General features: G+C 43.0%; 8 protein-coding genes across 10 annotated transcripts; 1 reads left to right on the forward strand and 7 right to left on the reverse strand.

The window, feature by feature from the left end:
* Positions 1–1,947: 1,947 nt before the first annotated feature.
* LOC137908819 (solute carrier family 46 member 2-like) lies at positions 1,948–6,683 on the reverse strand. Its single transcript, XM_068753241.1, has 7 exons — positions 6,228–6,683; positions 5,177–5,347; positions 4,407–4,463; positions 3,714–3,885; positions 3,469–3,552; positions 2,312–2,468; positions 1,948–2,038 (listed from the first exon to the last, which is right to left on the reverse strand). The coding sequence occupies exons 1-7, from the start codon at positions 6,681–6,683 to the stop codon at positions 1,948–1,950; spliced, it is 1,188 nt and encodes a 395-aa protein (XP_068609342.1).
* Positions 6,684–8,744: 2,061 nt separating this feature from the next.
* On the reverse strand, positions 8,745–13,221 carry LOC137908558 (solute carrier family 46 member 2-like). The gene is made up of 7 exons (XM_068752969.1): positions 12,739–13,221; positions 12,228–12,398; positions 11,391–11,606; positions 10,138–10,309; positions 9,869–9,952; positions 9,343–9,499; positions 8,745–8,849 (listed from the first exon to the last, which is right to left on the reverse strand). The coding sequence occupies exons 1-7, from the start codon at positions 13,219–13,221 to the stop codon at positions 8,777–8,779; spliced, it is 1,356 nt and encodes a 451-aa protein (XP_068609070.1). The 3' UTR covers positions 8,745–8,776.
* A 1,884-nt stretch (positions 13,222–15,105) lies between these two features.
* LOC137908559 (solute carrier family 46 member 2-like) lies at positions 15,106–20,135 on the reverse strand. The gene is made up of 7 exons (XM_068752970.1): positions 19,764–20,135; positions 18,713–18,883; positions 17,843–18,052; positions 17,150–17,321; positions 16,905–16,988; positions 15,635–15,791; positions 15,106–15,363 (listed from the first exon to the last, which is right to left on the reverse strand). Exons 1-7 carry the CDS (start codon positions 20,133–20,135, stop codon positions 15,273–15,275), a joined length of 1,257 nt encoding a protein of 418 aa, XP_068609071.1. The 3' UTR covers positions 15,106–15,272.
* Positions 20,136–23,502: 3,367 nt separating this feature from the next.
* palm2akap2 (PALM2 and AKAP2 fusion) lies at positions 23,503–78,732 on the reverse strand. The gene is made up of 15 exons (XM_068752578.1): positions 78,632–78,732; positions 65,259–65,339; positions 62,225–62,346; positions 53,920–54,034; positions 53,701–53,722; positions 52,897–53,022; positions 51,199–52,017; positions 46,288–46,373; positions 32,194–32,403; positions 31,738–32,100; positions 31,093–31,191; positions 30,897–30,998; positions 29,227–30,631; positions 28,538–28,713; positions 23,503–26,443 (listed from the first exon to the last, which is right to left on the reverse strand). The coding sequence occupies exons 1-15, from the start codon at positions 78,680–78,682 to the stop codon at positions 26,336–26,338; spliced, it is 3,885 nt and encodes a 1,294-aa protein (XP_068608679.1). The 5' UTR covers positions 78,683–78,732; the 3' UTR covers positions 23,503–26,335.
* An 8,110-nt stretch (positions 78,733–86,842) lies between these two features.
* katnal2 (katanin p60 subunit A-like 2) lies at positions 86,843–92,227 on the forward strand. The gene is made up of 16 exons (XM_068752951.1): positions 86,843–86,896; positions 87,784–87,854; positions 88,188–88,354; positions 88,438–88,474; positions 88,570–88,672; positions 88,760–88,849; positions 89,029–89,094; positions 89,205–89,282; positions 89,528–89,626; positions 90,295–90,358; positions 90,447–90,565; positions 90,669–90,760; positions 91,344–91,454; positions 91,662–91,824; positions 91,908–92,010; positions 92,088–92,227. Exons 1-16 carry the CDS (start codon positions 86,843–86,845, stop codon positions 92,225–92,227), a joined length of 1,557 nt encoding a protein of 518 aa, XP_068609052.1.
* A 195-nt stretch (positions 92,228–92,422) lies between these two features.
* hdhd2 (haloacid dehalogenase-like hydrolase domain containing 2) lies at positions 92,423–96,267 on the reverse strand. Of its 3 annotated transcripts, none has more exons than XM_068752699.1 (9): positions 96,219–96,267; positions 95,142–95,249; positions 94,898–95,000; positions 94,142–94,247; positions 93,838–93,922; positions 93,380–93,545; positions 93,151–93,201; positions 92,936–92,999; positions 92,423–92,835 (listed from the first exon to the last, which is right to left on the reverse strand). In XM_068752699.1, exons 2-9 carry the CDS (start codon positions 95,240–95,242, stop codon positions 92,726–92,728), a joined length of 786 nt encoding a protein of 261 aa, XP_068608800.1. In that variant the 5' UTR covers positions 95,243–95,249; positions 96,219–96,267; the 3' UTR covers positions 92,423–92,725. The 3 variants fall into 3 exon arrangements, with proteins under 3 accessions (XP_068608800.1, XP_068608802.1, XP_068608801.1); XM_068752701.1 differs by having other exon boundaries at positions 95,142–95,394; positions 96,221–96,255; XM_068752700.1 differs by lacking the exon at positions 96,219–96,267 and having other exon boundaries at positions 95,142–95,442.
* A 466-nt stretch (positions 96,268–96,733) lies between these two features.
* On the reverse strand, positions 96,734–99,334 carry ier3ip1 (immediate early response 3 interacting protein 1). The gene is made up of 3 exons (XM_068752702.1): positions 99,212–99,334; positions 98,808–98,909; positions 96,734–98,428 (listed from the first exon to the last, which is right to left on the reverse strand). The coding sequence occupies exons 1-3, from the start codon at positions 99,300–99,302 to the stop codon at positions 98,373–98,375; spliced, it is 249 nt and encodes an 82-aa protein (XP_068608803.1). The 5' UTR covers positions 99,303–99,334; the 3' UTR covers positions 96,734–98,372.
* Positions 99,335–101,640: 2,306 nt separating this feature from the next.
* On the reverse strand, positions 101,641–108,980 carry skor2 (SKI family transcriptional corepressor 2). Its single transcript, XM_068753026.1, has 7 exons — positions 107,001–108,980; positions 106,332–106,395; positions 105,579–105,656; positions 103,236–103,301; positions 103,004–103,102; positions 102,714–102,781; positions 101,641–101,697 (listed from the first exon to the last, which is right to left on the reverse strand). Exons 1-7 carry the CDS (start codon positions 108,972–108,974, stop codon positions 101,641–101,643), a joined length of 2,406 nt encoding a protein of 801 aa, XP_068609127.1. The 5' UTR covers positions 108,975–108,980.
* Between the last annotated feature and the right edge of the window lie 34,425 nt (positions 108,981–143,405).

The following is a 143,405-nucleotide window of genomic DNA, read 5'->3' on the forward strand; positions in this document are numbered from 1 at the left end:
CGTCTCTTGTCTTTTTTTCCCTCAGCTTCTTCTTGTGTTTTATGCCGGTTGCTCAAATGGGTCTCTGTGCGTTACCGCCTCCTTTTGAAGGAGGCTCGGATACTGTATGTTGCTGCTTAGATGGTGTCTTCATCCTCCTCCTCCTCCTCTCTTCAGAGATTATTTATCCGGTCTGACAAAAAAAAAAAGAGACTTTTTTAACTCTTCTCTCAAACCTGTCCTGTCCCTCAACGTACATGTCCAGGTTACACATAATATATATGTAATAATACTCTGTCTGATCCAGAATGATACTCACATTAATAATCATTCCTATACAGCAATAAATACATTATGACAGCTCAATGTCAATAATTATTTAGCTTACACTAAGTGGTCTAGTAGACCATTAGCAACAAATCTAAGTAATTGCATCATAAATGTATCGACAATCCGCTCTGACTGAGAGACGGACCGCGTCTTAGTTGAATGTTTTCCATCGTCAGGGAATTTGGTTTCTTGTTGTGCATTTTTGTTTCTACATGCATGCAGTTTAGCACTAAGGCACGCTTGGTGGTTAAAACCGATATCATGGAACATGGACCTATTGATTCTGCTGGTCAATAGTGGGTCAGTGAACTTGTGATACAACACAGTTGCTGGACAAAGCAGAGTTTAAAGGAGTTTCGTCAAACTATACAGGTCAGAGCTGCAACGTGATGAAAATGCACGATGCACTCTTAATTAATCAGGTTAGCGTGAGAATAAATCATATGGACATTATGCTACACTTGTACAACGATGACTTATTGAAGAAGGAACAATCCTGACTGCCTTTTGTTTTATGACTCAGTCACAGTTTAACAATACAATTCCTGACACGATAAGTTAACAGCAACACATGATAACGATAAAAGTACAAATTAAAGTCACAAAAACGACATCACGAACACACAACTATGGCAGCGTGACTTCAGAATAAATTTAGCATCACTTTATGAAACGCTTGTGCACTTTGCTCACCTGTAAAATAAAAATAAAAAAGACTGCCTTCTGTTTTCCCACCGAGTCACAAAGGCAAAGTTCACCGATTACAGCCCACGTCAGCCTCCTCACAAAGTCTCTGCTGATCTCTTCTCACGGCAATTGGCATTGCCCTACGCATGCAGAGCAAGCAGGCGAGTGTTTGAATAGTGACACCAGCGTTTCAAACAAACAAAAAAAAAATAATGCTGCTGGTGGGAAACTCAATGAATTAAAAGAACCAATAAAACACCATTCTGGACATAATCTGGACAAATTAAATGTCCAGGGTACCACACATCAGTTCTCGTAGATCTGTCTATGACTGGGAATCATGGGAAAGATGTTTCAATCACTGCAACATGAATGACAAACAGCTTTTATGTACTCACTTGTTTCCTTCTTTTTGCCTTTGCTGATTTTCGCCATGTAGCCACAAAAATGCGTTCTGTATAACAGCTTATAAGTGTTTACACAACTGGCGGCAAGGTGGCGCATCAGTAGCGCGGTTGCCTCACAGCAAGAAGGTACCGGGCTCGAAATGATTTGATGAAATTAAATTAATTAAAAGATTTAGTTATCTTGCGAACAGTTAAACAAACAGAGAAAAAAACAAACCAACGCCGGCGATTACTTGACCTCCATCTCGACGGAGGAAATGGTTACTGCCTGTCTATTATTATACATCCAGTTAATTCCTTTCATCTGTTAACTTAACATTGTCTTTCTACAAAAAAAAAAGAAACCAACCTAACCCCAACCTGTCTATTCTCTACCTTACACCAACATCAGTTGTTGTAGGTGTAATGACTTAATAGTAATAATCCATGTCAAAACAGGCAAATTTAAATCAGTCAGTTATTCATTCAGCGGTTTCATATGGGGAAACGTGTGTAGATGTATACGGTCAGTTCTTGCTATGAGATTTCCATGTCTGACAAATCTTTATGTTGACGTATGCGGTTGATGTCGTTTCCACCATTTACGCCGAATCGTCACATTCTGATGATTCTGAGCTGATCTACAGCCGATGATACTGGGGAGAGAAGAAAGGAAAGGTCACGCTAGTAAACCGGATCAACAGAGAACGTAGACAGAGTATTAATTTATTCTCAAAATTTTGAGAATCTGACAATTCTCAAAATTTTGTTTCCTTAAATATAAATTCCCACTTTAATATTTTCTTTTAATCACATTTTCAGGAATTTGAAAAATATTCAGAAAAATAAAGATTGTGGAATATAACAGGAATGGATCAATAGTTATCAGTCGCTGCCAATATCATTAACCTGCCCCCCCCCCCCCCTACCTGATGGGGATCATCGCCAGGACTGTTAAGGTGGCAGAGAGAGTGAAGATGAATCCTGGGAACCAGCTCAGGGTTTTCTGGTAGATCTTAGTGAAAGCAGGAATGTATGCCAGACCGGCAACCTTCAGAAACACCTGGAGGGAGGTGAGAGTGATGCCTGATGGGAAGAAGGACAGGAAGAGTAAATGAGAGGTAAATCACTGCTCTAGCACCACCTGGCGTTTATCTGTGCACAGCACTAAACACCGTGTAAAAGCATCCATCTGCTGTTGCATGGAGGACAGATTCTTTTGTCTTTTATTCCTAAGCAACTTTGAATTGAGTGTGTACATAATTGAACTCACTGGTGCTCAGTTCAGTTCAGATCTCACCCACGATGTCTACGGAGAGGAAATCTTTCCACGGCGATACTTTCCGTATCATGACGGAGCATAATGTACTTATGTTAATTTAATTTACGACAACAAAAACTCTCTGAACCAAATGTCGTTGTAAGTCGACGACCCCCCTGGAGTTCAGTGCTTTAGCCAAATACTGCCTACGGTTTAGTCACCATGGAGAAATGAATGGCTAAAGCGTCCAGATGTGTAATGCCCTCTTTTTTGTTTGTTGCACAAAAATGCCATTTTCCAAGCACTTGTTGTACGTCCACCTCTAGCCGTGTGGTCTTTCGGGTCACAAAATAATTATTCTGTGAACACAATTTTCTATCATGTGGCCATGCATTAATTTATTTTGTTCAAACTTAACCCAAATTAAAAACAAAAACACAACAATAACTATTTTCTCAGTTTAACCAGAGTGGAATCTATCAGAGTGAAGGTGAATTACATTCATTTTGTGATATTTGTAATGAAAAATTATATTTAGTGAAACTGCAGCATCCCACTTTGACAAACAAGTTCCTGTTACCCTGAATGATCCATAGACCTTGGGTTGAAAAAAAAAAAGACCACAGAAGAAGAAAGAACATTTTTAATTTGGCTCATAAAAAGTTAGATGAACTGACCCATTATTCATTTTGAACAGTTAACAACTTCAATACACTCCTCAGATTTATCATATTATTCTTAAAGTAATTTGTTGAAGCATCAGAAACCATGTGTTTGCATAATGCTGCTGCAGAACTGGAACACACACACACACACGCCACTCACCACACGAGGATGCTGGAACCTGCTGGGAGAGCAGCGATCTGATGGTGGGTAAGGGGATGAGTTCAAACATGTTGAGAAAACGAGCTGCAGAGAAATAAACACTGATTAATTTATTTCCTCTCAAGTCCCTACACATACCTATACATTATCCTTTTGATCATTTTTATTGTCTCAGCACAAATCATTTAAAATATGTATCCTGTCATTTTCCTTCCGCCATTCAGTCTCAAGATGCTCAGTCTTACCGATGTAGTACATGTAGGTCGATGTTATGAAGGACATGAAGTACATTCCCGAGGCAAACGACACCACTCCGATCAGGATGATCACGATTTCACTGACGCAACGACGAAACACAACGACACCCAGGAAACTGGTGAAGAATATCACAGAGCTTGCTGCATTTCCATAACCCAACTGGAGAAGGAAGAAGTCAGTCAAATTAAAAACGACACAGAAGGAATACACGATAAAATAAATGCTTGCAAACACAGTTCCAAAACAAAAAGTTGTAGCTGAATCAAAACGTTCAAAAAGTAGAATTCAATGATTTTTTTAATGGATCAAGCAGGAATATCTCTGAAAAGAAAATTCCTGGAAGGCAGCATGTTGTTCCAAAACCTGCATGAACCTGACAGGACCAAACACTTTTAAGGTACCTTCACAGAGGCCACCTCACCCCCACCCCCTACTACATCACAGAACTTTGCACTGATAACAATCTGAGACTTTTCCTCTGCAGCTCGGACACATTTAAGACAGATTTAAGACATTTGAAATGTCGACTCTGCAGCCCAAAGGACGCTTTTTCATCTCGAGTCAGTCGATCTCAACGAGCTCGTCTTTTGTTTTTTGTGTCCCAACTTTTTGGAGTTGGGATTGTAGCTAACAAAGATTTGCATAAGAAACCAAAACATATAAAAAGAGCAACATTTCACCTGAGTGGCATTCCAGTTGAGCGGCTGGACAGATCTCCTCCGGCTCTTGTTTGATTTCTTTAACCTTGAATTAAGATGCAAACAAGAGTTCATGTCTTACTTTTATTCTCAAACACTGAGAGGAAGACATTTGTTGTCAGACTGGAATACAGTCATACCTGGAAAAGTTTCAAAACACACACACACACACACACACACACACACACACACACACACACACACACAGTATTATCATAACCAGTATAGATCCTGGAGTAACTAAAAGGTGTGTCACCTTGAAATGAATTTATATTTAGCAACAAAAGAAACAGTGTTGTTGTGTTCAGTTTCAAATGTTTGTATAATAAAGAATTTTTAAAATGACTGATCACAAATGCAGACAAGATGGAATAAATTGTTTTTATACTGACAGTACTATTACTGCTGTATTTTTTTAATGTTGACTCGCACCACTTCAAGTCCTACCGAAGCTCAAACAATACAGCAGCCAAAACCTGTGAAAAAAAAGTTTTACTTTTGCTGCAGGAATTAGTTACTTGGTTCCTTTATCAACCATCTATTCGTGAAACTTTTCTCATTTACATCTGCACTTCAAAATGATGCATATTTTTTGGAAGTGCCAAGAACATTATACCATTATCTCTGCTATGCGGGATCATATTTGTCATATCAAAAATATAAAATCATCAATATTCTGACCATCTGTGGTGCAGCCATATTGCACACATACAGAGTGGATTTAATGTAATATTCCACCCACAGTGACTGACCTGCAGCAGGACTACAACGTGAATGAAACAGAACACGAACATCAGGGCGCTCACAGCGAGCTGGACAGTCCCACGTCCCAAACTGGAGCTGCACAACAGGAACAGATGACCGGACACCAGGTTGGCTGCTACACCTACCAGCCCATACAGCAGCTCCACCCTCATCAGCACCTGGTGAGACACGGACACACGTTAAAATGGTCATTCCTGGCTATTGGTGACTTTTCAGTGCGCTAAACTTTGTGAAAACAAAAACGTAGTTTTCCTGTTTTTAACATTGTATCAGTTAAATGACATATTGAACCTCCAGGTATTGGCAGAGCTCAAGCACTGAATAATAATAATAATAATTAGTATGGGTGGTTTATGAGAAATGAACTGTGAAAGTTTACATACCTAACAGGGTGGATTTTACTAAATTAGCCATTGCACTATGAAAGAGCAAACAGTACTTTAGTCTATAGATCAAACAAGTTTTGGATTTTTTTCAAATGTGGTTTACTTTCTTCATAATTTCGACTAACAATGTGGACATTTAAGAGTAGGACATACAGATTAACACCATAAAACTGGCAAATAAGACATATTTGTACTTATTTATAATTATATTGCAAATGTTTCTCATTGAAACTGTAAATTTGCTTTGGGGACATCATAAAATGGCATGTATGTGCCTAAAAAGGTCATTAAAATTACAAAAATATATATTACATGCATTACTTTGTGTTAATGTTATAAAGAAGACCTCACTCTATATTAAAAGCCTTTTATTATAAACATTTGATTTATTTTAAGTAATATATTAAGAGTTATTTCCTGGGGACTGAAAAGTCACAAATAGCCAGGAATGACCCAAAAACCTCCTCTGAGGTCAGGGGGCAGCTTTGGGGCATCGCTGGGCTGATCCAATGGAAAGAGATTTTATTGACGCTAAACTATGAACGAGCGTTTTAATCAAAGTTGTTTAATGCATGATATGTTCTTTTATTATTTGAATGATCTAAATCAAATCTATTATTTGCACAAACACTTCCATCACCAGATAACTGACCTTGGATCTGTCGGCCGCCGTGCAGCCGACCGAAGTCACCGTCATCACGCCGGACCAGAAGGCGCAGAAACTGCCGGACAACCCGAAGATTGTTCCGGCGCCGAACATCACCTCCATCGGGAGGTTGAACAGAACCACCAGGAGCAGCGTGAGACTGCACTGGAAGTACCCGAACAGGGGCACCACGATGGGGGCTTTCCTCCAGCCGCGGTCTCCCATCTTGGCCAGGAGCACCGCAGGCGGGATCGGAGCCACCTGGAGGATGAGGAAGTAGATCATGTAGAAGTCCGATATGAACTTCTGCTGGCTCTCCTCCGTGGGTTGGGACGCATTGGGATATGATGCGTTCACGGACCGGTCCTTGACCACCATCTGAAATGCGCCGTAGAAGAAACTTGCGCCCAGCTGCTCCAGCAGGAGAAGCGGCTCTATGCTGCGGAGACACGACACGAGCATGATCCGGTTTCCCGAAACGACAACCTAAACTAAGTCAAATCAGAATTGTGAAAAATGTATCAAAAGTATTTGATGAACTTTTTCTGATTCTGTAAAGGACGCTCCTTTCCCCCATCAAGAATGACGTGAATCTAAAATAACCAGTGAGGGGGACAAATAAAACCTCCCTCCTCCTCCTCCTCCTCCTCCTCCTCCTCCTCCTCCTCTTCATCATCATCATCATCAAACGCGCGACTCTGCTGAAACAGTGAAACTGCCCCAAGCAAAAACTCAAGCATGACATTAACTACTGTACTTCAGTAATTACCAGAGAAAAACTGTCCATTATCATACGCATATGTCACTAAGACATCATCTAAATGTTTTCTTTTATTTACTCACATCTTCTCCTCTAATATTGCCTTTTTTTTAGACGAGTAAACCCTTGATTATATTTACCATCAGCTTTGCTGCTGGATATAACGTGCATCACTGGAGCCAGTTAGTCAACAAAATGAATTAGCTTGCAAAAACCCAACATCAAATGTTACCTCTATATAATCTAGTAACTACTTTATGAAAGCGTGGGTCAGGGTGGTGTATTGAACAGTTTCATGTTCGTAGGATTAGTACGTTCATTCTCATTTATTCAGAGAGGACTTTAAAGATAGTTAAACTTCATAGCTGCATTGTTTACACAAACATGCACCAAAATCCATTTATAATTACACCATAGCACATAACTACTGTCACCCCGAGAAGACACACACACAGACACTGATCCAAGGGAGGATCAGTGTCTCCTCTGTGGGTCGGAGCAATTTGAGCTAAAACTGGAGCAAACAGGTTCTGGGTTCTTTGCAGGAACGTTTATAGGGTCCCTGTCAGAAGAATCCGGCGCTGAATTCCTTTGTGCGAGTGTCACATACCAACTCAACCAGGAGCCGGCCTTTCCAGATGGGACCCTCATGGCAGGATTCGCCACGGATGCCTGGGATAAATGGAGAGTTGTCCGTCTCTCGGTCCTGTGGAGGATGTTGAGGACATTTGGCTAATTGGGACTGGAGTTGCCCTGGTGACCGGGAAAGTCTCCAAGACGGCGGCTTTCAAAGTTCTTGATAAATTGACCACGGATCTCTAAGTGCTCTGTTGGTGCTTTGGGGGACCGTGTGGAGAGCTCAGGGCTCGATGGAGGGAGAACTGTACCGGCAGCTCTCCGGACTTGGCGCTGGCTTGGAGGGACTGAAGTCTCGCCTTCGCAACCGATATGAGGAACAATTAAGGACCAATTGCATATTTGGATCAAGCTAAATTATTTAGTTTCGGCTGAATATTGAAATCATTTCAATAACCATGCCATGCAAGGCACCGTCAGTCCCACAGGTAGCAATTTGGGGTTTAGTGTCTTTCCCAAGGACACTTCAATATGTGGACAATAAGACCTGGGATTCAAACCACCGACCTTACTGATCACTGGATGACCCGCTCTACAAACGGAGCCACAGCCGCCCCATATGAAGGAACAATTTCACCGTAATGTGAACAAATAGATACGACGGCAGGAATCAGGTAATGGACGAGAACACAAACAGCACCGCCTAAAACTAAAACTTAAAACGAAGGACTGGCTGGTGTCCGGAGCCAATAACGACAAAGGAAAAACTGTAATAGATAAAACTAATATGTTCGGTGGGCAAATGTTCCAAGGGGATATTGTCCCTCAATATCTCGGTTGATTGACCGATGTTTATGGAATTTGACACAATCATGTAGGATATGGACACCCATCTTACCACTGTGGAGAGTTTTACCTGGATCAGATTCTAGAATGCGGTCCGGAGAAAATATGACATTTTAACATTGAAAACCTAATTTACCGATTGAAAAATCAATTAAACATCAACTCCGATTCACTTTTACTTTTCATGGTTGCTGTATAAAGATACCAAGAACAACTTAAAACGTTTGATGATTATCCAGATTACCGTGTGGACGGTGTAAATCTAATTAGGAGGGTAATGAGCTGCTTGGCGGAGGTCTGCGCTCCGAGTGCTTTTTTTACAGTTAGTTTTATTTTTTTCTATTGCCAGGTCCCTTCTTGCACCAATACTAGGTCACTGCTTGTGATGATGTCGGTTCTGCCATTTTCCACAAATCTCATGCCGAGATGATCTACAGCCGACGATACTGAAGGTAGAAGAAAGAAATGTTATTCAGTCATGTTTTAAATCATACCAACACAGCATAGAGAGAATGTAGACAGCTGAATTTCACACACCCTGAAAGAGTTAATATTTTAAATATGGTCTTTTTATGGTTTTAGTTGCGTCAGTTGATGATCCGATAATAGTTGTCAGTTTGACCCTTGAGCAGTCACACAAAATAATTCAAATAACTTTGTTTCCAATAGAACAAAGTCATCAGCCTAGCTAATTGACCCAGTTAGCTTAGCAAATAGACCCTACCAATGTAGGAAAAATTAATTTGATATTGACCAACTCAGACAAAATGATGGGATGTAATGGTTATTGTTAGTAGAGACCAGTTTTGATAGTATACCGTATTCTGACCAATCTGCTTGATGTTTACATATTATGCACAAATTGATTCAGATCATTTTATTTTTGATCAAGAAGGATATCACCGCTTACACTGACATTCTACTGCCCCCCCACCCTACCTGATGGGGATCATCGCCAGGACTGTTAAGGTGGCAGATAGAGTGAAGATGAATCCTGGGAACCAGCTCAGTGTTTTCTGGTAGATCTTAGTGAAAGCAGGAATGTATGCCAGACCGGCAACCTTCAGCGACACCTGGAGGGAGGTGAGAGTGATGCCTGATGGGAAGAAGGACAGAAAGAGCATGATAGAAACACCCTTGATTGTTTGTACTCAGAAAAACAGTTGGGCTGCTTGCGCTTGTGTTGACTTCCGGCAGACATCGTGCCAAAAAGGAAACACAAGTAGAAACACTGACAATGAATAACAATTTAGGAAGAAGAAGAAAAAAAAAAGTCGAACCAGAGACAGAATCGGCTCCGATCTTTTTGAAAGAGGCCGACTGCAGGTCTCCAACTTTAACATTACGGAACAATTTCTTCTTTGTCATTTTAAGTGATTCAACCAAATCAGTATAGAATTGATATAAGATTTATTTGATGATCTGATCTTTTTCCTTTGTAAAAACACACAGACACATTACTCACCATATGAGGATGCTGGAACCTCCTGTGAGAGCAGAGATCTGATCATGGGAACCGGGATGAGAGCAAACATGTTGAGAGAACGAGCTGCAGAGAAATAAACACTGATGAATATATATCCTCTCAAGTCCCTTCATACCTCCAACATCATCCCTTTTCACATCTACCACCCGCCATCAACATGCAAGTAGCATAACCCGTCATAGTACAAAACTTGACTGAACATGTTGGTCACAAACTGTGGATATTTTTTTTGAGAAGCTCAGTCGCACCGAGGAAGAACATGTAGGTTGTTGTAACGAAGGACATGAAGAATATTCCGGAGGCGAACGACAGCATGCCGATCAGGATTAGCATGCTGTCGCTGCAGCAGCGACGAAACACAATGACAGCCAGGAAACTGGTGAGGACAATCACAGAGCCGGCTGCATTTCCATAACCCATCTGTAGGAGGAGAAAGTCAAAATAAATGACAGCAAAGGAACACAATACTGTACATAAAATACTTATCTCCAAAACGTCTAACCTTCACTGTCCCCCTTATTGCCTCATTTCTAATCTTATACAACTTGGTCACTCCCAAGGAGAACCTCAGCATCTTCATCTCCTCCACCTCTAGCTCCGCCTCCTGTCTTTACCTCAGAGCCACTGTCTCTAAGCCGTCCATCATGGCTGTCCTCACCACTGTCTCTAAGCCGTCCATCATGGCTGTCCTCACCACTGTCTCTAAGCCGTCCATCATGGCTGGCCTCACCACTGTCTTGTAGACCTTTCCCTTCATCCTCTCTGACACTCTCCTATCACAGCCTGATACTTTCCTCCACCCGTTCCAGCCTGCCTGCACACGATTCTTCACCTCCTTCCCACGTTCTCTCCATCACTCTGCACTGTTGACCCGAGGTACCTGTAGTCCCCGACCTTCTTTATGTCTATTCCTTGTAACTTCACTGTTCCCGCTCAGACCTTCTCATTTACACACATATACTGACTCCCGCTCACATTCATTCCCCTTTTCCAGAGCAGACCTCCACTTCTCTAAATTCTCCTCTACCTTCTCCCTGCAGATCACAATGTCATCTACAAACATATTCCAAGGGGGCTTTCTGTTGGTCTATTCATCACCATGAAAAACAAAAAGCGGCTCAGAGCTGATCCCTGGTGCATCCCACCTCTACACTAAACTCCCATCACTCCTACAACACACTTCATTTCTGTCATACAACTGCCAAACATGTCCTGAACTACTCTGACATACTTCTCTGCCACTCCAGACTTCCTCATGCAGTACCACAGTTCCCCTCTAGGTACCCTGTCATAGGCTTTTTCTAGATCTAACAGAATAAATTTGCTAATTAAACTTGGTGCATTTTCTTTGGCAAGACATTCTGAATGAAAAAGTATTTATAAAACAAATCAATGGAGCTGATGAGGTACGTCTTAATATATTTTCTATGTACAAAGTACATAACATCTGTTTTCTTTTTCAATTGGGACTATAGCGTCCAATAAGACAGTAGCACGTCACCTGAGTGGCATTCCAGTTGAGCGGCTCCTTCATCACAAATGTGGGCAGCATGTCTACGGAGCCATCATATCCAGATATGTACAACATGGCTGCTGCAAAGAGCAGAACCACGTTGACCTTGTTTATCCCACCAGAAGCTTCCGTTGGAACACGGAGGGAGGCATCAGAAATGAGCTGTCGGTTTTCCTCGGACTCTTGATTGGTTATTTGTTTAACCTTCAACTTGGATAGAGAAACACATTCAACATCTGCACGAGCTGTAAACTGCCCATTTAAATATTACCCTTTATCTCGCAAGCATTGTGAGTAAGGCACGATAGCTAGTCAAACTTGTTTCAGTACAAACATTACTTTCTACAAAGAACACTCCAACACAAACATTTATCAGTTTGTGTTGACAAACTCACAACTAACAATACGTATTATTTTTTAAATAACGGGAACTGCCGGGGAACAGGGCTAGAGGTCGACCCAGGAGGAGATACATGGACGTAGTGAGGGAGGACATGAGAGTGGCTGGTGTTGGGGATGACGATGCAGAGGACAGGGTGAAGTGGAGAAGGTTGGGTTGCTGTGGCGACCCCTCAAGGGACAATTACGTAAATTTCCAGTTCAGTACCATTATCAGGGGAGGTGTGGAATTGCAGTTATATTATATTGATGCCAAATTACATACGGTCGATTTTGTTGTAATTTGAAAAATGAGAAATTAGAAAAAACCTTTATGAACCCATCCAAACAAACAAGCAAAAACAACACCGATCTGAACGGTAGATTGTGCGCACACACACTCACACAAACACAAACACACACAGACACACACACACACACACACACCTGTAGCAGGACGAAAGAGTGAATGAGACACATCAGGTTGAACAGTGTGCTCACACAGAGCAGGAACGTCCCGCGTCCCAAACGGGAGCTGTACATCAGGAACAGATGACCCGACGCCAGGTTGGCCACCAGGCCTGTTGATGCGTACAGCAGCTCCATTCTCATCATTGCCTGTGTGGGACATGAGCACACAACGTGAAAACTACAATTACCACCACCCATGAGGTCATGTGGCTGGTTCAGTTTGTTTGTTTGCAGGATTGTGCAAAAACTAATCCCCAAAAGTTGATTAAATATTGATGACAATGCAGATATGGATCTGTGAGATATTTTAAAGGATTGTTTCAAATTGTGAGACAGGACAGTTTATAATTTAACATAAGATTAGACCGATGCAATGCACTTGACTATATAAACAAATAAGATATACCTGTGTTAAGTTTATTGTAGTTAGAAATGCAGATACTTATTAAAATTACTACAAACCTTAATGCATCACCAGATAACTGACCTTGGATCGGTCGTCCGCCGTGGAGCCGAGAGAAATCAGTGTCATCACGCCGGACCAGAAGGCGCAGAAGCCGCCGGACAACCCGAAGAGAGCCGCCGCGCCGAACATCACCTCCATCGGGAGGTTGAACAGAACCACCAGGAGCAGCGTGAGACTGCACTGGAAGTACCCGAACAGGGGCACCACGATGGGGGCTTTCCTCCAGCCGCGGTCTCCTATCTTGGCCAGGAGCACCGCAGGCAGGATCGGAGCCACCTGGAGGATGAGGTAGTAGATCATGTAGAAGTCCGATATGAACTTCTGCTGGCTCTCCTCCGTGGGTTGGGACGCATTGGGATTAACGGGACAGGAGGCGTTCACGGACCGGTCCTTGACCACCATCTGAAGGGCGGCGTAGAAGAAACTTGCGCCCAGCTGCTCCAGCAGGAGGAGCGGCTCTATCTGCCGGAGAACCGTGAAGACCGCCAGACACGACACGACCATGATCCGACTTAAGAAAAAATGTATCACAGCAGATTAATTAAAAATCAGAATTAATGTGAAGAATTTCAGAAACAAAAAATGTTTTCATGGTCCGAGGATCTAAGAGAAGGTTTTACTCTGTACAAATTGTAAAGCCCTCGGTGGGATAGGGTTGAATTTTAATTTTCAGCTATACAAATAAAAGAACCTGCAGTTCTAGATATGCAACGTCTAAAGACTGACTTGCGTCACCATGTTTAATTAATAAAGAACAACATGTCCTAAATGTCCTGAAGGTTTGGGATGGCACTAAACCACTGCATAATAAATGAATATTTATATATTTTTAATATAGAAATTGATTCTTTGAGAGACAGGAAGCTATAGCCTAGAGTTGAAGAACTGGACTCGACTTGTTCCAACTCAGCTGCAGCTGTCAGATTTTTTTTTTTTTAGGTAGATCTCTAAATAAATATATAAATATGTGGATAAATGCATGGACACATTTTTCCAAGTTCTACATGAGAAATTCGTCTTTGAATCCTTCAGTTCTTGAGGTAACAGAAGGCTGACTTTGCGATGGAATCGGACCCGAACCCATCACCACATCTTAATTTATGGCCTGGTTTATCCGATTTATTAACTGGATCTGGATCTTTGAACATTCTTCCTTGTCTCCAAAAACAATGACCTTATCGGTCATTCTATCTCAGTTTAATTGAAGAACGACAGTTATTTAAGGCTGAGAGGTTGTGCAGCTGTTGGATCAACATAGAACGTGTAGATTTAATACAAGCCTGTAATTGTCATTAAATTCTTTCATTTCAGTTACACTTACACAATGAGAGTACAAACGGTCCTCACCTTCAATGACGACGTTCCAGGCTGTTATGAAGCCGAATCTGATCTTCCGTCGCTCCTGCGGCCTGCGTGCCAAAATATGTCTCCCTCTGCAGAAATCAACTCTCAGGTTTGTCAGGTATCAGGTGCAGCGCAACCGCACCTGATACCTGAGTTGACTATCAGGCTCGGCGACGCCCACGCAGGGACCGACAGGAAAAAAAAACAAAACCAACAAGACAAGACAAGATAAAAAAAAAAAAAACTAGATAAGCGCTCAGAGAAACCTCCGCCAAGCAGCTCATTCACCTCCTAATTGGGTTTGCACCGTCCACATGGTGATCTGGATCATCACTAAAAACAATTAAATTGTTCTTGGTATTTTTATCCAGCAACCATGAAAAGTAAAAGTGATTCAGAGTTGATGTGTATTTTTAACAGATTTTTTGTATCCATAAATGTTCAATGTTAAAATGTAATATTTTGCATGATAGTGAATATCAGGCCGCTCTATGACTGTGTTTCATGGTGAGTGAATGAATGCATATTTTACAAGGTTTGTTTTAATACCTCCATTATAAGTAAATGGAAAATCCAGATTTTTCATTTCATTTTTTGTATCCAGACTGGTATCCAGATCGCTCTCAAAATTTAATGTGAGAACAAAACTGATCTTCAGATAAATATTTTTTCCGTCCAGTAGTTTTTCTGTATTCCTGCTAACATACAGACAAACGGCGTCAAAAACAGAATCTCCTTTGTCGAGAGATTTATTGAAAGTGTCCAAAACCAAAATTAGAGTCTTCTTACACACCACCAGCCTGTGTTGCAACTCTCTGCATTTATCAGGGCATGAGACCGGCACAAGGGAGAAACTGGCAACGCTACGTTAGTTCCTGCTAACCGCACTACCCATGAGGCTGCATTAGCCACAAACCTGACTAATTCATGGAATAGAAATATAAATGATGGATGTTTGCCTTCCCCTCAAATCCACTACCAGTACTATGAAGTGTAATGACAGGACACACCACGATGAGATCTTTCAGATTTATTAGTGGGTTTTGAACAAATGAAACAGCTATAAATATAATTGACTAAATAGACAAAAAATGCACAAGCTTAAATGTGTGAGAAACAAAATGTCAAAACATGGCAATGTTCATATGGGGAAACTTGTGTAGATGTATACGGTCAGTTCTTGCTATGAGATTTCCATGTCTGACAAATCTTTATGTTGACGTATGCGGTTGATGTCGTTTCCACCATTTACGCCGAATCGTCACATTCTGATGATTCTGAGCTGATCTACAGCCGATGATACTGGAGAGAGAAGAAAGGAAAGGTCACGCTAGTAAACCGGATCAACAGAGAACGTAGACAGAGTATTAATTTATTCTCAAAATTTTGAGAATCTGACAATTCTCAAAATTTTGTTTCCTTAAATATAAATTCCCACTTTAAAATTTTCTTTTAATCACATTTTCAGGAATTTGAAAAATATTCAGAAAAATAAAGATTGTGGAATATAACAGGAATGGATCAATAGTTATCAGTCACTGCCAATAGCATTAGCCTGCCCCCCCCCCCTTACCTGATGGGGATCATCGCCAGGACTGTTAAGGTGGCAGAGAGAGTGAAGATGAATCCTGGGAACCAGCTCAGTGTTTTCTGGTAGATCTTAGTGAAAGCAGGAATGTATGCCAGACCGGCAACCTTCAGAGACACCTGGAGGGAGGTGAGAGTGATGCCTGATGGGAAGAAGGACAGGAAGAGTAAATGAGAGGTAAATGTCGGATAAACAAGAATCAGAGGCCAAGTTGTTTTTGAAGCAGACACTGATCCGTTTTAGATTTCTTCAAAGCAGCAGCTACCTCTGGTGAACAAATGACCAACCAATGCTGTGCCTCACTTTACTCCAGTAAATGTCACTTAGACTGTGAATCGATCCTGCTGCCGATGTTCACTTTGACATCATATCTGATTTGTGTAATAGTATGAATACCACCAGTGTAAAAGCTTTGTTGTATGGCAGACGTATTCCTTTGTCTTTTATTCATAAGCAACTTTGAATTGAGGTTGTCCGAGTTGAACTCACAGGTGCTCAGTTCAGTTCAGTCAATACTCTGTAATGACTTCTCATGTCAAAGCAAACACACGAGGACAAACACGGACGATGAATAGCACCACTGAGCGAGTTACCTGATGGTTGTACTCATTTGACAATGTATAAATATCTCCACTTGTCTACTGATGATGTGACAAGTGGGGTCCCATTTAAAAAACATTTTTTCGCAGGAATAGTTATCCTGTTGTTGTGAGCAGCTACACACTAGATGTCCAAGTTTCTGCGGTCTCACCCACGATGTCTACGGAGAAGACATTGTCTCTTTCTACGCCGATATTTTCCGTGTCAGGCTTGTGACATGCCTGGCTGTAGGAAATCTTCAAGGTTGTGTCATGTAAATCTTCTAAAGTCTTGTCAGTTTCTTCTAAAGGAAATGTAATAAGTATCAACAAAATATCATTATTGCTAATGCTTTGTCCCGTGCTCCTTTGAATAAAAATATTTGTCTTGTTCCTTTGCTCCTCTGGCCTGCTGCTCCTCCTCTCCTGAGGATGCTCGAGGTGGAGGGGTCTTAGAGGTGGAGGGATGGACGGCCTTTTTAATTTGGCTCATAAAAGGTTAGATGAACTGACCCATTAGTCATTTTGAACAGTTAACAACTTCAATACACTCCTCAGATTTATCATATTATTCTTAAAGTAATTTGTTGACGCATCAGAAACCATGTGTTTGCATAATGCTGCTGCAGAACTGGAACACACACACACACACACACACGCACACACACGTCACTCACCACACGAGGATGCTGGAACCTGCTGGGAGAGCAGCGATCTGATAGTGGGTAAGGGGATGAGTTCAAACATGTTGAGAAAACGAGCTGCAGAGAAATAAACACTGATTAATTTATTTCCTCTCAAGGCCCTACACATACCTATACATTATCCTTTTGATCATTTTTATTGTCTCAGCACAAATCATTTAAAAAATGTATCCCGTCATTTTCCTTCCGACATTCAGTCTCAAGATGCTCAGTCTTACCGATGTAGAACATGTAGGTCGCTTTTACAAAGGACATGAAGATCATTCCCGAGGCAAACGACACCATTCCGATCAGGATGATCACGATTTCACTGACGCAACGACGAAACACAACGACACCCAGGAAACTGGTGAAGAATATCACAGAGCTTGCTGCATTTCCATAACCCAACTGGAGGAGGAAGAAGTCAGTCAAATTAAAAACGACACAGAAGGAATACACGATAAAATAAATGCTTGCAAACACAGTTCCAAAACAAAATGTTGTAGCTGAATGAAAATGTTAAAGTAGAATTCAATGATTTCTTTTAATGGATCAAGCAGGAATATCTCTGAAAAAGAATTCCTGGGTGGCAGCATGTTGTTCCAAAACCTGCATGAACCTGACAGGACCAAGCACTTTTAAGGTACCTTCACAGAGGCCACCTCACCCCCACCCCCTACTACATCACAGAACTTTGCACTGATAACAATCTGAGACTTTTCCTCTGCAGCTCGGAGGACACATTTAAGACAGATTTAAGACATTTGAAATGTCGACTCTGCAGCCCAAAGGACGCTTTTTCATCTCGAGTCAGTCGATCTCAACGAGCTCGTCTTTTGTTTTTTGTGTCCCAACTTTTTGGAGTTGGGATTGTAGCTAACAAAGATTTGCATAAGAAACCAAAACATATAAAGAGAGCAACATTTCACCTGAGTGGCATTCCAGTTGAGCGGCTCCTTCATCACAAACGTGCCCTGCAGATCCATGGATCCATAATTTGCAGTGCCGTACAAGACAGCGGCTGCAAAAAGCAGAACCATGTTCACCTTGTTTGTTCCAGCAGGAGCCTCCACCCGAACGCCGGGGTCATTAGAGAGGGCTGGACAGATCTCCTCCGGCTCTTGTTTGATTTCTTTAACCTCGAATTAAGATGCAAACAAGAGTTCATGTCTTACTTTGAATCTCAAACACTAAGAGGAAGACATTTGTTGTCAGACTGGAATACAGGCATACCTGGCAAAGTTTCAAAACACACACACACAGTTATATCATAACCAGTATAGATCCTGGAGTAACTAAAAGGTGTGTCACCTTGAAATGAATTTATATTTAGCAACAAAAGAAACAGTGTTGTTGAGTTCAATTTCAAATGCTTGTATAATCAAGAATTTTTTTAAATGACTGATCACAAATGCAGATAAGATGGAATAAAGGGATTTTATACTGACAGTACTATTACTGCTGTATTTTTTACAATGTTGACTCGCACCACTTCAAGTCCTACCGAAGCTCAAACAATACAGCAGCCAAAAACTTTAACGTTAAAATAAAAGTTTCACTTTTGTTGGAATTACAGTTACTTGGTTCCTTTATGAAACTTTTATCATTTACATCTGCACTTCGAAATGATGAATATTTTTTGGAAGTGCCAAGAAAATTATACCATTATCTCTGCTCTGCGGGATCATATTTGTCATATCAAAAATATAAAATCATCAATATTCTGACCATCTGTGGTGCAGCCATATTGCACACATACAGAGTGGATTTAATGTAATAATCCACCCACAGTGACTGACCTGCAGCAGGACTACAACATGAATGAAACAGAACACGAACATCAGGGCGCTCACAGCGAGCTGGACAGTCCCACGTCCCAAACTGGAGCTGCACAACAGGAACAGATGACCGGACACCAGGTTGGCTGCTACACCTACTAACCCATACAGCAGCTCCACCCTCATCAGCACCTGGTGAGACACGGACACACGTTAAAATGGTCATTCCTGGCTATTGGTGACTTTTCAGTGCGCTAAACTTTGTGAAAACAAAAACGTAGTTTTCCTGTTTTTAACATTGTATCAGTTAAATGACATATTGAACCTCCAGGTATTGGCAGAGCTCAAGCACTGAATAATAATAATAATAATTAGTATGGGTGGTTTATGAGAAATGAACTGTGAAAGTTTACATACCTAACAGGGTGGATTTTACTAAATTAGCCATTGCACTATGAAAGAGCAAACAGTACTTTAGTCTATAGATCAAACGAGTTTTGGATTTTTTTCAAATGTGGTTTACTTTCTTCATAATTTCGACTAACAATGTGGACATTTAAGAGTAGGACATACAGATTAACACCATAAAACTGGCAAATAAGACATATTTGTACTTATTTATAATTATATTGCAAATGTTTCTCATTGAAACTGTAAATTTGCTTTGGGGACATCATAAAATGGCATGTATGTGCCTAAAAAGGTCATTAAAATTACAAAAATATATATTACATGCATTACTTTGTGTTAATGTTATAAAGAAGACCTCACTCTATATTAAAAGCCTTTTATTATAAACATTTGATTTATTTTAAGTAATATATTAAGAGTTATTTCCTGGGGACTGAAAAGTCACAAATAGCCAGGAATGACCCAAAAACCTCCTCTGAGGTCAGGGGGCAGCTTTGGGGCATCGCTGGGCTGATCCAATGGAAAGAGATTTTATTGACGCTAAACTATGAACGAGCGTTTTAATCAAAGTTGTTTAATGCATGATATGTTCTTTTATTATTTTAATGATCAAAATCAAATCTATTATTTGTACAAACACTTCCATCACCAGATAACTGACCTTGGATCTGTCGTCCGCCGTGCAGCCGACCGAAGTCACCGTCATCACGCCGGACCAGAAGGCGCAGAAACTGCCGGACAACCCGAAGATTGTTCCGGCGCCGAACATCACCTCCATCGGGAGGTTGAACAGAACCACCAGGAGCAGCGTGAGACTGCACTGGAAGTACCCGAACAGGGGCACCACGATGGGGGCTTTCCTCCAGCCGCGGTCTCCCATCTTGGCCAGGAGCACCGCAGGCAGGATCGGAGCCACCTGGAGGATGAGGTAGTAGATCATGTAGAAGTCCGATATGAACTTCTGCTGGCTCTCCTCCGTGGGTTGGGACGCATTGGGATATGATGCGTTCACGGACCGGTCCTTGACCACCATCCGAAGTGCGCCGTAGAAGAAACTTGCGCCCAGCTGCTCCAGCAGGAGAAGCGGCTCTATGCTGCGGAGACACGACACGAGCATGATCCGGTTTCCCGAAACGACAATCTAAACTAAGTCAAATCAGAATTGTGAAAAATGTATCAAAAGTATTTGATGAACTTTTTCTGATTCTGTAAATGACGCTCCTTTCCCCCATCAAGAATGACGTGAATCTAAAATAACCAGTGAGGGGGACAAATAAAACCTCCCTCCTCTTCCTCCTCCTCCTCCTCTTCATCATCATCAAACGTGCGGCTCTGCTGAAACAGTGAAACTGCCCCAAGCAAAAACTCAAGCATGACATTAACTACTGTACTTCAGTAATTACCAGAGAAAAACTGTCCATTATCATACGCATACATCTCTAAGACATCATCTCCAGGTTTTATTTTATTTACTCACATCTTCTCCTCTAATCTTGTCTCATTTTTAGACGAGTAAACCCTTGATTATATTTACCATCAGCTTTGCTGCTGGATATAACGTGCATCACTGGAATGCTGCCGTTTTGTGATGTGTCTGTACTTGTATGTCTTTTGTATTTCGTCATTACTGTTACATGGAGCACGACTTCACCGAGAAAAATTCCTATTTTGTGAACCCTCACTGACAATGGCAATACACACCTTCTGATTCTGATTCTCATTCTGGAACCAGTTAGTCAACAATAGCTTGCCAAAAACCAACATCAAATGTTACCTCCTGTATATAATCTACAACTACTTTATGAAGGCGTAGGTCAGGGTAGTGACGGTGTATTGAATAGTTTCATGTTTCTATGATTAATACATTTATTCTTATTTATTCATGGAGGACAAAGTAAATATTAACAATGCGAGTCAATCATGAATTCTTTTGAGGAAAACCAATAAAGTTCCAGGAAACCAAGTGACAGTCGTCTGTCTTCTGGAGTCAAAGCGTTGGAGACAAACGATTAAGCGTGAGACCAAGTTTTGAAATGCTCGCTATAATTATATCTTCCTGCAGCTTAGGCGGAGGCAGGGTTTGGTCTGGTGATTATAATGCACACACATTAATGTCTAACCCTGTTTGTTCCTCCTCCGAGGCTACACCGGTCTTTGTACGCAAACAATCTTTATTTGATTCAACATATCGTGAATATCCTTAAAGGATATTTCAACAGGAGACGCTAAGAGGGAGACATGCTACATTAGATTAGACTAGACTAGAGGATGCAGATGTGCTGAGTCAGCAGTGGGTCAAGGTAAAGGGACCGATGATAATAAAGAAGACAAAGCGTTCTCGGATATGAAAATATTCCAAGAGAGAAGACAAGAACAAACACGGTCACTAAAGCCAAGTGGAAAAACATCGACCATGCGTATGCGGCCTATCCTGAACAGCGTTAGGAGAGCAGAGACAGATAAGGAATAAAAACACAGACGGAGTAAAAGTTGTTTAACGAAAGGAAAGGAAAACATCATTCCATTGACGGTGCAGAGAGCACCTACAGGTGAGACAACAGGGACTCAGTGTAACGCACTTAAGGACGCATGTGAAAAAACAGGTTGGGGGGGATTCCTGACAGGCAACAATTACTGTTGTTCAAAAAGTCTTAGGCCTTGGAGAATACCGTTGGCTTGTATAGCGACGTTTCACCTCTCATCCAAGAGGCTTCTTCAGGTCCGAGCCTGGTGGACAGTTGGAGCAGAAGACAAAGAAACAAAGAAGGGACCAAAATCACCAGACAGCAGGAGCATCAGCATTCCATTCATGAATGCTAATGCTCCGCGGCAGTCATGAAACCTGACTAACAACATGTCTGGAGTCATCTGCATCCAGAAGGTGAAGAGTTCTTACCCGCCTCGCCCTCAGGGGAGCTGTTATGCGGAGGTGCATCCTGGTCTGGTTGGGGGTCGTGGGATTTGGGGACAGAGGTCAACACTGCATTGTTTATGTAATTTATGTAATTTATTGTCATCCATTGTCATTTTGCATCAGTGGTGTAATTTATTTTAGATTAATTGTTAGTTTGCATCGGCGGTGTAAAATCATTTTATTCTTGTTTTTCTAATGTTACGTTGCATCAATTGAGTAATTTAATATTGGTTTTGTTTTTATTTGTATTGTTAAATTGGTATTGTTACATGTCGATGATTTATGTACTAAGGACTTTCAACGGAAACAAGACCGCAAGGGCTTTTTTGAAATGCTCCTCTTAGACAGGATGTTTGACTTTATTTGTACTGTAATACATGCTACTGTGTGACTGTACTTGTACTCTAACATTCTATCTAATAAATATATTCATTCATTCATTCATTGCATGTTGCTGGTAGATGGTGTATTCATCCTCCTCCTCTGCTCAGGGATGGTTTCTCCAATTTGACAAAACATTTTTTTTTAACTCCTCTCTCAAACCACCTCTCTTCCCTGACTAACACCTGGACATTACTGTCCTCAAATGAGTGTCCTGTGTCTTTCAGGTGCAGGTGGACGGCTGAAACCTGTCCTGGGGGGGGGTGGCTCTCCTGTGTTGGGTCATACGCTTGTGGAGCGGTTGTTTGGTCTCCCCAATGTACCGGTTGCTGCTTTCTTCACTGCACTGGACAGTAGACACTACACTGCTGTGTTTCTGTCTGGGTGTTTTGTCTTTCGGGTGGACCAGCGTCTGTCTCAGGGTGTTGCCTGGTTTCAAGTGTATGGGAATCTTGTGTTTACTGAAAATTCTCCTGAATTTTTCAGAGACTCCGGCAGCAAAGGGGACGACAACGGGCTTCCTTTTGTCTTCCCTGTCCTGCTCCTGGTTATTTTTGTTGATATATTTGTTGGTCTTGACAAATCCAGTTCTGATCTCCACTTGTCTTTACAAACTGTTCCGGATGTGTTTTTGCACTTTGGCCGTTCCTTCCACTCTGGTGAGGATGTTTTGGGCCCGGTGGTTCAGGGTTCTGATGACCCCTAACTTGTGCTGCAGTGGGTGGTGGGAATCAAAAATATGCTTTTTTTACGTGTTTCTTTTATTTTCAATTCAGGTTGGATTTTGTTTTTGCGGAGATTCTCGCCGCGTGAAGACCGCATCAGCAGTGCACAATTGCGTGCGCGTGCAGCTTAGAGGAAACGTTGGTGGTGGTCAAGCAGAGATCCAAAAGCATGCAAATGTTTCTGATCCAACTTGAACAAGTCCAGTTGACTCTTCTTTTTTTGCTCATTGTGATTTACCATGACCTGGATGACTCAGAACTTACACAGACATGAAGTCTAGCCCCGTACTTTCTTTGACAATGGCAAGTTGACATTCACAGTAACAAGATGTTAAAGTCAGACAATCAGAATATTCAAGTTTAATATATTTATTGGATTGTTTAACAAAGACCTGGACGTGAAGATCATTGCAATTATTAAAAATTGCATCTTTTGTGTGTAACGACGCGAGTAAAAGTCAGTCGGTAGGCAGAGAGCCGAGACGCCACATTAACGTTTGTCTTCGTCTCACTTTCTGACATTTGCAGAGACTCAAATCCTTCCCAAAATACATATTTTAAACTGCCAGCAGTGGTCGTCCGGCCTGATCCCTGCAGCACAGAGTCATTAATAATGTCACTGAAATCGAGTCTTCGAGGCTCAGGCTCAGGTGTCTTCGCTACTCATTTGGGCTGTTTAAGCAATGGAATCGTATGAGGGATTGCCACAATGCACTTTTTACAGTGCTCGGCCAAATCGAACCCAAAACATACAGCCGGACCGAGTCTGTTCAGCGTTCACCTTGTGTGTGCTTGCAGCACCATTAACTCGGGGAAGCAACATATAAAACACTTTAACCTACAAAGCAACACAAGTGTGTAGAAGCATGGCGTGCAAGAAAGAAAGAACGAAAGAACGTAAGAAATGGGACTGCACGAAAAAAACCTCTCAGCCATTTCACATGTACAAGCTTTTGTTTTTAATGAGAACACATGAGTATGAGTGTTATAAGTGGTTAACATAGGAACGGCGGTTATAGCGCATAATTAGGTTAACTTATCACGCGTGGACAGCGTGAGTCTCACACACTGATGCTTTGGAGCTACCAGCATTTAAAAATGATAAATAAATCATCCATGAATTCAAACAACAAAAGCATAATGAAAGAACAATAAAGCACACAATAATGTCTCACCTGGGTCCACGAGTTGTCTGTTACCATTTGAGACGCTTTGCCTTTTGGGATGTGTGTGTGTGTGTGTGTGTGTGTGTGTGCAGATTCACAACGTTCCGTACAGATGTTGCTCATAACTGAATAAAGCTCAGGTGGCATTCAGAAGAGGCCACCGTGACGATTTACGCCTCTATAAAAGATACTTATCCTTAAAAAAATGTCTGTATAAGATCATATTTCCTTTAAAATGTAAAGTCTCTCACACGTGGATGCATCATCACAGCAGAAAAGCGAGTGCTTCTAATCCTCTCAACTTTTGTCCCAATGATAAAGAATAGAACGTTTTTTTTATCCCTTCCCTAAAGTCGCACGCTAACTCTTCACCTCAACATTTCAGAACAATAGTCCTCTAAATACTTTTGTGGATTTTATATATTATTACATTACAACAAGTAGAACTCTCTGGAACCAACATTACCGGGTCTTTGCTTCGGGGGGCAAAGCGAACCATGGAGGCGGCGGCGCGTTACGCCCCACATGGGATTAAATAGTTTGCTTGCTCAGAGACTCACGTCAGGCACCCAAATAAATATATTATTATTATGATAAGGGTCAGAGTGTGTCAATTCCTTTCACCGAGGATCTGAGGAAACCAATGAACATTAGGATCATTATTTTCCACTTTTCAGTTGAAGTGGTTAAAAAAAAAAGAAACAATTTGCAGCCACACCTCTACGTGAAATAATCCTGTAGTTTTTGTGCGTTACGTTTGAACGCTGAACTTCTACACCACAGGCATCTCTGCCGCAGAGGCTGCTTTCATTTAAGGCAGAAAATCGCGTCGTCCTGAAAAGCCAAAGGTTCTAATATACTTAGTAACAAAAGACAATTCCAACTCGAGTCTCCGCCCAGTCGGCGATTGTTGCAGCCTCTAAACGCGATAGTCCTCTCGCTGCGTGCGTCTTTCCGTTAGGTGTGTGACGTCATGCACACAATCGGTGTTTCCTAGAGACTTTAAGAGCGTAGGTTGAGTAAATAACATTCAGTTTTGGTATGACTACTTATCATAAAAGCCTTTTCAATGTTTCTCTATCCTCAGCTAGCACGGTGCATCGGTTGCCCTGCTGGAGTCTCAAATACTCGTCAGTGTATCAAATACACAGTCCGCCCTCAGTATAATGTATGAAACGACTGCTTACATCAGAAAGCACAAGTCAACAAAGCAATGTAAAGTTCAAATAAATGATTTTAGAGTATAAAACCCCGCCCACTTCACAGACGTAGCTACTCCCGTCCCCTCCGTCTCCTCCTGCTGCACCAGATACACACGAAATCACTGAAGAGGCTTAAACACGGACTTTCAACCTAATGCATATTTTCTCTAACGCCTGCTAAAGCTTGCGGCAATAATAACAATCACACGTACAATCACTGATTGTTGTAAGGCAACGTTTGAACACTCGATGCTAGTTCTCCAGTTTGAGGACGCTGACCCGGTCAGCACATACTTATACCTTCATGTGTGTTCTACACTTCTGTGGTCCTTTCGGTTCGACCTCTTCCCTCAGCGTGATCAAAGCCAGGTAAAACATAATATTAGTGTGTAATAAAAACTTCACCTCCTTATTAATGAACACCGTCAGGCAACCTGGAATACATTGCAGGTAAATGATCCTTTGGACATGTCGTCACGTCATCCAGAGTCGACCAACAAGTGAAAACGCTTCGTCACAGAGGCACTTGTGATCAGCAACACTTTCAACGAGTCTCTAATTCCGCTGAAGCTTTCGTCTCCAATCTCACCTCAGCACTTCAAACGTCTTCCACGTACTCAAGTCCTCAGGTCCAAACAGCCCACCCTGGTGCATCTGTTGCATGAAGCCCATTGGTCAAGCCAGCCATGTGATCATCAGAATACTAGCAGTGAAATAAATACTTCATCTTTCCCCTCTTCCTCTGTCTCCTCTTCCTCCTCCTCCTCCTCCCACTTGCACTTTTCCATCAGTCTCCTCATCCTCCTCTTCTCCACTAAATGAATAACGTCTCCGAAAGGAGAGATTTACTCCTCCTCTTCCTCCTCCTCCCCTTCCTCATTGGCGTAGATGCCAGCTTCCCATTTTCGCGCCATGTCGCTTTTCCTCCTGGTGACGCGAGTGGCCTCCAGAACCTGTCGATTACAAAACAAGTTGTGAAGAACTAAACAAATAAGCAGCAGCGATGCACTGGTGAAAGCCATGCTGCTCCCAGTTAGAGGGATGTGATGACAACACACACACACACACACGCACACACACACACACAACACGGTGACTGGAACACGACATGCAGAAGGAGCGCTTGGTTAACCCAAGGTATGGAGGTGAATGACATTGATAGGATCTGCCGTTTTCTCACACGTGGAAAACATCCCGGATGCCATTTGGCAAAATACGAAAAACATCAATTCTAATGTTGCTGAGACCATAAATCATTTTCCCATTTATTTAACAGGGACTGTAAACGTATCAGTTAGTCCGGGGGCTGTTTCTCACCTGTAGCCCCCCCCCCCCCCCCCCCCTTTAATGAGGTCAACAGCTGATGATTAAGAATTCCTCGCTGCTAACATTGATTTAGGTGTCCTTAAGTAATGGGACACGTTTGAAGTGTGCTCTCCCTCTTCTTCCTCAGATCTCCTGAGAACTTGGTGATCCAGACTTTCCTCTAGAGACTGATGAGAACCTGGTGTATTGGGACAACTCTTGGTTATGGTTGGATGAAAGGGATAGAATCAAGGAGCTAATTAAATCCATCGCACTTTCTTCAGAACACTGTGTATTTGTCACTTTTTGTTTGTCCGTATTGTATGTTCACTGCGGTGTGCACAGCCCTCTACGGCGGCAAGCAGGTAATAAAACGAATAAATAAAATATAAATAGGCTAGTCTGCCAAGAGGGCATGCAGGCGACGGTCACAATCACTATAAAATACAATTATGTTAACATTATGTACGCTGTCACTGTTGAGCACGAATGCAGACAAGTTCAGAAGAAAAAGAAAGACAAAAAAAAATGAAGTGAAAATGCTTGAGGAGATTTAATCCCAATTTTTAATCATCCGTGAAGATTGTGCGTTAAGAATACAGTTTCAAGACATGACTTTGGGCCAGATCGTTTCAAGAATCGCCACATCTCTTGCTTTTAATTTTGTTCCGATGTTTTAAGTGCTGACAAACTTTGACTTGTTAATTATCTGTCTGGGGTTCCACGGTGGGTGTTTCTGGGTGTGGAGGACATGTGTCTGTGAGGGGGGGGGGCAAGCACATGCAGCACCAACACCACAGAGCAGAACCGTAAGGCTGCGAGCCACAAGCAGGCCTGGGTTCTAAATGAAGCTGTCCTTCACAGCGTTCTAACTAGAACAATACATCCCTACGCTCTGGACTGTTGACTCATCGAGGCTGATGATGATGATGATGATGACGATGTAAATTTAAGAGACAATATGAAAGTGGTCGCCAGTGGAAATGTGTAATTTGTGAACCTTCTCTTTCGGACTGTTAAAAGTTTGTAGTTGACCTGATATCATGAATAAAGAGATTCCTCAAACACATAAAGTCAGATTGTTTTCCTCCTGGTCGGGTCCAGTACGGTGGCCCAACAGTCCAGACACATCCAGGTACGCACTGCTTCATGCTAGCGTGACCAGTGGACAGGTACCTCTGTGGTTACCTCGTTAGCCAGCAGCAAACGGGCACACTGAGCGACCAGCGGGAGAGAAGCAACGGTACACAGAGTCAACACATGTGATGTCATCACGAACAAACAACAACATCCCGCCTGCAGGTAAACATGAACCGTTTCCAGCTGCTCGAGGTGAATCCATGAAAAGACATTCGGGTAGAAATAAAGCAGCGATGGAGTCGGGACAGCAACGAACAAATGTCTGCGTTGTGGTTTCAATTCCTGCTTCAGGCTGGGAGATTCCCCGAAGAAGTTTTTTTTTCTTCAGGAATTCAACATTGGGGACAATAAAAGATCAAACAACGTTTCTTGATGCTCTTACTCAGCACATTTTTGCTGCTTCTGTTAATACAAAACGTTTATTTAGTTACATTTGATTTATCTAAAGTGCGTTTTCTTTCAAACTCGAGGGTTGTGCCTGCTTAAGGTGACCGAATGCAACATATGTGTAAACCAATCACAAACATCCTGCTTTGATTTTGCCATTTTCATAAAAGCCTTCCTCTCTTCAACAACTTAGCGTCCCGTGATTGAATACTTACGCTGTTGTCCTCCATCTTTTCCCTCCTCTTCACTTTGTGTGTTTCATAGTCGTCCATTAGCGTCTGCATGAGGTTTTTGGGTCGTCCCCCAGAATCCTCGCTGCTGGCGTCGGACAGAGCGCCCTCCGAAGGTGAGGGTGAGACGGGTGCTGCAGGCCGAACCTTCTCAATCTTTCCTGAAAAAACCGAAATCGAAAAACAAAAAGACATGAAAGAAAACTTTATTATGTCTTAACTGGAGAGAATAAACCTTCGCGGACACATTTAGGTTACGTCTTGTGCCTATTTTTCATTCTGGATCTTTGTTATAACTCATCAAACAAGTTTAAATAAAGTTGAATTGAAATTATTGTTAGCATGCTAGCATATGACGATTACCCCTAAACTTAAAGTAAACCGGAGGTTAATATCATTAGTTCCAGACCGACAGTATTTTGAGTCGCTGCACAATCAAAAGATCTGACCTGAAGGTGGCGCTAGAGGTTCAGTAAAGATCATTGAACTTCACCTCGAGGGCCACGTGAATATCTGATCAAAGTGGTGAACTGACACGACCCTACAGCCGCAGGTCGACCCCGGCTAAAGCGGCGCGACCCCAACGACCACTGGCAGGGCGTCTGTCCGTGACCAATCAGACGCTCCCTTTGGAGGGTGACACACACACACACACACACAGGTAACAGACTAACCTGGTGCTGTTCTGGCTGTCAGGGTGAGCCGCGCTGGCAGGCTGTTGCTCTTCGTCTTCTCTGCCGGGGACACCCCAGTCCTCCCGTGTCCGAGGCTGGAGCGGCTAATAGCGGCGGGCTGCGTTTCCCTCTGCTTCTTCAGCTCCTCCTCCCGCTGCTGAGTTGCTCGGATTTCCTCCTCAATCATCGAATAGGTTTTCTGCTTTTTGGAGCGCACGCGGAACGGACCGCTGACGGGCTCCACCTCGGTGGCCCGCGCCGTCGCCGCCGTGCTACGGAGCTCGGCCGCCTCGGAGTATTTGCGGAAGTAGCTGTACTCGGGCTTCTCCGGGCTCGGAGGGGACGGGGGCCGGCACGCCGGGGTCGGCCTGGGAGTTGGTGCCGATGTGACAGGGGCCGGCGCTGGAGTCGGAGCAGAGGAGGCGAGCGCTCTGGTATACGAGGACTGGATTTTAATCCTTGGACCTGCGCCTTTGGGTCTCTGTGGTGGAGAGATGGGCAGAGATGGAGGTGGAGACGGCGGCCGGAGGTATGGCTGCTCTCCCGGACTGGACGTTGACTCCTGGAAAACAACTCTCACCTCCGGCTGTGTGTCTGGTTGAGGGGACACGTTGGGTGGAGCGGGACTGGAGGACACAGGAGACCCAGTGGGAGACACAGGAGAGGAATAAACTGGCGTCGGACTGCTCGTCGGCGCCGTGGATGGAGACACAGTTGGAGACACAGGAGAGGAATAAACTGGCGTCGGACTGCTCGTCGGCGCCGTGGATGAAGACACAGCGGCGCTCGGTTGTGAAGAACTCAACCCAGACGGCTGCCATTCGTCTCCATTCTGAGCGGCGAGGGCGTTCTGGATGGCGTTTTGAACGAGTACCCCCGCATGGTACTCCAGACTGTCTTCCGTCGGGCTGCCACTGGGCTGCCCATCGACTGGCGTGGGGGGCGACACTGGGGTCGCCGGTAGCGAAGCCCCGCTGTCAGAAACGTTATCCAAGCTGAACACGGTCGTGTCCTGAGAACGCACAGACAGCTCGTCCAACCCCGAGTCGGACTCCTCCGGGTGGAAACGCTGATGGAAGTGGCTCCTCCCTTCCTCCTCCTCAGGCAGGATTGTCATTACAGCTCGTGCACAAGTGAATTCTCCTGCTTGGCTTTCATCAGACCAGGTCACGTGACCCTCCCCAGTCTCGGCGGCGAGGTCGCGGCCCCCCAGCCCGTCCTGGTTGGAGGATTTTGAAAAAGGTTTGGCAGCGTAGATTTGAGGAGTTACGTCCCTCCTGGCTGCCTCCCCCTGAAGGAACTGCTTCCTGGCAGAGGAGAAGTTGATCTGCGCCTCCTGTATGTCCGTCTTACAGCTCAGCTCGGGGTCAAAGGTCACCACCGTGGGGGGCCCCGTCACCTGTGGCTATAAATATAGACGGGTGAAGAGAATACAACAAATGAATAAGACAACAAACACGCAACCTGTGTGTGTGTTATGTGTGTGTGTTATCTGTGTGTGTGTTACCTGTGTGTGTGTTACCTGTGTGCGTGTGTGTGTGTGTGTGTGTGTGTGTTACCTGTGTGTGTGTGTGTGTGCGTGTGTTACCTGTGTGTGTTACCTGTGTGTGTGTGTGTTACCTGTGCGTGTGTGTGTGTGTGTGTGTGTTACCTGTGTGTGTGTGTGTTACCTGTGTGTGTGCGTAGGGGTAATTCTGCCTCTGCTGCTTCCTCTCCTGATATTTCTTGAGAGACTCGAGCTGCTCTGCATCCAACTGTTCTTCCAAAGGAACCTTGATTGAAGGAATGAAACGACATTTAATCTTAAATCTTTTTTTTAATCAAACAGCCGGAGGACTTAGAAGCAACGCCTGAGCGCGAGGCTACCTCCAGTGGAGGATTCCACCAGCGCGTGGCGATGCTCGGGTTCTTCTTCACGGCCTGCTCTCTGATCAGCTCCTGGCGCTCGCGCTCCAGCTCCTGAACCTGAGAGCAGAAACAAAGGAAGAGAAAGAAAAGGAAATAAAACCGCAAGCACCGTTAAAAAAATACAATAATAACGAGTTCTAAACTTCATTTTTATGATCTATTAGTTGAAATGTCTTGTCCCCTGAAGGAGACGCCACAGCAAACCAACGTTCTCCACTTCACCCTGTCCTTTGTACCCCCCCCAACGCCAGCCACTCTCATGTCCTCCCTCACTACGTCCATGTATCTTCTCCTGGGTCGACCTCTAGCCCTGCTCCCTTGCGGTTCCCGTCTACTGATGTCTTTTTCACATTCAAACTTGTCTCACTCGAAGACAATTGTCAGATTCCTTGCTGAGACTGTAATGATTGGATGTATAGTCTGTGTTGTATTACACTACATGTAATGAGTAGCTTATAGGCTAATAGCGCTCCTTACAGTCCAGTTCATCGAACACAGAGATCGACCCCGACTATCTTCCCAGTCTGAACGTCTCCACTGTAATTCCTGTCAGAACCGCTGTGAAGGTTTTTTGTTACCGCCGACACGTTAGCAGCTCTGTACCTCCTCTGTGGCTCGTCTTCTTGTCACCCTGACATGCTGCTCCTCTCCGGGGGTAAAGAGTTTCGCTGGCAGCTTCTCCTCGTGAAATGATCTCAGCTCAAACTTTGGCCCGCCGCCACCAGACTCCCCCCCCTGCACGTGCCCATTGGTCCTCACGGCGGGGTCCTGCTGGTGGAGGAACGTAGAGCGTCGCTGCCCCTCCACCACTACTGAGTGGTGGCCGACAGGAGAGGAGGCGGACACACAGACAGAAGGGGAGCTTCCATCGACGCTGATTGGTCCGGCGTGTTCCGATGGAGAAGCGTTTCCGTTGGTGGGTGTTTCTGAAGCGGCCTCTAAGACCTGGTCCAGGTAGCAGATCTCCTGCAGACACAGAGGAAGGAAGGTAGATGATGATAGATCTCCTTTTACAAGACGTGTCCCATAAATAAAACTGTTTTCAGAGAGCCTGCACACCTGGACCACCTCACTGTCAGGAGTCTCCGCTTTCACACCAAGTGCATTGTGGGTTCGGTCACTGGGGCAGCCATGGACCTGCTGGGTCTCCAGTTCCATGCTCGCAGGCCTGCCAGAGATGATGCTGACCGATTCCTGGAAACTGACGCTCTTCAACGCTCGCTCCCTTGGTGTGGGGTCAATGGCATCCTTAGGTCCCCGGCACAATTCCTGTGTCAACAAACAAAAGAGCCAAGGTTCACAGACGTGATTTAAAGTGTCTTATGGTCAGCTTAGTTAAAAACATCATCTCAAATAACATCTAAAAATACACCTCACACGAAAAGCACATCACACACACACCATCTGCATTGCAGGCGTTCCTCTGCAGGGCTGTACTCATTGATTCCAAACGCTAGGGGGCGCCAGCTCTCCTGCTGCTGGTTACAACTGACTAGAAACCTCAATCTTTCGTGCTGCTGAATCTGATCTGCCATCCAGAAGTCTTTCAAAGTTTTAAGGGAAATGCTGACGGAAGTTCAAAAGGTTGTGCTTTTACAGTTTGTGTCCGTTAAAACTCTCTTATTTTCTTTTCATCAACGATCCGACGCTCTGCTCCAAACGTAAACCGCAAACAGAGGTTGGGGTTAACAACAGCCTGGCTCGAGGGCACGTCGTCGTCACCGCTTGTTATTAGAGGAAGTCTGTCTTCCAGGGCCAAATTTCCTTCCTCATTTAATCTCACATTCTGTAGAAACGGAAGGAGCAATGAAACGTGTAATCAAAATCGAATGAAATGGTTTCTAAATGAAATAAATAAAATGTAATGAAGCTGTAAACGCTGCATTTCACACAGGAGGAACCTTTTATGCATTGTTGTCGTAATATTTATGAGCAGTCGGAGGCGTTGGGGTTCTCCGTTTGAACTACATGTAGTGTCTAAATCTGCCTTCTGGTAAGAGGGCGAATGCAGAAAGAGGACACGGCATCCCTGTCCCTGTCCCTGTCCCTGCTAATATCACCAGATATCCTCCAGAGCCTGATGCTCAGAGGAAAGGGCAACGGAGACTGTTGTCATTTTCTGACTGGGCTCGATTAGTCGATTACCTCAAGGTGGTCATCTTTACTAAAACATTAACTAAAGTATTTCCTAAACAATGACATATTCTGCTTCCACACCTTCATATTTGTGATCAAATGGAGAGAAGAGTGGATAAGAGCAGGCTACTGATTGGTCGATCGGCAGTAACACCTGTCCCTAATCATCAATGAATCAATAATGCGTACCAGCAGACACCCAGACCTTTCACTGACTGCTACACGCTGGCATGCAGGGTCTAACCTCTGACCTCCTGTCTTTCAAAGACATCCCAGAGCCGCCGTTAGCAAGAAGCTACGCGGACACAGTCCTGACTTTACATACGTTTCTGTTTGCAGTCACAAATTCTCTACTGGCTTCCTGTTTTACTGCCGTGCACCTTCCGTGCCTGTTCCAAGGACGTGTTCACTTCCACGAGGGTTTGTGGGGGCTCAGCACGCATGGCCGTGATGCTTTTTACTCGCTCACACTTAAAGTCTGAAGATGCGTCTTTCAATTCAATTATAAGAGCGATCCAGAAACACGTCTGGATACATAAAAAATACATTTTAATTGTGGCTTTTTAAAACAATAATATAAATATATTTAAATAAATATTACGTTTTATAACATTTATCTCCATTTACGGATTCAGAAATCAGGTTAAAATACACATCAACTCTGATTGATCACCATGTGGTAATCAATCAAAGAGCAAAATGCTCAACAAGGTGACGAATTGATCGAGAACCGTCCCATGCTGTTTGCTAATGAACGCGGCACAGATGTCCCGCTCTCACACACACGAGGTCGCCTCTCTTGTTACGCTCGATCCCGTCTGGAGTGTATAGATGTGCACGTGCAGGAATGTGCGAGTGTGTAGGATCGTGTGTCCAGCAGGACCGAGGGGGAGGATATCCTGTTACTGCCTCAGGAAAGCAGCTGAATGTGCAGCAGTGTGTGGCTGTTAGTGTGTCTGAAGCGCATGCACGTGTAGAGGAGGTGTGTATTCATGTGTGTGTGTGTGTTATTCTCAGTGAGGTGAGCTGACATTCCAGACATAACTAGCTGTCCTCGGGGCTAGAACTCTAATACTGGTGCTGAAGGACACTGCACAGCTAAAGACGCTGTGTGTGTGTGTGTGTGTGTGTGTGTGCGAAATTATCAAAGCACATGCAAATGCTAAATGTCTTTATGAGCTGTGTGAAAGCATCAGAGGTTAGATTTAGTTACTCGTTGCTTACACACACTGTAAGTTCAAAGTTTCCTTTATGGTCGATTCTGCTGCAGCGACTCGACATGGAGGATTGTAATTCGGTTTCTCTCGGACCATACCGGCGCAACAATGAGCATCCATAACTAATAAATAATAGAAAAACTAGACAGTTAAAACGAATGGACTAAAATTTAAGTAGAGAAGATAAAGAGAACAACATAATGTAAGGCACAAACCAGTTTGTGTTAAGGTTATTTATATCAGAGCATCATTAATAATAACTACAAATAATTACAAGGTAACGACATTAGATTAAATTAAATATTTTCTAGTCTCCAAGGGAAGTCTTATAAGTAATAAAAATAATCAAGACTCCATTGAGAAAAACTACATGAAGAAATGTTTTCCCTCCCCGGGGAGTTTCAGGATGCTCAGTTTTCACCTCAGCTTTACCAGAACTCTCCGCTCTCATGATTTCTCTAGAAAACTCCAGAATATTTAAAGGTCTGGGAATGGAATGACGCGTCTCGTGATCCAGTCAGGATTAAATCTGAGTCAGCTTCTAGCACCTTACGTTTTCTCTAAGTGGTGTCTCATTCGCCGCGTCACCATTCCCATCACATCTGGAAACGCTTACTGCGGTGCAAAAAAACACACACACACACACACACACACACACACACACACACTCGGCTGCATCCCTCAGACGCTGGGGAGGCTTGTAAAGCTTGTTACCAGAATGTGAACGCTCCCTGACTGGAAGTAAACACACATCTCTGGCATGGCTCTATCGCTTGGCTTCCCGCCATCTCACAAAACATACGGTACATGTACACAACATTCTTTCCATGGCTTCATGGGACTGAAGAAGCACACGGTGTAGCCACAAAGCATGGCTGCACACTAAGCTCTCGTCTAGCCCGGTGCAGCCGGCCGGATGAGCGTGATCCAGTCGAGGAGCCGGAGCCGGCTGCTGGTTGAGCCTGGGGTTCGTGAGTTAAGTCTGTCTCCACCGTTTAGAGATGAGGAGGGAGAGTGATGGTTGGTCAGGGGAGGGGCGGAGCTAACGGCTGGCATGCACACCTTTACTATACCTCCACAATGCCACAATCTCACCTTCACCATCATTACTAAATAAAATAGGAATTTACATCCTGTTTGGATGAGCGTTTAGTCTATCCTGACGTCCTCCTAATTGCATTTTTATTTGGGCTCAATCTTGCTGGTTTCATTGGATGTAAGTTTGTAGACGCTAGAAAGTTTCACGGCACAGAGCTCTGCCTGCTAATTCCCTTCATCTTTGTCTCAATAACAAAATACAAATCAATCAAACAAACAGAAGTCTTGAAAAGCATAAAGTCTTAGACTTCATCAGAACGATCACTCACCTGCCGATCTGAGATTTATCCGCCGTCGACGGTAGACTCGTCTATTTCTGTGGAATCACTTCATCCATCGCGTTTTTCAAATTTTAAGATATCTTCTATCATCCATGTGTTTGTCCTGATTTTCTTCCTCTTATTTAGCCCTGCTCATTTCAGTCCAACTTTGGTGCCTCCAATTCCAAATAGTGGGAATGTCGTGCTTTACTCTGGTCAAGCCTTTTCCTCCTCTTCTTCTCCTCCTTTTCCTCCCCTCCCATCTCTTTCCTCTCCTCCACAAAGCCTCTCCTTTCTCAGTAACATTCCTGCTGGCTGCTCTGTAAGTTGTGATGTCATGGGCCGTGTGGGTGTGTGTGTGTGTGTGTGTGTGTTTCTCCAGATGCCCTCCCACACAAAGACCCCGTCTGTGCAGGCTCCTCATACAAACATACACACATACCAAAAACATCCACCCTGTGGCTCCCCACTCCTCTTTTCCTGTGTGAAAGCAGACCAAGCCCTCTCTGTCTCTCTCTCTCTCTCTCCTTGCTCCACACATACGTATGTCGATCGTCCACTCTGAGGCAATAATGAAAGGATGATGACTGACGGAAGAGGGAGGCGATGGCGTTCTCCTCTAATATGGGACTGAGTTCTGAATGAAGGTTAGACAGATCATCTTTTCATAAAAATTCTTTGGCTAATCTTTTAGGGCATTTAATTATTAGCATTTCATCGCTGTCAAACTGAAGGGATAATCCCACAGAAAGAAATCTCTCTTTTTTTTTTGGAAGTCACCTTCCGGCCTCTCGCTGGGTCACAGGATCAGGCAGGTGGAAACCAGATCTCGCTGAGTCATGGTTCACTTTCCCTCCTGACAAACATCAAGATGCAACTGGAAACACTTTCCCTGAATTTACAGGATCCATTAGCAGAATTACATTCGCTGCTGCTGAACGATGGAAGGCGTCAGAACGCATTTCAACAAACCGGTCAGCCTTTAAAGCCAAATAAAGAGGACGCAGCGTCCGATAGACAGGTGGAGGGATGCACGGCTGATCTGTTCACCCATTGACATGATTGATCAAATTGAAAAGTGATTGGAATACGGGGGGGGATCACGTTGGGGACGACAGGGCGATCCGGAGGTCAGATTTTGCAGCTTCTCACGAGCTGCTCCTTTATCTGGACGATGAACAAAAAACAACAAAAGCTGCTGATCCTGGCATTGGCGAGTTCCCAGGCTGGAAATATTGAACGCGATGAAGTGGAATCGGTCACTGGAAATTGGGACAGTAACCCATTTAGTGTTATTACATGTGTTATTACATGCGGTGTTCAATCCAGTGTGATTACATGCATCTGGGTCAGCGCTGTCCGGTCAATAAAGCAGCGGCAACAGCAGACTTGTGTCATGGAAGCTGATCAACATTGATCAGGGGCACGTTTAATCACGCCAGAAATACGCAAATGTTCGTAGACACAATCCCAAATCAAATATGACACAGTGAAAACACAGAATAATTCCCCCCCCCCCCCCCCCCCTGTAGAAGTAAATAATTGTCCAACTTCTAACTACCCCATGGAAGTTGCATATTCAGCCATTAACTGGTGAGATTACTGCAGTTTTGAACGCAACACAACGATCTGAAGCCGTTTCCCATGATGCAGCAGCCTCAGATTATTTGGGGTCTCCTTTGAAGCCTAAAGATGTTTAAGCCAGCAAACAACCGATTGAGTAGATGAGAAGGGCTTAGCCTGGCCATTGGGGGGGGGGGGGGGTGACATTTGACATTTACACAACAGAAGAAAGAGCAGACAGTGACATCCGAGAAGCCGATGGGTGCGGAATCACACGTACGACTAGGCGAAGGGTAAATCCTTCAGTCTCATGCAGTGGATTACAGTCAGACCCTGCTGGATTATAAGAGATTTTAAAGATGGCTGAAGAGCTCTTTCAAAAAATCGAAACCAAAGCCGCTGTAAAGCAAAGGAAGCAACTGATTAGATGTATCGCAGGAAACCGGGAAGCTGCTTTCTTTATCCATGGAAATGACCGTCAACACAGGAAGTGCGCCAAAACGTAGGGGCCACCTACACCAGAGCAAACACACAATCACAGGTGACCAGCATAGCGACGTCAAGGTCACTGAGGTCAAAGCAGCCAGACAGCAGAGCCGATCTAAAATAGAACCGAACGCATTCCGAGTTTCCATATTTTAATCCTGCTGTAAGCTAAGCAGCGGGTTTGAAATATTCACAACACAAATACTGCCTTGCACTGAATACAAAAACACGACAATCTAACGAGGTTTATCTGTCGTAGCGTTACGAGACCGAAACGGCAGACTTTGACTTGAAAAGAACAAGAAGTTAAGAGTGCTAAGCTATAAGCTAACACCATCATCATTCAGTCACTGCTAATATCAATGAAAATGCCTGTCGTCCATATTGGCAACGCCCCCATTCAAACTAAGTGGTAAAACATTGCCTGTAAATGTTCTCGTTCGTTCTCATGCAGGCCTGATGAGACACAAATAAATAACTAAACTAAACTAACCAAACTAACTAAACTAACTAAACTAACTAAACTAACTAAACTAACTAAACTAACTAAACTAACTAAACTAAACTAACTAAACTAAACTAAACTAAACTAACTAAACTAACTAAACTAAACTAAACTAACTAAACTAAACTAACTAAACTAACTAAACTAACTAAACTAAACTAACTAAACTAAACTAACTAAACTAACACTCAGAGCGTCTGCTGCAGCAACGCAAGACATTTTCTCCTGCTCGTTTTCAGAGAGCTCTTGATGAGAAGCCTTTGGAGCACTGAGGCTAACGGAGGAATGAGGCGCCGCAGGTCTGGACTCATGGCAACTATTCGTGTCCCTTTTCACGTCTTTCACAACACCACGAATGCACGACGAAGACCCGACGAGCCCCCTTCGTGAAGCGACAACAAAAGGGCTTCAGCGGGTCCCTGGAGTCTGCATACTAATGCTGAACTCAACAAACACTCCAGGAACTCACAGATGGAGGAATCGCCTTCAGTAAAAAAGCTCTGGAGTCACAGAGAGATGATGAAGTCGGGAACGTTGTGAAGATAATTACAGGCCAAATTTTTTATTTATTTATTTATTTTATTGTTGTATTGAAATTTAATTCTAAGTGATTAATTACTTTGTGCTATATAAGAACCAAGAAAGAAAATGAAGCCAAATGTTATATTGTAAAATGACGAGTAACAAATAGTTAGATGCTGTACAGTGGGGTAGCTGCATGGCTAACTTTGTTTGAAGCTACAGAGATTAAAATATGACAAGCAGATATGGAGCCAGGAGATTAAGATGATTTAAACCTGGCTGGATGTCCAGGAAAAATATTAATTACTACTGACTGTCTGACAGGACAACAGGACAAATCCTTCCCAGAGACTTCAGGGGACACTCCCAACGGCGTTGTGTTTGCCGTCCCTCCGTGTCCTCAGCCTCCCTCGTTGTGTAACAGTTCAGCTCCTGCTGCTAATCCAGCAAGACGCGGTTACTGTCAGCTATCGTCCCCATTGTCTCGTATCACATCGGACAAAGGCACTGAGAGAGGACACAACAGTTTACTGACTAAAACAGCTCAACTCACCAACATTGGATAATGACTAAATCTTTCAGTGGCACAAATACAATCTTTAGGCGCGATAGATGCCTAAAAATTAATACTCATGAAGAGCCAAACTTTATGAATGATGCCAAAATGTAATATCTTAGAGTAGCTTTTAAGGAGTGAAAAGAGGCTATTAAACAAAGTAATTTGCTTGTGATCGAGCGCCGCGGACCCAGCGTGAATCTCTCAGTTGAAAATATAAAAGGGAAAGAAGAGCTAAGACTTATCTTACTTATCTTCTGAGGGCTTGACACGCCCACCCACCGAAACACCCCACAGCAGGGCAGATAATTAGATGCCATGTCTTCGCCCTGGGCAGTTTCATTAGTCAAATACTTTTAGATTGGATACAAGAGATAAAAAAACGATCGTTTTACAATAGTATTAAAGAAACAGGCAAGGCAGTTTTGAGTAAAAAAAAACTGAAGACACCAAGTCTCAATCATCAAACGTCAAAACGTCCAACCCTACTCATGTCCTGAGGATTTGTCCAAGAACTGTCTCTGACCTCATAATCGAGTGTTCTCTCCTGCATGAGCTGAATGAAGCAGATTTTCAACGTTTCTAAGAACAACATCCCATCGGTGCATTTTGACGCTGCCTGGCCGAGCCCCTCCGGACTGACCCGGACCGGCGGCGTGTCTCAGGCCTGTTTCCACCCCTCAGACGGAGCATCTTAACACTGCTCTCCTAGGACAGTGGACCTTTTCCCCACCTTTGACTTATAGCATTAACTCGCTCTGCTCTGCCGCGCCTCACGCTGAGATGAGCGGCGTGCTAATCGCCGGTCTATTTCAGGAAAGCAGCTCATTATAGGCTGAGGAAGGAGGTTTCACACAGGAAGAAAACAAGCTGGTTAACGGGAACGCTTCCCATTCGTTCCGATCGCTCTGGTTTCTATCAGCGTGATTTCCTGCTGGTTCGAACTCAAGGGAATATTCATCCAGATGTTTTATCATAAAGTGTTTCATTTACTCATTGATTTTCTGTTTTCACTCCATCTGAACGATGCTATTCTGGAACTTTTTTGTTAACAGGAATAAATTTTTTTTTGTTTGGGTCAAACCTTCATTTATAACGGTGACATTCTTCCTGACAGCTTTGTCCGTTACCGGGTCGTGCTGGAGCCCATCTCAGCGGTCAACTGGCGAGAGGCGGAGCACACCCTGGACAAGCCGCCAGTTCATCGCAGGGCCACACACAGACAGACAATCATTCACACACACGCTCACACTAAAGGACAATTTAGCGCAACAATTCACCTAATTTGCATGTTCTTGGGAGGAAGCCAGGGAACCCGGAGAGAACCCGCAAACATCGGAGTAGAAAGATTAAATTTGCTCTCGGCAGACATTGTGGGTGAGACCGCAGAACCCGTCGCACACTCGATTCGACTCTGAAAGGTCGTGAGTCGGCAACCCCCCCCCCGTATGGTTATGCTTCATTTTGCTAAATGTCCAGTTACTCTCGATAGAATGTTTAGATATTAATAGAAAGTCTGAATTAGACAAAGCCCAAGCAGGAGAGGAAACCTCCTGCTGTGGAGTCTGTCTCATGCGGGACAAATAACAACGACCCAGACGATCACACCCGAGCCCCCGCACACATTCTGAAAGCCCCAAACGGCATCTGAAACTGGGCCGTGGTAAAGAGCACAGCAGCGTGCTCTCACTGTTCCTCCTGACTTCTATGACTTCTTTATTATCGTAATAAGGATCGAGTGCATTTCAGAGTCTTGTGATCTCTCCTATAAGAATAATGCGAATTTCAAAAGGATATATAAATGTGGAGATGAAAGGCTGTTTTCAGAACGGCGTCCTGTTCCCTGTACTTTGGATCTACATGGCTACTGCATGCATCATTGTGCAACCAGGTGGGTTTGTGCTCTGCTTTGTGTTGAATGAATGACTACTGTGGGGCAGTGCAAACAACAGTGGGTGGATGTTGTGGACAATAGTGGGTGGTGGGGGCTGCGTGGCGGTGGCCATCATCATTGTTACATTTCCTGCATCCCTCCGGCTCGCTTCCTCTCTGAAACACAAATACCAGAACTCTGGATAAATTGCTTTTCGAAGGAGAAAAATAATAATATTCGACCTTCGGGGGATTTAATTCAATTGTTTTCTTACATTTTGCATTTGCAAATTGATCTTGATTTGGCTGCATTGATGCATGATTTATTCCTGTTTCTGTGAATTCCTGTCGCCGTTAAACCAGCAGACACAAGGAAAAGATGAATCTGATCTTTTGTCACGTCCGGTCATCCGCAGCGAAACTGAAGACGACGCCCAAGTTTTATTTTGTTAAAGGCAGTTATAATGTTGAGTCGGGTTTAAATCCAACAACCGGTATCTCTACAGCAACAGAATCTGTTCCACACACCAATGGCAGCAAACATGAATGTAAACTAGATTGTATTTCATGATTTATGGCTGATAAACCAGCCAATCCTCACACAATATCAGTGAAAACAAAGACTTGGATTCATCTCAGACTACAAATCGATGAAAACATTTTAAGATCTTTTGGAATTCGCCATCATTTCTTGAAATCTCTTTTCTTGCTCTGTGACACTGACCTCTCTTTGCCATTTCATCAAAGCGGCCATGAACAATAACCCAGATTCACACACGCGCACACACACACAAACACACCACTGTTTCCCTCCATGGCTTCTACTTCTAGGAATCATCCATTCCCATGAGCCGCACTAGAATAACACAAAGATCTACTCAAAACTCCAGACAAGAACAAATATGAGCAGCCTTTGTTCGAACGCTTTTATTACACATATCTGACTATATTTTTTTATGACAATATTCTCTTTCTAATTCTCGTTATTTACTCACGGATCCCGATTCTGTGCATCCAAATTGTGCTACAATTCAAAAAGCACCACAACGTTAGTGAAGAACAGAGAATATACGACGGCGACGTTTGGGGCATCGACTCACTTCCTGGAAGACAGCCAATAGAGGCCCACCACGAGTTTGGCCAATGAAAGGCCGCCGACCCATTAATGTCAACAACACTTCAGGCTGGAGAGCATGAACAGTCTTCATTGACCGACACCCTCCCGCCCCCCCCCCCCTCTCCTCGTGCACTCTTCAGTGATTTTTTTGTCATCACATCCTTTACTCTCGTCCCTTTCCTCCATCAGTACCTCGTTTTCACCTCCTGTGTACTCATCAAGCTCCTGTTCAATTAATGACACAGCTGTTATGTAACCTGTATTGTGTGTGTGTGTGTGTGCGTGTGTGTGTGTGTGTGTGTTTGCTTTCTGGGAACAGGGAGAGGTTTATAGGAAAAAGACATCATCGATAACGTTGTTCTTCCTGTCAGTCCTGTCAGACTCCAAGGTTCTGAGAGGGGCGGGGGTGGAAAAGTGGGCCACACAAACACCTACACACACACACACACGCACACACTTGTACTGCTTTGATGCAGCCTTTGCCTTTGTTGCTTTCTCTTGCCTGTATTTGACCGTCTTTGCACATCCAACTTCTCTCTGAGCGAATCCAAATGAAAAAGATTGATTTCTGGAGCCCTCGTCATCACTTCAGCATCGGCATCGTGAAATTTCAGCTTAACAAAATAAATGATTTAATTGTCTCACTTAATTAAATTCAACCCAATATTATAGTCCATAATATAACCACAGTTAAAAATAGAGACACAAGAGTCCTTCCTGTAGCTGCAGACAGCCTGGGCGGGTCTGCAAGCTGCCGTCTTTGTGCCACGTTCAGGACATTGGGTGGCTTGTATTTTTAGATTTGTGGTATTAGCCATTAGCTTTGACTGTGACCTTTTTCCTGCAACTTCAACAAATTGCTTTGCCTTTGATATTTTCCATTTAGGTTGAACCACAAAAGTCCCCACAGAGGTGCTGTGGCATATCTGATCCGTGATGTTCAAATTAATAGACGCTCATTGAAATGCACTTGACATTCTAGGCTAATTTAACTCTCTACAAGAGCCACTCGATGGAATCATTAACGAGAACCAATCAGACGTCTGACAGCAAGTAGAACACTTCTGCTTCAACCAGCTGATGTCTTCAAATGAATAAATCCCTTTAAATGATTATACAATATAATATAATATAATTTCAGTGAACTCAAATATTCACGATGGCCCTTTAATATAATAAGGGACTGAGGTGCTTGGTGGAGGTCTGTGCTCTCCTAGTGCTTTTCTAGTTATTGATGGGAAAGCAAGGTCAAAGTAAAATGATGAACTCCACTGGATCCTAATCCATTTCTGTGTCGAGGAGGGTAAAGTGATGCAGAGGAGGGGGAAGAAGAGGAGGAGGAGGAGGACACAAAAAGGAGAGAAATAGACTGCTGCAGCAAGCAGTCTGGTCCAATGACCTCCTTAAGTCAGGAGAAGAGAGGACAGGATCCTGTGTCCTCCAGTCCGTCCGTCCCGTCCCCCCAGCAAAGACAACCTCAGCAGACGAGCCCCGACACCCTCCTGATGATGCACTTCTTAACCCGTTTGTTGTTTTTCATGAACACATCCAGGTTCCTGTCGTGTGGAGGGACACCGGGACGCACTACCGGCCCAGGAGCTCCCTGCTAATCACCAGGAATAGTTTTATCAAGCGAAGGAAGGCGGAACCTACCAGCCTCTTTTTGCTCCGTCTTCATCAACGTTCTCCTCCACAAAAACGTGGCCGCAGCTGCTGCTCCACCGACCGGCGGGACGTTGGGGAGACAGCGGGCAACGGAGAAGTGGCGGCAGGGCTGCGTTTAAACCATCAGCAGCACGAATAACGGAACCGACATCATCATATGACCGGAACGGAGCGGCTCCGAGCTGTGTCTGCGCGGCGCGCCAGCTTTTCCAGCCCCCAGTTACCTCTCTCTCTCTCTCTCGCTCTATATCTCTCTCGCTCTATATCTCTCTCTATATATCTCTCTCTATATATATCTCTCTCTATATATATCTCTCTCTATATCTCTCTCTCTATATATATCTCTCTCTCTACATATATATGTCTCTCTCTATATATATGTCTCTCTCTATATATATCTCTCTCTCTATATATATGTCTCTCTATATCTCTCTCGCTCTATATCTCTCTCTCTACATATATATGTCTCTCTCTATATATATGTCTCTCTCTATATATATGTCTCTCTATATATATATGTCTCTCTCTATACATATGTCTCTCTCTCTCTCTCACACACACACTTATTTCTCAAGGCACGCGCGCTGAATAATGCAGGGCTCGTGAGTGTTTCTGTGCCGTTCCGGAGACAATCGTAGAGAGCGAGCTCCAGCCGAACACAATGAGGCCGGCGTGCGGATCAGGTTACAGCCTTTCATTCACTTATTCATCCGCGGAGCGGAGCGGAGCAGCCCGGCTGCACCGCCCCCCTCCCGGCTCCTGTACCCCTCCTCCAGGTGCTCGTCCGCCCTCGCCGCATCCAAATGTGCTCAAGTGGCATTTTCAGAGAAACAAAAGCAAATTCAGATTTGCTTTAGTAGTCTGCTTTGCGCCATCACTGCCTACTTAATATAATTTAATATTAGAATTTGAATAATAAACTACATACACAATACAGTATTTACAGATCTGCTTTGTATAGGTCTAGTTTACGATAGGTCTTTAATTCAAGATTCATACAGCAATACAACTGTCAGAGACCATGACATCATCAAGCAGGGAGTATTTAATTAAAGTTGCCATTAGATTGCATCATGGAAAGTGTAGGATTCATTCAGGACTACTCTACTCTCAGACTGTCTCGGGGGTGTCGTTAGACTTAAACGCCCCCATTACCACAATAAATTGGTTCAATACTTTATTTTCTGGAATGCCTGTTGCATACATAAAGAAAATGAAATGTTTCGATTAAGGTCAAACCCCCACACACAAGAATCATCTTGTAACTTCAGACATTTATAATTTTTTGCATCTCATATCTTCAGTTAACAACACACATTAGTAATTGATTAATTATAGTTTCACATTTCCCTAACCTACCCATTGGTTCATTATTATTCTTTAGCTTTTTTAATCTTCCTTTATTTCCATTCTATTATCACACTTCAATCCTGACTGACACAAGAGATGAGCCAAAAATAATTCATTTAATTAAGTCTATATGAAATCACTGCTACATATTAAAGCTCAAATAAGATGCTCTACAGATACACACAAGATAAATACGGGTCGCTGTGCCCCAGTAAAATGAGTTCAGTAATGGTTCTGAGCCCGCCTTTTCAGGATATCTCGACATCCAGTTTCGACAATTCCACAAATGTGTCCGTCACAAACTCAGTTTGTGACAAGTTTCCCTTAGAAATACGGTATTATATATAATACATTATAATATGGTCAAATACATACAAAGAAAAACTATGTCAAAAAGTTCCTAAGCATCACTGAGTGCCATAAATATACAATAAGTGTTTGTGAATATAGATGTTATAATAGAACATGTTAGCACACCGCAGCAGATGTCTAAACCAGCACAGGCTACGTTGCGTGCGAAACAGACACACACAGACACACACAGACACACAAACAATTTGTGAGTGCTATTCAAAAAAATAACAATGGCATTCTGTTGCTTGAAAGCCCATAATTCCCCATTAAAGGTGAACAAATAGTCCCCCCCCCCCTGCCATTACAGCTCCACCATGAAAGGTTTCTGGCTGAAGTAGCATCTGGTCTGCAGCTCCAAGCCAAGCCGTGTTAATGTGTGAGTTATTGCATGTAAAATATAACGTATAGCTTAGCATAGTTATATATATGATGCAGGGATACAGTCTACTCACCACGGCAGCGTGGGGAAGTCCCGTCAGTGCGACAGATTGATGCCCATTTTCTGTTGTCACGGTAACCCCTGTTGTTTGGTCAGAGCCTATGATGAAACAAAATTTAAGCCATTGTTACCATTAGTATTCATATTGATTTGCATGGCCAGCATCTGTGTGTCAGTGTACTGTGACACACACACATATATATATATATATATACAGGTATATATATATATACCTGTATATATATTATAACAAAGCCCATTTATAGCTTTTTTGAAAAGTTTCAACATGATGACATATAGCTATATATTTTATTGTAGAGATGATCGCTATCATCTCATCTACAAGAAAACGGACGGATGGATGGAATATATCATCCTTCAAATGAACTATAAACATGCTAATCAATCTATTCTCAGCGTTTTATCCTGACACTGAAATATAACAATGCAAACGTGCACTGGTCCTGTAACTGTGATGATGCAAAAAAAAAAAAAAAAAAAATAGTGATTGCAACTCAGAATGGGGATTATTAACAGTAATATAATACTTTAATGCTTCACTGCACTCGCTCTGTGTGTTTGTCTTGATCCTGTTCTTTGCTCCGTAAGTATTCCAGTTTCAAGTTCATCCTTAACCTAAAGACACTCACATTGCATCTGATTAACAACACAAAATCTCCAACAGTAACTGTGTCAAATTATCAGTATTAAAGTACTGCATTCGTATATTTGCATTTCTTATAACTCTAGTTTGGCATTTTATTTCCCCTTCAACTGTACCTCACAGAGGAAAAGACGTATTTGAGTTCAAATTGTTTTGAAGCTTTACATTCAAATCATACATATGATATGTAACAAAATATAGATGACAATTATGTAGAATGTGATAATTATCTGCAGTGCTAGTGCTAGTTCCTGTTGAACAAACCAGACTGTCATTGTCTAAAGATAAATCAATTAGTGCTCATCATCATGGAAAACCCAGCCATCCGCTACGCAGGAGTCCTTTTGTGTTCAGATGCTACTCGTCTTGACGTCGCTAGAATAATCATTTATGACTCCATATGAGGTATTCTAGGAAATGTGTGTCATATTTGTGTTTGTCCATCCCCCCCCCCCCCCTTCGGATCATGTCTGTTAATTCAAAGGACAGACACACATTATCAAAGGAATAATGAAATGTGTGTTGAACAAGACCCGATATCCACACAGCATGGTTCCTGTATGAACAAATATTTGGTGCTCTAGTCAGGTGAAGGAGGAGCTTTTCTTTACCTCAGCTCGTCTTTGTGGAGTTATCAGTGGTATAAGTAAAGTTAGATAAACACGCGGTTACATAATATTCAGCAGTACCAACTAAAGATACCAAGGGGGCGCCTCAGGGCCAGAGGGCTGCTCAGATCAATCCAGATTGCTCTCAACACCAGACCTCTTTTTTAAATACTCACCTTCCTACCGCGCTACCCATTAGATGCAGCACTGATTTGTGCAGAAATGTTGCAGAATTATTATAACAATCTTCTATGAGTCGTGGCTGTACTGAACAACAGATTATATACAGCCAGCCTTTATTCTAAGCTTCATAATGGGAAGCCCAATCAGAGAGATTTTTACGTGTATTAGGAGATATATTGTTGGCAATAAATTGGCATAAAAAAATGTTTTATTTTGATGGTTTTCACACTTTTATAGCATTGTGCGACGTGTCACTCACACAATGCTAAATCTAAATTCATTATGATGCAGGCTTTACTCTTGTTCTAGTTATTTTCTATTGCTTTGCTAGGCAAAAAAAAAATATCTAAAAAGTTGTGTTTCTGTTATATCGACCATAAACACATGACACTGTAAAAGACTTGACTTTCACTTTTGTGGTTAAGTGATATTCATGTAATAACATGAATATCAATTTATCTTTTAACTGATAACCTTAGCTGAATACAAATCCTGTGTGTTTTGAAAATCTTATCTTAATACACAATAAAGGGAAGAAGTTCTAAAGATCTATTGGCCCTGAACTTTCACAAGAACCTTCATATGTGACTGAATGAATCCCACATTTAAAATGTGCGTGTTGTGTGTGTGTGTTAGTGGCAGTGGGTAATACAAAAGATAAGGGTGCAGTAAGGACAGCTTGTGATCTTCTGTCAGCAGCCAATGAAAAAGTGAATGTTAGAGGCAGATGGAAAGAACAACAAGCAAGAGTCGGCAGGGGGGCACTGGAGAAACTCAGCTTTATTGAACAAAGATAGAGAGAGGATACAGAAATCAGAGAGAACGAGAGAGAGAGAGAGAGAGAGAGAGAGCAATAGAAAATGGCTCAGTTTTGTTTTAACAGTCCAAACAACTGTGATGGAGTGCAGACAAAAATGTAAGAGGAGGCAATGGGGCTGGTGAGCTCAACAAATCTCTTGCTCATTTGAAGCTTCTCATTTTACAACACACACACACACACACACACACTGGAGTGGTCAGGCTCCATTAGGTGTGTCTCATAATCTTTGTTTTACATTTCCATTTCCTTTTGTAAATAATACAGAGCATGCTCATCGTGTGTGTGCGTTGCCCCATGGGGAAATGAACACATGTTCATCCACGGCCTCCTCAATCAAACTAAATAAAGGACAAAGGGAATAATTGTCCCCATGCAGCACACTTAATACGGGAATTTATTTGTCATAAACTGTTCAGAAGTGTCATCTCATTTTTTTCCATGTGTTTTTCAACATGTTTTATGCATAAAACTGTCATTTCGTAAACTTATTTGAACTTTTAGACGATTTAATATTGAAAAATGCTGTGGATTTATTCAAATGAATGCATACTAAAGGTTGTCTGGAGCAGTAGTCGGTACATATGCAAACTAAATGTGATTTGGCGCTAATAGGCTGTATGCAAATCCAACAGCGTGGCCGTTTTAGAAGGTGCCTCCACATAGTGTTTTAAGATCCTCGGATGTCCGCCGTAATACACCTGGGAATGGCCACAAGTTCAGCGAGTTCAAGGTGACGGCGGTCAGAAGAAGAGAGGAGCGGTGAAGGGTTAATAGTGAGATTACACACAGCAAAGCATTGAAGTTAGAGAACGAAATACACTTACTCGCGTGTGCACTCGCACATTCAGTGGTGATATGGCAGTGTCGGGCATCAGAACAATGTGTGATGCCATTATATTCAGAAATATCTCTAGATCTCTATATAGATATGGAAAATAAAAATCATAACTAAATAGAAGATAGAGTATATTTACATTCTTTACCGACACAAGAAAAACTAGATGCACGAGGCCTTATGGTGGCCGATGGCGCCGCCGCTGGGACCGCCGCTGGGCCAAACACCGGGGTGCACTGATGGGATGGGACAACGCCGTGTAAGGGGAGGATTGGATTTACCCGGAGACCTTGTGGTCTTTTTATGGCCAATGTCAGAGTGCTTTCCTCTGGATCAGCAAAGCAGTCAAACAAATGACAGCAGAGAAAGAAAGAGAAAGGATTGTTGAGGCCTTCAGGTGTTTCAATGTTAATGAAGGGTTAATAATTAGGAATAAGAAGTTTGATGTTGATGAAAACAGTGATAGGAATAAGGACAATAGATTTACTCACTGAGCCAGAAAAATGCCCAAAATCGCACTCTTTGGATCAGAAGAGTCTCTTTAATCTCTCGTGTGGATCTCGTCTTCAGCAAACATATCTGGCTCATTTAACTTGAACCTAAATCTTTCCACATCATTCAACAGAATGTGGATGCTTACCTGAAAGCTGCACACACAAAAAATAAAAATAAATGAATGCAGACTATGGGATGTTTTAATGATGCCTGAGCCACATTATTTGTAGAGCCGGTTTCAAAAGCTGGCAGTGTTTTCTGTTTCTTGGAATTGTGAAGAGAATAATAGTATCTGGCAGCTTTCTGCAATGATGATTCTCTAAATCCGTAGCGCCTGTTAAGTCTAATTAAACACAATGTTGTGTTAGCAACAGCCCGTGTTTGTTTCCTAAGTGAAAATACAGACTGTTCCTCATTAAGCTGCCGATAGCTTCTTGTGCTCTTCAGGTCAGGAGTAGTTGGTGTTAAAACTCCTACTGGGTGCCAAAAAAGTGTTCCACAGCTTCTGATTGGCTGCTGAGTAAGGAAGTATAGGAGGAAATGACCTCAGCAGTGGAATAGCTGGAGTTGATGGAGAAAATGACAGAGTGTGAGAGATGAGGAAAGAGAGAGTCCCACTATTCTAACTATAGAAATAAAAGTCTCATATGAATTCTGCTTATCTTTAAATTATCTTTGTGGAAGAATAAAGAGGCACATAAAGAAACCAAGGCAACAAGTCGACCCCCCTGAGTCTGACCAGGTCAGAGAGCCTAGAGGAGGAAGGGCGGGTCATTGAGTTTGTAGGTTGTTTATGTGTCGTTGCTCATGTTTGAGAAAGCAGGAGAGATTCTGTAAAGTGGAGACATTTTACAAACTGCCTTTTTAAAGGCAGTGATCCGGTTGAATGTTCAGACCGCAAGGCGATGTGACGGGCCATAAAGTCTTATTGATCACTGAGAGTAGTATAACCTGATTTTAGCAGTTTGCCAACAATAATCAATATTTTATTTTTATGAAACACACTGTGTCGCTGAGGAGATAATATTCAGGAGGGCAGATTCCATGTTGATGTAAAGGGGAACGAAAGCAGCGGCTTAGAGGTATCTAAAGTAACTGAGCAAAAAAAGTCAAAAGGTCAGACAACAGTGTGTGTGTGCATATGTGTGTCAGCCAATCAGAGTCCAGAGGAGGTGGAGGAAGGCAGGGCTTCGGTTAGTAGCCATCCAGAGACAGAGAAGAAGAGAGGGGTGCGGTGGGTAATAGTAAAAGGGTTGGAAGAGGGACAAGAGTCAGTCACATGAGGATGCAGCACTCGCAGCGTTTCCTCTTGTCTGTACCTGTGGTGGGGGTGAGGCCAGGTTGGGGGGCCATGTTGGCCTCAGGATTTGCAGGGGGCGAGGAGGCGCTGTCGGGCTCACGGCCATCAGATGACAGTTCCGTGCTGACGCCTTCAGATGTGATCGGCCGCCCTGACACGAGGTCGGCCGCTGTGCCGTCGATGATGGAAAGGTCGGTGACCGTCTTCTCCCTCAGCGACTTCTCGTCATCTTCATCAATGAGGACCACCTCAGCTTTCACGGCACCGTCAAAGCCGAGCAGCTGTCTGCTTTCACTCGTGTCCTCGATGTCCTGGTAGCCAAGGAACACCATGGTGACCGGGTGGTCTGCGCTGGCTTGGGGCGGTGCGCCGAGCTCGCCGCCCGGGTGGGCCGAGGTGCCAGGCTGGGTTGTGATGGGAGCAGAGGGAGGCATCATTCCCAGCTGAGTTTCTCTCTGGAGGGTGACCTGGGCTGGCGGGCTTGAAGGGATCGATGGCGGCGCGCACGAGGGCGGAGACAGATCGTCGAGCTCTGCTGGGTAGGCATGCGGGGCAGTTGGGGTGACGGTCACCTGACCTCGGCCATCTCCTCTTTGCACAACAGGTCTGGCAGCTCGTTGGACGAGTTGGTCAACCTGTGCAGAGCTCCAACCATTCTCCATGGTGGTGGTGGACACACCCCCAGAGGAAGCGACCTCATAAACCACCTTTCTGCCATCATCATAGACCTTGACGCCACGTGACGCCGCTTCTAGTGGCTTCACACGGCTGGCTGAGAGGACGCGCTGCTCGCCAGTCCGCCGGTCGTGTTGCACGTTGATCTCCATGGCAAACGTTGCTGTTAGAAGGGGCGGGGCCAGTGGAGGAGGTGGAGGGAGGAACGTGTGAGGAAGAGAACACGAAACAGATCAAACTGCAGTTTTATTAGTAAAGGACTAAGCAGGAACATACCTTAATCCTCTCTTGATCAAGCTTATGAAACAAGAAGACGCCTTAACTGAGGAAATGTCTGACGTTGATGGTATTTTGAGGCAGATATTTACAGTATAGAATCTTATCAGATGAAGTCCTTTATATTTTACTGGAGAATCTATCTGATTATTCACTTTGTTTAAAATCAACCTGCAGTTATTCGTTAAATATCAGAATTAATGAGTAAAGACCAGACCTAAAGAAGAAAGGGTGTTGAGTCAAAATAAGCAAATGAAAAGACGAGTCATCTTTTTCTAATGCTTCTATAATAATATTTAAATACTGCTGTTGATACAAAATATTATACTGAAGAAGCATTTAAAACTAAATTTGGTCCTGATAACTATCAGAAATCATGATATCAACGCAAATATTAGTAAACCTATTTTTTGTTTGGGGTCATTTTAATCAGGACACTATTTTTATATCTTGATCATAGTCTTGTAAAAAGTAAAAAAAAATACATCTCCAATTTAATTAATTCCCCAGTGTGTGGTGTCCGCGTGATTTCCGGTATGTGTTCAAGTCAAGTTTAGTGTGAGTTTGCAGTGTTTTCTTTTTAAATATATATTATGGTTGTGAAACTGACTGATATTTTGTAAAAGTGTGTCCATCCTCTATGCGTGTTTGTGAGTTTATCCCATTAATCCACCTTGGCTGCTGACCAAAACCTTCCCTTCCTCCCTCCCTCCCTCCCTCTCTCTTCTCTCCCTCCCTCACCCTCCTCTCCCTCCCTCCGTCTTACCAGGTCTTGGTACGGTGTGGTCTCCAGCGGCAGGTGAGCCAGTCCGGAGCTGCGTGGCCAACAGGAGGTGGTCCGGACCGGGTTCCGCGCAGTCAGAGACAGGGGCGGACATGCAGCCGATGGCATCTAGCGAGCGGGAGCACAGGAGAGAAAATGACACATGGTCAGAGGGATGTTAGAGGCCCGGAGGGAGCGCCAAGGGCACATGCACGCATACACATACCTCAGTGATGTGTAACCACACCCTGACACAAAAATACACACGTACAGCCCAGCACCCCCCGAGACACACCCCAGAGTGACCCTGCCCACCCCTCTTCCACACAAACACACCAACAAGCTCGCCCATCTCTGTTTCTGTGTCCACGGCAACTCGTGCACCTCTGAGGTTCACTGCTGACGCAGCAGAAGTGCGTGTGTGTGTGTGTGCGAGTGCGCATATAATTTCAGGAACAAAGCTATAGGGGCTTATGGGGCTTGCTGGTGAATAGGGGGGATAACAGCAGCGGCGACAGGCTGCAGAGTCATGGGCTTGTGTGTGTGTGTGCGCTTCAATAGTCTTGCTGAGCAGGGCTCTGTGTGCGTATGTCTGTGTTGCCGCTGTGTGTGTGCAGGTGTGTGTCTACGTGAGTTCAAGGGCGTGTTATGTCCTTCATGTGTCCTGCCTCAGCGGGACTATTATCGATACACAAACCCACACAGAAATAAAGAGAGACAATAACAACGCTGGTGCATTTTTGCTTTTCACGTCTGTTTGTGTGTGTGTGTGTGTGTGTGTGTGTGTGTGTTTGTTTGTCACTGTACCTCCATCCTGGGTCATCAGACTCTGAAAATGAAGCAGGGGGAAAATGCATTTGAGTACAAACAAAGTGACGTTTCTTTGAAGTTTTTAAAATGAGTCATTTTCATCCCCCTTTTAGTGGATGCACTAATTAGATAAATCAAAAATGTGTTATTCTACTTCATAGTTTTGAATTCTCCACGCAGCCGATGCGCGTTTCTAGACCGGCCGGGTTCTCATACCTTCTGCAGGTCTTCTATTGATCGCTCCGTCTCTTTCAAACGTTGCCGGAGATCCTGCTCCTTGGCCGATATCTGTGACTCTTCACTCTCCAGCGCTCCGATCTCAGACTCCAGCCTATAAGCATCACAATGCAGGGGAAAAATTCTCTCTTATGATGCTGGAAAAATGAAAATCATTGAACTAAATGTGCCTCAATGAATTCCCCATAAAGCGTTCAATAAGTGCACAGTTTCTCCTGAGTGTGATTACACCAACCATCCATCCATCCCTGCATCGACATCCTTTGATTGAGCCTATCCCGGCTGACGTTAGTTGAAAGTGAAAGTCAACAACTATTCTCACTCACACATTAAATTACATGTTTCGATGGTGGAAGGAAGCCAGAAAACCTGGAGGGAACCCACAGAGACACGAGAAGAGCATACAGAACAGTGCCAGGTCATCAGGTGGAATCGAACCAATGACCCACTACATCACCCCCACCCCATTGTATACTCAAGACAAGGATCAGCAAAAATAATGTGGCAATCTGGCAGAGGCCATTTCCTGGTGACAAAGCTCAACATCCTCCCTCCTGCAGTGCAATAGAGAATTGTATGCAGTCGTTTTGGTGTTTTATGTAGATGTTACCGGCTCTATTTAATGTACATTTTAATTAAAACAGTAAATTATGGCATTTCTGAACCCACACACAGAGACGCTAATAAACATTAATATATACTGATTAAGAGCAGATCCACATCTTGGAAGGAGACCGGTGGAAAACTAAGGTCTTTACAAAGTACACATTCTGCACGTACATCTACAACATTTGTGTGATTGTAAAATAATATGCTGCGTCTACTCTAACAATCGTGATTTCACAGTTTGGAGACATCAGTGCGATTCCAAAAATTGCATTTAAAAGAGGCGTATATGAAAAGTTATATGGGCACGCGCACACACACACACACGCGGACAGAGAGGGATGTAGCAACAATGGTAGGAAGCAGTCAGGGAGGAGGACCAGCGTCGCTTCCTCACTTACTGCCAGAAGTCACAACACTTCAGAACACACTCCTCTGAGACGCGAGCAACTTGTGCGTCAGTGTGTGCGAGTGTGTGCATGTTAAACAGACAGTAAGGCTCTCAACAGTGCCATTAATGGTCTTCCCTGAACACACTGTCCTCCTGTGCAATCATTCCTGAAGCAAGTGCAGGGCTTTTAGTGTGAATAGTCTGCATTCAACTGTCGAGATGTATCGACAGCTAAGATCGAAGAAATTAAGATGGATTTGTTGATGCGATCAAAGTGACTGATTGTGTGTTCAGCACTTGCCTTGGCGCCGACCGTTGAGGCTTGACTGAACAAATCCCAACAGTTCACACTTACTAGTGCTGCCACTTTCCACTTATAGGTTCATCAATAATGACGATAGTCGAATTTCATTGACACCAGCATCTATTTTTTTCCCAGGAGACACACACAGCAGAGCAGAAGTTGGTGTATTTGGTTCGTGCTGCAATGATGATGCGTGAGACAAATCTGTTGTGTGTCTCTGCTCTTTATAATCACTCAATAATAAAAAAAAAAAAAAGGTTTCCTGTAAATCTGCCCAGTCAGCACAGCCCAGCGTTATTTGAAATGAGATGATTCGGGGTTGTGTGTTCAAAAACAGCAGCCCATTGTCTATTGATGTGGAAACAAATAGAGGAACATCCACGGAAGTCTATTTTAACATCAGCTAGCATCTTATCAGAGGGTATTGTCCATTATGAGGCAGCACATCGAGGCCTTGGTGAACTGTACCGTGGCCGTTTGAATATTGTCTGTGGAGTCTGGTGCACGTTACAGTTGCGATGCATATGATGCATGTCGTTGCAGCAACGTCCTGTTTTCTCAAGCAGCTTTGAATCATTTTCTCCAGCGTCATGCTTTGACCCATTGCTGATAGTATTTTGAGGGGCTTCAGAAGCAGTCGACAGTTGTTATTTATAAATGCAGTAATGCTGGATTGTATGTCTATATTTAACTCAGCCTTGCTGGTATGAGAAACAATCCGACAGTCTTGAATTGAGTTGCAAGGACTGCACTGCAAAGTATTTATGTCATACCTGGCGTGCTAAATATATCCAAGTATCTTTTTTCTTTTTTAGGATTTTTGAGCATCAAGTAATGGAAGTAAAATCATTCATGTGGTTTGAACCTCCATCTCAAGTTCAACTTTGGTGAACTCTGACACACAAACATCATGCAGAGATCATCCATCCATCCACGTTTCCACTTCGCAGCATGCTACGGGTGAGAGGCGGGGATACACCCCAAATGTGTCGCCAGCGCATCGCGGGGCCACACAGACACGGGGAGAACATACAAACTCCGCATGCATGTCTAACTGCATGTCTGTAGCACAAAAGAGAAAAAGAAAAGAAAAGGGATGAAGGATTGGAGCATGTTTCAATCTATGTTGTTCCAATCTGCGACTCCAGGGCAAAGAGAAGCACGCTGGCCATTCTTGTGTCTGCTGCCCTCTTGTGATCAAACCAAAACAAGGTTCATCTGATTCCGAACACCGTCATTCCCATGGTGAGATTACCTCCGGGTTCGGGTTCCTCTTGAAATAAACTAAATTAATCCTGGGAAGTTTTTCCTGAGAAAAAGTTCAATCACAAACAGATCACATTTGATCACAAACAGATAGGAGGTGTGTTTTCGGGGGAATGAAATATTTCATGATTTAAATCTAGAAATATTTCAGGAAGACACACAAAAATACCAAACAAGTATGCATATGCAATATAATATGTCTAGCTAAGTAGAATCTGTTGCGTTTTCACTTGAATGGTTTCTGCATGTGTGTATCTGTTTGTGGACTAATAAGGTTACGACCTTGGGCCATCCCTCCCCTCCTCCCCTCTACTCGTTCCCCCTCCTGTCCTCTGGCGGTGTTTCTATCAATCCTGAAACAGAGCGCTGATGTCACCGTCCTGTCCTCTCAACTCACCACAGGCCGGTTGCCCGGGTGGGCAGAAACTGTTTTCCACATCATACGGGGGGAGGAAGAGCAGACATCTGGTTTGTGTGTGTGTGACAGGCAGGCTGTCAGCAATGGAGGCAGGCAGAAGAAGAGGACATTCGACCACATTGTGTATTTTTAAACGTGATTTTACTCGTTTTCTGCCACTGCAATAAAGTTGTTTTTCTCACTGCATTTCTTATTTTTGAGTTTGTCTTGCGGATATTTAAACAAGATTTGCTCGGAGCTTGAAATAACTGATTGGCCGAGATAAGCCATTTCATTCATGGCCGGCAGACACATTTTCCAAGCAGTCCCTAAAGATTCTCAACACTGTCCTCTCAGGTTCCCTGTCACTTGTCAAAGTAAATTAATTAAATGAAATGTACTTCAGTAGTTATTCGGCAGCCTATATAAACTGTTATAAACACTAAAAGCAGTGTCTGGTGAAGCCTGGGACTCTGAGGCCTGTAAAAGATGAGCCATGTTTAAACCATATTTGTTCTGAGAAAGGCTTCAAACTATGAGGCTGTATAAACATAAATAAATCAGACATGTACAGATTTGGGAATTTACATAATTTTTCTTTCAGCTAAATATCACAATAATGATAAATTAAGCTGCCCAAGCTCTAACAGCAGGAACCCAATGGACATTCATTCCACTGGTAATAAATTTAATATATAAGGTTTAATAGGGTTAAATTATAAAAACGCTACACAAGGTTAAAGGTCAGCTCACAAACACTGAAATGTCTCAAAGGAGTGTTAAGACATTTATGTTTTCTGCTGGAAGGCTGCGATGGAGCACTTCCTGATTTCTCTCTATACATGACTTAGTTTACGTGATATTTGCTTTGACGTGAAGATACTGTAGATGCTGAATGTTAAATATTTCTGTTCTGTTCTGGAGAGGTGAAACACGAGCCGAGACATTATTGTAAACAGGCAATGTATTTCAGGACAGAAGAAAAGTGTTGGATGGGCTTTTTATTTACAACACATGACCGATGTGAATAATGGTTGCGTGCTCCACTCTTAAATCCAGTCTGTCTGGACCACGTCACACACTGAGAGCAGTTCAAAATGTGCATCTGCAGTTAAAATAATATATCAGATACTGACAAGCTCAGAAATAAGGACAAGGCCTGTGATACACACGACACTGCTGAACAACTAGATGACATCAAAAATCTGTGGCCTGTTTAAAATGATCTTGTGCTTGGTTATGTTAAAACAACAGATTTAGTAGATAAGACTCCGTTCAACGCAAGATAAATAAGTTGCAGCAGCAGGATTCTGCACGGAGGGGGGTTCATTGTCTTAGCAGTGATCGGGTGAAAGAGAAAAATCACCGTGTGAATTCTGTAAAGATGTGAGACTCATAAAAATAAAGGGATGCATAATAACTTTTTCCCATTTGCATTTGTTAGCTTCCGTTGTAAGAATTTGACTTGACTCTTGTATAGCTAAGCAAAGGGAAAACATTTGAAGAAGTACCGGTAGTTGATTTCAGCGATTAAAACTCTTGGAAAAACAGCAAAACCCAGAAATAACCAGCAGCAACATGATGGCAATCCAATCAAGCAAGAGAGACACACTGACATCTGTTAAAGAGGGTAAGGAGAAGCCAGACCGCCACTGTCTCACATACTCAAACACATTTAGGTTGATTTTCATTCCCTTCAGTTTCATCATCCAAGTGCTTTTAAACCTCACAATTGTGAGTCCCACAATATAATACAACCGCCACAACTTTGCCTTACGCTAAAAGGCTGCATGAAAACAAGATGCTTTGTCTAATGGAGACCATTGATCTATTCCTTTAATGCAATTAAGTGGAAAGTATATGAACAAATCACACATTTGGATTTAGAATAGTTAATTAAATCAGAGTAACTGAAGATTAAGCATATCCTATTTATTATTTCGTAGTATTGCAGAATGATGCACAGCGATATGCTGAAAACAGCAAATGGTTCCTCTGGACTACAAACTAGCAGATCTAAAATACTGCACAACGTGGCTTTAAAAAAAAAATGAACAAAAAACCTCAACCTAAATTCTCCTAATGGATCCTTTAAGAAGAGAAAGTCGTGCTCTGTCAGTAGCAGAAAACGACACAGCTCACATCTGCACGATGCCGCATGTGCAACAGGAAACAAGCCGGAATCTAAAAGTAGCAGGTTGTGGGTTCGAGTCTGGGTCCACTGCTGCCGGGTCACTCTCTCTGTTTACTTAGCCCGTCTTTGTAATGATAGGGATATCTGTGCAGTCGCCGCCGCACTCTCCCATCTCCTGTCTGTTCATCCTACAGGCAAAAATAAGTGACGTCTGCACACAATGGCTGCCGTTTATCCATGGCGACTTTTGTGTGTATCTCATGTCGTCTCTTCCACCAATGGCCAGGTGTGTGAACGAAACGGGCTGCATAAAGGTGGCAGTGTCCCTTTATGAAACTCAATGAGCAGCACTTATGACATCACACAAAGACGCTGCTGTTGCCCTTATGTCCTTGTGTTGTGATTTTCATTATGCATTTCCCATTGGATCTGCATAATTGTGTGGCTATTCGGAAGGACTGCTTGTTCTTTTAAGCTTCAGAGCAGCTCAGACATGCGCTCAAAAGATGAATGCGGCTGTTCCTCCTCCTCCTCTCTCTTTTTTTTGTATGTATGAAATGATTCAAAGCGTTTGTGTTATTAGTCCAGCAGCTTTTAAAGCGGGACGGACACAGCTGGGCTTCTTGTCCTTTTGGTTTCAAGACGGTGGAGATTATTTAGAAATGCTTATGGATGGAGGTTTCATGGAGATCCAAGTGTGTTTCTACTCATAGCTGCACACACACACACACACGTGTTGCAGAGTCACAATCTCATCCTGACTGCCCACCTCTGTCCCTATCAGTGGTGGGAAAACTCTGGTTGCCTGGTGAGGGCTTATTCTGGGATAGTGTCCCACAGTGTAAATATAGATGCCACACCCTCTGCCTGACACTCACACACATGCACACACAAACACACAGTGTCTCTTAAAAGTGTAAAAATAAATATCTCCTGCCATGACAGCTTGGCATCACACATTCAGTGTATTTTATTTTTAGATTTATTTTCTGTCAAGGTCAACGTTTTACAACTAAAACCTCTGTTGAAACTCCCAAGCGGCTTTACATGTGAGATAAAACTCCTAACAACTGAGCAACCTTTTAAAGGAATTCCCGGACAGATCCGGGATCTGCATCCGTAGCATTGCTAACATACGAGCTAAGAAGCAAGAAACATTCTGCTTTTATTCTTTTCTTTAAGATGATTACTGATATATATCTTTACTTGAAGGGATTGTTTTTAATCACGACGGATCCAGAATTTCGTAGGTTCGTTTCTGCAGAGCTCATTATGTGGAGACACACGATCTGGGACAGTAAGACGTTCGGCACGACAACAACCAGCTGTGGCCGATTGGGTTCTAAATGTGGTCATGCAAAACTGAACTTTTAATTTACAGCACTGTGATTTCAAAAGACAGAAAGTATTCATCCTGGCAGTACCATTTCTGTTTTTCTTCTTCCTGTCTGTTGCTGTATTGAAGAACTAGAAAAAGAAAAAGATGGATTTGGCTACTCTTGACTGCTGGAAAGTGGAGCCACACTAAAAACACATGCCAGCAAATTACAGTAGAGAATGATCAATGTGTTTCCCATTTATTTTACAAATCACTGCACTGATGTTTCCAACAGAGAGCCAAACAGCAGGGCTCAATGGAGCGGTTCACACAGAGTGGATCCACAATTACAAATGCACTTTGTACTTGCACAATGAGCTCGCTTTGACCATTCACGGCTGTCCTGCTTTACCAGAGTAAACGCTTGTGATGTCGATGTTATTTCAGCGCTGGCGATAAGCTACAGCAGCGGCTGTAACAGAGGCCCTTTCATGACGGATGAGGAGGTGGAGTCCAAGAATGAGCCAGAGCTTCTACACAGGCCAGACCTTCTGATCTGAAGTAATACATCAGTAAATAAAACGCTGCATGCCGACCGCTTCAAGCTGCTTCCACTCCATTATCCTTACCTAAAGCTGTATTTTTATTTGCTGCAGTCGCGCGTGTCATATTTTCCCCCTGCTCTTTGCAACTCGGTGCCAACCGTTTCCACTGCTTAAAGGTTGAACTCTAAACACGCCCATTTCTTTTTTGCCCCCTTCACCATTCATTTACCAGAGCTTTTATAACATGCCATGGGTGTTTTCCCACGCTACAGTGAATGCATCATTCAGAGTCTGGAAAACACAATTTTCCAGCACATGAATATGTGATGAAACGCAACACAAACAGAAATGGTTGCTGCAGACGTGTAAAGACGTTGCGCCGTCTTTTGTCTGTCAAAGCTGTTAAACTATGTTTGTCCTGCATCAAATGAAGACAATCAACATCTCACAGCCTGCAAATGGAAAACACACATTGTACCGTCCCGCAGCAGTGAACGATGGGTCAGGAAACTCCTCAGAGACACGAATGCAGGAAGTGCCCACGGAATCACATCACTCTCTCTTTTCAAACATTTTAATATCTCATTCTCTTCTTCTGGCAAAAGGCCCAGTTTTCACTCGTCTCTATTCCATCTTCCTGTCCCTGCTTTCAGAATACTTTCTGTAATGCCCTTTCTTGGAGAATTTATTTAGTATGTGCCGAATCACGTGACCTTTGTTTCCACACAATGATGCCCTGTAGAATCCATCCATACATCCATCCATCCAACTGAACTGCGTATCCTTTAAAACTTTAAAGGACTTGAACCCATCCTGGACATGTTGCCAGTTCATCCCGGGGCCGGCACACAGAGACAATTTAGAGTCATCAAGTTTCTTATACTGTAATCCAGACAGAAAGGCCCCATCAGGCATGGATTAAAACCCAGAACCTTCTCACTGTCTTTGCAAACCACTGGATCATTATGCTGCCAGAGCCACACATAGCAACACCAAACTATCATTCTACACTGGGACCTTGCTTTAATGCTTCACAGACAGCTAATGTGATTAAAGGATCGGCGTCCTAATCGGATCTTTGCAACTCAAAGTTTGCTTTAGCGCTTTATTGGAAGTGTCCCCCGCATTCTGTCAGGGATGTTGCCTTGCTGCCGCTTCCCCAGTTGGAATAAGACGTGACTGCGAGCGGTGAAGAACGAACCGAGGAGCAAACTGAAGAAAAGCAGATGTTCTCTAACAAACACATGTCAAGTTCGGCATGTCAGATCCAATCAGCGGCGCCGAAGTGGCCCCCTGTGAAGGTGCCGCTGTGTTTTAGCGTACCTGCGTGTCAGGTCTTCGAGCCTCCGCCCCTGCTCTTCATCCAGTTCCAGCTGTTTCCGCCGTGCCTCCCCTTCCTCTGCGCCCATTCCCTGGAGAAGCCATCGCTCACGCATGGCTTTGGACTGAAGAGGGGACATGGAGACAGAGAGGTTTTAGAAGGCGGTGCATATTCTGGTAGCCATGCTCAATCATGTGTTAGACTTGCCTTTCCCCATGCTTTACAAATGTTCAATGGATCAAGGTCTCACATCAAACCAGAATCAGAGGAAGTAAATGAACCGGGCGCGTTTTAAAGAATCTTTGACAGATGAACACCATCTCATCTCTGGAGCAGCCGTCGGACAGAACCGACAGACATCACTGTTTCAATGCAACAACAGGGTGGAGCACTCCGCTTCACCTTTGAGTGTCTACTGTCAAACCGTTGCTCGGCTGTCGGTCGAAGAGCCGACAATTAACAGGACGCTCGTCTCTGAAAACATAGCACATAAAGAGCTCTCCAGAAACGAGCCCAAAGCATTTTATCACCTGCTGTCAGAATGTGGCAGCAGGGCTATTTGTGTGTGTGTGTGTGTGTGTGTGTGTGGCATGCTCAAACACGCTGAAAAACCTTCAGACATCTTCCGCTTTACAGAGGGATCTTGTTCCCCGTCTCGTATTCTCTCTTTTGTAAATTCCGTGACTGCACTTTGCTGATTTTGTCTGATACTAAATAAAGATCAGATCAATATCCTGCATGCTTTAATAGAGAAACCGTCACGTATACCTACAATACAACGTTGGCCTGTAGAGGCCCTCAACAGTTGACCTCTGCACAGATTACACATAAATAAGGTTTTCTGGACATGGAAACATCCGGCTCTCTCCACTCTCTCACGCTGTTTAAGAGACTTTCCACTTCCTCTTGAGCTTTCACACACAACTGCTTTGAGTTGAATAAAAAAAAAAAAATAAGAACGTTTGGAGCGGTTTGACTTACTTGCATCAAATTGGCAAAATGCATAACTGCCAGAAAGGAAATCGACTCTACAGCCATGACGTCGGCCCGCAGGACGGACCACTGGGTGTTTACAGCGTCCCAGACTCGGATCAACGCCTCCATTCTGAGACGCCTGAATTGTGCAGCTTAGACGTCCTTATCAAATCTTGAGCCTCCATTTCCTCTCCCAGGCCACTCTGTCTCTGGAGGACAGTAACAAAGCTGGCTTCATGCTGCCTGACCGTGCGGCACTCGGCAGGATAAACCATTAAATGCCGATAACATCTGGAGTTCTGGTCTTCTGGTGTTTAATGCAACCGATCTGACCAGAGCTGTAAATGTGTCCGCAGGGTTCTTCTGATTCCTCGTTTATCTGTTCATCTGAACATCTTTCTGCGAGAGAACATTTAGATGCTATCTGTAGCTTTTACAGCTTCAAATTGACACAAACTGAGGAGGAGGGGATTTCCAGCAGCTGTTCAGGTGGTGCTTCAGTTTTAGTTCACCTGTGGTTACATCACTTCCTGTGCGTCCAGAATGAACGACCCAGTAGGACAGACATAGTGTTCTAGGGGTTCCCAGTTTAAATCAGGCTGTTAAATCCCTCTCTCTACCCTCATTCCCAGTAAAATGACCAAAAATAAATAAATAAAATAATAATAAAAGAGTAAATGGAAATGTTTCTGTGGATATTGGTTTACTGATATGCAAAAAAGTCAAGTGTAGTAAAAATATATAAAGGCAGTAGCCAGTAGTTAAATATGATATATTTGCAGTGACAAATCTGGATTGTGTTATCAAACCCGGTCACAACAACTTCATTATTATTATAATAAGCTGAACGTATTGCTTTAATGACCAAACAACGCGCACATGGCTTCAATCGATGGTCCTCCTCGCTCAGCGTTTCAACAGGAGGGTATAAAATACTGCATGCAGGAAGTAAACTTATGGAATCATTGCTCCTGACTGTAAAAGCTCTAGTTAAAGACAGGGATAGGTTTTTGGAGCAGATATTAAAACCGTCTAAAATATATATATATATATTTTAATAAAAGGTAACGCCCGCCCGCCCTGCACGTGTGAAGCAGGTTTCCAAAAAATACCTCTCAGTCATTAAAATGAGTGCATTCTTGTCATTTAATGACGAAACAGAAATCAGCATCCTAAATAAGTTAAATAAGAACGGATTTTAAAAGATTTCACAATAAAAATGCATCGTCTGCCTGCATCTGTTGCATCTTAAGCTGCCAGGACCGGTAGGGAGTGTTTTTTTAAGGATCTGATTGAGGTTCAGGGAGTCATTTTTCATTGTTTGAAAGGTTCAAGAACTTCAAACGATTTGACACTCTTCAAAGTATCATTCTTCTTCTTCATAGTCCAACCTGGCAACTGTTTACGCTGCCTCTGTTTATGCAGCACTTACGATCTCAATGGCAAATCAGTGTTTACTTGGAGTGGAATCTTGGGTTAACCAGCAGGAGCTGGCAGTAATCATTAAGGGATGTGTTTAAGAGTGTTTTTCTGCTTTATGCTGCACTTGGCCAAAACAAACTGAAACAGGAGAACATCGGGAATTAGAAGAGCGGACGGCGTGACACAATAATTCATGCACACGTGTAATGAAACAAAGGAAGTACGGCACAGGTTGAAGCTATGAACGCTGTTTCCTCGAGGATCAAGGTGACAACTATGTGATCGAGAGACGAACGGGGATCACACTGCTCTCATTCTGATCTCACCCCAGACTCTGCTTACCCTGACCCTGAACCAATTCTTCACCTCCAATCGCTCGCATGCATTAATTATCCCTCCGTTTTGCAATGCTGTCCTAGCTGTAGACCTAACAGCAATATGCAGCATGTGGAGGTTCGTGTGTGCCAGGATGTGACATATTGCAGCAGCTCTGAGTCTTCATTATTAGCCGAGTGAGGAACTGGCAACTTGTTGACAGCACTAAGATTCCAATGCTCGGCTGTAATGGACCTGCTGCAACGTGACCAGAGGCATCAAAGACATCTTTTACATACTGTATATATTGTAAGACAAACCGACCTTGAGGTGCTGCAGTTTCAGCACCAGGTCATCGAGCTGGCTTCTTTTATCCTCAATTGCAGTTTGCCGCTTCCGCTTCTCCTGCAAGACAAAAATAGAAAACATGAAAATTAAAACAAGGTTTTAAAATGATTTATTGTTCTTCATTTATCATGAGGCTTAATAAATTTTTATTTTTATTTTATTTGATAAAAAGTGAAAGATTTAATGTTGATCAAGACTCAGTCCTTAATAAAGGCAGTGAAGGTGTTCAAACATTCAGTTTGACTTTGAAGGTGAGCAGTTATTTACTGGTTGTTGTTTTTTGCACATTATACTGTCTAAATCAATTTGAATAACAATAATAATAGATGCTAATACTGAAATTGCATTATAAGGCTATGAAGAACTAGAAAAAGCATTCAGAGAGCACAGACCTCCGCCAAGCACCTCAATCCCCCTATATTGTGATTTACATCAAAAAGTATTGCCCTACATGTATTATTTTATCTCTAAGAAGCCACTGATCATCAACACAGTCAGTTCTGAGGCAGATGCACAAGATTTTGTGACACTGATTCATTTTCTCACCAACATGTGAAAATGAGTCAGCCTCATGCTTTATGGTGTTGAATAAAGACCTGCTGTTGCACAACATCGTGCTGTCAAAGGGAAGCTGATCTTTGAACCCGCGGATATAAAATGTCATCACTTCCTCATTTCATCCCATTAGACATGTTGAAAGTTCATGAGAAAGGGATGAACACGGATAACCTGAAAACGACCACAAGCTTAACTAAAGACTTCACCTCCGTTCTGTTTAACGTTTCATTTCAGAGAGACTGGGAGAAAGATGATCCGTGGGTGTAAAGAGGGGAGGTATTAGAGGGGTCGGAGGTCAGGGCTTATCGAGGAGTGTGTGTGGGGGGGGGGGGGCTGTAAATGGGAGCGATTAGTCCTTGAAGCCACGAAAGTCCTGAGGTCAGGAGAATGATGTTTACGTTTACGGTAGGTGGAGGTGAGCCGGGATGATGATTGGAGACTCGCCTGGGTGGACAGTGAGTGGGAGGGGGGGGGGGGGGGGGGGGGATACTGAGCAGAATGAGGTGATGTGGAGTCAATATATACATGGGAATATAAACAAAAACAGAAGCCAGTCCCACTCTGTTTGGGGCTGAAGGTCATGAGACACTGCAGCATGTGACTTTATCTCTCTCAGTGGGAGCAGAACCAATGTTTCTGAAACATTTCCTGTTGGCTAATTATAAGCTTCAGGGGGAAAAACCCAGAATGTGAAATGAGTCAAGACCATAAAGTGCAGCATCATATATGCTTGGGACCTGAGTGGCACAGATTGAACATTTATTGGGTGGGTGGGGGGCGGGGGGGGGGGGGGGTCTATTTTAGTTTCGAAATTGTGTGCCAAATCAATTCTTTCCGATATGTCCTTCAGCTTTATACATTAAAATCAGCAGAATTCAAAGGAAAAGACAAGATGCATAAAAAGCAGCACAGGCTTCAGGTTGTGAGACATTGTTCGGCTCTGATGAGGCTGCCTCTGACAAAGGTTTTCACTTTCTCCCACTTACTGTTAACAAAAAACCTTGCTCTGACTGGCAGGTGATAATAAATGAGATATACTTTTGTAATGGTCAGATTGGCTCGGTTTGGACTTGCTGACAAATAATCCATTTTGTTATTTTGAATCTTTTTGGAACATTTATAAATCTTCATTGAAGAGAGCCGACAGGATTGTGAGTCATCTTTCACCGCTAAGCTACAGGGGCCCCCTCGGCTCGCCAATTACTCTCGGGTGGAGGAGGACATTTTCAAAATAAAGTTGTATTTCCACAACTTCTACTCAGCATCGTTTACGTTTCAGCACTGCCACTGGGTCAAAGTGATGCCATACGATACTGTGATGCGTGTGATCCGACACAGCCTCATCCACTTTCACGATTGTCTGTTGTGTAACTAGAAGAGCACTCGGAGAGCGCAGACCTCCGTCAAGCAGCTCATTCCCAAAAAGACAAATTAATTCCAGCCAAGATGAGAAACCGTGTAGCCGGGATGCGACAAAATGCCGAGCTGCCCTTTCAACAACAGTGAACAAGCGTCTTCTTGCAAACACACACACGGAGGTAAAGCCGCACACACAGCACAGCAACCTTCACAGCAGCATTTCTCATGGCTTGTGAAGTACTTTTGGTGAGCTGGAGCAACATCATGGCCACCAGATGCCAGGGACTGTTAATGCCGTGTGGTTGAGGAATGGGGAAAACTGCACAAACGCAAATACACAAAAGCACATAAAGACAGTAATATATTCCCAAAGTCAGACGGTGCTGTGTTTTTGGAAAATCCTTGATTGTACAGAAATCCCCAGATTCTGCAAGAGGGTTTAAGCGCCGTTTTTTTTCCATTACGGCCCAAAAATAAAATGGTTGTAGCGTGGCATAGCAAAACGTTGACACAACTTCACTCTCTCTGCAGTGCAAGACACCTTAAATCTCCTGCAGACCAGGTTAGCTCGGTCAGTTAAATGCTACCGCTGCAGCTAAAATAAATAAAGTAAAAAAAACAAACAAAAAAACACTGCTCGCTCCCCAAGTGCTGCTAAAAGTGTCATTACCCACCTGAAATGTTCAAAATCAGACGCAAGGGGGTCAGTTCAAAAACCGCAAACACCTTCCGATCACATGGAAGGGTCATCGACTTTAGAAATGTTACAGTCTGACAAAATCCCAGCATAGAAATAGTTATAAATGATGTCATGTTTGTAATAACAACACTTTGTGTTTATATGTAGAAACAAATCCTTTCCATCATGGACTGTGCAGGCGTATCGGTTACAGAGTTCACTTGGAGGAGTGCTGGATTCGTTAGGGTTCCACCGATCTCTTCAAAGTGAAGAACTCATTATCTGGCAGAATTTATAACTGAAACTGATAGTCAGTAAAAAGATTTATAAAAATAATCCCTCGCTGTGTGCAGGAGAAAGAACCCGAGCCTCAGAGAAGACGTCCCTCTTCTTCATCCAAATATGCTGACATTCTTGGTGGCAGAGTCACGACTTCCCACACGCTGACTCACCGTCTCTGAGTGTTGGGCTCGTCTTGGCTTTGCCCTCGACTTGATTACGATGCGCGTCACTTTTCCCGTTACCGTCAACACCAACCGAGATCTTGGACGCCCATTCAGAATCCTGCATTTTGGAAAAACTCCCTCATCCTAACTGGTTGAGAATGTTGATGTGAGCTCAGTGTATCAGATTACAACTCATTTAGGATTAAAGAGGCTAAACGTTAATGTGTCTGTTACACCTCCCTCCTCAGCGGTTGAAGTGTTTCCCTGAAGTCGATTTTTTTGGATCGTAACAAACTAAAAAAAAAAAAAAAAAGAAAATATTCCCAGTCCTATAATTTTTAAATAAATAAATAAAAAGAAACCAAGTTGCTGGTCCAAATCGGACAGTTTTTCATAAAAAATTAAAAAAAACTCCAAATATTTTAGTACAAAGACACACATCTATGAAGAGCACATACACTGAAGCTCACAAAGGGTCACGTCGGACACGATTGTCATGCAGCGCAGCAGCCGCTCCCTGATTCAAAGATCTGCTGCCACTTCAGATTGTGCCCCCCCCCCCCCCCCCCAGACGTGAGGCCACATTCTGCACATGCCAACACACCCAGTAGAGTCGTCTCCCAGTAAAGATCTTCTGCCCTTAAGTGGGAGGACACAAATGAATGCTTACAGAACAGAGGCTGAAATTAACCCGCACTTTAAATGTCATTTCCTGGTGTAAATTCACAGAAGCGTTGCTGAAATATTATGATTTTTTTTTTGTTGACATGTAAGTAAGCGTTAGGTGCATCTTACGCCTGAAGCACGCTGTTGGTCGTATAATATATGTGACTGATTTGAGGTGAGCTGATTTATTAAACCCACATAGCGAACACAGAATTTACCCGGTAACAGCTTAACCAATGAGAGCGTAGATGAATGCAAACTTAGTATATCGCTGAAATGTCTGGCACGCCGTTGTCATGTGACAGCAGCAGGTGGTGACTATATTCATCATGTCCATGCTGAGGAGCACGATTAGTGTATGTATACCAATGTACACACACACACACACACACACACACACACACACACACACATCAGTAAACCAGAGGGTCTGTCCAGGAATGTAAAGAGGCCGTTACTCTTTCGTATTTGTAGCTATGAATAGCTGTGTTGAAATGATCTTTGCTCTGGTTGCAAGCAAGTAAAGCTCAGATTTCATGAGAATAAATTCAAAAGGAGCAGTGCCCACGAGAGCCGCGTTCTCCTGTCTGGTGTTTCTGTGAACTCTGCCCCCCCCCCCCCCCTCCACACATACACACATGCATGTACACACACAAACACACCAGAATGTCCAGCTGCTGCTAATTTTAGACGCCATGTAAAGCCTGGCGAGCCCCAGACCCCCTACTACCTAACAAGCCCCCTCTTCCTCCTCAACATGACTTTGCCCCGAGCATCCTCCTCGCCACCATAAAGTGCTGAAGTCATTAACCAAACCTCCTCCTAACCTCCTCCTGTCACCACAGGGTCCTCTTTGTAAGAGATCTAAAAACCTGACACAGGAAATCAAGAAGGCCAGGGATGAATCACATGCAGGCAGTCAGACTGTCAAACACATTCAAACTGATGGAAAAAAAGAAGAAGAAGAAACTCGTCATTCTGTGTGCTGTCTCTATACTTCATCTACAACCCAATGGAACAGATGGTTTCATTTTATTTATTAATATATGTCAAAAAGGTTTGAATTTAAGACCTCAGACTGAGTATACGAATCTTTCACAACGTTTGGGTTTGACGGACACAATGACAAACCACATCTCACAAGGGTTATTTGTGCAGACTAAGCTTTCTGCCCTGCAGCACAAAGTTTCTCTCAGCTTTGAACAGTTAAATATAATTATGTTACCAACTTTAGGGCAAGATCACTGCAAATACAAGTGAGAGTACCTCCAAAGAAATGAAGATGCAAGCTTGACTTGCAGTGCCTGAGCCCCGTTTCAGACGCAACACCTAAATAAAGAGAAACACAACTTGATGTACCAGGGGTGGGCTTGTTTAAAATGTGATCACAGCCTAAAATTGTTGGCCTGTTGGCCTTTCAGGATTGTTGCTTCCCACCGTCCACAGCTGTCATATCCTCATTCTCTCTCTCTCTCTCTCTCTCTCACACACACACACACACATCACCCCTCTCCTCACATACCACTTCCTAATTCCCCTTGACTTGGCCCCAAATGATGACGATGACACACACAAGGCCGCAAATGATTTGTGTGTGTGTGTGTGTGTGTGTGTGTGTATATATGGACTGCTGGAGGTGCTGGCAGCAGTGTGGGGGTGGGGGGAGCACAGAGTCCAAAAGGCTGAGGTCATCTCTATGAACACATCGTCATCGCAGACATTACAGGGAAGCTACAGGTCGACTGCCTGTAAATAAGTAAATAAACATACTATATTTCACCATACAATCTGGACCCGGCAGGTCACATGACCAACAGAACATTTAAACAGACGAAGCATTCATCATCATCATCAAGAACAGAAGGATGCATCAAACAAAAAAACGCACAGACATGTGTGTGTACATGTGAACACACATGATCAGTTCAGAGGGAACCCTGACCAAACTGTGCTGTAATTATATGTTAATAAAATAACAAATTTGAAAAAAAAAGGGATATAAAATATATTTTTCAAAATATGTGTATGAGTATTTGTACATGCTGTACTTCAATGTTTTATGTGTTCATAAGAAGAGGATAAAAATATTTGAATAAAAAAATAATAATAATAATTTCTGGTACATGACATCACAAATTTGAGCTGATCTGACCAATTTGTATCCATGAAAATATGAATCTCTGGCAGCCGACTTATCATGATCACTATTTTTAAACAACTGTACAGAAGACTTAAATGTCCTGATGAAACGCTTCACCTGCCAGACGGTCCTTTCTGCTGTAATAGCAATAAGATCCATTAGTGCTGCAGTTATTCATGGTGCATTATTTATGTAATTTATTGTCATTCATTGTCATTTTGCATCGGTGGTGTAATTTATTTTAAATTTATTGTTAGTTTGCATCGGTGGTGTAAAATCATTTTATTTTTCTAATGTTACTTTGCATCAATTGAGTAACTGAATATTGGTTTTATTTTTATTTGTATTGTTAAATTTGTATTGTTAAATGTCGATGATTTATGTACTAAGGACTTTCAACGGAAAGAAGACCGCAAGGGCTTTTTTGAAATGCTCCTCTTAGACAGGATGTTTGACTTTATTTGTACTGTAATACATGCTACTGTTTGACTGTACTTGTACTCAACATTCTATCTAATAAATATATTCATCATCATCATCAGACACACACAGCTAATGACAGGTTAAAAATGGCAGCTGATTTATTTATTTATTTAAAAAGAATCCCCATTAGTTGATACCGTGGCATCAGCTAGTCTTCCTGGGGTCCGGGTAAGACTACCTTAAACTGATTATCTTTTGGTCCAGTTCAAAAGAGGAAACTAGGCAAGGAGCTGAAACATTAATAAAACTAGACAAGCGCTCAGAGAGCGCAGACCTCCGCCAAGCAGCTCACCGTCCACATGGTGATCTGGATCCAGATTCTCTGGAAGTGGGTCTAGCTACTGTTTACACTGGACCTGCGTCTGGTGGCCGACTCCTTAGGCTTAGAGGGTGTTTAGTGGAATAGTAGCCCTTCTCTTCTTAAGTGCCTGTTAGGGCTTGAAAGCTGTTGCTGCTGTTATTGTCTTGGATATAGTTCACACACACACACACACACACACACACACTCACAAATAGTAGTAATCCATTGTTACTGAATTACAGTTTTATTCTGGTCTTTGATGACTAATGGAAACGGACACAGTCCGTCCCTCCACTAATGACTACAAACGTGTGACCCCGCCTCCTGCTGGGGTTCAAGGTAGCCTTACTGGTTACTAATTAATATGTCTGGACATTTTTGATCACGTATGACATCATTACTGCCGTCATCATCAGTGTGTGTGTATCATGTCTGGGATTACATGTTTTAAAATATGAAAAAGAGTATAAACGATATATGTCTAATAGGCTTCTGAAGAAGATACCCCGCGCCAAGCAACATGTGCTTGGCGCCGTTGCATACGCATGCGGATAGAGATAGGCTGACGTCTACTTTTTTTAACGCCATCCTCCCTTTGCGATCTACCAGTCCGATCTACCAGGCGGATGGCAAAGGGAGGATGGCGTTATAAAAAAGTAGACGTTCCAAGTGCTGCAGGAATCTACCGAGCTAGCAATTTTCTTATTTGGAAAAGTTGCTTTAATTATGCAGTATCTGTCTTTCAAAATGATTTTGATGATGATGATGAATATATTTACCCTCGCCGAAGAGGAGGCGAGGGTATTGCAATTGCGTCCGTTTGTTTGTTTGTCTCTGTCTCTTTGTTTGTTTGTTGTTTGTATGTTTGTCTGTCCGAGCGCATAACTCAAAAACTAGTAACCCAATCGACTTGATATTTTTACACAAGCAAGGTTCTGTCCGTGGCTCGGTCCTCCCTGAGAATGGCGTCGATCCGGATTTGGATCCAGATTCTAGAAATTTTTAAAGGATTCTTTAACATTGCGAGATAGGGCACTTTTTGACATTTTTCTTAATTTCTTCAAAACGCATGGCGGTATGAATCTTAAAAAAATCACACATAAGTACTCCTCTTAAAGGTCATGACTAATTTCGGCTGGATCCGGATCACAATCCAGATCTGAGAGCTAATTTTCGTTCTAAAATCGGTATTTTTCAGGAGGCCACCCTGACCTCAATTTTGGAGCTAGAGACTTCAAATTTGGTGTGCACACTCATAGTTCATTCTAGTTTCATGTATGTTACAGTTGTAGTTGTATCTTTCCCCGTTCCGGAGCAGCAAGCTAGTGCAGGTTTGGCCCCTCTGATCCGGAAGCCGTGTTTACTGTCTCACAAGATCGAATAGTCTATTGGAGGCGAGGGTCTGCAATCTCTGATTGTCTTTTTCTAGTTATTGTTTCCGTTGAAAGTCCTTGGCACAAAAATCATCAACATTTAACAATACTAATTAAAAAAAGACAATCAGAGATTGCAGACCCTCGCCTCCAATAGACTATTCGATCTTGTGAGACAATAAACAGGGCTTCCGGATCAGAGGGGCCAAACCTGCGCAAACTTGCTGCTCCGGAACGGGGAAAGATACAACTACAACTGTAACATATATGAAATAACATATATGAAACTAGAATGAACTATGAGTGTGCATACCAAATTTGAAGTCTCTAGCTCCAAAATTGAGGTCAGGATGGCCTCCTGAAAAATACTGATTTTAGAATGAAAATTAGCTCTCATATCCGGATTGTGATCCTGATCCGGCCGAAATTAGTCAAGGTCATAGACCTTTAAGCAGTACTTATGTGTGATTTTTTTCAGATCCATACCGCCATGCGTTTTGAAGAAATTAAGAAAAATGTCAAAAATCCTTAAAAAAATTCTAGAATCTGGATCCAGATCTGGATCAACGCCATTCTAGTTTTTGAGTTATGCACGCGGACAGACAAACAAACAAACAAACAAACAAAAAACAAACAAACAAACGCACCCAATTGCAATACCCTCGCCTCCCCTTCGGTGTGAGGGTAATGAATAAACACCTCCAAAGATTTAGTGACACCCACAGCCACAACACTAGAGGGAGCTCAAACAACAACCTGATTACAGGTTACATGATTTGCCCATGTTTGTCTTATAGGAGGGATAAGACAAACATGGGCAAACATGGGCAAAGTTGCTTTAATTATGCAGTATCTGTCTTTCAAAATGATTTTGATGATGATGATGAATATATTTACCCTCGCCGAAGAGGAGGCGAGGGTATTGCAATTGCGTCCGTTTGTTTGTTTGTCTCTCTGTCTCTTTGTTTGTTTGTTGTTTGTATGTTTGTCTGTCCGAGCGCATAACTCAAAAACTAGTAACCCAATCGACTTGATATTTTTACACAAGCAAGGTTCTGTCCGTGGCTCGGTCCTCCCTGAGAATGGCGTCGATCCGGATTTGGATCCAGATTCTAGAAATTTTTAAAGGATTCTTTAACATTGCGAGATAGGGCACTTTTTGACATTTTTCTTAATTTCTTCAAAACGCATGGCGGCATGAATCTTAAAAAAATCACACATAAGTACTCCTCTTAAAGGTCATGACTAATTTCGGCTGGATCCGGATCACAATCCAGATCTGAGAGCTAATTTTCGTTCTAAAATCGGTATTTTTCAGGAGGCCACCCTGACCTCAATTTTGGAGCTAGAGACTTCAAATTTGGTGTGCACACTCATAGTTCATTCTAGTTTCATGTATGTTACAGTTGTAGTTGTATCTTTCCCCGTTCCGGAGCAGCAAGCTAGTGCAGGTTTGGCCCCTCTGATCCGGAAGCCGTGTTTACTGTCTCACAAGATCGAATAGTCTATTGGAGGCGAGGGTCTGCAATCTCTGATTGTCTTTTTCTAGTTATTGTTTCCGTTGAAAGTCCTTGGCACAAAAATCATCAACATTTAACAATACTAATTAAAAAAAGACAATCAGAGATTGCAGACCCTCGCCTCCAATAGACTATTCGATCTTGTGAGACAATAAACAGGGCTTCCGGATCAGAGGGGCCAAACCTGCGCAAACTTGCTGCTCCGGAACGGGGAAAGATACAACTACAACTGTAACATATATGAAATAACATATATGAAACTAGAATGAACTATGAGTGTGCATACCAAATTTGAAGTCTCTAGCTCCAAAATTGAGGTCAGGATGGCCTCCTGAAAAATACTGATTTTAGAATGAAAATTAGCTCTCATATCCGGATTGTGATCCTGATCCGGCCGAAATTAGTCAAGGTCATAGACCTTTAAGCAGTACTTATGTGTGATTTTTTTCAGATCCATACCGCCATGCGTTTTGAAGAAATTAAGAAAAATGTCAAAAATCCTTAAAAAAATTCTAGAATCTGGATCCAGATCTGGATCAACGCCATTCTAGTTTTTGAGTTATGCGCGCGGACAGACAAACAAACAAACAAACAAAAAACAAACAAACAAACGCACCCAATTGCAATACCCTCGCCTCCCCTTCGGTGTGAGGGTAATGAATAAACACCTCCAAAGATTTAGTGACACCCACAGCCACAACACTAGAGGGAGCTCAAACAACAACCTGATTACAGGTTACATGATTTGCCCATGTTTGTCTTATAGGAGGGATAAGACAAACATGGGCAAATCATCTTTTTACAATACTGCCACCCAAGGGTGGAACTGTTTGACTCCTGCCCTCAAAAAATGCACCTCTTTGGCCTCCGGAGAGAGTCGTGATGACTTCTTTGACTGAAGGCCTCTATTCTAGTCCGGAATAGATATGGTTGGAGTGTGGATCCTTGGATCTTGGGAGAATTCGACCCCACCAGTGCTTTTGTTTCTTTTTCTTCGGCTTCAGTTGTTCCTCCTCTCTCCTTTGAATGAGTGCCTCGTCCAAATACCCATTTTCCTTATCGATCGCGCTACTGGTGATGATCATTCTGACCCGCTTTGCCGCATTTTGGCACTCTGAGTCCAGGGTCATTTTGATCTTATTGACAGTAATCTTTAAATGGCTGGACTGACAACGGGCTTTCTCCTTTTTGCCCTTGGTCGGCTCAATGTCTTCCAGATGGGGGTTTGACTTAGCTTCCTTCAGGTCAACCAGCTTAAGCTTTAGACCATGCTTTGGACCACTATGTTGGTCCTCAACCAACCTCGCCAGAACAGAGATCTCTCTGTTCTTTTCCTCTGCTTGCAGTCTAAGTTCATATTGGCACTTATTAAGGCTTTCCCTAAGGTCGCCATTGATTTTTAATTGGGCCTCTAGCTGTGTGTTAGTAGTCTTAAGAACTCTATCTAAGTTCCCTACTCTTGCTTCGAGCCGTTCGATTTCATCCAAGAGACTATCTCTGCTTCTGAAGTCACTTCCTGTGTTAGGCGATTCGTCATGGCTATCCCTGAGCCTATTCATTTCAAATTTCCAGTAGTGTCTACTCGCATTGTTTGGAGCAAACAGCACTTGTGCAAAGCGCGCACTGATCGTTGAGCTGACACTATCTTTGCAGTTGTCGTTATTCATATTGTCCATTGACATTTCTTCCAGATGGTAGAACTAAGGATATTGTTGGGAGGTCATTTGATTTATACCTTTCCGGCATTAGTCCTCCTTTGATGTTTTTGAAACATCAAAGTCCTTTGTTTTAAACATCAAAGGAGTGAGTGAGTCTCTTTAACTAAAGGGATGGATAGTTAAAGATCAAAGCTCCTTTAAAGTCTCCATGAGAGCACAGACCTCCTCCAAGCAGCTCATTCCCCTCATAATTGGATTTTCACCAAAGTTTAATCATCTGTTCTTGGTAATATTCCCAACATTTCGTGAAACGTAATCAAGATCAAAGGATCTCTTTAGGATTAAATTAAATTAAATTTTAATTATATAGCGTCAGATCACAACAGAAAGTTATCTCAAGGCACTTTACAGGATTAGCAGGGGAAGACAGAACCCATTGAGAGGGAGCTCGTTCAGACTCGAATGCAGTGACCTTATTAATGACTTTGCAGTCAAAGCAAGGCGCACGGCTTTCACACATTGGCTTTAATGAATAGAGAAGGCTGAAATATGTACTGCTAAACTAATGTGAGAATTAGAACCAGAGGACATTATATTATTATTATTGTTGCAGTCTTTATGAATAGTCAACTGATTGTATCAGTAAAATTTTGTGTTCAATTTATTGAAATTGGTTGTGAAGTTCTTGTAATGTTCTTATATACATCAGTTTTTGTCATTAAGAGTAATTTTCACATTTCTGTTGCGTGGCTGCTTGATTTAAACGAATGGCTAGATGTCATGGAGGATTATTTGGTTGGGGGTTGGGGGTCATATGGTTCCTGCTTGTCCCGGGCCCCAGCAAGTCTGTTGACGGCCCTGCGTACACACAACACAGCTGAGGCGAGACATACATTCTCATTTAGAGGATACAAATCGCCTGAAATGATTTACATCTTCAGCAAATGCCTGTTATAACTACTGGAATTTATAGTAGGACTGTGATGTAGACTGTGGAGATTTCTTTGCAACATTAACCTCAGTTGGAAAATTGCAAAAATAAACCAAACCAAATAAACATCTTTTTTTCTTCTCCCAATCAGGGATTTTGGACGACTTTCCAAACACACACGTGCAGGAATGATGCAAGAACCAGAAATGTTCGCCCCCCCCCAAACCAACCTTGTGGGAACTTTCCACTCTCCTCCTTTGCTTTAAGTGCCCGACTGGTTAGAGTACATGCAGACTGGTACGGGTGCCATGATCAACGTGGCCAAAATAGTTCCTCCATCTGCTGCTGTTCCCCCTCTTGTGCGTATGAGTGTGTGTGTGTGTGTGTGTGGTATGCTGTGGTTCCTCACTGGCGCCAAATTTAGTCTCCGGTCTAAAGGTTGCTCTGAAGTCCTACCAGCGCCGAAACAGATGCCTGTATGAGCATGAAACATGAAGGAGCGTATGGACGCCTCCACCTTGGACAGGATGCACCTTGAAACCTCAGACATCTGGCCAAACTGAAAGGATTTCATTTGCACCAACTTTCCTCTTAGCTGCTTTAGACCGTCTTTAAGAGCTGACAGTAACAGAAAGACAGAACGCTGGCGAAAGCGTGAAGCTCGTCAGGACGGGTGCAGCAACAATAACGGTTTTATGAGATGAAAATGCGTGTAGGAGGAGATGATGTCATCGTGTGGAGCTCCCCACGCATCAAGCTGATTCACTTTTAATTTAGCGTTTGAAAATCATTATGGCTACTCCATGGCAAAAAAAAAAAAAAAATTATGACAGTTCTTGTTGTCTTGCACAAACCACTGGAGAAGCTAAACCACAAGCGAGTGTAAACTGGGTAAACTGGGCGGCAGATGTGCTGTTAATGGAGCAAGAAGCTCATATGCTAAAAGTAACTGGCAAATCGGCAGGTCATTACTGAATGTTTAGCTTCAGCGACGAGGTCACCGGGATGTTACCGTGGTTACGTCATGTCGTTCTTACTTGTCCAGAGTTCAGTGAACTTGAACTTTGGTGTGGAGCAAGAGAAACAAAGAAACAGAACCGGGCACTTATTTTCCGCCTCCTTCTGTCTGTTTGGATTGAGGTGAACATGGATAAAGTGATAAAACAGAGAGCGTGACAGACCGACAGACAGACAGACAGACGGGATGAAAACAGTTCAAACATGCTCTGACTTACCGCCAAGGCCTGCAGCCTCTCTTTGTGGAGCTGAGCCTCCTCACACGACATCCTGAGGGGAGGGAAAGCAGGGGGAGAGGGGGCGGGGGGGGGGGGGGTGAAAGGAGAACGAGAGACGTGAGATCTGGGAAGACACGAGAGCCGGTGTCCCTCAGGGTGAGGTATGGAGATGAAGAGGGGAGAGAGGGATGAGAAAGAGAAGAGCAGGAGTATCCAGATGAGGTCCTTCCTCTGCAGTAATCCAAGGAGCTCATTCACTGGCCATGCGCCTCGCACTCCGCCGACTGCTCACGTTCTCTCCCTCGCTCCGTCTATCATCCAATCTTTCTTTTGGGCTTCCTCTCCCCCCTCCCATTTGTCCACTCCTGCCCTCCCTCATTTGGTTTTTTAGGCATGAGCATGTGTGATTAAACAGCTGGGAGGAGCAGCTGAGAGAGAGAGAGAGAGAGAGAGAGAGAGAGAGAAAGAGAGAGAGAGAAGTGCTGGCGTGAAGGTAGGGCAGTGTGAGAGGAGAAAGAGAGAACGTAGAGCGGAGCAAAAGTGCCGAAGTAGGGAAAAGAGAAGCCGAGGAGTAATTTGTCTTTTTTTTTGAAGGCAGTGGGGAAAAACAACATTAACAGTTTAAAGTCTGAATCAGGCCATTTTATTTTATTATTTAAAGCTTAGCTTCTTAGATTAAAGATTCATCTTATATTTTATATTATGAGATTATAATTTTTAACGGATTCGTGTTTACTTGTTATTTGTACACAAAAGCATTCCTGAAACAGTAAAACTCGTGTAAATGACATATTTATACCTTTACAGGCCATTTAACGCCTCGCCGTTATGACAACATCCTCGGGCGTCACAGCGCTCACGCGTGTGTGTTACGTAATCTAAAGAATTGCCGTCGGGCACACACACATTTAATCATTTTAGCGATCCGTGTAATGCATTTATCTCACTTTCATGAGAGTGAAGAAGCAGCACAGCAAATTCCTGTCATTTAAAAAATATTCTGAGACGGCAAATGTCATCGATCCGACGGCTGATTCTTCCTCTATTTCTGGACATCAAAAGTCAACTTTAGGAAAGCAGTTCAGGCAAAAAGAAAAAGAAGAGACAAAAGGTAATTTTGGCAGCAGGTGAGCGTCGCTTCTTCAAAGGCATCACTCACAGGCGCACAAATGTGTCCCACATTTCTTTGATCCCTCTTCTTTTTTTTTTACTTCAATCAGGTTTCATTTACTCTCCTTCTCTCCCTCACCTCCTTTCGCTCTGTTTCTCCCTCGAGACCCATCTCTTCCTATTCTTCACCTCCCTGCTCCCTCGCCCCTTCGTCCCTACCTGTCCTTTTGCCTTACGTATTTCTTCCTGTGTCCCTCCTTATTTCCCAGCACGACCACCCTCCTCTTTGTCCACTTTCTCCATCCCTCCTTCCACGAGGAGACATCCTTATAAGGAGAAACAGCAGCAGCAGAACCTTGCTGCCTCTTCAGGGAATACAGAAGCATGTAACACACACACACACACACGCAAACCGCAACATTACGAAGAAACGTGTGTATGATAAATAACTGCAGCTAGAGAGAAGCCCTCCTGTAAAGATGCTGCAGCAGCTACAAGACGACAAGAACAATCCTCGTCGACTGTGACCTTTCACCCCGACTGCTTAAACCAGGGGTGGGCAAACTTTTTGACGAAAGAAATGTAAAATGTTCTTTCATTCATCCTGATAAGACAAAAAAACCCACTAGAAGTGATTAATTTGAGGTTGATGGTGACCACAATGGAGCAAAATGAGATAGATTATTGAAAAGGCATTCATTCTCTAGCAAGAGAACGGGCATTCGATCGATACCAATGCCGCCTCGTGTCCAGCAATGATTTGAGGGTACAAGAAAAATGTCTCTTTAAGTGTTCTGTATGAAAGATCCATTTGTATGTTTAATAGCATAGGTGGTAACATACCGGCTGTAGTAATTACGATAACATCAACGAGTATAAGAACAGCAGAGTCCAGAAACATAAGCCTTAAGATTTTTGTGCTGACGTTATAAATAAGATGCTGTTTGATAAAGCGATTACGTGCTACATTGTTGTATTTGCAAAATGTCGTGATGTAAAGAAGCAGCTCTTCCAAGTTGAATTTGAAAGTTCCACAGTTGATTTGCACGTGTAAAACATTTTTAAGCACAGACTAAATGTGGGAGGCTTTCTTAACTTTATGTTTGGTGCGTTGCTTGTATTTCAGGCAAACTACGATCTATTTCACGCAGACTTTCTTTGGCGTAGGGCTAACTTGTTAAGTGCTAAGCTACATATCACTTTCTAGGTTGTTTTTTTTTACTCTTTTTCTGCTTATTCCATTGAAAAACATGGCGCATTTAAATGTCCTGCTGCTCCTTTAATTTGAGAACATGCAGTTTGCAGACGATGAGTAACACGGTTGCCGTTTGGCACCGGGCTCAGCCCTGCAGCTGTCCGACTTTACAGCCACCAGCAGTTTCAGACTTGTGGCCTCTCAGAGTCTCGGTTTCACCTGGATTTACTCCAGTCATGCCATCGCACATTCACACTGGCGTGATAAATCAGGCCTTCCTGCTTCTATGTAACATTTTCTCTTTTATTTTTTCCTTTCTAATCCATTTCTCACCATCCATTACTTTAAACTCTGCCACTGCATCGTAAAATGCTGCCACCCTCCCCCCCGCTCCATCCACTTCAGCTACGTTGGCTGGTCAACGTCGGAGACAACAGCGTCATTGTTCCTCTGCATTGCCACGACGACGTGATGACCTCACTACAGTCGGCTTGGCCCCGCCTCCCCACACAATTCCAGCCCAGAGGTAATGGCATCCAGATGTGGAACGAGAGGCAGAAAGCATACATGTACCGGTATGTAAATGGTGAATATAGGCGGTCGGTGGAATGAATAAATAGGGGCAAAGAAAACAAGTCGCTAAAACTGTACGTGTGTGTGTGTGTGTTAATGCTGGCGTCTCATTGGTCTGCCTTTCCCGAGCTCACTATTCCAAATTTCAATGCTTCTCAAAATAACCAAGAGCCACAACCAGTGAAGACCGGCCTCCTCAGCGGAGTGTGTGTGTGTGTGTGTGTGTGTGTGTGAGAGAGGGAGAGTGGAAAGAGGAGGAGCGCAAAGCAACCCAAGAAGGCATATTGTTGGCCGTGGGAGCACCAGACCAAGATCTCATTCATATTTTATGCCTGACAGAGAGGTGTCAGACCATCCGTCTGTCTGCACACACACAGGTTAGCCTAAACGCATTTATAAATCACATCCTCCCCTCTATTTATGACCCCAGCACTGCAGCCTCTGTTATCAACTCTGCTTGTTTTTACACTGCAAAAAACAAATAAAAGTGACGATGGTGGCAATTCTGAAGTTAGTCTGGCAGAGCAACACAAATCCAAATCTATAAGGATTACAATTGTTGACGAAGGCAGTGATCGGTCAATTCCTGATTTCTGATTCGTGCTCAGAGTGGCAACACATTGAAGGTGGAAAGGGAAAGCATAATTAAACGAGAAAACTGACCTCCGCCAAGCAGCTCATTCCCCTTGTAATTAGATTTGCACCGTCCACATGTTGATCTGGATCATCATCAAAAGGTTCTAGATTGTTCTTGGTATCTTTATACACCAATCATAAAAAGTAAAAGTGAATCCGAGTTGTATTTTTAACTGATTTTTGAATCCGTAAATGGGATTTCCATGAAATCCGTATTCTGACATGATCCGATCCAGATTAAATTCGGCGGTGAGATATAGATGTTCAGCAGATGTCTGCTTTGCTGCTTTGCAATACAGTAATTCATGAAGCCGCTGATTGCAGCAAGTTCAGGTGTCAAGAAAGAGATTTCGCAGTCTTTCCCTGTCATGCCAGAAACAACCAGTGGAGTCAGCTGAATGGTTTTGTGTTGTGGTAAAGATGTACCGAATGTACGATAGCCCCCACGCTCCAGGCTGTGTTCCATTCAAGCAGGTGCAGTCGCTCTAATCGGTGCTTCGGTGATGATGCTGGACATTCTGTAACACGAGCTAATCTCCCAGACCCAGTAAATCGTTCTGAGGCAGCATGTTAAAGCCGGGTCAGCCATTGTTTAACACAACATTGTGCGATTGAGAAAGGCCTCGAGAGATTAAGTTCATCCGCTTCCAGTGTTCCATTCATAATAATAATAATAATAATAATAAATCCATATGAAATACACAGGATTACCAATTTAAAAGATTCTTTTTTATGCCATGGTAGTTCATTTTCCGGAAAATTATGTGAAATATTCAGTAAACCAGTAAGCTAGTATGTGCTACCAGTGCTAGCCTATCCCACAATCCTAAAGTTCCGTTTGTGACAAAAACATGATTGGAAACATGGCCTTCTAAAATGGCAAAACAATCCTTAGTGTAATTCACAACAAATGAGGCAATAAGAGGGACAGTGAAGGTTTAGAAGTTCTGGACACGAGGTCAGAGAGACCAGACTTTGATGGTTTGGACATGTCCAGAGGAGAGACGGGGACGATATCGGTAGAAGGATGCTGAGGATGGAACTGCCAGGGAACAGGGCTAGAGGTCGACCCAGGAGAAGAGACATGGACGTAGTGATGGAGGACATGAGAGTGGCTGGTGTTGGGGAGGACGATGCAAAGGACAGGGTGAGGTGGAGAAGGTTGGTTTGCTGTGGCGACCCCTCAGGGGACAAGACAAAGGAAGAAGAGAAAACGTGTTTTGAAAAAACTTTGTACAAGCAAAGAATACAGTATTAATATGTTATGAATGTCACAGATTTATTGTAGAATGTAGGGGTATTTTTCTACATTTTTGCTCATTTAAATGTCGTCGAGGGATCTGAAAGAGTTCATCTTTGTCAGGAAATGTAGCTGATGAAAACAATTATTGAATAAAATGTGCTGATACTGCACATTTTTTACTCCTTGTGGGACTGAGAATCAATCACTGGATTTCTGAAAGGCAATTTGAGACACTGTTAACAAATGGCCAGTGTTGGATTTGTCCTGCTGCGATTTTACAACTCCAAGTGTATTTTTGCAGGATTAATGCATGTTTGAAATCTTTTCTAGTTTGACAAAAAGACAAGTCACAAATCGCACGCCGGCGGACGGGGACTGCAGCATGGCGGACTGTACGGACACCCAAAGGCTGGACCTGAGGCGCGAGGTTGTGCAGCCTTACTGCCTTCAATCTGATGCACATTCACACAATGCAGGTTGAATAAGAGGAAAAAGCAGGAGCGCGGGGAGTAAAATCATGGAAGGGAGGCGTGGGAAGAGGTGAGCGGTTTGCAGAGGGAGGAGAGGAGAGGAGAGGAGAGGAGAGGAGAGGGAGGAGTGTGCAGGGTGTACGGCGTGTCTCCTCGACAGTCATGACTGAGCAGCAACCCTCACCATGACGGGGCTGCCGTTCCCATGACAACCCAGTCTGTCAGATGGAGAGGAGCAAGGCGGAGGGCTGCAACCAAGGACAGGAGAGATGGAGAGATAGATAGAAAGATAGAAACAGAGAACACAGACTGGGATCATCTACTCACGGTGATGTCGCTGTGCCGTTCCTCTGCAAAGGTGTGTCTGACATGGCTGCAACCCGTCCTCCCCTCTGTCTTCTGTCCTTTGGTGTCCTTCTAATGGAGTCGTCCTCCACTCCTCTCCTCTCCCTTCCTCCTTTCCTCTCCTCCTCCTCCTCCTCCTCCTCCTATGTTTCTCCTTCTTCTTCCCTCCTGCCTTTTCAGTGTGCCCTCGTCATGCCAGAATGTGTCAGAGCAGCTGCCGCTCCTGCACCTCCCCGCTTTGTCAGCAGGAGGGGATGGATGGAAGCATGAGAGAGAGAGAGAGAGAGAGAGAGAGGAGGGGACAACTCGTGTGTTTGCATGTAGAAATGCGCAAGTGATGCTTCCAAAGGGAGGGAGAGAGAGAGAGAGAGAATGACTTAAAGATGCACAAACTAAGAGACAGTGTGACGGATGGAGCTGAGGGAGAAAGATGCAGGAAATCTACCAGATACCTGATGGAGGTGGAGAGGAGGGGATGAGAAAGACCCGGTCGGGAGACAAACAGCTTTAGGTGTACTTCAGTATCAGAAAAGGTGCGGCTAACCTGCCTTCCTCCAGCTGCTACCCTGAGAACAACATCTGGGACTGAGGGGGGGGATTCATTTAAAGAGGCAGGAAGGATGCTCAAAAGGTAGTGTTACAAGGGGAGGGGAATATTTTTTATTAGGCTTGAGTGTCCTGCAACAGGATAATCCTTATAATTAATAAGGACTTATAAGGGATGGATGGATCGTTTTAGATGACACGGATCAAGAGTTGTCTGACACGATGCCAGACAACTCAACATTTGTCATAAACCAATAACATATCGATCAAAACAAATGAATCAATTGTAATGTTTATTAAATCCTCCTTACACATTTTAGATATTTTTGTTAACGTACTGCCCTCAATTAAAACAACCCGTCGAACCAACAACATCTTCCAAACATGGATTAGTGGTGGCTCTAAACTGGCCTAATATGCCAAACAGACTCTAACAAACAACCAAAATAATAATGAGCAGATTCATCTTTAAGAAATATCTATATTCAAGCAGAAACATATCTAAATAAAATAATATGGTACACTATTTAAATAAATATCTAAATATTCATAGTATTTGGTGAAGGCTCACAGGCTAGAGTGAAGGTCAAGTCTCTTTAACACGTTTCACATTTCAGGCTGTAGTTTGTTCTTAAATTATCTGCCCCCCCCCCTCCCAGGCCAACGGTTCATGTTATCATTTTGTATGGTATGTCAGTTATTCCAAGGCTGCTGTTCAGCTTTAGGTGCCGACCTTAAATGGACATCCCACATGCACCCTCTTGACCCACTTACTCACACTCTGCTGTCTGTGTGTGGTGAATATATCATTTCAGCTTCCACATTGAAATGTTAGTAATATGCACAGTTGTTGTATTGCAGGACTTTTTTTTGAATAATAATAATACTGTATTTATTTTATGTAGCGCTTTTCTGGACAAAGACGCTTTACATTGTGCATTATTCTTTAACTCCATACTTGGCGGTGGTGAAGCTATTATTATAGCCATAAAATGCCACAATTAGGTGGCAGTTCGTGTTCATCTTAAAACATAGATTCTACTGCCATCTGCTGACTCTCTGAAGCAGATGGGAGACTCAAACACTCAGATGTACATCTTACTGTAAAGCTGAGAGCTAACAATACCAAAATAAAGAAATGTTTATTATCTATTAATATGGATAATCAAATTGTGATTTGTCCCAAATAAGTCACAGTCTTTACATTCGCACATTAGCAAATACTGCTGTGACAATAACATATATTTCAACATTTATACAACAGATTTTCATCGATCTTGTGGGAGGAAAGGAGTCTGGAAAGACTTCAAATTAAGATATTTATTATTAAATTGACACAAGGTGATCTTAATTTGGCCTAAATTGCGTGGTGGGAGGAAGCCAGAGAACCGGGAAAGAGAAAGAGAGCATAGAAACTACTCACAGAAATGTACATACAAGGCCTCAATGGGGTTGTTCCAGTAAAATAAGTAAATAAATATATATATATATATAATATATCTTTGTAAATATCTGATTTTTTTTAATTCAGATAAATATCTTTATTAATGTAGATAAAAATCAAACTGTAATTGAATTGTTGGAAGACAAAGTATAACCTATACTATCTTTTTTTAATATAATGTATACATTTAAATAAATAAATGTGTCTGCCATTACTTTTCTCAGGACAAATATAATATATATTCCACAATTATGGAAGTATAATAATTATAATATTAAACAACACACAACAAATTCAAGCTTATTGCAATATGATTTACTTTTGGCACAATTTCAGGAATATACAACAAATCTGTGAGCTGCTCATGATAAATACAAATGATTGGAAGTAAATAATAATATATCTGAAAATGTAAAGGAAAAACATTTCATAGTCAAACAGACACATCTCCCCAAAGAATGTTATTAATCTGCTCTGGTTATGAGGATCGACTCTGAGACTTTGTACTCTCTAAACAGAATTTGATTGACAGTATTCACCGAATCGCCATCACGCCTGTCATTACGGTAATCCGAGAAGGGCTGACGTCACCAACCCGGCCGGCCTCGCGAACCCGAGTCACTCCCAGGCTCTCTCATCTCTCACACTCATGATGGACCTTTCATATCAATCGATTAAAATGTCCCATCAAGCTCGGGAGGCGGTGAGTGCCTTAATGTTACGTGCGCGTGTTCCTAAAGGGATTTACCTAACAGGCTAGCAACTTTTAGCCAACTAGCTTCCAGTGGTCCGTAGAAGGGCATTTAGCGGTGTTGCTCGTTAGCTAGTTTAGCACACGGCTAAATTATACATCCCGGTAGCTTTCTATCATTATTACACGAATCAAGGGCTGGACTGTTATATTTTATACACAATTGATGCAGCTAAACTGACATGCTTACACGCGTAGCAATTAGCCATTGAGCTAAACGTGTTAGCATCACATGCATTCAGAGCCACATGTATTCGGCGTCTGCTGGTTGCCTAGATACGCAGTCAGATCATAATCTGTGATGATTTGTCGCCCTCTAGTGGTGAATTCATCTCCAAGATCAATGTATCGCCTAAAGAAGTCCGGTTTGCTTCCGATTAGATTTATCAATCCTTGAAAATTGATACGCAACATCAAAAATACATCCAAAGACTAATGAATATCACTAAAGTATTTAGTATTATTTAAATTTAAATGTTCATTCAACTAATTGTTTTTTTTATTGTGCATTTAATAATTTCCCATACATTTTTGAAAGTAAAGGTATATTTTTTGCATTCTTGTATAATTTAACTTCGCTGATTTTATGCCAGGTGGGCGTTACCTGCTGTCCTCTCACGTAGAGTAGAGAAGGTAACTCCCACCTGGAGTTATTTATAATAGCATTTCATCATCTCAATAGTAAACACTTCAAAGCATGTTTCATTTAAAACCTATGGAGTTAATATTTCTAAACAAAAAATAAAATGGTTAAATGTGGAAATAAGTACAACTATACCCTACCGAGTAGCACGCATTAGCAAATACTGACTACTGTGTTTTATTTTGATGTCCAACAGGATGAGCTGAGGACTGAGATGAGGAAGAAGAGTCTCCTCATCCTCATTTACCAGCACCTGCTGGGGCAAGGGTCTGTATGTGGCAGCTCATCTGTGTGCTTAGTTATAGTGCACTAAAGTCGGGTTCAAATCGAATCACATGCCTTTATATCAAAACAACGATTTGATTAAAGAGCAGAGCAGTTACTGATAACGCAAGAGGTGGCGCTCTCGGCCAGTGTAACCACGGCAACATAAAGAACACAAATGCAGATTAATATCAATATTTCAAAAGAGTATAATGCAATCCCTGAGGTGTCCGTGATGCTCGAATAAGCGAAGACGGTTCATTCCGGGCTGCCAGTTCTTGCTGTTATAAATGTTATTCCGGTGTGGACCGGACGGCTGAGCCCTTCTCCTTCCAGCTACGTGGCTGCTGCCGTGGCCTTGGATCAGGAGACCAACGGACGCGCGAGGAAGTTCGAAGTCTGCGATAACGTCGATCTGGAGATGGTGCTGATGGAGTACGAGAGCTACCACTACGTCAAGTTCCAGAAATATCCCAAACTCACCAGGAGGGCGGCGGAGCAAGGTCGGTGCTGGCTACGAGAAACGCCGGCGGGACGCGTCCGATTCTGAATTCATCCACATTCTCTCTTGTTTTCATATATCAAGTGGAAAACAGGCATGCAAAAAGTGGTGGGCTGAAGAGGTGAGTCCGGTTCCGTGATAAACGGTGCCTTTTGAGTGATTAAATGAAATAAATGTTACAGCTCGATGTCCCCTGTGCCCGTCTCCGTCCCCCAGGAGTCCCCGTTCAGCTGTGAAGCCTCTCCCCAAGATTAACCAGTGCGAGAGCCCAAAGTCCGGAGCCGGAGCCAAGAGGACAGCCGCCGGCTCGTGTGCACCTGTATAACATTAAACCCAGAGCAGTCCGGATTATTCTAGAATGAACGGGAACGCACTGACATCCGGGCAACTGTGCTTAACTCTCCAGGAGAACGGCTCCACTGTTCCGGTAGAATTTGGGCTCAATATTTCCTCCATTAGAAATGGAACAGCCGAGGAAACGGCCACGACCAGAAAGGTACGAAAGAAACCGTCTTTCTCGTGAGTGAAGGGGATCATGAGTTCATTTAAGGACACATTCGTTACAGGTCATGTCCCTCGTCCCGTGGACCCCCGGAATGTAACCGCCAGGTTTGCTTTATTGTGCCGAGGATCACGTAACGGTCTAAAACTCTTGTTTCTCTAACTTGGCGTCAGGCGACTGACGGCAAAGCTTTGCGCCACGATGCTTCCAAAGGAGCCGGCTGCGAGTCGGAGCACATGGTAAACACCCTCAATAGTTAATTATCAGCTCTACTGTCAGCGGTTTGTTCCGAGGCCCGGCTGGCACAAGAAGAGAAAACCGGCTGAAAGTGTTTCCTGCTCTGCTGCAGGAACGGCTGCTGAAGCCCCTGAGTGGTTTCTCTGGAATGAACGACGAGACGAGAGAACTGGCTGCAACCATCAGCAGGGTGCGCACACACACACACACACACACACACACACACAAAGCGGCAATGATAAGGCTGTCCACAGGAGGGCAGTGTCGGGCTTGGTGAAGGAATCGATCTGCTGTATTAATGAAGTCCCAGGTTCTATCCGTTTCCCTTAGCGACGCTTCATTCTAAAGGACACCCGTTTACACAAACCTAATCGCACTGGGAAGTGTGTGTGTCTCGGTCCATCCCTCACTCTGCCTCTCCGTGTCCCTTTAAAGGACATCTACTTGCACAGCCCCAATGTGCGGTGGGAGGACATCATCGGCCTGGAGGACGCCAAGCGATTAGTCAAAGAGGCCGTCGTCTACCCCATTAAGGTGCGGCCGCCGCCGAAGAGCGCTGATACTTCAGCTCGGGCCGCTCGTCTTCGATTCTGAATACATCTCCTTTAAAAGGGCTTAAAGAGGAGGAGGGCGCAGGGGTCAGACCAGTCTGTTAGGCTGACATTAAATCTATATGTGGGATGGCATGGCAACACGCACACGCACACACACACACACACAGGACGGAACACGCATGAATGCTAAACCATGTAGCGACTCTCGTACGTCGTTTTGGCTGCATACAGGTAATCCACAAATAAAAGATGTTCCATGCAAACAGCAGTGGAGGCTATAATCCCACCTGAAATACACATACACCTTCATCGCCATCATCATCATCACCCGGACCTCTCTGTGGATGCGAGGGCAACAAATCTTGTCTGCATCTTCTTGACATTTGCAGACAGAGATGAGGACGGATGCATTTATTTCATTCACCCTCTGTCTCCGTTATTATTCATCCTCTGGGCTCTAAGGTCATCCTGCTGATTGGACTCCGCTTTTGTATGTCATCTAAAATTCAGAGTAATCTGTGGCGTGTGGTATTTGCAGCACCGGCTCGATACGCAGCTCCGTCTCTGATTGGTCTACAAAGAGAATAAAACAAGTCTTATATAGATGCTATTTACTAAAGACTTGTCTTTGCTGCTGTTGTTTTACAGTACCCTCAGCTTTTTACAGGCATCCTGTGTCCATGGAAGGGCTTGCTGCTTTACGGCCCCCCAGGTAGCGGCGACACGGCAGTAAAACTCAGGCTCTCCGATCAAACAGATTAATCGGTGCCCTAATTTGAGCCCTTCTCCCGTGCACACAGGTACAGGTAAGACCCTGCTGGCCAAGGCTGTGGCGACAGAGTGTAAGACGACCTTCTTCAACATCTCGGCCTCCAGCATCGTCAGCAAGTGGAGAGGAGACTCAGAGAAGCTGGTCAGGGTAGGCTGTTCTTATGCATGTGCTACACGTGCACACACACACACACACACACGCGTCTTATATTTTAAAGACTGGTTTTTAGACGTCTTTTTGTTTTACACAGGTCCTTTTTGAGCTGGCCAGATACCACGCCCCATCCACCATCTTCCTGGATGAGCTGGAGTCAGTGATGAGCCAGAGAGGAACCAGCATGGGGTGAGATGAACCACAAAATAGTGTCGTTTGCCCCAGAACCGCAGATTCTGGGGCAGTTATACGACGCAGATTACAAATGGCAGAGTCGAGTAAGCAAAGGGATCGTCACCTCCCGTCTCATCAACAAAACTCAAAAGGTTACAAACGGATCACGACGACATGCAGGAAGGGTTGGGCATGTTACCAGGAACAGACGATTTGGTGATGATCCAGAAGAGATCCTGGATCACATTGACGTTCTCGTTAACATTGCAGTCAATGGAGCTGCAAAATTGACTGAGCTTTTTCTAGTTTTATTCATGATTCCCTGAGAGGAGAGAGATCTGGCCTGTAAATATGAGCAGGACCAGCGAACAGCATGACTGGTAAGAAGCCACATTTAAATGTAAATACTACAAATAAATATTCAAACGCCATTAAAGGTTAAAAGATTAAAGTGCTGTAGCGAGGTCTGCCCGTTCAAACGTTACACCTAGTCACATGACCGGGGTCTGCGCGCGGCACGTGACGCAACGTAAAGGCGCGTTAAAGGTGACCAGGAGGAAAGGAGTATTTAAACGCATCTACCTGGTTCCGTTTTCAGGGTGGAGCATGAGGGGAGCCGGAGGATGAAGACGGAGCTCCTGGTCCAGATGGACGGCCTGGCCCGATCAGACGAGCTGGTGTTCGTGCTGGCGGCCTCCAACCTGCCGTGGTAACGCCGAGAGATGAGCTCGAGGGTCATTAAATACCTAAAAGCCTCCAATTATACCAGAAACATGTCTGAACTTTGAGCTAATGTGGAATGAACTATTTTTATACTGAAATGAAAGTAAGGAAGGAGTTTGGGGATTGTAGTTTTTATGTCAGGATATTAACGATTGAAGTGAATGAGAACCGCATCAGATGCGCACCTGTTCAGGGAACTGGACCGGGCCATGCTGAGGAGGTTGGAGAAGCGGATTCTAGTTGGGCTTCCTTCCTCACCTGCTCGCCAAGCCATGATCTCCCATTGGCTGCCTCCCATTAGCTGCACGGGAGGGGTGGAGCTTCGAACAGAGCTGGACCATGAAACTCTGTCTGCGGTGCGTTCGTCACATTCATGACTAGCGTTGCTCAGCTATCCACTTCAGTGATTACTATGAGTATTTGTACTACTACTACTCAGGGGATGGAGGGATACTCCGGCTCTGACGTACGGCTGGTGTGTAAGGAGGCCGCCATGAGACCGGTCCGCAAGATCCTTGCTGCTCTGGAGTCCCATCAGGAAGGTAGAGCATCTCCGTCAACTCCTCACAGCAGCCGTGTTTCTGCCGAGTGGGAATAAAAAAAAAACTTTCCTTCGCAGGCGATCCCGACGTGCCTCCCATCCGGCTGGAAACTGTGACGACCGCCGACTTCCTGGAGGCGATCGCACACACCAAACCCTCCGCCCGAAACCTGATGGCCAAATACGCAGCCTGGGAGAGAGCGTACGAGTCCGTCTGACACACAAGCAGAAGGCTTTGAGAACCGCTGCCACATGCCTGAAGCCTTTGTTTGTTTCCAGCCCGGTGGCATTAGGACATGTTTGCACTTAAAATGCAAATGCTAGGCTAGCCACGCCCATTTGTGGAAGTGGGTGTGGCTTGTGTTGGAGTATTTGACATTAGATAAAGTACTCCACAGGCGTCTCAGTGTTTTTAACAGGAATCTTACTTTTACTCATTGAGCACTTTCTTTTTATTCAAAGTCTTATTTACAGAATATGACGCAATGACACGATTATTACAACACCTGGTGGGATTCCTGGAACGTCATGAAAGGAAGCAGCTTCACGTTTTTCTGTAAATAAGTTCTACTTTTGTTGATTACTTTTGATTTTTAATCAGGATGAATGAGAGAAGTAATCGTTTCCTCCGTCACTCTGATGTTTAAACACCAACGGTATAATGAAAACCTGCGATCTTGTCTACAATCTCGTACAAATAGACAATTCTGTCCCGACTAATGTTTTACTAAGTTCTTCAGGATGTGTTCGACAGCATCGGGAAAACTGCCACAAGTCAGGTGGGGAGGAGGGCTGATTTTATTCTCATCTCCTTCCCTGTATTTACCTGAGAGGTGGGATGACATCAACCACAAACAATCAATGCAAGAACTCGATCAGAATATCTGTAGAATTATCTTATAATTACAGAGGAAAACAATCCGTACCGGTCCTGACCAGAATTCCCAGCATTCCTGCATTCTGGGCTCCACCCACATCGTCTCTGGCATCCTGTTGTATAAACAAATATCATTCCGGGTGTTTCTAAATGGAAACATTTTTATACAAGCTTTTATGCTCGTACCGTACAAAGAGACATTTGTACATTTGACAACAGTAAAAAATAAAGCAGCTACTGAATCAGAATTTAAAAAGTACTTACGTCTCCAATCATGACGGCTTCATCTGGGCTGCATCCTAAATCAGACAGAGCCTGTTTGAAAGGAACAAAAGGAAAAAAAGGTGGCGCCAGAACCATGAGGTCAGCTCAGACATTTAAAAAAGGAGTCTGGGTTGCGCGGATTTCAGCACAGCAAGAAATTATTTCAAGTTTAATTCGTTATATGATAAAAAAATAAAATAAAGATGGACTTGTAAAAATATTTCCCAACCTGGATGAAAAACGTTTTTTCCGGCTTCCCCACGATGGTGGCTTTGCAGCCTGTGGCAAACTCGAGTCCGGTCACGAAGGGCCCGGGTCCGAGGGCCAGACCGTCTTCCTGTTTGTAGTAGCGAGCCTTATGGATGGCGATGAGAGGAGCTCCATCCAGGATCAGTCTAAGGACATGCAGGATTATCAGCAGACTGAACCTGGTGCCAGAAGACTAAAGGATCTCCATTGGAGCGTAAAATGTATCATAACAAAGACGTAATATATCAGTATTATCAATACGGTAAATAGCCCGATTGGATTTATTGCTACTTCATTATATTCAGCCCTTATTCGAGTACAGCTCACGATTCAAACCTTCTAACCGCTGTAAACAATCATGCTTGTTAGATGGGCCTCGTTGTAACGGAACACGCTTCCACCTCTGGAACCGAACGCGTTTCTGAATGAGAGCTCCACCTGAATGCCTCGTTGAGCGTTCGGTAGTTGAAGCGATCGGGAGCGAGTCCGACGACGACGGCGTTCGGCTCCGACGTGTCGATCCCTGCAGATAAACAACGTTTCTGCGTCGAGTACAATCACACCAGCTTGAATGATTCCCCGCGTCATTCACTACGAAACCTACACTTCTACAAGCTGCTGTTTTTTCTTCTTCTGGCTGGAAAACTAAATGCGTCTTCAGCGGAGTTCAGAAAGGTTGGGCTCTTCGGGACAGAAAAGGAAACGGCCGAGTCCATTTCCACGGTAACTCGCAGCTCCATACCAGTGAAGTCTTCCAGCGCCCCGTCGTCCACCAGCAGCAGCGGCCTGTGCTGCCTCTGCTCTAACAAACTCCGGGCTGCACTCAGTGACGTGAAGATCTCCGTCTCCTGTCGGTCAGAGTTCAATTTTCACAAAGTCAGCGACAAATCCAGGATCGCAGGGGTCAAAATCCCCCCAAAACATTTACAGACACACGAGCGACACCCTGTACTACACACAGGATGTCCACAAAGTCTCTTCACAATAAATACATTCATAAATGGCTACTTCTCGATGTCTATCGGGGTTTATTGAAACTAAATCAGATATGCAGACTCAGCAAAACTATTAAAGTAGGAAAGAGATCCACCGTCGGGGCCGTCCATTCACGCATGGCACAAGACCTTTATGGAGACGGGGACAGTGCTGGAAAAAGAGAGTGAACGCCCAAGAACATCCAAGGAACAGGTTGTTCATCCTTCCTTTTCCAGCAGCACCAAACTCTGGACTGGGCGTTTCCTCAATCAAGCATTCCCAGACCAGCGGCTTGGCCGGTCTTGCTTTGTGCAACCAATGGAGCCCATGTAGGAGCGTATTAAACGAGGCTTCACCATCTACTCCTCATGTTTGTAGTCATTTCCACATTTTGTCTGCTCATTTTCGGTTGTAATAATACTCGAAGTTGTGGAGAGAATTTATGGACGCCCTGCTTATTGATTTCATTGACGTTTAACATTAAAGCATCCAGAATAAATAACGTTCATTTTGGACGTTCTACCTGGAGGGTGAAGTCGAGGCGCTGCAGACGTTCCATTAACTTATTCTTGCTCTCCTTTGTCGTGTTGGTCACAAACTTCACAGCAACCGGCGCCTGCCGTAACCTGACACCATCAAAACATCAAATATCGATGATGAAATTCATGATAAATGTACCTGTAACTTTATAAACGCCGTGATCTTCAGACTGAACCTTCGCCCTCCTCTGTCCCTGGCTTGGAGGGGGGGGGGGGGGGGGGTCCTACCTGTTGAGGGCATCCTGCGCTCCGGGCACCGCAGTGTCTTCTACGTGTAGCGTTCCACTCAGGTCGACGAGCACGGCCTTCAGGGCGCGTCTGCCCGCCATACCGCTCACCCGTACCGCGGGATGGATGGCGCGAATGGCCTCAGGTCAGGAGTGATTTGCAGCTTGTGCAGATGAAGAGGAACGTCGGCATGGAGACCCAGACGTCCTGGTTTGGACCAACACTTTGCCTTCTGGCACTTGTAAAAACGTCGCTGGAAACGGCGACAGTAATCTTCCTTTATAGATTCATTATCAGAAGCTCCAGCCATCAAGTGCGCCGTTAGATAGAAGCTGCTTAGAGTCATCCGGGACAGAAGATTCTGATTCTCTAAACAGTCAAATTCAACCAAGGTCCACTGTAAATACGGCTTTACTCATTTAAACAAGCTTACAGTGTCATAATAATGCATTATTATATCAGAGATTATAATTCAGCAGCAACAGGATGATCAGATTACTGCGACGATCAAACTGAGAGGCTTTTCCACTGGCGGTGACTTCCTGCCTAGAACACAGATTTTGGGATTGTATTTTATTGCACTTTCACCGCGTTGTCCCCGATTATTGAGACATGCTTGGATTTTGATCATGTAGTTATCAATGCGCGGTCACAATTAAGGACTTTAATACCAACCCAAGATGGCTTACACACACACACACGCACACGCACACACACTGCATGAGTGCGTGTGCGTGTGCGTGCATATGGGGGTTCAACATTCACATTGGACTCCTGGATTGTCTTATTATTGAAGACTTTTTTTGTGGATTATATATATATATATATATATATATATATATATGTCACACTGACAAATGTAAAGGTTAATCTGAACACCTGTAAACGGTACCACATGTAAAATGAAGGATAAACATCACTGTTCGACGAGCATGGATGTCATAACATATCATAACAGGTCATATTGTTTATACTAAACTTTTAATTTCTGGTTATTTTTATTTATTTACATAATATTCTAAAGACAAACGGTACAAAAATTTAATAAAAATTATGTTTAGAAAGTCAACATAGCAAACCTTCTGCAGCAGCACCGCTTCCTACTTCCTGTTGACGTTTCTTCTTCGCTGGTTAAAAAAAGGGTTGCGTCACCACAAGCTCAGTACTCCTCCTTGTGGCCAAGAAAAAAAAACAACTAAGTACACAACTGCTCTCAAACCCTGTTTACGTCGGAGTAATTTCCCCTTTTTGGGAAAACATTTTTAATATCGCTCTTCTTTTTGAAATCATTCTCTCTTCTATGTCATTGTATTTCCAATTCACATGGCCTAATCACATAAGAGGGTTATCCTTAACCACTTAATCACTCATTAGAATAATAAAAAAAAACATGTGATTCCATCTCACTAACAACCAACAGATGTATCGCATTAGTGGGTAATTTTGAGCATTCCGAATTAAAGTGGTGGGATGTATTATCCAATCCATAATAATCTTTTCTTTGCGCATTCCAGACAACTCTGGTCAAATCCTCTTTCCATAGGCCACCAGCAAACAAACATTTTTCTCAGCACTGTTATTTTATTTCTGTTTTTTTGTTTTGCAGTAAATTTTGTAAAACAAATAAGGGTGAAAACAAATGCATTCAGCAACTAATCTCACAATATTAAAATATTTGTTGAGGCAAAACATCTATATCATGATTAAAATTTAAATCCTGCCAAATTAAAACACTGTTTTAACAAAACAAAAACATCTGTTTACAACGAGAGAGAGCAACACAGATGCTGTCATTTAAATGTCATTTTAGTTGTTGGAGGTGGAAAGAAACCAAAGAAACCAGAGAACCGGTACCTTCAACAGCGCTAACCACTCCGCCACCTGGATTTTTCAAGAAATTGATATTTATGAATTTAATTGCATAAAGGTAGTTTTTAAAATTACAACAGACAAATGAAATCACACGTGAATGCACAGAAACCCGACATCATACATCCTGACCTGTGAGGTTCAGATACGGACGCGCTGACATCTGTGAAAACGACTCGTTCTACTGAGGCCACAGCTGAACTCTGACCAATCACAGATCAAACTGGCTTTACTTTACTAATCTCCATGATAAACATATGCTTTTAATTCCAACGTTGGCCATTTCCCTCTCACAGCCTCGACCCGTGTGTATTTAGAATATCAGCTTGAGTCGTGTTAATAAAAATATTAGGCTTAGCGAGAGAGGAAGTGATAATTCACAGCATATGGGGATTATCAATAAATGGAGCAGGGGAAGATGAACAACCATTCCAGAGACACATAGCAACGTTTCCCTGGACTGAGAACGCAGGTCTGCTGAGACGAGAATTACTAATAGTTGATGCTGTGAAACTTTTTATAACTGTAAGAAGGGAATCATTTAAAATGATCTCTACCAAAGTGCTGATTACTGGAATGCTCCTTTAATCATGTGCTTGGGTGGGAAACTGCAGTTTCAGACAATAAATCTGTACTTTCTTTCTTTTTACAATAAATTACTTCAAGACCAATCTCACTCTAATACTTTAGAAAGACTCATGAAATTTAAGTTGGATTTCCTTTTGTCTGCTTACAGTGAAATACCACGAATACTACAGAATTATTTCAACAAAATAGTACATTTAATTTGAGACAAAAACAAGCCTCCGAATACTTTTCCCATGATGTCGGCAGGATGGAGAATATAACGAAGGTTTGGGGTTCAGTAGGTCGAAACATTTGACTTCCCCATTCAGTGACTGGCAGGTTGTCGTCAGAATCCTCCCCTTTTATAGTTCAGGCAAAAACAATAAACATTGATGCAGAAGTCTAAAACATGAAGTTTCTGAAACTCTGAATAGTATAAATGTAAAAACACGTAAATATTTACATTACAAGTTTGCAACATGGTAAAACCATGATGAATTTTTTTTTATCAGTAAAACAGATCCAATGTTTCATGAAAAACACAAGGAAAATGTAGACGAACAGTTTGGGGTGATGGGGGGGGGGGATAATTATCTCGAGATACTTTCATTTCTACGCACACAGAGAAGCTCCCACCAGCCATATCTTCATGTGGGAGACGGCTCAGTTCTTTTGCTCCCTGGATGTGGACATTCTCATGCGGGAAAACGTTGACCAGATCAGGTAGACGTCTGAGTGATGGACATGTAGCCCCCCCCCCCCCCCGGCCTCCTTTCAGGACCCGCTGTGATGCAGTCAACCAAAGACTAACAGCAGAACGATGCAGGCTGAATTCACTATTATTAAAGGAACTGTGAAAATGAATGAAAAAAAAAACACACAAGGTCAATTCATCAACTTCAAAAATAATAACAACAAGCCATTTATTATTCAAAGAATCAAAGCCAGCAAGCAAGCAAAAGTACATGTTCATGTAGACTAAAGTGTTTTTAAACACCCACTGAGCTGACTTTATCTGAATTTGTCCGTTTTCTGGTAGATGCCGTGCGCTTTTTAAATAATGACATTTTCTAATGTGGCTGTCAGTAGAAATGAACGCAGGCGTCCGGGTCGGTCTGTTTTTGTGAAAAAAATAAGATTTGAATAAAAGGTTTCCAAATACTGTAAAATAAAGTACTATTCTTTTTTTTTTTTTTTTAAATGTAGTAAACATTGATACAACAGTCGTACCTCTCATGACAGTCCGGACGGAGCGGATGAGGTTGAGGATTTGGGCTTTGACTCCTGGATCATCCCCAAAGCCTCCAACGCCCTGTTCGACACTCCACCCGACTGGAGACAGGGACAAGGGACAAGGGTCAAGGGACAAGGGACAAGGGACAAGAGGATAAAAACATCCGTAGGGAAAAAAGGCGACAGTGCAAATGTTTAAAGGAGAGTAAAACTAACGTATCCTGTTGCATAGTTCACATTTCCCTCTTAAAATCTTCTGTCAACACATTCTACACACGATGAACTACGCAGCAAGCTAGCAGCGGCTAGCAGCGGCTAGCAGCGGCTAGCCCGGCCGGCGCGCACCGTCATTTCACTAAAACGGCCGATGCTCGACCCGTAGAACCAGGCGGAGATCTTACTCTTGCTGAGGAACCTCTCTTCGTGGAGCACAGCGACCGCGTTCGTGCACAGAATAGCGGTCTGGATGAGGGAGTACAGCGTCAGCGCCATGTTGGCAACTTCTTCTTCGCCGCTTCTTTCTTCTTCTTCTACGCTCGCTCACCCCGCCCACAGATACGAATGCCGTAAAGACTCGGCGAGTGTCGCGCAAGCAGAAGCGCGTTACGGTGACGCGGACGTTTTGTTTTTCTTTATGTTGACATTGATCAATGCATATTAATCAATATTAATCCTATTTTGGTCTTGGAGAGACATTTTCTACTGGCTTTTAATACATTATATTTCTGCTGCTGCTACACATTCAGTTCATTTGAATCATTTTAGCTTTTCTGTTCTTCTGTCTTCTGTTCTTTTATCCCTTTAAAATTAAATGATTAATTAAAAATATTTTTACTCATTCATGCACTTGACCTCACAATGAACCACCAATGAAATTAATCTTATTTCAGCTCCATTTTTTTAAAGTATCAAAATAACACAAAAATAATTTAAATTTGAATTTTTAATGAATTTGGTTTTTGTGAGAGTCCACAAACATTCTTGCTATTGTATAGACTTTTAATTTACACATAAATAGTAGAGAAACAACAAGAACATATTTAAATACATCTGCATTAACAATTTATAATGATAACATTTCTCTCATAAATGACAACTTTATTCATCAATTAATTTCGTTCTATAAATGAGGTGTGTGAGTTCTCTCTTTTATTCTTTATTCACGTAACCTCACCGCACCACCATTATCGTCGTCATCACCATGTCTTGTTCTTCTTTACACAGTAGAATAAATAATACTTTCACAATCAGGGTCTTAGGTCCCGATAATCAAATAAATAAACAAACAAACAAAGACACAGACTGACTGTGAGATTCAATATTCTCACGTATGACATGTGATACAGTCAGGTGAAATAATTTACAGGTAGCTGTACAACATCTTCAGTCTCTTGAGCCTCGTACAGAGTCGGCCTTTAAATGTCTCATGGGACCATCCGATAAGCATTTTAACATGCTTAGAAATTAAAAGGAGACACAAATATCCAGATGCATTGAACTTAATACTGTATGTTTTTGGACATTCAGAAAAAAATTCACTCCAATACTAAACTGTGGGTACAAATTGTTCTGCAAGTGTACAGTTTGTATAAAACACAAACCCTTTCAGCGCTGTCAATAATTTGTTTTCAAGGGGAAGTTTGATCAATAAACACAGCTGGACACAAAGAGGAGAATCCCTTTGGGGGAGTATATTTCTTTTCATGGTGCCTTTTCATACAACAAAAATCCTTATTGTGAAATTTGTCATCACCCTCAGTTCGGTGTATTTACAGTTTGGCCAGCAGCACAGTGACTCGCAGTCTGTCTTCCTTGCTCATTTACAGTTTTGGAGAAATGCAGAACATGCCTTCCTGGTGGTCTTTAGCAGCCTCTTCTCAAAAGACAAGGAAGGAATGTGGTTGCTTTGGTCCTTGTTGGGTGAAGCTTTGGGTCTCGCTTCTGGTCGAATGGGCAATGAGGATGTAGCAGGCAGCCTTTTTGTGTCCCGTGATGCCAACAGTTTGGTTCCGCTTCAGATCAGTCAGTTTGGGGACTAAACTGGACCCCGGGGACTAGAAATAGAAATGCATTTTTTTCCTAGTGTCCTAACACTTAGTCGGACAATCGAGTCCAAATGTGTTGTCACTGAACAGACTTTCAGTGCAGGGTTATTAACAGAGGCTGGACTGCAGAGCCAAAAAGCAAGAAATGTATGAATGCTATATGGTTTTATTCCTTCCTGTTTCAACATTACTGTCAGTTTTTTGGGGGTGAAATGTTTTTTTTTAATTATTAGTCTTGCGCAGGCCATCCACAGAAATGCAGACAGGTTGTTCTTTCGTGGGATTTTCTTACCTCAGCCTGTGAAGACAGTAAATAAATAGCAAGCCATTAGTATTGTGCTGTGATTTTGTGTTTTTCAAATCCTGACAGATCTGGATCCTTAATGTTTACATTGGGTCCAGACATCATCAAGCTACTTTTAGCCACTGAAAGCCATTAAGAAATAAAAATGTTCCATGATTAACATTGTAGGTATCAGACTGCTGAGGTTTACTGGACCACGATGACTAATGCGGAATTTAAACAGCAAAAAGTCACCAAATTTCACCATTAAATTACCAACTTAAATAAAAGTAAACCAGGGAGTAGAAATTGATCTGACTTAAAATGATAAAATTCAGTATAAATGTGGTCCAGCTTTCAAATAAAAAATGCCGTGACATTTTTTTAAAATATCCATTTAAAAACATGAATTTCCTGCAGCTACTGCAAGTGTTAATAACCTGACATACACATCTCGACCGCAGTTATATTAATGTGCCGTATTATTTCATTCACCTTTCATTTACTTGTTCAAATGGGAGCTGATCTTTTCTTTTCTGATGATGTTTGCGTAGGGAATCTAAAGGAAAAAAAAGTTTGAGATGAACGTCACATTAATCCTGAATAGACAAGACAGACAATAATAAAAAATAAAACAGGATATGGTGATATTGATAGTTGTTCAAACATTTCCTTCAAAATATTTAAAATGCATTTTCCTATTTTCAAAACGCAAACAAGCTTCTGTAAGTACGATTAAGATTGCATTACAAGTCAACCGGAAAAGCGAGTTCGGTGTTTAATCTATGCGATTGATAGTCAATCAAATTTTAAAATAAGCTGCAGTGACATTAACCCATACGTTTTGTTGGAGTGCATTTGGATGAGAGTGAAATGAAGGTATCATTAGCCTCATGCGCTGCTTCTGAAGGCGTGCGTCATTGTTTTAGTGCCATGTATTCACATGCTCTTCGTTGTGCACGCTTTGAAATGAGCTCTGATGCCCGTTCGGTCGTCTTGCCTTTGCGCCTACTTGAATGCAGCGTGCACACGCGTGACTTTGCAGTGCATGTGTGGGGTTTGCAATCATAGCACACACACACACACACACACACATGAACGTGTACAGTTGTTGCCTGTGTCAAACAGTGAAGACAAACTCCGTCTGCCAGCCTGTCTGCCCAGCTGCTCGGGTGATTGATGTGGACGGGAACACTCAGAAGACTGCTGCAGAGGAACCAGTCACCCGTGAAAGACGAGCCAGGTGATTGGCTCCGTCTTTCGGTGGACAGCAGAAGTGTCCATTCGAGCCATGCTTTTACACGTGTTTTAAATTTAAGCGATTTAATAAGATTCCACATGTACGTCTGCATTCCAACCCAGTGTTTGTATTTCTTATTCATTCCAAACTAAGTGACTATATTTTATTGAAAAGTGCTTCATAATTAGTCGCAATCATATTCCTTCTTTTTCTAAATCATTAGCTTCTTCTAAGTAATGCGTCTTTAAAAGGATGTTTTATTTGTCATTAAAGGTGTAGAAGTTATATTTATTTTCCATCAGTGTTCGGCACTGATTGCATCTTAATAGTCTTACCATCTGTAGCTGCTGAACCATCTCTTCTCTGTAGGCGAGCTCTCGTTTCATCTGGTCTTGGAAATTATCTGAAATGAACGAAACAATCTATGATCTGCCTGAGCCGAGTTATCATTTGAGTAAGTGATTGAATACAGTTATAAAAGACAGCTCATAAAAGATGAGGGTGAATAGAACAGTAGGAGGATGGGGGGGGGGGGCATAGAGCAGAACTTAGGAAAGATAGAGACAGAGAAATTGTCCTTCAGAGGATGAAAAAAAAGTGAAACGAGGAAAAATAAAATACTTACGAAATACGGGAAACGGCGAGGTGCCCTTCAGGGCATGAAACTCCTGCTCCAGTCTCCTCCTGAAGTCGATCTGCTCAAGCAGAACCTTCTGGAGCTCCTCTGCAGGAGAACGAAGACAGACGAAAACAGGGCTGTCTGTTAGAGACAAATACAGTAAAGCAGGGCTTACTCTTGGGATTAAATGCATTTACGTTTTCTTTAAACATGCGCGGACCAAGTGACAAAGCTTTACCTTTCTCCATGTGCTCGACATCCTTCTTTAGAGGCGCCGGAGAGGCTGAGTCTTGGCTTGGATCACCTGAGGATACATTCATTCCAGTTAGAGTCATAATACATCTGGTGCAGGGAGCACATGCAGATCAAGACTCCACCACAACACAAGTATTTCAGATTTCCATCCATTATTCTCATCCTGGACCGATTCTCCATCAGTCCTCCTCATTGTCTCCTCTCTCTGTTTAAACCCTTCTTCATCACCTCGCCCTCGAAACGGGCCCCCGCCAGTGCGGCTGTAATTCATTATTTGGCCAGTAGGTGTCAGTGTATGTCCGACATCCTCAATGTCCTGCTCATCTTGCCCTCTATTTAAGACAACAAAAGAACATTGCTTCTATTTGCAGATGTGAGTAAATCGATTTTGCAGCTCTTATAATTGAACTCCATCTCTGGGCTGTAAAGTAGAAGTTTAAATGTCTGTTCCACTAATTTTACTCAAAAACTATAACCTTGGAGGTTCCTCTACTTTCACGGCTTAATTTCCCAATGAAAGAACTATTACTTTATGACAGGCACATAGTTTTGACTGATATCGGGGACAACAGCGGGACGGACGGACACAATAACTATATACCTAAAATAAATGTAATTTGCACTTGTTGCTATACTACTTTTATACATATACTGTAATTTGAAAAGTTCATGCTTTTATGTCAACCAAAACTTTAATAAGATTTTTTCGGATTTGTCTTGTTTAAAGTTTTTATTTTGTTCTGCTTTTATGTGTATGGATATGTGTGTGTGTGTGTGTGTGTGCGCGCTATTGCATCTGTGTTGGGACAGTATACATCTTAAATGAAGCGATCCCATCTCGATGTGTATATTCTCCTCCAGTCATTTCATATCCTAAGCCTCTCTCTCTCTCTCTCTCTCTCTCTCAGAAGGAGAGAATGAGAGTTCTCCTCTCCTCCTCTCCTCCCTCACTTTTCCTCTCCTCTCTCTGTCTCATTTGACAAGCAAATTTGCAGACAGTGCCCGAGGATAACAACCTCGTTTGACAGTCAATTAACCGTGAATAGTCAAAGCCAAGGCGGTTTGCATTACATAAATGGAAAATTAGATTATTTTTTCTCCCTAGAAACAGAGGGAGAGTTTAAAGACAGTGGATGGGGGGGGGGCTCGGAGGAATCAGGCCTTCTAATCACGTAGAGCTTCCCACCGCCCAGGGAGACATTTGGCAATCAGGGGAAAGGTGGTCTCATTTAATTTGTTTCGTGTAATTTTTCGAAATACATTATACATTGTGCGCAGGGATCATTACGTTGTGTGTATGTGGGGGTTGAGGGAGTGGAGGGGGGGCGGGGGTAGATATAAACGTTGGCACAGATGTCATAAAGCACTTTTAATGTCTTCCTGACAGATATAAAAAGGCAATAAGCTGTGATCTTTTTCAAACGGAAAGGGGTTTATTTTTGCGCTGAGGAAGGGGAAAAAAAGGCAATTATGTCGGCGGTGATATGAGTCTAGGATGGAGATTGCCAGCTCGGCTGCTTATCTCTGAGCTGATGTTTTCTTGTTGAACTAGAACGGCCCCCCTAAGAGTAACAGCCCCGGTGACAACGGCGCTAAAGAGAGGCAGCCACTGCTGCTGTTTCATCTCTCTGTGTATTTATATGATCCCTTAATTCACTGTCTGAGAGGAGGAGGGGGAGGATGAGGGGGGGGGGGGGGTGATGCTGAAGACTAAGGAGCTTTAAGTATGCTGAGCCTCATTTGTGTAATAAGAATAAATGCCATTGTAACTTGTGTGTATGAAGTAAGATCATTTTCCAAATGAGTTTTTTTTTAATCAGCATTGTTTGTTTTATATGTAGTAATATTTACTCTTGTACTCTTTTATTTGATTTGTGTTATCTTTTTGTGCAACAGGAAAGGAATACGCATGGAACGGATTTGGTTTCTTTGTATTTATCAGTATAAATAATGATAACTCTTTTGATGTCAGACTGCAAATGAAATAAATAAACTAGATTTCTCATCTGTATAAAAGTGAAAACAAATTGCAGTTTGCATTTCAAAGTTAGATTTACAGTAAAAAAAAATGCATTTGCAAATATCATTGTTGTTTTATTTCCTGCTTTTAGTGCTGAGACTGATTAAATATTGAGACTTGAGATGTAAAATTCAAAATAAAACGAGAGTAAAAACAAATGCAGAGATTAAATTAACATTAGCACCCCAATAATTATTCTATTGGGAGTGTCCAACTCGCAGTTACAAAATCTTCATTGACTTATGTTGTCGTTTAACATCTGCAGCTGCTCGACATCGACAAGCACGAAAAGCAAAGTGATTGTACCTGAGCTTTCCCTCCAGTAGTCGGGCGCTGACGTCTCACTCTCTGGCACGAAGAAACTATTCTGCTCTTTGCTCTCATCTGGGGGAAAATGAGACAGAAAGGCAGATGGGAGAGTTTCAGTAAGGCCCATTGGTTGAGCTGGTTATCCAGACACTTGGAGATAACTAAGTGTGCACATGGTGTGTGGGTGTGTGTGTGTGTGTGTCTGTGTCCGTGTCTGCGAGACATTTTTGTCGGGGAAAGGGTCGGAGCAGGAGATGAAAGGAGCAAATGAAACATCACAAGAATATGAGCCTCGCAGGGACCAGGAGACGCGATAAAACCACTCAGTCAGACGCTGAACGAAACAAAGACGGCGTAATACAACTGACTCAGACGTCTGATGAAACAGGTAGCGTGTAGCGGTTTGCCGAAATGGGTTGTGAAAAGCTATTTGATGAAATGATGTAAAAACATGTTACAACATCTGATGACACCAAAAATGTGGTGAAACAACCGCACGGTGAACGAGGTGGTGTCAGGCGACACGTGCAGACAGCAGAGCAAAGCAAAGTGATTTCATTTCTGAAGGCTTCATAGTGCATAATGTGTTTGAACTTTCAGGAAAGCAGTTTTGTTTATTTATAAAGGGGGAAATTCAAAAACACGATTGTAATATTGCAGGGTAATTGAGACAAATAACAGCATCTGAAATGATTTCTGTCAGAGTTATCTGACCTTTTAAAAAAAAGGTCAGATAAAAGAACAACTCACCAGAAATGCTGGCGTTGTCTTTGGTTGCGTATGCAGGTAGTCCTTCATCTCTGTTTTTGTGCGTCTGTAAACAACATAAAATCAGTTAGAATCTCATACTAGTTATTTGTTATTAATATTTATTATTATTATCAGTTCAATTATAACACGTCAAAATATAAGATGCTGCAAAATCGCGATATTATTAGCAACAAAACAGACATCCTTTAATATTTCAGGTATTATATTTTTGTGATAATCTGGATTTTTTTTATATATTTTTTTTTTTTTACAAAAGAAATCCGGCTATTATCAGCCAATAGTTGCATTGATTTGTTCTGATGAATTGTGAAACATATGCTTTTTCTCAATGATTTAACTTGACGAATGCCCGTCACGACTCCAGCCCCCTCCTCCTCCCGTCTCTCGGAGGCCTAGTTAATGTGGGAGTCGATAGGTTAAAGATTAGCATTGCCCTAACAGGCTGAGGTGACAGAGGCAGAACAAACACACTGTGGCCATTAAACAATCCACACCTGGGCCTATTAGCTCGGATCAGAGTGGGGTGACTCTTTCAATTTCTACAGGGAGAAACCAGCCTATCAATCTGCGTATGCAGATCACATCACTGCCCCGACTGCAGCGCCATTTAAATAATAATTAGCTCAAGTGGCCTGAGGGGATATTTACGTTTTTGTAAGCTGGGTCTTCTCGGGGAGGTGGGGTGGAGCTGGAGAGAGGCAGGCTGGCAGGAGGGGAGGCGGGCAGGCTGGGGGACGCCTGCCGGGTGAGGTCCGAGGAGGAGGGAGGAGAGATGCCGGGATACGCAGTGCTACTCCCTCTCTCCTTCCCCCGCTCGTCTCCTGGACTGTCGCTCAGCGTCGAGAGGTACGAGGTGGTTTGAGTCTGTGGCGGCCTGATCGTGAAGCTCGCTTCCTTCTCCTCCTCGTCCTCCTGCTTTGACGACTCCACGTCCACCTCCCCTTCCTCCTCACCCTCCTCTCCATCGCCTCCGCTTTCGCTCACATAACTACAGCTGCTGCTGGGCGACAGCCGCTGGTGGCGTTCTGATCTGGCAACCACTACCCCAAAGTCGTCATCTATTGCCCCAGGGACTCCTCCACTGTTGCTATGGAGTTTGGCAACGCTCTCAGCATCCTTGATGACGGGGCGAAAGGCAGAGCCGTAGCTTGACTTCCTGGTTTGGAGGTTTGGCGTGTCCAGGAGTTTGAGCCAGCCCTCTGATGTCACGGGGCGAAGGTCGGGTGTTACTGTTGTGCACTCAGGGTCAAACAGTCCTGATCTGGATGTGCTCGTCCCACTGCCGGGGGCCATGGCTGGACCGACACTATTTGCATTTCCAGTGACGGGTAGAGGCTCACTGGGGTCTGACAGATCCAAAAAGGCCTGCCTGAGAGAGGGGTTGTCTGCTAGGGAGGAGAGGGCACTGGGCTGAGGCTGGAGGTACGTGGGGACAGGGATTCCTCCCGCTGTTCTCGGCGGCCAAAACATGCAAAAGGGGGGATAAAAAGTGTCTTTGCGCCCTGGCCACAAAAGACCTGACAAGCCTGTTCCCTTCTGCCCACTTGTAACATCATTGTCGTCTTTCTTCTGCTGGCAGAGGCCGAACGCTGGGAAGGGGTAAGGCGAGGGGAAGAGGGATGAAGGAGGGAACTTCTGCAGCATGCCAAAACCTTTGCTCGGGACAGGGATGACTGGGTAGCTACGCGGTGTCTTACGGGGAGACAGACTTGCACCATCCAGATCTTCCTCATCTTCAAAGCGGGCTCTTTTTTGAGATCCCAGATCAGGCCCCATCATGTGAGGCACCACTGATGCTGATCCTCCGCGGCCCATGGAGCTGCAGTGGGCCGTGGAAGGCAGCGCTCTCTTCCGGCTTCCCCCGTTGAACATAGCTTTGACGTCTTCCCAAGCGAAAACTAAATCATCCGCTGGGTGTTTGTCACTAAGTTTGAGGTGCCGTCGCCAGGAGTTAAAGTTGGCGGCATCGGGCTGAGTGTACTTGGCGTCTGGAGTGCGGTGGGAGTGAAAAATGAACTTATTCGGGGAGAAGTACATGTTGCAGAAGGAGCACTTGATGCATTTGGCCCTGGAGCTGTTGTAACGCGCTGGGATGAAGTTACCACGGCAACCCCAGGCGCACTCATGTGTCACATCGAAGGCGAAGTTGTCGGGCAGTTTGGGTGGCGCGTTCTCTCCCAGGAAGGACTTGCAGAGGCGCTCTGCTTCACGCTTGGTGATCATGCCGCAGCGGCGTGATGATATGGGCATGGCACCGGCCCGGCGAAGAATCTCCAGCTGAACGGGAGTGCACTGGACGCACGTGATGCCCAGCGCCACGCGGCGATTATGGATCTCATTATAGCTGTAGTTCTTCAGGAGCGTGTTGGAAATCTGTGCTAGGCAAAGTCTCTCGTTGTGATCGATGACCAGTGAAACAATGGGAACACCGTACAGGAGGACCTGGCCGACCTGGTTGGGCTTCATGGGCGAGGAGGAAGAGGATGGAGAGGAGGAGGACAGCGAAGAAGACGAGGAGTGGAGATGGGTGGGCCTGGGTGGAGTCAGGGGTTCCTGCTGGTAAGGACCTGTTGAGCTGTTCATTATGATGTCATTCGGGCTTGAAAGGTGGGACTTGTCCATACTTGGAGGAAACTGTTTGTAGAATGATCTGAATGAAAGAGAGAAGAAACAAATCCATGCGTTGATGTTTGTCACCATCAAAAATCAGTCACGTTGAAGCGTCAAGCAGAATCGGTTGGATAGTTCATATTGTTTAACCTAATTATTCAGAAATATTGGATTGGGTCTGGAATGTGTTAAAAAAAATTCTAAATCATGTTTTTAAAAATATACAATTTGACTAGCACCGAAAAGAACCACAGATGAAACTGAATTATGAAATTCAATGTAAAGGTAAGCGAGAAACGGGGCTTTACCTCCAGCCTGCGGATGCTGCTGATCACAGCTCTCACTGAATTATTGACGGCACAGAAACTTTATATATCGAGTTATCGCTGCTCCAATGCAAAGTGAAGTGTTTGGTTGGAAGCAACGATTTACTGCTTTTTCTTTTTTTTTTTACGGATGTGGCTTTGCCTGATTTAAAAATTTTACTTTGAATGTCAGTCCTTCCGTTGAAAAAAGTATCGCTTCTGTTGCGTTTTATAGCGTTCATGTAATGTTTGAGTACATTTTTAACAGCATTTGAGCAAACTATGAAATAGGATGATATCAAACTGATGTAAAATAATTGTGAAAAAATACAGTATTATTAAAGCAAGATTATACATTTCAGCAAACAAAATAACACTTATTATTCAACCTTTCCTTAAAATATAACTGCAGGAATTAAGTCTTAAATTGCTTAACGCTTTTTCAGAGGAAAACATCCAGATTTATTTAATTCATCCCACCAGAGTAAAACACAGATAAAGAAATATTTTTTTTCCTGTAACAATCGAACTACACAGTTTTAGAACCAGAATGTCAACTCCACCTTTCTATAAGGAAGATGACTGCGCCACTAAAGAGTTTATATTCTTCATGTTTTTAAATTTGCTAAAATATCATTTTTCTTTTTACATTTCACAATTTTGAATTAAATATCTTGAATTGCAAATAAAAACATAATATTTCTATTTTTATGAAGTTCTGCCTCGGTGAATATTTTTTGAAACGGGTTTCTGAAAATGACATTTTAATAATTTCTATTTCAAAGAACCAACGTTAAAACGTTTTTATGAAGCACGTGTGATAAGTTAAAAGAGCAATAAGCACTGAAAAAAGTGTCGAAATTGTTTTGTCATTTTCTAATTAAAGGAAATCTGTGATTTAAAAAGTAAATAAATTCCTTATGATCAATTATGAACACGTTTTATTCCAGAAAGCATTTTACAAGGCCTACACTTATGGATGAGCAGGAGGAAAGTTACACCAGAACAAATGAATCAGTTCAACGACAACGAAAGTTTTCAAAGTTTTGCTACACAATATTGGTAACACAATATTTTTTTTATCGTTTACATGACGCTCCCGTTCAATTTCCAGCAAAGTAGCGATATAGTTTAGTCAGGTAAGAACACAAAGGTTGACTTCATGGGTTAATTTATGTTGTAATAATAATAATAATAATATAATAATAATTAATACATTATTATTAATAATAATTTATGTAGAACAAGGGAATCCTTCATTTAGTTACTGTAACGGAATGTAAACGATTCACTCACATTTTCACGCGTGTTTTTCTGAAACAGAATCCTTTCTATCCGCTCGAACGACATTTAGAACATCTTCAGAACTTCGCAGCAGTCCTTACCTCTGACCCCAGAGAATAATCCCTAAACGTTCACGGCGCCACAGAAGAGCCGCGTCACGGGGGGGAAACGGGGTTTGGCGAGTAGTTCTAAACAACTCCTCTTCATCACGTAAACTAACCGATTTCACCGGATTATATCCTGGAAAACCGCGTCGAACCGGAGCCGCTTTTTTTCGGACTGAGTTGATCGTGAGGTGCGCGTAAACTGCGCCGCTGCGCTGCTTTATTCGCTTTACAGGGACCCGACGCGCCGCGTTAATCCGATCTCTCTCTCTCTCTCCCTCCCTCCAGCTCTCTCTCTCTCCCTCTCTCTCTCTCTCTCTCTCTCTCTCTCTCTCTCTCTCTCTCGACCACGCACCTGCCTCGCGTTTGATTGGCGTGCAGCGCGAGCAGCTCAGCCCACCACGACACACACGCACACACACACGAGCGCGCGCGCACACACACACTGTCCAGCACGAGAGCTATAATAACGTCACTTATTTTTGAAAAGTCAAACTCACAGCGCGCACGGACGCACGAGCCCGGACTATACGCGTGCGGGCCTCTTACAGAGCATGCACGCACAGAATTGGACTTTAATTTCAACTCCTTTACTCAAGTTATTAATGATCTTCAATCAGACGCGCGCGCGCTTGAAGGAGGATTTGACTTCTAAAATAATTTAAAAAATAACAAAGCGTGTGAATCGATGCTAATTAATAGCAGCAGCAGCCTTACAAACTCAGCATCATAAAAAATGTGATTTTAAACACGGACATGGAATAAAACTCTAGCTTGGCTAAAAATCTAACAAAATAAGAGCATAGACAGACGGGCAAGCAGGACAGAGTCAGAATAATCTCACTTTGGGTGAATCACACAGAAGGTTTTCCAAAACAAGTATTTTTTGAATAAGCAGGGCGTTCAGCCGAAGAACATCAGCGATGGAGCCCAATGCGCGTAAAGTGAACCATTTAACATTACAAGAAAGGGGAGGGGGGGGAGGGGGGGGGGGGGGGTCAACATTCAATGTCCGCTCAGCGCAGGAAATCTGGACAAATTTTGCAGAACAATCACAGAGTACAGAAGGAGAAAGCCTAAATATGACAATCGCTGCCTCACATCAGCAAATGGCGCACATTATGCTCCCATTCAGTGCTTCGGAGATGGAGCGGCGCCCCAAATGTGGATTGTTCTCCTTAATTAACACTTATTAACACTTTATGAAGTTGTTTTCTGGACCAACTCTTTTGGTGCACATGATCAAAAGCAAATTAAGAAATAAAGATTCTGATGCCAGTTTCATAACGCAGAGAAGCAGTAAATCAAAACACGTGTTTATGTTCGGACAAACGTTTTAGTGAATTCTACCGCCAAAGAATACATTTATTACATAAAGCAGAATTAATTTTAAGAAACGACACAAATTAATTTGATTTCCCAAAGGAAAGTGCATACATGGCTCCTTCTGCATGATGCATAATATATGCAAAAGACGTATTTAAATGAAATATAAACAAACTGCTAGAAGGACCGCCGTGTTTATTTCAGTTGCGCTGTCAGCGCCTCATTAAACATTGATGCACATGCAAGGGACACCATTTGTCTTTTTTACTTCTGTGAGGTGGAAGACTTTATTTATTTTAAGTTTCTAACATTTTAGTCACCAGTGTAAAGGAATCAGCTTGTAGATTTCTCAAATGAAAAAAAAAAAATCACATCAGTTGTTTAAAGTTAATTAAACTCACAAAAAACAACAACAAATTGATATTTGATAAAATGTGTCTGATTCGAAGCTTTTGATTCTTTCTTTAAACGACCAGCCCTCAATATATTAAGACTGTAAATTATTTTCTCCACGTGGTCCTGATAAACACGCCAGGCTCACTTTCGCGCACAGCGTGACGTCCCTGCGTGTGCGCCACGGAGAGCGCGAGCCCCATCTGCTCCATTTCAAACCAATTTCGGTTGTGGCCGCGCGCGTGCCACGCACGTGCTGCAGTGATTGAAGCCGATGACGTCACCACTGACAGATGAGCGCAAATGATAGGATCCAATAAACTGGTAGGCCAAGAGCGAATTTAAGAGCTATAAACAATTTTTTTTTGATGGAGAAAAATCACATCGGCGAACATTTCTAAGATATAAAACATTATAAAGACGCCCGTGATGAGTTTATAGACGGTCTAATAACTTTTATGACATTTTACATCCATTGTCGCGATTAGAGGTTAAACCTTCAGCTGCCTATTTATTTATTTTTGCACGTTTTCAGCAGCGTGGTTTTGTGCGGTAGCTTTTGAAATACCATATATATTATATATTCTGTTTATTTAAAGTTGATGCTTTTTAGCTGAGCCATGTCGAATTTCCCAGCATTATATCGCAGTAATAAAAACCTATTCAATTATGGCAACGCCAATAATTAAATATTTTTTGTAAAGTCTAATTGCTTCTTGAGAAAGATGTCCCTCTGACATGTTAACATAAAGCGGAGCATGTCTAAACCATATGAAGCAAAGCTTATTGGAATACAATAGCGCCATTAGCCCCTTTGGAATACACTTAACATTTGTTTCATGATGCATCGGTCGGCCTCCCTACCGAGAAATTAATCATGCGTTGAAAAAAAAGAATTGCTCGTGTGACCTCGGAGGGTCAGAGAAAGAGAGAGAAAGAGAGAGCGACAGAGAGACGCAATGAACGAAGCGCTTCAACAGTAAGCGATCCTGAGACACTTAACATCAAATCTGTCAATAAATGGAACATGCCCTGGGTGAGAGATTACCATATTGGAATAAATCACCACTTCTTCTTTTTCCCTCAAAATGCAATGGAGCAAAAGTGAATATCATTGATTTGAATGTCTCCTTCATATAGGACGGGAAATATTTTAACAAATCTGTTTGACATATTGGTCAATCATAATATAACATATAGCAGAAATAAGTGTTCAACCATGTGGCAGGGGACAAATTCAGGGACATCCCGGACGCTTTTATCCATTTATTGTGGATGACATATGCAGCATGGCGCACAGTAGCCCTGCATCATGCCCCGGTTTTAATCCTGCTGCACGTCTGTTGTTGGATTGGTGTCTCCTGCTACAGCCAAGATTTAACGTGCATTGCAATTAACACACTTCTCACATGAGAGAAAATAATAACGAGGTCGGCTCATTCCCTTGATGAGCAAAATCGTACCGCGGATTCTAAGAGGGGACGGGATTGTGAATGAGCGCGTTAAAGTGCGCGTCCAACAGTCTTTTTATATCTGTTTTATTGCAGTAATAATAGATGAATTATGACGTATGAATTCCAAACATTATTCACGCGTTTATTTTTGGTTAAGTTGCCATTTACGCATAAAGTAGCACGTTATTGGGGTATTTTTTTTACTTCATTATATCCCCTAAAACGTTAGTTTTGCAGAGATGATCTGCTTTGATTCGTCATGCTTCGATTTTTAAGTGTTCCCCACAGCAGGACGGACGTCATCCCTGCAAGTGAATGATGCCTTCCCCGGTTTGTTGCGTGAACTCGCCTGGGGCAGTTGTACCAATTTACACGGCAGACCAACCGCAGAAGATCCCCATATTTCATTGAAGATCTGAAGCAATAGCTGCAGAGAAAGAAAATTAATAATAATCCAGAAAACACATGATGCAAGGTTCACAGAAGCTGAATTATTTTAATCAATCATAAATGCACTAAAGACCCCATGAGATGTTGTTTATGTATTTATTTAATTGCTTTTATTGTGTATTAATCAAGATTAAGTAATTTTATTCCCTCAGGTTTCCGCATAATCATTAATTCGATCATAATGTAATGAAGGCAAGGGAGGACAACGATTTAAGTGTGCTTTGTTTCTTAATCCCGAAATTTAAAACCAATGTTTTTTTTGTAGATTGACTTTTGTGAGGGTTGGTGATTTCCCCCCCAAAACTAAAAATATTGTTGATGTAAATAATTAAGTTCAAGCCTGTTGTGATTATTACTAAATATAAAAAATAAAATAAAATAAAATAAAATAAATAAAGAAGCACAGGAACAAACTGTCAATGGACCAGAGACGGAAAATAGATGCACAATTCTATCATATTTATTACATTCAGACATATTTTTGTTCGTTTTTTCATAATATTTTTGCATTATTTTGCTCTTCAATCTTGAACATGGTGTAAGCGGAGGGGTCAAAGGTCAAGAGAAAGCTGCATTTAATCTTTCACTACTAAGCCATATTGAGCAGTGTATATATTACATTTATTGGGTTAATTGATTTCTTATTGCACTTTGCGGTTATATAGCGTCCGAGGGTATTGTGCATTTGCAACTTTCAGAATTATGTTACTAAAATATTATGCTTTATGTTTATTGGAAAGTTATTCATTTATTCTCCCTATGATTGATTTTACTGTTACACGTGAACTCCTGGCATGCCTGCAGTTGAACTGTACATCCAGAGCAGCTGCATGGAAGATACAATTTTACTTACTGAATTAGGTCATAATTAAAGGCGTGCTTGACTTTTAATGACTCTTGAATACAAGCAAACTTGTGGAAGTTGTTCTAAGTGGAATGAGTAATGAGACGTTAACAGTGAACACTGAGCTAAAGCCAATTAGCTCCAGTGCAGACAGACTGCTGGGCGCTACAGTGCGCAATAACGACAACTAGAGAGCTTGCAAGGTCAGAGGGGGCAGGGCACTTTGTGTGTGTGTGTGTGTGCGTGTGTGTGTGTTTAATGTAATTTCTATGGAGTCCAAGTGTTTCATAACTTATCCTGTTTTTTATTCTATTTCTTCCATCATCCTATGAATCCCTTTCAACATATACACGTCACAGTGTGTGTTAATAAGTGGGTAGTTAATTTAGCAAACATGTGTACTTTTTACAGTGTTGATGTGATTTATATTTACATGTTGTTTTGTTCATTCAAATCTGCGGAATTTGGTCAGAAAAGCTGGTAAACAAGTCCACGGTTTCCAGCATCACCACAGAGATGGGCAGATTAGCCACAAAGACATTATAGATGGCAGGTTTAAATGTTTTCACCAGCTAATCCTTCGCTGCATATACTTAGTTGTGTTTATTTTGAGGTGAAACATTCACCCTCTCATTTTCATAACAATTTGAAGTGTTTTCCCAAAAGCTCGGATATCAGTCTAAGCCGGGGACATCATTTAAAATCCTGTGCCGTACCGTAGAAAACCTCTGGACAATGATCTATGCTAAACCAGCGATTTGGTTCCGTGTGCTTTTATCTCCTGAGTTCAGCACAGTATAGCTCAGATGAAGGATTCAGGAAAGTCCGTGACGTGGAATGCTTTCAACTTTTTGTGTCCTGTAAAAAGTGTCGAGCAGCTCGATGGGAGCAGAGAAATGTTGCTTCAAAGCCAGAAGGTACTGGATTTGCATCCAGACACAAGCTGCGGATGCACTTCTTTGTGTTTGCTCGGATCGTCTTTGGTGCTCCGGTTTCATTTCACAGCCCAATTAAAGACATGAAACGTCCACTAATTCCCGAACGTGTGAAGGGGCAATCGGTGGTGAGGTGGTGATTGGTCCTCCTGCTGCCAGCCGGAGTCAACCTGCAATGTATAAGTAACAACAGAAAACAGATCGATGGATGTGTCATATTAGCTTATGAAATCGTAACACATTAACATATCATGTAGGACTGCAAAACCTCAGCTGATGAATGCTACATTGTTAGACTAAGACAAAGAAGATTTGCTTATGTGTAATAACTTCAAACAGTCTGTTTAGGAAGCAAACTTGATAAAAGTTTCCATACGATGCGTACTTACGATACTATTTGTCTTCACTAACACTCGCGTGTCTAATTATGGTTAACAACATTCTGCAACACTAAACTAATTTTGTGTCTCGGGTATGTGAAGACGCAAAGCGACGGAGAGAGAAAGAAAGGGAGGAAGAGAGAGAGAGAGAGAGAGAGAGAGAGCTTGTAGGCAAGCACCATTCTGCATAAGACTATTATCTCTCGTCCAAGAGAATCATTCAGTTCTCCGCAGGGTGTCAAAGCAACACATCTCGGCGGGGAGAAGATAACTAACCGAGATGATCTCACAGTATCACGGCTTAATTTTCTTTACTGGGGAATATTCGGCGGTAATGTAACTTAAATAGGCCATTGTGGAGGAAACTGCATCGTTTTATATGGGACATAAAATCATGGAAACTCACCAAAAAGGAAGATTGGCACTTAGGCCTGCACAATGCCTTAAAATGGATTCTGAATGAATTACCACAAATGTCGTCCCATAAGGCCCGTGCTCAGTATTGTCTCGCTCTCTGTGTGTGTGTGTGTGTGTGTGTGTGTTATAAGCTTATTTTTCAACAACAACAAAATCCAGTTGCTCATTGTTATTAACCCCGTACTCATATGTGGAGCTCTTAACTCCTAAATGATACGAGCACATTTGAAAAAGAGGAGGCATGTTTAATGGCATGAAAGTAATTGCCTGTCTCCTGTGTTTGCACATGTACATTTTTATTGGTGCTCATGCAGAGCAACTAACAGGCAAAAGGGGCTGAGTGTGTTACTCAGGAGCGCATTAGTAGGACACATTCTGACTACTGGGGGGGGGGGGGGGGGTCATATTTGCGACCTGTTGGTTATGGGATGGCCTCAATTTCAGCTGAGGCAAAGCCAGCAAAAAGATTTGAACGCGATGCAAGATGTTGCCAAAAGTGTGTAGATTTCACACAGATCATATTTCCTTCGCGTCAAAATTTATTTTAGTGCCTTTTCAGCTTCCTGTTCATGAACCAATGACGATACAGCAAACAGTCTGGTGTGAAGGGATTTGAACGTAACACAATACTTTATCTTACAGTACATTATTTTGGGGTGAGACGCTGATTAAACACATGTGGGTGGAACGTTTATGTGCCTCCGTACGTTTGGCCTTTTGATTTACACTGATTACGCGACACGCGATGCCTCTCACCTTTGTGCTTTTCCACATTCCCAACTTCTCAGTCCATCCGCCCGAGTAAACACGAGCCACATTCATGTGAGTGTTCGGGGCTCTATTAGTAGCGTCAGACAGGAAGCGGAACAACCAGGGCTTTTTCTGCTTGTGTATTATTAATGAGGCCTGGAGGTTAATCTACCGCTTAATCACCAGGCTACATAGAGAGTGATGCACAGATACAATTATGAAAGAGAGAAGAGAGAACTCACTTTCCCATAGAAAGTGAAAGACAGGAGAAGGCCGAGGGATATATCAATGTCTTAATCAGATGGAATTAATCCAAATTAGCAGGTATTCATTCACAAATATGAGTGTGAACACATTTCAGGATTACATGAGACATGGGATACACACAGTCAAAACAGCTTTTGGTAACACACCTAGAAACAACAAGCAAGCACATACTCATGTATGCTTGAGCCACAGTGTTTGTGTTTGTGTCATCACAGGGTGACATCAGCCCCCCCCCCCGACCCCAGACCAGATTTAATTGTGTAATCCATGTGATCAGGCTTGTAATCTTCTTAGCCGGAACAATATCAGAGATCTAGACAATACGATACAAATAGAAATGATCATGTTTGACTTTGTGGCCAACAAAAGTTTCTTTGATTCTGATGCGATAATTCAAGTGATTTAAGATTCAGTCGATCTACCAGACTAACCAGGTTAAAAACAGAACAAAATCAAAAACAAAAGACAATAATAACAAAACGAAGTGAATATACCAAATCACAAAGTTTCTTTAAATGCAATCGGAAGTGATGAGTGAGTTCTTTTACCCGACTAATAGGGGAACACCACAAACCACCACAAGAGTCTTTGAAAGCTACATTTTGATCCACCTGACACCTCATCTCAAGGAAATGGATGAAATAATGAACTCACATTCTTTTAAAAGCAAAACATGGGGAAATTAAATCTGGCACCAAAGAGCAGCCTTCTGTGCGGAAAAAACTCCACAAAAACATCTCATTCATTTCACTGGCGATTAATGTTCACACACAACAGAAGCAGCACTTTTATTTTTCAATTATTTGATTTTTAATTATTTGATTGTTGTCTTAAATGCAGTTGTGCTCAAAGGCTTGCCATTATAGATAGAAGCTGGCTTTTAAAGCGGGGCCACCGGGCAAAATGGTAAACAACAGAATTAAATGGTAATAATTATTGTTTCAGAAAATAATTATTGTTCAGCTGCCTATCAGCTCTGGTTTTTAAATAACAACTAACTGCTTTTTTTTTGCTTCTATGAGACAACAGTGTATGTGTGTATGAGAGTGAGAGAGAGAAAGAGAGAGAGAGGGGCTTAAATTGGATTACATATGCAGGACACAGATAGGCACACACAACTGCAGATTAAAACACACCGGAGGTTTTAGACAAACCTCAAACTGCAGCATGCATTTATTCAAACAAGAGATCATTTTGACAAAAGAATACTCAAACTACAGAAATGTTCTTCCAGTGTGGGACAACTGGACGAGGAGACATTTGTTGTCCTCTAAATTTTCACTCGTCAATTTCAAAATCACCAAATGTACCTGCGATTAATTTTTTACCAGTCAAAAACACGCACTACTTTGTTTCTTTGACACAACAACTTGCAAACAGGATAATACGCAGCACATATGGGAGGCTTTGATATCAGTATTGTTTTTGTTGCGCTAATCCTTCACATTAATACTCACCACTGAAGCTGCTTTTACCACTATTATTATTCTTATTATTCTGCTTGATCTCCTGCTGAATTACCGCCGGGCCAGCGATACGTAAACACCCCTCTGCAGCAGAGTGAGAACGGAAGGATTAGAAGCAGGGCTGAAAGAGACACGTAGGACATCATGTGACACCGACGGAAACACGAGGCTTTACGGTTTTTGACAGCGATATCGCAACAAGCTGGGGTCGGATGTGCAAACTGACAAACAAACACCCACCGCATGCTCGCTGACTAACACGTAAAGGAACCCACTGTGATGTGCGTTTTGTAATATCTACACAAACATGACACAATATAAGATGTTTTTCCACATGGGCGGATTAATGCAACACTGTAATCTATGTTTTGCGATCCAGTGACAGATGTTGAGAATGAAAACATTTTCTATACCAACATTATTCCGCTGTGGTGCCAGGACCCATTATTTATTCTATACATTTTAGAATGGAAAAAAAGATGCAAAAGTTAAGTTTTATAGAGCAACTGTGATCCGGATGTTTTTTTGTAGACACACTAATGTGCACTGAACTTGCACTGAAGGACAAGCTGCACTTTTATTTAAATATCTATTGAAATTTATTGCAAGCAGAAATATTAGTATGCAGTGTTGTGAAATTTTCTAAGTCTTAATTACTCCATCGGGCTGCATTTGTGCTCTTAATGTGATAAACCCAGATAATGAACCCGGCAAATATAATATGTTAATATATCAATACGCTGGTGTTTCTAGCATGTTAGCATGACTCTCTCCCTCTCTCTGTTTGTGTCTCGCTTTCTATCTGTCCTTGTCTCTGTCTCTCCCTCTCTTTCATTGTCTCTCTGTGTTTCTACCTCTGTCTGCCTCTCTCTCTCTCTTTCTATACCCTTGCTACAACTCTAAAGTTCCTTGAGATAACTTTCTGATCTGGCGCTATAGAAATAAAAATGAAATACATTAAATTGAATTGAACTGAATTGACTATGTCTGACTGATAAACCCGATGGCTATCTTAGCTGCGTGTGATGTTTAACAAAACTAAACCTGTTTTTAATTGCATTTGAATGAATATATAGATCAAAGATCAGTCAGGCAGATACATATTGAGATGTATTTATTTACATATAATTTAACATACATGTATATGTTATACATGTATGTTAACACCTCAATTTATTGTTTAAAATCTTGACACACCAGTTAATAAACATTTGTACAACAGGAAGAAGTGAATATTTCACAGAAAAGTTACATTTGTCCTGAACTGGCCTGACTGCCTGTTAAAATAATCATCTTTACCAGTTTTCCACTCTGAAACATGGATTAAAGACCGTAGCTGAGAGCATAAATATGTTTGTGTCATTGCCATAAGTATTTGGTTTTTATCAAATCAAATCCCCACAGCATATTACACTTACAGGGGTTCTGTGTGCTAAGTAAGAGTTACAGAGTGTAAAATCGACAGATGTCGCTATTCGAGTCTCCTTAAGTGCTCAGAGATGCTCAAACACTTTGGGTGATTCTCTTGTGATCAGTCATGATTCACTTATTTTAAGAGACCCCCCCCCCCGCCTTCATCCCCATCACTCACTCTCTTTCCAGCCCTGAGATGAAATTAAGAGCGACATGTTGACTTCTAAATCTAGACTTTAAAAACATACGCCATCCATTAATACAGATGTTGCTTTGGTAATCCTGGGCCTTATGCTATTCTGATTGGATAAAATTTGTAATCATAAAAATATAAATGTAGAACTTTAGAAACAAAGAAAGTACTGCATGTGCAGTAAACAGGAAGTGACATGCAAAAACCCACAATCTTCTTGGGCCACCATGCTGCCAATGCAACAGTAAAAAAAAAAAAAGTTATCCTGTCATCAAACATTTTCGATGCCAATTCCAAGTGTGCTTTTTAAGTGGATGCCAGGCTTTGAATCCTTCATTTTAGAGATGTGGTATTAGTACATTCTGTATTGCTGTGTTCTCTTCAGCTCAAAGTATTTCACAGTTTTACAAATCTCTGAGATTTATCCGAATCATAAAGTTTATCCACAGCAAAGACCGTGCTTCATTTCACATTTCCACCTATGTGTTTGGTGGACGCTAATGAATGTCTTTCATCAAAATATCATTAATTAAATGACAAAGATTTCAATTCTGATTATGCTGCGTTTAGTTAATTAACCGAGATTGATTGCCTAATTAATACAAAAATATAATACATTACATGTGTCTGTGTTTCCCTCAATACTTTGAACCTAATCACAAATATAATGAGTCTCAATCCCTGATAATTAACAGCTACTTCAAAATCCATCCATCCATCCATCCCCAGCATCGGTGCGGTGCTTGACCTCTGTGTTCCAAGTCCAGGTCGCAGCATCTACTGGAGCCTATCCCAGCAGTCTCTGGGCGAGAGGCAGGGTACACCCTGGACAAGCTATCAGTTCATCGCAGTGCAAAACCTTCATGGCCAACATGGGGCTCAAACCCACAACCCTGGAATTAAGAGTCTCGTGCTCTACCAATTGAACTAGCCAGGCTGTGTGCGATGAGCAAAAATGGTCAAAACAAGCTTTTATTGTTGTATTTCAGCACCCTGGACAGCGGCAGAGTAAAACATAGTGAGTGGGAGATATTTGTGAATATGTTGCACAAAAAGATGCTGAAAAGTCCAGAACTTTCTGTCAGAAGAGATATGAGCACACACACACACACACACACACACACACACACACACCTACACACACACACACACACACTGTGTAAACTAGCATAACTCAGTCAACATATGGCGGACGCTTGCAAGCATCTGAGTAGCAGCATCATCCAGGAAAGTAAGCTAGTTGAGACTATCCTCTTTCCAACAATGTTCCTGATGATTCATTAATAACAAAGTAAATCAAGACAAAGGAGCAGCAACTTTGAATCCCTTGTCTATGTATGAGCTACTGGGCCTGTTGCTGAGATTGAAAGCAATTCTGCAAAGGAAATCAATTTCAGTCATAAAGGTCAGGGTTAAAATACAAATTAAGTGCTTCAGACTGAGGCCATGCACACACGTAGGCTGTTTTTTTTTTTTTTTAAACCGAACATCCTTCCCCCTTCGCTTTCGAGAAGAAATTGCATCCACACGACCTCGTTTAAAAAAACCTCCATCCATACATCCATCGTTTTTTGGAGATACCTGGCTATGCGTAGACATGGCCTGAGTTTCATGTTCACCATGGCATGCCCTCAACACCCACACACCTGTTGGTGCATCATCTGACCCTAACTAGTTAATGAGACTCATAGAAGCTTCTTTTGGACTTTAGGAGGTTCCCAGTCTCATTCAGAGACCTCTGAATCATTATCTACACACATCGCTGCACAATCAGAGGACACACGATCAGGTTTTCTTCCGGTGAAGCTTAAGTACATCCCTATCCATTTATCCAACCGCACCCTGTCATGCTCCCCTGATAGCCAATCACGTTCCAGCTGGCAAAGTTTAATTAAGATCTCTCTGATATCATCCAATTGTGATTGTGGCACTGAGGGAGCTGCAACTTTAAACTCTTCACTTCCTCAACTCAGGACATCCTGGAACCTCCAACCAAATTCTCCCTATTGGATATCATCCGAACATCAAACTCCAGTGTCTCGGCTCCCGCGGTGGAAGTCACCTTCATACCAGGAGGACCTAATCAATCCAACAGCTTCGCTTACTGATGATCACCTATTTGTGATGCCGCCGCATGTGGTTTGGGGGATAGAGGAAGGCACAATTACACAATAAAGCATTTAATAAAAGTGCTGCAGTAATAAAAAAATCCTAAATAACTCGCGTTTGTTATCGTCTCTGGCTCAGGGGGCAACGCTAATTTTACTTAATTGGAGTGCTAGAATGTGTGGAATTAAGCATGTGGGCGAACGCAAACACAAGGCATGAATTGTTAAACTTTTAATGAGCAGGCAACAGAGGCAGAAAATGGAGCCTCCCACACACACAGTGGGATGTGATGTCATAAAACACCACTAGTTATGTCACAGATGCAGAGGAAGGTAGTTACTAAAAGAGGCCACTGGCCTAGTTTTGAAGTCTCATAACTCACCTTGTGAGTTTAACTAATTCCTGCGTCTGCTTCCATCTGTGTCACAGGGCGTTCCTCCCGAACCCTTCGAGAGGACTTGACTGATGTGTGACATCATGCCCCCCCCCCCCCCCCATTCCTTCCCTCTTCCCCTCAGTCCTCCCTCCATCACGTCACACAGTGTGTCCTGTGGGATCAGGGAAATGATTAAGGAAGACAGTTTCAAATACCTTTCAAGTCTCTCCCTAACGGCATCACAAAGTAGGTGAGGATGGAGGAGAAGGATGGTCCCCTACAGAGAGGAGAGGAAGTAAATATTTGAGTGTTTTTATTTTTATTTGTGTGTGTTTGTGTGTCAGAGATGCAGAGGAACACTTACTAGAAAGAGTTAAAGAGCTAATTCTGAGCCTCAATAGTATATTATCTTCTTTACATTAGTTTAATACTTGTGTCTTGTTCTCAGTGACATACTGCAGAGTCACTCATTGAGACATGATGCTTATTGTGGCGTTGCAAAGCGTGTGCACGTGTGAGTACTTGTGTGTGTGTGTGAGAGTCTATATGCACAGACTGGTCTATGCGAGGAGGAGATAATGAGATCTCGCTCGGCTGAGGCACCGTCTTGATCCCCAGAAGCCCTGGACTCATTTTAGTGACAAACCTCTGAACAAAGTGAATATGGGACTGAACGCCTCTGGCAGAAACACTGACCTGGTCTCTGGTCGACGGATCCAAGTGGACTCTGTGGTGCTCTACACTGTAAGCATGTACAGAGTTTCATCTTTTAAAGAGATCTGGCAGGCCACAATGCCTTACATTCAAATTCTGCCCCGGCTGGTCTGTGCTGCGTTCCATCGTTCGATTGGTGGTGGTGGTGGTGGGTGGGAGTCCTGAACGTTAGCAGTGTTCATCTAGATTAAAAAAGAAAACACACATTTTCTCATTGGCTTTTCTGTCCTAGACGGTTGTTTTTACAGTTCCGATACTTAAGACTGTCCCTGTAGACTTTAAGACAATGTTCCCCTCATTTTGTCCAAATCTATTTTATACAGTTTTTGTTTTATTTTTTTTGTTCTTAATGGTTTTTAATTTGTTTTTATGCCTTAACTGTTTTTATTTAAATTTGTTTCTCCTGTTTTATTTGTCTGATGTTTGGCACAGCACTTTGTACGGTGATGCAGTGTTGTATTTTAAATGTGTTATACAACTAAACTGACTCAACTGTCTACTGTTAATGATAAACCACAACAAATTACGTTTCTGATGGATTAAGCTAAATTTATATTTCGGCTGAATATTGGGATCTATTATGTCTCCAGTCCTGGCGGACTGAAGGACATACGGGTCTAGTCATTCTGTCTGTTCTGACCGCCATTAGCCCTAGATGTAAAACATGGCCCCTCGTTTCATCAAGTCCAATGAAACGGTGTCGAGGTGTTATCCGCCTAAATCAATACATCTGATTGGCAGTTTCACACTTGGGAATGTCACACCAGTTCATTTCTCAGCTGCAGTTTAGGAGAAGCATGCAGATGACCGAAGTTGTTTCATTAATTTCATTTATTTATTTTAATTTCGACTTATAAATACATTAATGCTTCAGCTGGACATGGTCTGGCTCTGGAGACTACTCTGGTTATTAACCCTTGGCAAAAAAAAAAAAACGAAATCAGGGTTAATCATCCAGAAAGTTGAACTTAACCTCGTTTTGATGACAACGCAATGCAACGTTATATGATGCTAAAGCGTGTTTGCAGTCGTAACTTCAACATAAACTCCTGCCCGATCTGCACGATGAAATGTCGGTCTTCATTCATCCCTCTTTTCATTTGTCACTTCTTCTCACCCACGCCCCCCCCCCCCTCCTCTTCAAGCCTGTCAGCCAGCTTTGCCATGTGAGTTAGCCAAAGCTATCACTGTTTCACTTTCTATTTGGCATTGTTCAAACTAAATGGAAACAAGGTAATTAGCTTGTTACAATTAAAGCGAGACGAGCGGATGAATTGTAATCACCCGCGATGGAGCTCCTGCTTTCTCCCCTGCAGCCTCCAACAGGCCAGCTGAGCTATCCTCATTTGCATAATTAAAATATACAAATGATAATGGATTTTGTAGTCAATGTCCAGAGGCTGCAGAGGCAGCAATGAGAAGAAAATATGAAATCACAATAACAACCACGTTGGCTCTGCCTAGAGGGGAGGGGAGGGGAGGGAGGAGGAACAGAAGGAGATGGGCAGAAAGGAAGATGAGGAGCTCCCAGGAAAAAAAAAACAGAAAGAGAAAAAGGTTGTGAAGATAATGAAGGATAAAATAGAGAAAAGAGAAATGGTAGGCTGAACATTAGGTCGAGCAGAATAAGGGTGGACCAATTACAGTTGGAATTAGCACATGCCAGGCCCTGGCCCGCACTGCCCTCCCTCTAGGGAAGTCTTTTGCCTGATTACATGAAATTGGGATAGAATTAAACATCTAAGAGTTGTCCTAAGACAAACCACAATGAAATTAGAACCCAGCTCTTTCTTCTTTTTTTTTTACCTTGGAGCAGAACAGCCACACAAAAGGCGAGATGGAGGGATCTTTGCAATTAGGTGAGGGACGATGTTGGTGAAATTAGGCCTCAGAGCTGAGTTCTTTTTTCTCCCTCCTCTCTTGGCTTCCTCTGCAGTTTTCCTTCTTCTCGTCGTCAGAAAGTTTGCAGGCGAAGCAGCTGCGATCTCTCGACGATCATGTGGTAATAGGTCTCAGACGCATTCACGCAATCGCACTACAGCAAAAGACTTTTACACACACATCAAGAACATACTTGTGCCCTGGTGATTTCGGCCTGTATGGCAGCTTGGAGCACAGAGTGCGCCATTAAAGCTGTGAGCGCTGTGAGCACTGGGCATATCCCCAAAACAACGGAACAGCTCCCCAGTTCCCCCCAAAACCTGTCCTCTCTGCAGGAAAGGTTTTACGGAGGGTGCTGTCAGGGAATGGGGTGGGGGGGGGGGGGGGGGGGGGTCTACTCTTAAACACAAGTGCTTCTTTCCCTATCAAAGACAGGAAAAAATATACTGGGGGTGTACTGAGATCCACTCTGCCTTCCTTAGTATGATTCAGCATTTGGAAAAGCAAAACAGACTTTAATTAAAACCTTTATTTTAATAGTAAGCAAAGTGAGATTTGATTCAGTTCACTGTAATTTATAGATTGAGATCTTTAAGATATATTTATCTTTCTCATTCTATCATCAAGCACTTCTATAACTACGCTAACATTTTAGCCCTTTTGTTATGTGTGACTCTTCCTCCTTCCTAGCATGTGTTTGTGCATCCTTATGCATGTTACCCTGTTTGCATCCTCCCTTTTTCTTTCTCCTTGCATGTGTGCGCGCGAGAGAGAGTGAAAAGAAATAACAGGGGCAGAGCTGTAAGTAAATAATGAGGAGTAATCAAAGTTAATGGAACCCAATGGGAGCCACAGCTTCTGTGTGTGGCAATAATCTCATTTAGAGAGAGAGGCAGATTTAGTGGATAATTGGGGCCTAAGTACTCGCTGATTCCCCTGCTAACTAACTAACTAACGGCGGTGCCGATGCTCGTTTTGTTTGTGAACACACCGACACAGATGGAGCTCAAACAAAGAAGAGACGTTTGACGCACTCTCTCGTCTTCTTGCTCCGTTTCCCCTTTTCTTCATTTCTCTATTTTTCCCTTTCCCCCTTAAATGTTTTTTTACTTTTCTCTATAATGTTTATTCCTTTTTCTGTTCTTTTCCTCCTCCCCTCCTATTCCTTCACCCTCCATCATCTCCTCCTTTCATCCCATCTTGTCTTTTCTTGCATCTCCTCTCTCACTTAACGTCAAGGTTACGTGTGTTGCTGTCTTTTTTCCTTTGTCTTCATTCGACTTCCACTTTCTCTCCCACTACTGATTACTACTTTTGACATCTTTTTTCCATTGCTCTCTTCTCTTTTCGTTGCTTCTGATATCTGACCTTTCTATTTGCCTTTCTTCTTCTGTCTAAATTTACCCTTTTCTCCTCGTCTTGTTGCCTTTAATTTCCTCCCCTGTCTTCTCGATCCTGATTCCGCTCTTCACTCTTTATCTGTTCTCCTCTCCCTTGTCTCATATCTCCTTCTACTTCCTCTCCTTTTCTCTCCTTTAATTTCACCCTGTCTCCTGTGTATACGGAGCCATGCGCATGTAGATGTGTGTTTGAGTGTGTGATGGGGTTAATGGAGAATGCTGTCAGTCAAACAGCAGGGCGTCACCCGCTGCCTGGAAGCACCAGCATGCTTTTCTCTGTGTGAGCGTATCTTTGAGTATTTATGTGCGGCGACCCCTGACCCCGAGGTGTCCAGATATAATGGGTGTGTGTGTGTCTTTGCTGTGTTTCTCTGTGCTTACTCAGCATGGTGACTGGCCCACTGCCAAACGCGCGTTCTCTTTCTCATCATCCCTCGACTGAGTTTTCCCTTTCTCCTGTACGTCACTAATTATTAATACTTTGCTTTATCCCTCATTCTTTCTTATCCGTGCTTGTTTTCCCAAGATTCCTTTGGCTCCATTGTGACTCCCATTCAGTAATCTTATTCGAGTGAGTCTCAGATGAACAGTATCAACAAATCATGTAAATATAAAAGGACATTAACAAGAGAAATAATTAACAAAGAGATAAAACACGATACATCTTATTTCCCCTCTGTCCCTTTCATTTGTTCGCCCTTATAGTTTACTTCTTGCCCTCTTTTTTCTGATCTTCCTCTCATTGCTCATGTAATTAAAGCATGATGAAGTACGCCGAATCAGTCGAGTAATCTTCATCAGCATTTCATCACAAACTGCGGAGCAATGTTCCGAGGGATCGACCTGCTGCCCTGACAGGCCTCAGTCAGAGTTTAACTCCTGCTCCCGGAGGCAATTAAATCTGCAGCTCTGGCAGAATTAGCACCTTGTTTCCGGAATCATCATTCTAACACGCTCCTCTTCCTCATTTGACTGCGTGCAGAAGGATGTAATCATAATCTCAATTCATCAAGCAGAGTAATTTTTTTTCAGGGTGCCCAAAGGCCTTACAAGTCAGGCCAAATCTGTAATATTTTTAAGTATGGCTGCAGTGTAATGATTATGAGTATATGCATTTAGTGAGTGTGAACACATGGATGCGTGCATGCAGTATTGTCTTTGAACGTGTGTGTGTGGGTGTGTGTGTGTGTGAAGCTTAAAGTGCAGCGTCCCAAAGCTGGACCGTGGAAGATGTATTTAATCTGAAGATATTAGACTCAGGTTATTTTTACTTACCATCAGCAAAGTATTAAAAAGCACAGTTACAGTTATTGTGCTTTCAGGTTGTGGATCTCACGGGCAGCAGAGATTAAAGGCGACGTTTAATCAAGGAGTGTGTACACACACACACCTAAACAGCCACACTAAAAACACATTATAAAATGATTTGTATAATGAGGTAAAATATAAATCACATTGCATAAATGCACTTTTGGATACGCATACAAAAAGTGTACTTATTCAGTGCGCACACACACACACACACACACACACACACACACAGAGGCTTGTGCAAATACACCTAAGGCCTGTCGAAGCTTATGAACATAGAAAAGTCCCCCATTACATAAATGAGCAGGATAAGACGCTTAGACTTTATTTACACTCAGGGCAAGAGGGGATTATGATCGACCCCCATCCCTCACTTTTCCTTTAGTTTTACCTCCACTGCATCTCCTTCCATTTAGCTTTGTTCTCCTTTCTATCCTTCCCTCTTTCATACTTTCTCTTTGATTAATTAAAAAAAAACATATTTTATTGAGTTTTTCTCCCCTTATAATTAAAGTTAAAATTGTATATATGCTAACACGTGAATAGAGTTGAGCACAATAACACACCATTGGTCAAACAGCATCACTTAAGTGAGAAAGAGAGTAAATCGACCTCTGCGCCCGAGCGCTAACTGGGGCGAGTAAGTCATCTTGTCACAAGTCCTGATTGGCTCATTTAAATACCGCTCTGGTGTAATTGGCTGGCAAATTAAACTGTCATTATTGGACAGGCAAGGAGGGAAAAAAAGCACAAGGGAGTGACAGGACAAAATGGCACCAGTCTCCCCTGGGAAAAGTCCAGGAAATAAGGGGAGGCAGGTATATACACACAAAAAGACACACTTTTAGAGACCTCATTCCAAAGTGTGCATGATGTATGAATGAACTCTGACATGCATAAATATACTCAAATCCTCTGTGGAACTGAAAGTGAAAAGTGCATTTAACCGTTGCTGGAATTTTATCCTATAACCTTTAGTTTGGTTCATTTTATTTTTTATCTTTATTTGTTTAAAGAGTCTCTTATTTTCTGCCTTTTCCCCCCAATTCAGCAATCTGTTCTTCCCTTACGTCTCTCGGCCACTCTCTGTTTTGACATGCCTCTGTAATAAAACTGATGAATGATAGTGACCAGAGCTTTTCCAGAACCCTGACCTCCCAGAGTGTGCGTGTGTGTGTGACAATGGCCCATCTGTGTGGACTGTTGAGAGCCTCTCCCTCCTTGCCCTCTTATTCTGACCCACATCCTCAACGGTCAACACTGAGAGCACTCAGGCCCCGGGGAGTGCGTCTATCTTTTTGTGTGTGCCTTTTTTATGAGTGCCAGAACATGCTGGGGTGAATCTTAGGAGGGCAAACACACACACACACACACAATTTTTCATGATCTCATCAATGGATTGTGAATACAGTATTAACGATGGCTGGGCGGCCCCTGGCCACTACTTACTGAATCAGATATGTGACATCTGATATGGCTTCAATATGAAATCCATTTGAAATGCGATATAGCAGTGTACTTCACATGAAGGTCAGGACCTGAAGTTGGGTCACTGAGTCATGGAGTCATTTTCTCTTTTTGAAATGAGTGAGTGCTGTTAAAGCCCAACATGTGCCTCTGTTGCTCGGGGTCTTAAATAGACGACAAACAAAAGATGGCAGCTTTGCAGGATCATGGGCGTAAACAAGGTAAGCAACAATGCTAAAGAAAATCTATCTGTGAAGAAAGAAAACGTTACTGGCATTACATTTAATCATGTCCACTGACTTCCTTCACCACTGTCTCCTGGAAGTTATAATGGCCGATGGCCATTAAACGCATCACCATTAATAAAATGAATGAACATTGATGGAAACAGAGGAAGCACATTTTAAGGATCTTAATGTACAACAAAATCCTTCTCACATATTTGTAATGAAGAAATGCTAAAGATTACATTGTTTTCATTTTTCCATTTACCTGGACTTTCAAACTTTGTAGGATGTGTTTATCGATCACAAGCAATTCCATCCATCCATCCATCGTCTCGTAGTATAAGGGACTCGTTTGCAGCTTCTTATCCACCTATTTCTGGTTTCTTTAAGAAGATGTTTCAGTTCACAAACCTGACCAGTGTCAAACAGGTAACTAAAAATGTCCGAATGTTTCTCAACAATTACAGGACTTCTGCTCCTAACCTGCCTCACTTGACGATTGATCTGGTGCCAAAGGTTTCAGAAGGGAGCGCAGGATATTTAGCCATCATGCTATCACAGCAATAGCATGTGGTATTTAATATGATATTACGGTCAACTGTATTCTGCTAATGACATGGTCCTGAGAACCATCTGTCTGGGGTGCGAGAGGACACACACACACACACACACCCTAAGAGATACTTCAGATGCTGTTATGTAAGTGCAGACACACACACAAATACACAGGGTGCCATTAAAAGCTATTTAGGATGAAAACTCTTTCCTTGATGTGTGTGTATATGGGCATAAAGAGCTAAAACAAATGGATTTAATCCCTCGACTCTCTCTGTGTGTGTGTTTGTGTGCTTCAAAACCCCACACCCCTGTTGTGACATCATCTATGAATGTCATAATTGAGGGTCTGTAAATTGCCGCTTTTCCCTGCTTGGCGTGGCCCCATGTGTCAATACTGAGGTTCAAGGTGACGGAGCGGATCAATACTCAGAGACAGGAGCCATCCGCTGAATTTACAGCCCAGTAACAAGAGAGCAACAAAACGCCGCCGCTGTAGCCTTCAGCAAGCTGCGGGATGAGACCACGGTGCTGCCGGCGAGCATTTGTCAAAACACGGACACCAGCGATTCTCCGAGGAGTTTTGTGTTCCTGCTGATGTTTGGGGCGGATCGTTTCAGCTTGGCTTTTTTGCATCGCTCAAAATGCATGATGTTCCCGCAGCTGTGCGAGAGTTTTCATTTGGATCATTTTTAATCTATTCCATAGAAGATATTTTGTCGGTACGGGAGAAAGTAATAACATGAACAACGGTTGCGTTCCGGCCGGATGTGAGTCACGTTTGTCGGGATGTGAGAATAATAGCTGATCGTGAGATGGCTAAATGAAAGGCAGGTGTTAAGCATTGTTCCTTACACCTGTGCTCAAGGAAGTGACAAAGTGTGTGTTCACAAGTATAATATACTGAAATGAAGGGCGGCAGTCCGGGCAACAACGGCTTCCCTTAACCGAACACAGGGGCTTTTAGCCCTTATTTCTGGACGGACTCTTCCACAACTGGAACGAGGAGGATGAATTAGCTTAGCAGCCAATAACTCTTATAAATTATAATTATACATACATGTCTCTGTTGAGACTTTTGAAAGCATGAATATCTTTGCACAAGTGTAATGTGACTTTTCAATGACACTCACAACATCTTTGTAGTTCCGTCTCCCTTCACTTTGAAATCAATAGTGTCCCTGATAGGTATCAATATCTGAATGGGCCAATCAGATGCAGGCCCGGCGACCAACGGTTCAGAGAACTTGGAAGTTGGTCTTTTTCTTGAAATGTATTTGTTGGTTCTCCAAATGATATTAGTGGATCTGCTTTTACCCCTGATCTTTAATACTGCGTATCTACCCACACATGTACATCATCTACAAACGTATATTTTATTGCCGTCATATATAAGCAAAAAGCTATATTTTTACTGACATACTTCACACGTGGACAGAGAAGAAAAGTCAAATCAGACTGAAAATGGGACAACTAAGAGAGATGGCTTCCTCTTGCACATGGTACGTGTGCATGAACTCACAAGAATATGTGTATGTGTATGTGTGTGCACGTTTGCCTTCATGAATTTGTCACAGCAGCTACAGTGTCCACACGGCATGGATCCCACAATGATAGCAGGTGAGTTGTGAAGGTGACAGTGCCTGCCTTATGTGTGTGTGTGTGTGTGTGTGTGATGGATTAGCTTCATTTCCAGTGAAAGTCCTCCGTTGTGAGCGAGTGAGAGCGTGCATGAATGAACCCAAGCAGCAGGAGGGAGTGTGCACGTGATGTGTGTGTCTGCTGGACCATGTGAGTATGTGTTTCTGTCATATTGTGTCTATTTATATGTGTCTTTACAGGCATGTGTGTGTGTGTGAGAGAGAGAGAGAGAGAGAGAGAGAGAGAGAGAGAGAGAGACAGCGGCTGACTGATGGGTCCAGTATTCACGCAGTGGACAAATGCTGGGTTTCTATTGCTGGGGGCAACAGCAAGGTGTGTGTACAATCAAATGCATGTTGACAGGAGCGATGAACATCACACGGTTATGATGACCTCAACCTGCAGCAGGTGACCCCCCCCCCCCACACACACACACAAGCACAAAGTCAATCACACTCACACACAAAGTTAAGGGTTTCACTTAATTTTAACTGCAAAATACACATACACATGTGTGTGTGTGTGTGTCTTTGTATTCCAGGCATCTTATAAAGCAACAGGTTCAATGTTTGTGGGGAAAAATGGTCAAATCAGTGAAAAGATTATTTGAAAAGTGCTAAATAAATATTATTATAACGGTTTAAAGTGACTGTCTTCACAACCTTTGTTGTTTCGTCCCATCCTCTATTTACAATAATAATAATGACAAGACACTTGAAATGGTGTTAAAATTATAGATAAATTTTATAATTCCTCTTGAAGTGGATGTTTTATGCATTAGAGAGAGAATTGTGTTGATAAAACTTGTTGATCTAGAAACAACTTAAAGTATAACTTCGCCTGCTGTCCTTGTGTGTGTGTGTCTGTGTGTGTGTGTGTGTGTGTGTCTGTGTGTGCGTGTGTTTTGTCCCCCGTGAGCCCAAAACAAGGTAAACGTATAATAATAACATCTTCAGAATGTATCTCCCCATCTTTCTCCCTTGAGCAAAACAACACAGCATGCACACCTCCTCCGTGCCCCCCCCCCCCCCCCTCCCCCCCAGCGATGCGAGGAGCGTCCGGGTGTGAAATGTAAAAGGAAGAACGCTGTCGTTCAAACCTTCCCAAACACCAGCATCTCCCCCCCCCCTCGCCTCTTTGTCTCCGCCAGCGACTCTTAGTATCTGTTTCTTACTCTCTTTGTCACCATCTTGCCCCCCCCCCCCATTCTTCTCTCCCCCTCCCCCCCGGTTCTCAGGTGGGCCGGCTGCCGCTGGTTGCAGGTGCGCGGGACCCCTCAACCAATGAAAAATGACTGCCGTCATGCGCCGTGACTTTGATGAACCTCGTCGTGCGTCGGCCAATCACTCTTCTCCGTTTGGCTTCCCCGAGAAAACCGGCCGTGCGACACACGTGCATGCGCACACGCACGGAAAAGGCTCCGGACCAAATATCTGTGTTATGGAAGGAAGATGTTGTCCTCGGGTAAATACGTGGTCAACAGGGCCTTTTTGTGTGTCTCAGTGGGGGGGGGGGGGGGGGGGGTAGGCCATTAGTTACAGTGAGTGGACACTGACAGTGCTCGAAAAAGTTTACGAAGGTGAATAAAATAAATTTTTGCATTTTGCAGACGCCACATGAAGGCAATACACTCTATAGAAGACTTTTCTGTGTGTGTGGGAGGGGGAGGGGGGGGTCGTTTGTCTTGTATCTGAATGGACATCGGGGGTTAATCCTCCCCTGTTGGTTCCTAATCTGGTTCTAATCCCTTTAAAACTCTTTATCTGACTCTCAAGACATAAGTGGGGTTGCATCTTGTCAAGATAACACAGCAGAATCGTGCGCACACACACACACACACACACACACGCACACACACACACACACACACACACACACACACATCACAGAATGGCGTTGTGTGTCATGTTAACAGATCAGTGTCATCCTTAGTAAATTAAATATGATTATGACATTTTCACACAGCACAGTGTGAAATGAGACTTTGCTTTGTTCCTAATTTCTTGATATAAAGTCTCTCTTATCGTCTTTGCATCCTTTTTCTGTCAAACAATTACAAAGTCTGTGTTGAATTTGTTACTTCAAAGTGGTTCATGTTTGATGAATCGTCTCATCTACAGTCGCTTTTCCACTTTGCGGGTGTTGCTTATCCAAGCTTACTATGTGCGAAGGGCAGGGGACACCTCGGACGCGTCACCAGCTAACGGAGACTGACGACCACTCACGCACTCTCAGACACTATGGACAATTTTGATGTAATTAATTCACCTAAATTGCATATTTTTTGAGGTTGGAGGAAACCGGAGAAAACCCACAGGAACACGGGGAGAACATACAAACGCCTCACAGACAGGATTCAAACCCGGTATCGTCTTGCTGTGAGGCAACAGCGCTAACCACTACACCACCGTGCCGCCCTATAATGACTTCTTTTGACAAAAGGTTTCCATAAATTGACATTCATTTAAAGTTTAAATTCAAATGGTTTAAATTTTAAACCATTTGAATTGATACTGCAGCCAGTTTAGCGTCTAAACTGGTTAATGAATATTTATATATCTCACTGGTCGATCTTATTCCAGCCCATCAGAAACAATCACACACTGTGGCCTCGGCATGCTTTAATTTTCCAGTCAAACAAATGAATTTTACACACTAAATGGTAACAGGAAGAGACATTTCAAGACACGACCATAGAGAGACACACTCCCTATAATCCGCTGATTCCCCTTGCCTCCTCCCTACCCAAAGCCCACCACTCCCCAAACAGCCAAACACATTATACAAATGAAAAACAAGTGAGGGGCTGGAGGAGAGGCAGGGAGTGTGTGTGTGTGTGTGTGTGGGGGGGGGGGGGATTTTATTTAAGTGTTCTTGTAAGCCTTCTAAGATATTAATGTTGCAAAGCTACTTATCAATATTTAAGAACATAAAAGTAGCGTGAGGGCGGAGGCTGAGTGTTGTGTGTGGGGAGTGCAGACAAGAGCGCTGCACTCTCAAGGTGTGCGTGTGTGTGTGTGTGTATGTGTGTGTGTGTGTGTGTGTGTGTGTGTGTCAGAACCGCAGAACAACAATGAGAGAAGAGATGAGGTCTCTCTGACAGTTAGAGAAGAGGAATAGCTCGGTCTCTGTCCCACTAAAAGCTTTAACACGCCCGCAAATACACACACACACGCAGAAAATGAGTGCTGTTAAGTGATGGTCAGGATGGTAAATACAACTGCTAATGCTCCATAACCACAACATATTTATTTTATGTTGTGGTTAAAATGTCCTGATTTATGTTAATGTTTATGTGTGTATTTATGCATTTCTGTTTGTGTATTTTCTATTGTCATTTAATGCATCATATGTTAAGGATGCATGCATTTTATTCACGCGTCTTTGTTACACATCTTTTGTGTGACTGCAGACATCACAGTTCTGTCTGATCCCACTGGAGTCAAATAATAAACCAAATTCACTCATATTTATGAAGAAGTTTGTCTCAGATTGAGAAACATTCTATTATTTTAAGCACCAAATTAAATAATTAAAGAAATTCAACTACAACAATTAAACAAATTCTGTCATTGAGAATAGTTTCGTATGGTTCAAATTAGGAATTTACGTAGTCAGGATTTAATTCAGTGGGAGGGGCTAAATAAATTAAGAAAACACACAGTAGATTCTTTCTTTTTTCACCGTCTCAGCCCTCTGCGATGTTCCCCTCATCCTCCCATCAATCCAAACCGCCATCTTTTCTCTGCTTTAGTCACTCCCTAAACATTAGAAATCATCGGGGAGGGTGACGAGAGGTCTGCTGGCAGGAAGCGGCTAAAGTACTGCAGCCTCTCTGGAGAGGCAGACAGAGAGTTACACAACACAACAAAAATCCTGCTCGCATCAAACGAAAACACTGAAACAAAAAGCTCCTTTGTGTAAAAAAACTTTAAACTGCTATTTAGCTCATCTGTGTGTGTGTGTGTTGAGTATTTGTGTCAGTGTACGGGAGACAGACATTAAGGAGTGAGCAGCATACCGCGGTGTCTGCCACCTCTGTAGCTCGAATACATTAGAGCTACACACACACACACACACACACACACACACACACACACACACACACACTGACCTCTGGACAGTGTTCTGTCTTCCTGTGTCTTCCCGTGTCATCTCTAGTGTTACACATCCAAAAACACTTTCTGAACACAAACCACTAAATGATGGCTGCAGGGTGGATGAGGTGTGTGTTTCAAGACAGAACACAGAAACATACGAGTGTGAATGAATGTGTGTGTGTGTGTGTGTGTGTGTGTTTGTGTTGTGACCCGAGGCTAGGCTAGATGGATGGGCGTTCTGACCTACCTGCAGGGGTGCAGGCACGCTTATTTACACAAACCATGCTCAGGTGTGTATGTGCATAACTGTGTGTGTATGAATGTGTGTGTATGCATGTGGGTTTTTTTTGGGGCGCATAAGCCACCAAATTTTCAGAGAGCAACATGCATACATTCAAAAACATTGAATATGCCTTTTGTCACTCACTCTGATCACTTTAATGTGCACAACAGCTTGTGTGCACATCTCTGCCTTCGGGTCAGAATTCCCCAGCCTGTCCCGCACACGTCTGATCAGGCCATGCACCGCCCCATGCACCGCCCCATGCACCGCCCCATGCACCGCCCCATGGAAATCTATTACGCATAAACCAGTAAACAGTCAAGATGATCTTTTATTGGGCTTGGGGAAAATATTACCCTTGACTAGAGTATATTCAGACCACAAATACTTTAGCGATCCATGAGAAATGTCTTCTTCTTTTCCTCCTCCTCCTCCTCTATATATTATTTTGCCGAGTTGAGGATGTTTCTTAGTGGTTTGCAGACAGATCTGGCTTGGAGGACAGACATGCAGGCCGCCATCTTTTAGACTAGTTTAGATTAGTCTTTTACACATCTGGTACTTTTTTTGTATTTGTATTGTATTGTCAAAATCTGTACAGTTATACCACATTGTGGATAAAATAAACAAATAAATAAATCCCCCAGCAGCAAAAACAACTAGAAAACCACAATCAGAGATTGCAGACCCTCGCCTCCAAAAGACTATTGGATCTTGTGAGACAGTAAACAGGGCTTCCGGATCAGAGGGGCCAAACCTGCTCTAGCTTGCTGCTCCGGAACGTACTACAAGACTCCTTCTGGACTCTTTTTCCCATCATGCCATTCGTGTCCCTCCCTCTTAAAGTGGCAGTTTACAGCACAGGCACAATTCCAGATGTAAAAATAATTCCAGAATATGGATCCAGATCCGGATCAACGCCATTCTCGGGGAGGACCGAGCCACGGACAGAACCTTACTTGTGTAAAATTTTCAAGTTGATTGGGTTACTAGTTTTTGACTTATGCGCTCGGACAGACAGACAAACAAACAAACAGACAGACAAACAAACGCACCCAATTGCAATACCCTCGCCTCCTCTTCAGCGAGGGTAATCAGTCTCCCATTAGAAGAGTGTGCATTTAGGAATGATGTTTAATTCACCAAACACAGAGACAAGATCTGATATTAATAGATCTTCTTTGAAGCCGAAAGGTCAGACAGTCCAGTTAATGTTGTAAAATTGCTTTGTGTACAGCAACAGTCCTATTGATTAATCTTGAACTCATTGGAGCCGTCTAACAGTATTTATTGCTAAATATATATATATAATTATTAGCAGTCCTGTCAAGTCTATGCACAGAGTTTTGTTTTGCTGCTTAAACATTTGCTGTCCCCCCCCCCCCCCCCCCCCCCGAGATTGTCGAGCAGGAGAGAACACACTGTATTTATTCTCTGGTTTTACATAATTAAGAACTACATTTAGTTCTGATGGCTATTCAAAACGAGTCAATCAGCTATTTCAAGGTGAGCAAATAAATCTGAAATGTAATAACAGCTGTTCCAATTCAACGACACCGTTTCCGGGTTTAACGATTGCCTGACTGACGGCCCGGTCTGTTTTTACAGTGTGTGAGCGCCACGGACACAGAATCACATTGATCTGCTCATAAAGGGCGAATAAATCGTGTATGTCTTTTACGGAAGCAGAACAATCCATGCTGCTCTTCGAAAAGCTTGCTGCCTCTTTAAATCAGACGGTGATCAATGTGTGCATCGACTCATTCAGTGTGACATTGTGTATCGCACGTGTGTGCGCAAATGCGATGTAGAATGAGCGTTTGGGAGCATTGTGCATGAGCAATATCTTCATATCATTTATGAAAACTAATCACATAACATTTCCCGTCTTTTATTTCATTCCCATGCGTGCTACGGGAATGCCGTAGCGTGCTCCGCCTGTATTTGTGTGCACGCGTGTGCCTTTTCAACCCGCCAGCAGGATCATTTTTGTATTGACAGCCTACTTGTACCTGTCATACAGAGAATATGTGTGGAAAGGCCAGTCTCATTTAGCCTGATAAAGCGGCTGTAGCATCGTAATGACCTCTAGCCATTTATAAATCACACTTTAACATGCGGAGGGGGGGGGGGGGGGGGGGCAGACCTCTAACCACGGACTGATTGCAGGATTGATCAAAATTACTCATTCATGAATCACAACATTTTAAAAGGTGAGGCGTTCTGGTGGGAAGTAATAGCACAAGAAATACCTGCAGTTATATTTTGTCTTGTCTTTTGCTTCATGATGTTGGGATTTTATTTCAATGTAAAGTTGAAATATGCTTCATCCCCCCCCCCCCCCCCCCCCTCCTCCTTTACTGACTTTGTCAAAGCCGGTCTTTTTCCAACCACCTTCCTCTTCTTATTAATCTGCATAGGAACAATCTGCAGCTCATGTTTACTGATTCGCCCAATCAGGTATCAGTTCTCCCTTGAGGTTCAAGGTTCCCATTGAGTGTGTGTGTGTGTGTGTGTGTGTGGGGGTGTGTGTGTGTGTGTGTTTTGCGCGGACAAAGGAGGAACATCCCTGGGAGAGTTGGGCATAATGCACACGCGTTGATCGATCCGCAGCAATTACCAGCGAATCGAAATGTGATTTATTTCCCAAAGAATCATCTCAATATCAAGAGAGCTGGCAGCCGGATGGGAGGGCGGGAGGAAGGGTGTGTCCTCTCACACTCCCTTGCTACACCCTTCCTCTCCAACACAACTCCTTAACTTTGTCTGCCCTCTCCTTTTCATCTTATTTTTTCCTGCATCTCCCCATTTCTGTTTCCTCCTCCGTCTACCCCGATTTTCCATTATACTCCTCCCTTTTATTCCGGTGTCGATCCCCCCCCCACCCCCGACTGCTCCCCTGTGAGGCTATCATTCTGAGGCCTTGTCAATATGACCAGTCAACCAAACAAAAAGAGCTACTGACCAATTGAGGTATTTTGACTCTTAATCCCCCACCCTTACCCGCCTCCTTCCCTTCTTTTCACCAGCATCCCCCCCGCGCACCCTCCCCAGTTCCCTTTTTTTTTTTGCACTTAATTAAGTCGCCAAGTGGCTGTCAGGAATAATTTTTTGTTGCTGCACGGGGCCGAGGGCCACGGTGGACTTGACATTTGATAATATTGCGTCTCCACGTTGATTGAAATTGATTTTAGGGGGGAGAGAGGCCCCTGCTCTCAGCCGCTGTGATCGTTTGACAACTCTCAGCCAATCAGCCCCAAGGACAGCCTGTGGACCCCCACGTCTTTGGTGTGGCAACTCATATCCCAACGAGTGATGGCTGGGGCCCTGGATGTGTGTGTGTGTGTGTGTGCGTTTGGTGCCAAGGGTCGGACATGGAGTACCGTTGCGGGGTCATGTGAGGTCACAGTCACATTTCCCATAAATCAGATAAACAATGCACAGAAAACGAGACTTTATGCACAAGAATTCACGTGTCCTTGTGTGTGTGTGTGTAAAGTTATTTAGCGTACGAGTAACACACAGGCACGCATTTTGTTCGGTGTCTTTACTCGAAGCAACCTATGCCGCCTTCAGCTACGTTTTCCCCTCACTAGCTAATAGAGGCTATAATGCTAGATGCAAATGACTGTTTTAATTGTTGCCTTATTAGCAGGGAGTGGGGGTATTAAGTAAAGAACATCATGATGAAATGCCACTCAAAAGCAGGCTGTAGTCGGAATCAATCAGGACAATTAATTACAACCAAGAACACCGCCATCAGTGTTTCCATGATGTTTACAATTACAATCTGCTGTGCTCTCCTGTCACTTCTCTCTCCGACTGCAGGCCAAGATCACAGAGAAGTAATGAAGCCTGGCGTCTCCTGTACGGGTCCAGAGCATGTGTCCTGTCATCTTTGTCCCAAGGCAAATTATAATGCTGTTGTTGTTCCTTTTGGATCATCACTCCAGAAGGTTGAAACTAGTTTCAGATATATCCTTTGGTTTTTAATTAGATCTGCATCTCACAGGGCTTTCTGCAGTTTATCTTGCCGACCCTTACGTATTGATGAAATAATATAACAATTAAATGTGTTTTGTGATGAAAAACACAATTGCGATGAGATGGAATGTAGAAAGTACTGTAGCAGTGTCGTGTGGTTTATGTGTTTGAAATGCATTATGTGTAAATCTGTCCTTTTGCTAATTTCTGAAAATGAGACTTTAATAAAACAAGTCTTTCCTTTGATAAGTTACATTCAGCACTACCTGATTTAGCACATGTCATGTACAGGATAATACCGAACCTACTCGGGTAGACTCCGCCTTCGTTCATGTGTCATCGGTTCGCCTCGCTCTCGTGTGTTCAAATTCTGAAAATCTGTTCAACTTCCGAGGCATTTTAAAGAAAATGTTTTCGTTCGAAAACTGAGGTGCACGAGAGCCGAGTTGTTCGAGAAACCGAGGTTCCACTGTTATTGAAAGAATGAAGAACATTTCATCATCCGGCATGCAAATGTGTTGGACAGTCAGACAGCGCTCAATTGAGAAAAAGTTTATAACAAAAGGTTATAACTATGTCTTTAACATTTAGATCTCCAGGAATTTTCAGCACCTTTGCCTCCAAATTGCAGATTCTTTATTATCCTAATTTCCGAGCCGAAGCCCATTCGCCGGGCTGCATTCTCGTCTGTTCCCATTTTAATTGGGTTATGGGCGTCACTTGATGCGTCTGACTCGCTGAGAGACGTTCCATATTCCTGATAAGGATCTGTCTAACCCCGTTTTCTTAGGTTCTCTAATCACCGCTCATCGCTTCAGGCTAAAAGAGAACTGTACCAGACGCACACAGAGAAGAGACCGCTTTTATTTTGGAGGGGGCTCCATCTTAACTCTGCCAGCGTGGCCTCGATTAAGATGCTGTCAACAATGACATGAACATTTACAGAAATGGTTTCACAACTATTTTCTCCTGGTGTTTGAGGGCGAAATTATTTTATTATACAGAAAATAAAAATAACTTAAGAACTACTTATGATACCTGAAAATCTGACAACGCTGGGACGAGCTCCAGCGTTGAAATTATTTTGACAGAATGGTTGTGCAAATGTCTTGAAGAAGACGAGGAAATGACATGACGCTGTTATGATCATTTCAGAAAAATGTTTGGCGTATAAAAGAAGCAGTCGTCTCATCCATAGAAATGAAACTAGAACCATCTTTGCCCTTGGTATTGAAATACCAAGGGCAAAGATTTTCTTACGTTATCTCCATTCTGACACCTATTTTCCTCTTCTTCAATCCTCTCTCCTCCCTCCAACCTGCTTTGCTCTCTCCTCTTCACAGCCTTGATGTCCAACAACCCAGCTATTAACCTTTGGCCTTGTGTCTCTCCTCCGTCACTGCAGAAGTAATTAGCAGGTCAGTCCAACCCTCCTCCATCCTTTAAAGAATGATTAGAGGATAAGAAATAGTGGATGAAACAATACAGATTTGTTTTGCTAATCTCCATATCATCATCACACACAAGCGCACGCACACACACACACACACACACACAGGGTTGGCAGGACCAGGCAATGAGCTGTCAGAACATTCACTCTGCATGACACAGGTCATTGGCTGATCCCTGTCAGTCTCTGTTCTGTCTTTTTCTCTGTCATTCTCTCCATGCCTCCCCCTTCCTCTGCGTCTCATTAACACAACACACAATTAAAGCGCGTGCATCAGTGTCAGACCCTTGCTATTAGCACCTCATCCTAAATGGCACTTGGCAGGGAACTGACTCACAGCTTCCGCCTCCCAGTCAAATTAAAGCCCTCGCATATGATCAATGCCAAAACACGTTAACACCTAATTAGCTTGACAGAGCAGTACACGCACAGTGGTACTCCACAGTACATGGAGGCGTGCGGACACCGTCCAGGTCTGGTCACCTCTGTGGCCGTGAGATTATTCAAACGGCTGATTTGAATGAACGTTTATTGTCTAATCATTACATCCTGTAAAACAAACAAACAAACTCCGTTATCAAGAAATGACATTTACCTTGTTTCACATATCAGGAAGTCAGACAAAGGGCGTTTGAAGGGTAATTTTAAGGTGTGAATTTAATAACTAATTCATTTAGAAAATGTATTCGCTTCACAACGACGCTCCAACCGCAGTACAGTCTGTAGATGTTGGAACACATGGGGGGGTCACACACACACACACACACACACACACACACACACACACTGCAACAGTAAATATCTGAGATCTAAATCCTCTTCACAGCATTGCCTAATTGCTCCCAACAACATGGTAGCTGATTAACTTGTAATTGCTGCTCTGAACGCAGCCCGTCCCTCTCTCCTCGTTAGGGTTATTACTGACTATAATTACCGCTAATGTGCAAAAAAGGAACACACACTC

The sequence above is a fragment of the Brachionichthys hirsutus genome, chromosome 19 (genome assembly GCF_040956055.1).
Source record: "Brachionichthys hirsutus isolate HB-005 chromosome 19, CSIRO-AGI_Bhir_v1, whole genome shotgun sequence".
Lineage (NCBI taxonomy): Eukaryota > Metazoa > Chordata > Actinopteri > Lophiiformes > Brachionichthyidae > Brachionichthys > Brachionichthys hirsutus.

Bases quoted from the DNA above. Each gene is read 5' to 3' on its own strand.
- LOC137908819 (XM_068753241.1), bottom strand. From the start codon at position 6,683: ATGCTCGTGTCGTGTCTCCGCAGCATAGAGCCGCTTCTCCTGCTGGAG. The intron at 5,348-6,227 runs GTCAGTTATCTG...GTGTCTCACCAG, and splicing joins CGGCGGCCGACAGATCCAAG to GTGCTGATGAGGGTGGAGCT. The intron at 2,039-2,311 runs GTAGGGGGGGGG...TTCTCTCCCCAG, and splicing joins CTGGCGATGATCCCCATCAG to TATCATCGGCTGTAGATCAG.
- LOC137908558 (XM_068752969.1), bottom strand. From the start codon at position 13,221: ATGGTCGTGTCGTGTCTGGCGGTCTTCACGGTTCTCCGGCAGATAGAG. The intron at 9,953-10,137 runs GTGCGACTGAGC...ATTTCTCTGCAG, and splicing joins AACCTACATGTTCTTCCTCG to CTCGTTCTCTCAACATGTTT. The intron at 9,500-9,868 runs GTGAGTAATGTG...TCTTCCCATCAG, and splicing joins GGTTCCAGCATCCTCATATG to GCATCACTCTCACCTCCCTC.
- LOC137908559 (XM_068752970.1), bottom strand. From the start codon at position 20,135: ATGGTGGTCAAGGACCGGTCCGTGAACGCATCATATCCCAATGCGTCC. The intron at 18,884-19,763 runs GTCAGTTATCTG...GTGTCTCACCAG, and splicing joins CGGCGGACGACAGATCCAAG to GTGCTGATGAGGGTGGAGCT. The intron at 15,364-15,634 runs GTAAGGGGGGGG...TTCTCTCTCCAG, and splicing joins CTGGCGATGATCCCCATCAG to TATCATCGGCTGTAGATCAG.
- palm2akap2 (XM_068752578.1), bottom strand. From the start codon at position 78,682: ATGTCGTGTGAGGAGGCTCAGCTCCACAAAGAGAGGCTGCAGGCCTTG. The intron at 53,723-53,919 runs GTATGAGAACCC...CTTCATTTTCAG, and splicing joins CAATAGAAGACCTGCAGAAG to AGTCTGATGACCCAGGATGG. The intron at 30,999-31,092 runs GTAGCCTCGCGC...CCTTCAATCAAG, and splicing joins GGTGGAATCCTCCACTGGAG to GTTCCTTTGGAAGAACAGTT.
- katnal2 (XM_068752951.1), top strand. From the start codon at position 86,843: ATGATGGACCTTTCATATCAATCGATTAAAATGTCCCATCAAGCTCGG. The intron at 89,095-89,204 runs GTAAACACCCTC...GCTCTGCTGCAG, and splicing joins GCTGCGAGTCGGAGCACATG to GAACGGCTGCTGAAGCCCCT. The intron at 91,455-91,661 runs GTAACGCCGAGA...GCACCTGTTCAG, and splicing joins GCGGCCTCCAACCTGCCGTG to GGAACTGGACCGGGCCATGC.
- hdhd2 (XM_068752699.1), bottom strand. From the start codon at position 95,242: ATGGCGGGCAGACGCGCCCTGAAGGCCGTGCTCGTCGACCTGAGTGGA. The intron at 93,923-94,141 runs GTATGGAGCTGC...GTTTATCTGCAG, and splicing joins GGCGCTGGAAGACTTCACTG to GGATCGACACGTCGGAGCCG. The intron at 93,546-93,837 runs GTGGAGCTCTCA...GCATGTCCTTAG, and splicing joins ACGCTCAACGAGGCATTCAG to ACTGATCCTGGATGGAGCTC.
- ier3ip1 (XM_068752702.1), bottom strand. From the start codon at position 99,302: ATGGCGCTGACGCTGTACTCCCTCATCCAGACCGCTATTCTGTGCACG. The intron at 98,910-99,211 runs GTAAGATCTCCG...CCCTGTCTCCAG, and splicing joins AGAGAGGTTCCTCAGCAAGA to TCGGGTGGAGTGTCGAACAG. The intron at 98,429-98,807 runs GTACGACTGTTG...TCATTTTCACAG, and splicing joins CGTCCGGACTGTCATGAGAG to TTCCTTTAATAATAGTGAAT.
- skor2 (XM_068753026.1), bottom strand. From the start codon at position 108,974: ATGGACAAGTCCCACCTTTCAAGCCCGAATGACATCATAATGAACAGC. The intron at 103,103-103,235 runs GTAAAGCTTTGT...GTTCTCCTGCAG, and splicing joins TGTCGAGCACATGGAGAAAG to AGGAGCTCCAGAAGGTTCTG. The intron at 101,698-102,713 runs GTAAGACTATTA...TTTTTCCTTTAG, and splicing joins TGGTTCAGCAGCTACAGATG to ATTCCCTACGCAAACATCAT.